This window comes from Amblyomma americanum, chromosome 4, assembly GCF_052857255.1.
Source record: "Amblyomma americanum isolate KBUSLIRL-KWMA chromosome 4, ASM5285725v1, whole genome shotgun sequence".
Classification (NCBI taxonomy): domain Eukaryota; kingdom Metazoa; phylum Arthropoda; class Arachnida; order Ixodida; family Ixodidae; genus Amblyomma; species Amblyomma americanum.
The window spans coordinates 41588367-41732545 of NC_135500.1; the positions used below are offsets into that span (position 1 = coordinate 41588367).

Genomic DNA, 144179 nt, shown 5'->3' on the forward strand with positions numbered 1-144179 from the left:
ATTGCCCGTACCGGCGGATGGGTCTGAGAGGATTCCCACCGGACGCGCCTCGACCGCGCTATGGTGAAAGACCGCGGGACATAGAGGAGTACCTGAACTCTCAAGTGCCGCCCCCGACCTCACAGCGGCGACAGTCGCGATCGCCATCCCCGAGGCGCTTTGCTACGCCCAGTCGGCCCTCAACCTCCGGTCAGTTCGGAGGCACGTCCCCTCGGCGGGAAAACTGAAGACGGCGTCCTCCGGGGGTAGGGCCGCCGCCGCTGCACGAAGTCAACAGCCTCCACCCGACGATTGGACGCGACGGCCCGAGCGTCAACGACCCGATCCGACGACCTCACCGACGTGCTGCGAACGATTAGTTTCCGCTGAAATTTTAGTAACCGTCGACAGTTATGAACGGACCGCACTCGTCGATACCGGCGCTGATTTTTCTGTGATGAGCAGGGAGCTAGCCATGACACTCCGTAAGGTTCTGACGCCTTGGTGTGGACCCGTGATCCGCACTGCCGGTGGCCATGTCGTGACACCAATCGGCGTCTGCACTTGCCGCATCCAAATCCGTGGTCTTACTTTCACCGGCTCCTTTGCCGTGTTAGCTGACTGTTCAAAGGACCTCATACTGGGCATGGATTTCCTTCACGAGTATGGTGCGATCATAAACCTTCAGGAACTCATGGTATCTTTTTCCGCCCAGCGAGCCGTTAACACAACCACCGAGCCCTGTAAAGTAATGTTGCGCATATGTGACGACCACATAACAATCCCTCCGCGAGCCAGCAAGTTCGTCACAGTCGAGTGTACTGACAGCACCGGCGCTCTTGGCATTGCTGAAGCGAACATGTCCCTGCTACTCGCTCGGCAAGTTTGTGTCGCCCGAGGCCTAGTAGACCTTGCCAATGGTCGTACCGAAATCTTAGTCACGAACTTTACTCGTGAACCGCAACATTTGACGAAGTCAGAAGTCGTCGCTTATTTTGACGAGCTTGGAGAGTGTACGAGGCAGTGCTCTTTATCCACCACGTCAGACCTCGCCGACGCGACGGCTACAGCCATTCCGACTGATGTGAACCCGCACCTCTCGGCCAGTCAGAAAAACTGCGTGCAAAGCCTAATCTATTCCTTCCGCGACTGTTTTGCGGAAACTTCCAAGGTCCGACAGACGCCGCTTACCAAGCATCGAATTGTCGTTGCTGACGACCAAAGACCAATTTGCCAGCGCCCTTATCGCGTGTCTTCCAAAGAACGCGATGCCATCCGCCGCCAAGTTACACAGATGCTCCAGGACGACGTCATCCAACCTTCCACGAGCCCTTGGGCATCGCCTGTTGTTCTCGTCACGAAGAAAGATGGCACCCTCAGGTTCTGCGTCGATTACAGGCGCCTGAATACCGTCACGAAAAAAGATGTGTACCCTCTGCCCCGCATTGATGATTCCCTAGACCGCCTGCGCCATGCCACCTTCTTTTCATCCCTTGACCTCCGCAGTGGGTATTGGCAAATAGAGGTCGACGAACGCGACCGAGAGAAGACCGCCTTTATTACGCCAGACGGTTTATACGAGTTTAAGGTACTCCCTTTTGGCTTGTGCTCGGCCCCTGCCACGTTCCAACGAATGATGGACACCGTGCTGTCCGGTCTGAAGTGGCAGACATGCCTCGTATATCTTGACGATGTCGTGATCTTCTCTGACACGTTTGATGAGCACCTGAAACGCTTGCGTGCTGTTTTCGAGGCCATACGTTCCGCTGGTCTCTCTCTCAAGCCAGAGAAATCTCACTTTGCATTTCAAGAGCTGAAGTTTCTTGGTCACATTGTCAGCGCACGAGGTGTTAGTCCAGATCCCGAAAAGACGGCCGCCGTAGCTGCCTTCCCTAAGCCAACAGACAAACGGAGCCTGCGTCGTTTCTTGGGCCTCTGCGCGTACTATCGCCGGTTTGTTCCCAATTTCTCCCGGCTAGCAGAGCCTTTGACCCGCCTGACGAAGGATTCTGAACCCTTCATCTGGGGCCAAGACCAGGACAGCGCCTTCACAGAACTCAAGTCCCGTCTGCAGTGTACGCCTGTGCTTGGCCACTTCGACGAAGAGGCCGACACTGAACTGCACACTGATGCTAGTAACGTTGGCCTCGGCGTGGTCCTTGTTCAGCGGCAGGATGGTCTAGAACGCGTGATTGCTTACGCCAGTCGCACTTTGTCCCGTTCAGAAGTCAATTATTCCACAACGGAAAAGGAATGTCTAGCTGTGCTGTGGGCCGTTACGAAATTTCGTCCCTACTTGTATGGCCGCCCGTTTCGGGTCGTGAGCGACCACCATTCACTCTGTTGGTTGGCGAACCTGAAGGATCCCTCGGGGCGGCTTGCTCGATGGAGTCTTCGGTTACAAGAATTTGATGTCACCATCGTGCACAAGTCTGGCCAGAAACACAGCGATGCTGACTGTCTATCCCGCGCCCCAATCCTGTGCCCCACTGACGAGTCCGACGACGATTCCGCTTTTCTTGGTGCTCTCACCACGTCCACCCTTGCCCAACAACAAAGGGCCGATTCAGACCTGCTGCCCCTCATAGAATACCTTGAAGGAATCGCCCCATCTCCACCTCGGCTCTTCAAGCGCGGACTGTCATCGTTTTGCTTGCGCGATGGGGTACTCTACAAAAAGAACTACGGCCCAACGGACACTGTCTATCTGCTTGCAGTGCCAGCTGCGCTTCGTGACGAAGTTCTGCGCGCGTGCCACGACGACCTTTCTTCGGGTCATCTCGGGTTTTCCCGCACGTTGGCGCGCATACGCACCAAGTACTACTGGCCCAAGCTTGCTGCGGTTGTCCGCCGTTACGTCCGAACCTGCCGAGAATGTCAGCGCCGGAAGACGCCACCGACTAAACCAGCCGGGCTCCTGCAGCCTATCGATCCCCCGCGCCTCCCATTTCAACAGGTCGGCATGGACTTACTCGGTCCGTTTCCGGCGTCTTCCATGGGTAACCGGTACATTGCTGTTGCCACTGACTATCTCAGCCGCTACTGTGAGACCAAGGCTCTTCCCCGTGGTACCGCCGCCGAAGTCGCAAGTTTTTTCATTCATAACATTGTGCTTCGTCACGGAGCTCCAACGGTCGTATTAACTGACAGGGGAACCCCGTTTACGTCGGCACTTACGAACGAGGTACTTCGACTCAGTGGCACCAGTCATCGAAAGACAACAGCTTACCATCCGCAAACCAACGGACTGACTGAGCGGCTTAACAAGACAATTGCCGATATGCTTTCTATGTATGTCGACGATGACCACGCGAACTGGGACCGGATACTTCCTTACATAACGTTCGCGTACAACACTGCGCTTCACGAAACGACGCGCTTCACTCCTTTCCATTTGGTGCACGGTCGCGAAGCCTTGACCATGCTGGACGCCATGCTTCTTCCGGATCCTACTCCCTCTTCTGTCGTGGATGCCGACCAATTTGTCCGTGACGCCGAAGTTGCTCGCCAAGTTGCTCGACAGCGAATCCGGTGCCAACAACAACGCGACGCCGAGCGTTACAACCTCCGCCGCAGGGAGGTGATTTACACACCCGGTGACCAAGTCTGGGTGTGGAGCCCAATCCGTTTGCGAGGGCGCTCCGAGAAGCTTCTTCGCCGTTACTTTGGTCCGTACCAGGTGTTACGCCGCCTCAGCGCGGTGACCTACGAGGTGCTCCCTCAAGGAACTGCCCGGTCCTCTCGACACCCGACGTCCGAGGTCGTCCACGTGGCGCGAATGAAGCCGTTTTATTCCCGTTAGCCCCGGACCCAACCCCGCCATTACCTTTCGCCTTATTTTTTTTTTCTTCCCCTCGCGTGCGGCATCGAGTCGATGCCTCTTAGATGGGAGGGGCAATGCCACGCTGCTGACTTTCTGCCGGCGCCACCTGGAGGTCGAACTGTGTTCCCGAGCGCGTGGCCGAACGTCTTCTTTGTCCACAATGAGCGCGGCGGTGTTGGCAAACCTCGCCCGAGTGAACAGCTTTGTTCTCTGTATTTTCGCCGGTGACAATATGAAGCTTGAAAGCCTACCAGCCTTCATAACTCAAGTGAAAGCTATGGAATAATATATCACGCACATGTGTGCCATTTTTGAAGATTTAAGAGAAAACCATCCGTGAGCAAGAAAATGAGATTAAAGTGCTCAGAAAGAGGGCGAAGAACTGGAGGAAAGGGACAAAAACAACCTATAACCTAAGGTACAACTTCAAAGAGAAGTAAATGACCTTGAGTTTACAAATTTGGCAGCTTAATTTGGAAGTTCATGGTGTTCCTTCCCTGAAAGATGAACACTTGCTCACTATATTTAATGAGGTAGCAGATAAGCTCAAGACGCCTCATCTCGTCGAACAGGACATTGTCTCGGCTCACAGGCTGCCCGCTCAGAAAGATAAGATACCCGGCATAATCGTGTGCTTCACAGGGCAGGCGATCAGGGAATCGTGGTTGAGCAAGTAGAACAACCTAAAAGACAGTAAGCCAAACATCTTCAACCAAGAAAACCTAACGTTACACAACCGAGAACTGCTTCTAGCAACAAAAAATTGGGCGAAAGAGGCCAAGTTTGAATATGTGTGGTATACCCATGGGAAGGTTCTTGTGCCGATGATAGATGGGGCAAACGCAATTCAGATTAAATGCCTCGAGTATCTTGATCGCCTTAAACCAAAATGAAGTCTTCACTGAGTGCTATACCTAAGTGAAGAGGAAAAGATGTATGGGCACACCTTTTACTCACCTCAAGACATGATCATTACGGTCTCTAATTTTAGGTCTTCCGTACTAAATTGTGTATACCTAAACGCAAGATCTGTCCGCCACAAAACATTTTGTTTAGAAGAATTATTCAGTAATTTTTTTAGCATTTCTGTTATCCTGTTCACCGAAATATGAAGCACGAACTAGAGTGCCGTCTTCAGAATTGGCTAAAATACGTACTACATCAACCGCCCTTGTGGTCGCGGAGGTGTCACTGCATTTCTCACATTGGAACAAATGGACTGTGAACTGCTTGGTTCATTTAGCGTAGTGACTCCGGACTATGAAATGTTAACTTTAATAGCAGATAAGGTAATATATTCGATTTGTTATCGGCCGCCAAATGGGCATATTTTAACATTTTTTTTTGTTGGGAAGAGTTTTATTTGTTGTAGAGAACAAGTACAAGCTGACCGCCGCAGGTGGTTATAATATTGATATGGGTGTTAACACTCCTGCTAGTACAAATTTTAACAACCTTCTCTTGTGATGTGAATTTCACAACTTTATTAATGAACCAACCAGAATAACAAGTGAATGTTAGTCAGTGCTAGACATAATCATAACAAACCTCTCATTGCAAGGTATAATAACTGGTGCCCTATCATGTTCCATTAGTGATCATCTTCCCGTGTTCCTTTGCTTACAAGTTGCCCACACTCTAAATTGTTCGTCTGCAGTCAGTCTTTACCAGCCAGTAACCGATACGGCTCTTAACGCGTTTAGGAATGAGCTGCTTCAAATAGACTGGTGCGAAGTCTTGAATATACATGATGCTAACAACGCCTGCATTGTTTTTAGACACCTTCAAAACATTGTACAATGCTCATTTTCCGGTTAAAAGACGCAAAAAAAAGGAAAAAAATTCGAAAGCCATGGGTCACACATGAACTGTACTAAATAATGAGAGCAAAAGATAAGCTCTACAGACAGTTCTTAAACACCCGCAATCCTGATGATTTGCCCGTCTTTAAATGGTATCGGAACCAACTAACAAAAAAACTGCGTGCTGCACCTAACGAGTACTTTTCACGTTTCTTGGATGACAAAAATGAGCCAAGTGAGTTGCCCTGGGACAAATTAAACACGCTATTTCGTCGCAATAATCAAGGTAGCTGCATTTCTAAATTGACGATTAATGGCAAAGTTTTGCACGAGGCGGAACTGGCTGATGCTTTCAATATATTTTTGCAAATGTGAGTGCGCCAGGCAGCTCCTCAAATGCATGTCGATATATGGGCACGCGGAATGAAAACCAATATTTCTACAGCCAGTGAATGTACAGGAAGTACTTTCAAGAATAAAAAATTTAAAGAGCAGCAGCAGTAGGGATATCGACGAAATTCAGATAAAACCAGTAAATATGTCACAGATGTCATAGCACCAGTCGTGACGCATATTTTTAATAATTGTTTGACGACATCGACATTTCCTCTGAAAATGTGACCCGCAAAAGTAGTCGTGCTGTTAAAAAAGGGAAGCCGAAACGAATTGGGCAATTACCGTTGTGTGTCTATCTTACCTATATTTTCTAAGCCACTTGAAAAAATAATACACTGTAGGCTTGTAAATTTTCCTGATCACTGAGAAATAATAAAGAAACACGAGTTCGGGTTTAGGAAGAATATGTCTACAGAATTAGCTCTGCTTCACCAGAAAGAGTATATTTTAACACAGTTTGAAAGCAAAGCAATAGTACTCAGCCTATTTGTTGATTTTTCCAGGGCACTCGACCTGGTGAATCATGATGTTCGCTGCAGAAGCTGGACATTTACGGCATACGAGGGTGCGGATTACAGTTATTGCAATCATATTTATTTCATCGATGCCATGTAGTCCAAATAAACAACTCGAGATCACGAGTCCTGCCACTGCCTTGAGGTGTTCCACAAGGCAGCGTATTGGGCCCCTGTTATTTAACCTGTATATTAATGACATTGTTAACATTAATCAGAACGCCAAACTTAATATATACGCAGGTGACACCAGCATATTTTTTTTCTGGTAATAACATCAATAAACTCATCACTTTTTGTAATGACACCCAAGTCCAACTACAGCAATGGTCCTTATCCAATTACATGAAGATTAACGATAGTAAAACAAAAGGAGTTGTCTTCCGGTCGAAAAATAAACCTGTTCCTCCTCATGCCGATATTGTTGTAAACTCTCATCCTGTTGATATTGTTGGCCATTTCAAATGTCTAGGTGCTATATTCAGTGCCTATCTGTCATGGGAATCCCACGTGAATTTTGTATTAGCCAAACTTGCTCGAATAACCGGTGTGGTCGGTCGTCTCCGATACATGCTTTTGACTAAAACAAAAATATTTGTCTATAATTCTCTTTTCTACCCAGAAATCAACTACTACGAGCTTCTCTGGGGCACAAATACTTTCTCTAACACAAAAAAAAATATTCCATATGCGAAAACGGTATCTACGCCACGTGTACAATGCTGGTTATAATGCAACCAATGCAGAATTCTTTCACAGGGAACATGTTATTACAGCTCAAAAGCTATACCGCCACCGTTTGAGTGCTCGGTTTAAATATGCAGTGAAAAAAAAATAATCATAGCCTGGATGCCTTGGCACCTTTAGAAATAAATGAGAAATGTTATAATACTAAACGTGGAGAAAACAGGAAGGTTGCTGTACCACGCTTGAATTCTGGTTTGGAGCATTTGTGTTATTCTCTGCCATCATTTTTAAACTATTATCAGTCACTGAATTTTGGTTTATTTAGTTGTTCCACTGTTAAACTTAGAGACCTGATTGGTGGTGCTTGACTAACGTGATTTCATCTATTATGGTGTTCGTTTTATCTAGCTCAGGACTTTTTCTTTTCTTCTGCATTGATCAAGTGTCTTCATATGCTTATCGCTTGTTCATTCTTCGGTGGTGATGCTGTTTGTTTTATCTGGCTCAGAACATTTTCTTTTTTTCTGCGTTGATGAAGTATCTTGATTTGGTATTGTTTGTTCATTATCTGGTGCTGTCCAGACGCTGTCTTATATATGGGGCTGCGGACTCGTCAAGCCACCAAGCGGCAGCTTTTTTCCCGTAGCCCCTCCATCTGTAGCACCTGATGGAAAATAAGGATTTGATTTGATTTGATTTGAATTCGGCTTGATAGACGGTGCGCTAGTGATATGACTGACGCTTCTAAAGGTGAATGACAAACGTTGTGGAATCAGCACAATCAAAATATTTTTCCTTGTGTTTCAAGATTAGGTAAGCTGGCTCTGGATTTAAATAGAAGACGCCAGTGTGATATTATTATTCACAATAAATTCAATTCAATTCAATTCATTTTCCAGAAAATTCTGGCGGCTGCCTGGACTAAAAGCTGTAGGTATACAGCTTGACGAGGCCCAGGCAGCCGTTACAAGGCATAGAAGCAGACTTTGTTGAGAACATTTACATACACACACAAAAAAACGAACACATAGTCAGGTTACAGTTTTCATAAAAAACAGGACAGCCAGAAAGCACAAAATCATCAATAAATTACAATAGGGAAATACAGAAAACATATTTACATAAGATACACGAGAGCAGCTGTACTTGGGCGCGAATTATACTTCAGGAATTATTTTTGAAGAAATAATTCACGCAATGCTTTCTTAGTAGGGTTATTTATGTCTTTATATCTATTTAAAATTACTAGAAGATTGTGCTGTAGTGCTTGGAACTTATAGTCAGTGCGAAAATGGGGAACTAGCCAAGTGTCTGTGTTGCGAGTATTAACTGTGTGATCGTTCTGTTTCAGTAGCGCAGTGCCTTCTATCATAGACCTAAAGGATGACGACAGATGAAATGAAAGCAATATTCGGAATTCATACGTACTTTTGAATTTTTAACACACTGAATGTTTCAAAAGCTTGCCGTGTGTGGCTTAGGTAATCAAGATTGGCAATGTGACGTATAGCTTTCTTTTGCAGAAGGTAAATTTTTTCTAGGTTGGTCTTAGTTGTTGTCAACCAGACTAATGAGCAATAGCTTATTTGCGAGACAAATAATGCATTATATATTTGTAGCTTTATTTTACCAGGAAGGAACGCGCGGTAACGAGCAATTGCACCTTTTACCAACGAGAGGTTTTTTATTATCTTCTCAACATGCGAATCCCATGTAAGGTGTGAAGAAAATGTTACACCTAGTATGGTGTGTTCGTGAACAATTTCAATTTCTTCACCATTACAAATGATCTTTTTTCCTAGACGAAAATTTTTGTTTCTTGCACAAAATAACATAACTTTCGTTTTTGCAGGATTAATTTTTAGTAGATTAATATCAGACCATTCACGAAGCCGATTAAGAAGTTGATTACACTTGGTGACTAGTTCATTCACATCAGGACCAGAGAACAAAATCGTGCAGTCATCAGCGTAAATAATGAATTTTAAACCTTGGTCAATGTTCACAATACTGTTTAAATAGACATTAAATAGCAGAGGGCCTAGTACACTTCCCTGAGGTACGCCTCTGATTATAGGTAGTAGAGATGATTGGTGGTTTCGAATATATACACACTGTTGCCAGTCAGCTAAGTAAGATTTTATTAAAGATAAAGGGTTGCCACGAATCCCATAGACTGAGAGCTTATGAGTTAGGATACCATGACCAAGGGAATCAAAAGCCTTACTAAAGTCTATAAAGAGGCCAAGGGTTATTAGTTTCATTTGTATATTTTGCAGCACGTGTTCCTTTAACCCCAATAAAGCTAGCTCAGTTGAACGTCCTTTTCTGAAGCCGAATTGTGCATCAGAAATAAGATGATTCTTCTCAAAGAATTGGTTAAAACGATAGTGCAATGTCTTTTCGAAACCTTTAGCAAACGTAGGTATTATTGATATTGGACGATAATTTTTTGGTAAGTTTTTATCGCCTCCTTTATATATAACTGACACTCTAGACTTCTTCATTGCAGCGGGAAATTCTCCCGATTCAATAGATAGGTTGAAAATATATGTAAGTGGAGCAGTTATGTACTCTAAAATATATTTAATGGGTTTAATTTGGATATTATAAATATCAAGCGCTTTACTATTGTTCAGGGACATAAACGTTCTGTATACTTCTGCCTGATCTGTTGGCTGAAGAAATATACTTTCAGCCCGTGAGTGTCCTATATCTTCGCTAGTTAAGTAACTGCTAGCGTGTGCAGAAGATCCGATGAAATGTTTATTGAAAAAGTCGGCAAGAGCACGACCGGTAACTGGGTGGTTTCTATAAATCATTTGATCAGGGAGTGCATCTTTTTTATCTCTTCCTAGTGCACTATTTATTACTCTCCACGCTGCAGCTGGTTGGTGTCTGCAGATGTTTACAAAAAGTTTTTCATAGTAAGCAACCTTTGTTCGTCGGAGTTCAGCATTTAATTTATTTCTGGTAGTTTTGAATTTTTTTAGCGCATCAGGACTTCGCATTTTCAGAAATGTATGAAAAAGAGCATTTTTTCTGCTTTATAGCTTTTAAATGATTATGGGTCACCCAAGGTTTTCTTATCTTTTTTGATACCTTAAAGGTTTTTATTGGGAAGTGTTTGGAATAGATTTTAGAAAAAATTTCAAGAAATCTTAAATACGCCTCACTGGCATTCGCTTTGCTATACACCGAGGACCAGTTTTGTTGGCTAATGTCATGCTGAAACGCCCTCAGAGAATCCTCAGTCATATGCTGGACAGTTATCTCCTCAGAGGTACTTTTCACTTTCATTACAGGGTCACAAAACATAAAAATTGGGCAATGATCACTGATGTCAGATGTTACTGTGCCAGCACTGTGAATCGAGGTTTCAGAGTTGACAATGAACAAATCCAGTGCAGATGAAGTGGATAAAGTGACACGGGTTGGTGTATTAATCACGCTTATGAAACCCAGAGAATGAATACGAGTTGTAAAGTCAACAACATTTGGAGTATTAAGCAAAGTATTTATATTGAAGTCTCCTCGACAAGTTAACTGAAAGTTATTGCTTCGAACATACTCCAGGAGCCGATCAAAGAATTCAAAAAAACGATACCAAGTTTCCTTCTGGTGGATGATAAATAACAGTTATAATTTCAAAGTTATTTTTTACAGTGAGAAACTCATATTCATTCGTAACCTTGCAAAATTCAGGAAGAAGTTCGCACTTTGTACACAACTGTACATAAATCGCAACACCACCACCACGTCGAATTTCACGATTCATGAAAAAATTATACCCGTCAAGATGAAGCATATCGCAGCCTTCATAGTACCAGGTTTCAGTCATCATGATTATGCTAAATTTAAAAGAAAACTGACTTAATAAACAAATAATGTCATCGTGCTTTCCATGAGCAGAACGAGCATTAATGTGTAACACTGTTTTTAGAGAACGTTGCTGTGGTCGAATGCGTTCTGGTAGGACGAAGCTGTGATACTCCATTTTGATTTGATTAAAGTGTGTCTAGGCAATAACAACAAAATCACGGATTTGACTCAATCTTTTCAAGGTCAGCCTCACAAGTTATTTTTATAGCATCCGAGGTGTCGGACTGCTTAGCAAAGATTTTCCCATTGAAAGTCCACACTGACTTCCAGTTGTGAGCATACTTCCTCTTTACAGCCATACCCAGGAGTCTTTTCAGGGCCGGACAAAGGTGCTCATTAATGTATATTGGTACCGTGATTTTGTATTTTGATAGGTTTGGGGAGAAGCTAGACTGATGAGGGTCCCATACAGCTGAAGTGAACTGTATTTTAGGCCATCGAAAGTTAGTTGCATTTGCGTTTGTCATGATATATGAAGGCCATGTTAGGGTACGTGATAAAGTGATGCACAAATACTTGCAGGCAGGAGCTCAAGACTCTTCAAAACAGAAAATAACGCATTTAGACGGAATGCGAGATTGGCTGAAAAAATATATATATGCTTTAGAAAACTCAAGAAATATTATTAAATCTTTCCATCAGTTTCGATCCGGGTTAGGTATTCTTAAATATTTTGCCGTGAGTGCTTTTAGAAATCGGGTGGTAAATTAAAAATTCGCAACCAAATAACTGGATGTTAGGGCTAAAGTTAGAGGGAAGGTTTTTAGTGTAAAGAACGCAGAAAGAAGGCTTCGAGCACTGTGCCGTAAGGAACACCTGAAGGAAGCCAAAACGAGGGAAACAAAAATAAGAAGAATTGTTCTCCGTTTTACGAAAACGCACTGCAGCTTCTTTATTACTCAAGGATAAATGTTCAGGCGGGAAAGTTTCAGTAATAATTTTTTATTTATGCGGTACCTTATCGAAGGATTTTTCAAAGCGAAGAAACAGCGTGTCAACAGGAATGTGTAAGTTCGGATGTGAACCGAGGACGTTAATAATAAACGCTTATTGGTAATCACAGGATAGTCCTTTTAAAAATACATGTTGGTTATGTTGAAAAAATAGACCAGGCCTATAAATATGATAATGTGAGAATAAATCACATGTTCCATTAGTTTCAAACATGCTTGTGCGAGAAACAGGGCGGTACTCTTTATATGAATATGATGAGAGATTTCGGGGGACTGGGGCAGTTTTATCCATTTTCATGTCTTATGGAAAGACGCCTGATGACCAGGATTGTAGAAAACGGTGGCAAAACTTATGCTAAATATGTTCTTAGTATTCTTTAGGACTTTCGAGTTTAAGCCATCAATGCCTGCTGAAGACGGCACTTTCATTGATTCAGGAGCTATAGCGTGTCTAAATATTGTTCCATTTTCATGAGGTTTGTAGCGTTTTCTTCTTTAGTGAAGAGAGGAAATGTTGCGGGCAGATTTTATTTTTTAGTTTTCCTTTTTTACAAATAAACAAATAAGAGGTGAGTATCCACAAAGAATGCGCTTTAAGATACATCGCTCTTTCATGTCTTCTGCTTAAAAACTAAGTTAAAATCAGAATTTCGTCCGCAACGTTTTCTTTCCTTTTCTTTCCGGATTTATAAGCCCTGATTTGCATCGATATTTAGCTTATTGTTTGAGTTATACAGGCTTTGAAAGTTCTGTATGTATTTTATGCGAGAATTCGAAATTCGTGCTAAATTTAAATTGTGCGACGTGGCCCCACTGGCATAAGATTATTTGGTTGCTGCTTAGCTCTACCACCAACGTCTTGCTTGTCTGTGTTCGCGCGCGCAGGTTTTTCTCAGAAGTTGGACGAAGTTGATTTCTTTCTTTCCCTTTCCCTTGTTTGGGCTCTATATTTAAATAATTTCTGCTTTACTTTTTTGCTTGACCTTGTGGTGCAATTTCATATGGTTGTGAAGCATCTCCAAAGCACACAAAGGGAAGCGGAATGTTAGGTACCGCTAAAAAGCACCCCCTCCCCCTTCGTACGGCCGCCACCAAAACGCAGGCGACTCACAGGTAGATGGCCCCATTTAGGACGATGCCGGAGAACAGCATTGTTTCCTCACCAGTGCATGAGTGCAATGAGTCAGGCGACGATACAGTTCAAGAAGAAAGCGGCAGATACACATCAAAGGATGCCCTCCAGCCTATGGCGCAGACCGATCGTCATGGCGTCGCAATTAAACAGATTTCACTGAGGCGCTTGCCAGTGATATGCGATTTCACTCTATACTCGCGGACAGCTATCAATGGCAGTGCCACTGCCGACAGCTAAGGGAGAAAGAACTCTCTCCTTACTTTCCCTGCTTTGATCTTCTGCACTGAAACCGCTACGTTATGAGAACCAGACGAAGCCAACTGGGGCATTCGCCGCTACTTTCTTGACTTGTATCATGCCGAACCACAAACATTGGCTCACAATTCAGATAAAAAGCGGGCGTCTGGTTCCGAACTAGTAAACCCTGAATTTCTCAGATACGCTTCGAAACGTCGGTTTTCTAACGAATCTTAGTGTCAATTTTATCTCTAATTCTGCTCCTGACCAGATAGATCTTTCCCGAAATGTTCACGTTGTTTTCAGTGTAGGTGCTGTCGACTGTATGCGAGTAAGGCGTAGGTGCGTCCTCTCTCCAGAAAGCAGATCGCTGGTTTCGGAGTCTTCATACTCCAGATCTCCGTGGTTTAAACAACGTGATGTCAAAAGGGCAATGCCTCGCTGGCAAAATCTTGCAGCTTCGCTTCTGAACTGGTTTCGCATGTGTCAAGTGTTCCCCAACCGCCTTTCTTTTCGCAAATAGAGCCGCCTCGGTATACGTCACACCTAGTCGCACCTCGTGCAGCACGCTGCCAAAAACCGCATATTTCAATCAGAAAAGCGCTCCATCCAATGCGTTTCCATAAATACAGAGCGATAAAGAAAATTTAAAAACAGCGAATCAGGGGGCATAACGAGACTTTTCTGTAAAACACATTAAGTATGGAATTTCCACTTCTAAATCCGTGGCGTCACGACAATTCGTCGAAGACATTGTTTGGAGGGTCTTCTTTGATGTTTCCTGCTGTTCTCATCATGAAGAAAAAGAGGACAGGTGGGCGGCGGGAATAGCGCCTATCTTTTCTTCTATGTAGATTGCACTTTTTGATAACTTTTTAAAAACAAATCAGTAATAGCAACTTTGTCCAAAAGAGTAGGAAGTAGCCCATGCAGTGGCGAAATTTGCGTTCAATATCGCCATGAGTAGCAAAAGGACGATCTCAGTGGTTTTGAAAACCACACCTCTTGCCCTTTATTACAACTTTGATTTGTTTCATTGCGAAATTATAAGCAGTGAAGGACACTTGAATGGAAATATTATATCTGCAATTTAGTTTAATATTGTCACAAGGTGGTGACAATGCCGTGAAGGAACTGATGAGCACAAGGATGTGGCACTAAAACAAACCCGATATTGGGCTGACTTCCGCCCATAAATAAACTGAACTCGGTCGCGGCGCTAGCAACAAACGTGCTTGGCGGTCATCGAAGAAGAAGAACGTTCGACATAAGGAGTTAAAAGCAACTGCAACAACCCAAAACAATGCCGAAATAGTTGCGTGTGGCTTCAAACTATCAACCAATTTCGACGTTCACAGTGTTTCCTAGAATGTTTAAAGGCACAAATTTCGACCGCCTGAAAAACAATTTTTTATCAGGCATTTAGTGATTACTACAGGTCAGTACGGATTTAAATAGAGGCGTACACTGAGGATGCGCTACTGGACGTCAAGAAAACCATAATTGAAGATAGTGAAGACAAAGCGTTTATGCTCGGTTTATTCCTCTATTTAAGGATAGCCTTTGACTCTATAGATCATCGTATTCTGCTCAAGAAATTAGAAATAGATTGAATACAAGGTTGCAATAAAGTTAATAAGGTTCTCTTTTTGCAGAAGGCAGGAGTTTGTTAATCCTGCAAACATACATCTGACCCTTTAGAAATAACGCTGGGCATCCCGCAAGGCTCTAAATTGGCTCTAAACTATTTTTGACTCATGTCAAAGACATGGCAACATTTACTGAACGCAAAAAGCGGGAATGTATGCGGATAACAGGAATGCATTATTTACTTCACACGACTTCATACCGCTTCTTTCTAGTCTAAACAGCTATATGAATCAATTGGCAGTATGGTTACACGCAAACTGAATACAGTCAAATGCAAAGTCGTAGCGAAGATTGACATCAGGTACAGAAGCCAAAAGATTAGGCGTGTATAGGGAGAACAATATCTGGGAATATGGTTTCATTAAGGTTTATCCTGAAATACACATGTCAAGTCATTGAAAAAATTTTGCGGGATGCAGTTTCGCGGAAAAATATTTATTGCTATGCAGTCGACCAAAACAGATGAATGAAAAGTAATGAATCACGAGGGGATATGCGTGTTGCACGCACAGCAAAAATATCGCCTGAATAGGTATGGCGGAAATCCAGACAGATTTTTTTCGCAAATCCTCGCCCCTCAAATTTTTCACCTTGACTGTAAATCAATTGTGTATAGGTCTCTCAAAGAAACAATGGCATACTTTATAGAATCGAAGGTTTAATTCTACTCTGGGTGAAAAAGCATTTGTACAACGCCCTTGTATATTCGAAATATGGTTGTGGCAGATTGAAATGTGAAACCACTAATAAAACGAATTACATAGATTAATATTTCCGCAGAAAAAATGGTTATTCGCATATTCTCCCACTACCATGTGCCTGTTGAAGACCTGAGAACTGCTGAATTCTTTAGGCAGTATGCTGTGCTGCGTACGGACAAGATGTCCCTTATGAAAATACTTCAATTTATGCACGAAAAAAACCGCTTCCCAGGTATAAGCAATATAAAGAACTCTAGGTGTTCTTATGTGGTGTTGCCCCCTTGTCTTGATTGTAACGCTCCCCAGTCTCAGTATCTAGGTATTGTTTCAGACCCTAAGGTAAGATCAAACTATGGGACACCAACCGTTTATTCCAATGTCGGAATAAGAAAAAAAAAAATAGGACACGTGGTAAAATTCAACTGTGGCTAACATTTAAAAATAAGCTGAAAAAAAATGTTTTAAAGGAAAAATCTGTAAATTAACCAAAGAATCGCTTAAGTGTGCGTGTTTTGCTTTGCATATATGTTTCAATTTGAATATGAACTTGCGCATTATTGTTTATAAAGCTTGAGTATATTACGTTTCTTTTCATAAGCGTTCCGGGCAGAATACATGCTCTATCTATTTGTATCAATTGGTTAGTTTCTTCTTGTCATGTAATATGTTTTATATGTATGGGTTTTCAATTTGACTTTGCTTGTTTCTACCACAGCAGGGTAATTATGTGCCATTAAACTGGTTATATTGGTCAGAATTTCTAGCAATGTGTACATACTTGCCATGTCTATAGTTTTTCAGGCACATTCATTATATGTGTGTTACTTGTCAGTTTTTTTTTCTCAACATATCTAAAACCAAGGGCAGACGGAGAACTTGTGCTCGACTGTACACAGGAGAACTGAGGCCTTTGTTAGGCCATCTGAGAGCCTTTACTCGCAGCCTTCTCTCGAATACACAGGAACCAAATAAAACCAGATCAAATTCTTTCAGATAACGTCGGTGGCATCTCGCTTAACAAAGTGATACACAGGCGCACCGATGGTTTTGAACAGGAACATAAAAACAGTACAAGAGTTTCACGCATTACTCACCTGTTAAATCATTCGCCGGATGCTTTAAGGAAAAGTAACGCAAAAAAAGCACAGACATTGCAAGATAAACATGGCAACGCAAAAGGCTTTTCACTGAGTCCTAGGCGTAAAATAGGCGTCCATACCCGTACACCGTCACCGGGCCTGTATTCCGGGTGGGAGCGGCGGAAGGCGTTGAATTCGGAATGGCCGGCGGAACAAGCACCCATCTCAAGGGTGTTGTGCTCGCGCTTCCTTCCTGCTGTGGAATTCGGCGAAGTGAGGCATGGCGAGGATTCCCAGACGACCACCGCGAGGGTGGGTGAGCCCTCTGGGGGAGACATGACTGCAGGACTGCCGGAGAGAACGACGACAATAGCGACCCCAAATGTTCGAACAGGAATGCCGGAAGCAGCGACGATAGCGTCCTCATAGCGACGATAGCGTTCAAAGGGAATGCCAGCGACGACCATAAGCGTATTCGTTCCGGTCCTCGCCAGGACGGAGTGCGGTATCAGTGTGGTCCCCTTCAGTCACGCAGGATTTGAACAATTGCCCGAGTGCCGCACCTGCGACAGAGCCTCCGCGTTCCGGTCACCAGTCAAGCTCTTTCGACACCTGCGGGGAGACAGCCTGCATTCCTGTGTCATTCAGCTGCCCTCAGGACGCACGTGCGCGGCCACCTGGAAGCCGCATGAGCGACAACGTGACCGGGTCCGGTTCCCTTTCCCTCGACCGAGCTGCGAAGAAGCATCAGGACCGCCCTGTCGTGGGTGGTACCATCAGTGCCATCGTGGGATTGGACATCATTCTTCGAACTCTATTCCCCAGCTAGGGATCTGGGGCATACGAAGAGTATTTAGGAGCTGCTGGTTTGATGCCAGAGAGAGCCTCCTTGTGAGGTATCAGAGACTCCCGACTCCTAAGAAGCTCTCTTTACAGAGAAGCACTCTCAGTGGCCCGTACTTGCACATAATGTAAATAGTCCTTCTATAAAGTTTTCCACGTTTTCTTCCTCCGATCGTACTCGTCTCTTCTCCGGCCCAGTCACGCTACCTGAATCCCAACAACTGGTGGCAGCGGTGGGATGCTGCTACCTGTATTCCAACAAGGGAGAAAATGCAGTCTGGTTCGTCACGAATTAAGCATATGAAGTGCAGAAGGGGAGGCGTGCCCAGGATGTGTCAAACGATGAATCACATTTATCAGCTCTGGCTATGCGAAATCAGCACTGCTCTTAATTAACGCCCGTATCCCCACCCTACCATTATAATTTAATTTCCATATAAAAGATACGAGGGAGCTTAGGTGAACCAAAGCAGAAAACGTACTTCGCCTGACGACAGCTAGAATCGTGGGCTACTGGCAAAATGTCCATTCTCTGGCAACCACATCTTCTTCGTTTATTTGCTTGAGAGGGGTTAATTCTTTTATGCGTCGGTCCTCAAGCTTAGGCTACATATCCACAGAGAGTTCTCGGCTCTACTTTGTCCACGCAACAACTAATACTTTCGTATGACGGTGGAACTTACACTCCTGGAGATGAAATAGAAGTTACCTCCTTTTTTGGTTCTTCAGTGTTGCCATTCATCAATACAAAAGGTTCAAATCTGAATTTCTTTGTATATGGTGAGCACTCTTAACATCGAACAAAATTCCTTGCGTAGCTGGGTGGTCAAAGACAGGGAAGTATAAAGGAATTCGCTGTCAGGTTATTTACTAAAAATTGAGCAGAGAAATCTATTATCAGTGAGGCAGACATCAAGTACCGAAATGACATTGTTGTCATCGTCGTGTAATGTTAGAGGGCTGTAGTGTGTAGGGTTACGATTTTTCTAAATCTTGCTAGGCTTAGTGCGTAACATAGACGGTTCTCTACTAGGAAACATTGCTTGCTCACATTGACGTACTTAACTCGAAACCAAGCTATAATTCAGCTCTTGGCTAATCACCACGAAAAGCTGTCGAAATCAAATAAGAACCCTGGCTGTTTACGCAATCGCAGAATTTTAGTATTTCCTATGTATTCTTTTGCATAGTAGAAAAAAAACAAGTGTTGCTTTTGCGTACGCCATGGGAAAGGGACAGAGCGCACACAAGACGTCAACTGAAATTTTACGTCCATACGCAACACTTTTAGCGTTGGGAGAATGAAGTGACTTCAGAAAAAGAAATTGTAGTTCTTGTCCATTTGGAAAATTTATCTTCGACATGGCAGTATAGTTGGAGCGCTCACGCAGTGGTCGCCTGCACGGCCAATTTGGGGGCCTTTATGGTGGGACTGCGTGCAGGCGCTTGCAAAAACATACAGGCCCCAATGTTTCAATCTAAGTCGTTTAGCCGCACACTTGCCGCATTGATCTTAAGGCGCTTGAAGAGCAGACAGGCGCAGAAGATAAGAACGACGAATTACGCACAGAAATGCTAACTAAATACTAGTTGTTCGCGGAAGGTCACATCTTATATAAGCCAATGTTTAGTTTTGTTTCGGGTTAACCTCCCAAAGTGACACAGGCTATCAGGGACGCCGTAGTGGAGGGCTCCGTATAATTTCGACCACATGGGGCTCTTTAACGGGCACTGAAAACGCACAGTACACGGGCCTCTAGCATTTCACCTCCATGGAAACCCGACTGCCACAGCCGGGATAGAACCCGTTCTCTCGCGTCAGCAGCCGAGCACCTTTCACCACTGAGCCAGCGCGGCGGTTCTATATAAGGAAGTGTTGCGTGAGCAATATAGGAAAGTGTTGGTGGGAAGTGATGGGAAGATGGGAAGTCTTGACGACTGAGCCAACATAGCAAAAACGCATGAGGAGATGAGCAGACGCGTACAACACCAAATCAATTCTCTTTGTTTTTCTTTTTATTTGTTAAGCAGTTACCCGCTTTTAAAACGTCTATTAGGCGCAAAGAGAGATCATGAGGGGATACTTAAGAAATCACTACCAAATGTTTTCATGTGGTACGCTGCTAAATTAATCAGCGCCGTGTTGTCTGTCCTCATACCAAGAATGTTTTTCTGTTTCAATCGGTCAACACATCCTTTGAACATGACGTAAGCAACTAAATGTCTGCTAGCCCAATTTGGTCGATGTCAGGCTTTAAACATGACATGAGAATAGAATGCACAACTCCAATGACACACTTCCCAAACAGCGCTTCGTGATTTTTCTAATAGCTACGTTTTTGGCATTGCAAATGCGTGGACACACCCTTCTTGTTGCTTTCTCGGTTCCCAATAAATTGTGAAAGTTGGGTGCATGTATTTTCAATGCCAAACAACGTTGGCACGAGAAACATTATGAGAAGAAATTCGTGAAGTGTTCGGCTTTACTGATGTACTCTATTCCCATGCTAGGCAAGTTCTAAATGGGTAAAACGACGTTGTGTCAATTGCAGTTTTGGAGAGCAAGCCCAAAAATGATAGAACATAGAGGACAAGTACACTATTTTCTTCCGCACGTCAGTGAGTTCGAAATATCTGCGGCACGATTCGAAGAGAAAAAGCTTTTTGTAAAAGTACACACAAGAGGCTGCTGACTAGTTCTGAAGCCTACCACATAAATACATTTGGCAGTGAGCGCTTTAGTGCAAAGTGCTTTAGTGCACAGCCGCTAGCTGCTGAGCAGATGACAAAAACAAAACTAAAGAAAATCGTTTGATGTACTATGCCACACCTTGCCTGTGGATGCGTTTTGCTATGTTTGTTCACTCTTCATTGTTTGTTATGCGTTTTGCAGTTTTTCTCACCCAACTTTTCAGTCTGTATTAGGCGTGACCTTCCACCAATAAAAGTGGTTTTCAGTTAGCGCTTATGCGTGTATGTCGTCTTTGCTATGATCTGTGCCTATTGGGCTAAAACATTCTGCAAGATCAATATGCTGAACTCACCCAACAACAGTTTTAATCGATCTTGTAGCTGCCACTAAAGTGCTAAGATGCACACGGGTGCACCGAGATTGCCGCTTAATTTGCGATGATTTGGAACGTGCAGTCATACGCACTGCAAGTCTCAGGCGCTAACGAATTAAGCTGTATATATGGAAAGGGTTGCACACCTCCTGCCGACCGCGTATGTTGGAAACACGCACTTATACGACTACTCTGTTTAGCACCAAATCTAGCCCCGCAACATACACACACGTTGAAAAGTGCTCACAGAGATTTTTTTATGTAGCGTCCTCATTATCCATCTGCACAATATGCTCGGGTAAGCAGAATGATGAAGATTACTCTCGCCATGCAGAGAGCATTCTTGATTTTTAGAGAAGGCTGGCTTGTTTTTCCCGTTTGGAGGCTCTGAGCGTGCCTACGAGCTAGTCGGAAGCAGTAAACACGTCGTTGAGCCGCTGTGATGCCCCTTACTTCTCCTACTGACTTATCTTGTGACTACAAATGTTAAGCAGTTGATTGACAATAGACCGGTTTCACAAAGCCCACTGCGCATACCGGCGTTTACCGGAAGTCGCGAAGCGCCATCTTGGTTGTAGTCCCTGGTGGCGTCGTCTGCACGCCCACTTTACCTGGCAACTTGATTGGCATTTTACGCGGCCGCCGTAGCTTTCCGCCGTTTCATTTACTGTGTTGAGCTAAAAGAAAAAGAGGCGCCACTACGGAGTTTCAGGGGATGCAGTGCTAATCGCAGCAGGCGCTGCGCTGAGAGGGTATTCAGTTGCAGCAGGGAGTGCAGTGACCGCGGCGGAGATACGGTGCTTGTTACTCTACAATTGTCGTTAAAAATGTTCTAGGTGTCGAAGAAAAAGCGCTTGACCATCCCGTTTTCTCGTTTTGCAAGCAGAAGATTTCTGCGCTTAGCGATGAACGCGTTTTACGATTTCACACAGCGTTTAATTTTCTTGCCACTTCATTTTCTCGTGCGAATTTTCGTTGCATCCACCTAGACAATATCCATAGCAGTGTCACAGCACGTTTTTCATCACGCTCCTTGTTTAAACTGCCATGCAGTAGCTCTTTTTTTTATTCCTATAAACATATAAATAACTTCACGATGGATCGGCGGGATACCAGCAGGAAAGCTGGGGAATAAAAGCGAGCTATGCTGTTTTTCTAGAGTTGTGACCAAAACTTGTGCTCAGTGCAAATGATAAATGGAGAAGCCCGTCGGGAAGAATTTGAGTGCGCCAAATTAGGGTTTAATGGTTTTTAATTTTCTGACCAATAAGTTAACTTTTTAGCAGATTGTGAAAACATAAATTTCTTTTTGATTAAAGGTGATGCAATCTTTGCCGCCAGTGGGCTCCCCATGAGACTTGAGTTTTTTTCACAGTAGAAACTGCTCCCGTTGACTGATCAGTAAACACTAGATAAGCATTTTTTTAGGGAAAGCTCTACTTCACGACTAAAGCTGCAAAAGCCGCGGCATCGCTGAAGCCTTGACCTCAAATAAATAAATAAATAAAACATTACCTCGACTGGACTCGAACCAGTGACAACGCGAACAGACCAGCTTCATAGGCCACTACACGATAGTACTATGTTATCGCCGCAGCTTATCACGCCTTTTGTTAAACTGCAACACACTTTCGCTGATGATGACGATGATTACCTCAGGCTTTGTGCACACTTTCGCTATGTGGATTGCACATCGTCGTCATCATGAACTTCCATCTGCTACGTGAACAGACGAGATCAGCTTAATCATGATTAGGATTTAGCAAGAGTCTTATATCATCGCCAAGCATACCAGCGACCCAGCAAAGCCAAACCAAAGAGCCAATCAGGCTAAACACATGCTATCGCACGTCTATTCAGTTTGTTAAAACCCTATCATTTCTTTATTTTTAAAAATAGTGAGTAAAGTTGAACGACATTCAGACTAAATGCATGTTGCTAAAATGGCTATATCACGTAAACTCAAAGACAGCTAAATGTGCAACAAAATGTCAGGAGTTGTTCCACATTTTCACTGTTTTATAGCAATGCTTTCTCGTTCCATGAAATGGAGAAAGCACTATCGCTACTATGGCAGCTTGAAGTATCAGGAGTGAATATGCGCATCAAGCATACGCATTGCGGATTCCTGGATTCCTGAATACGAAAATAAAATGTCACACAGGTGCTTAGCCACAATTTTACATCGGGCAGAAATCGCATCAAAAACGGCTTGAAGCAGCACAAAAGCGAATTCGACCGCCTCTTAGATGGCTATTTAAGCGATGCAACAATGCTGAGCGACGCATAAAAGGCATTTCTAAGAGATTCAGACCCTAAAAATTTGTCATTTTCCACTAAGAACCGACGAACAGGGACAAGACGGATCAATGTGCGGAACAGGACAACCTTCTACGCTCTATCCCGGGGACCATTTCGTACAAACTAAAAATCCACCGCCCTCTGTTTCGTGCAGTTGTCGGAGCACATGACACCCCTGAGGTGAGCCCTCTTCGCTCAAAAATCCAGCGATCGTGTGCCGAAACGTTTTGCGGCGACGCTAACTTTGCTGCTGCACGCGCTAGACGCCACGCACCGCGCTGACGCAGCCGCCGGCGGCGGTGGCGTAGCGCGGTGAAAGCTGTCTATTGCGCGCGAACGACAGTTCTCTTCAAAAATTCCTTCAACCCATGTTACCTAAACATTACGTGTTTTGTTTGTGGACAAAATTTGTGTTCACGTTTAGTACGCATCCTTTGTCCCCTTATGAGGTGCTAGCTTTTTTCTCCAAGGATTAACGACAACTAATCCTATTTTCTGTTTTTGCCCTGAACGGAGGATTTTCCTGCAGGTAGAAATTTTGTCTTCGTGTCCTTCATATGACCGTAGACAGACCTTTTTGCTTTCTTCAGCTCGCTCCAGACCTTATCGGACACGTGGCGACCTCTCGTCGAAATTTTATCTAAAAAAAACTGGCTGCGGGAAATAGGATACAGCAGGCGCATCTCAGCTTGTCTTGGCGGCACGGCTCTCTGAGAGCACTCACCAGCGTCTTCTTTCCCGCTAACTCGCGAACTATCTCTATAACCAGCTGTGGTTCAGGAAGTTTAATGTACTTCGAGCACCAGCCCGCTGGAGAAGCCTCCGCACTTTTCTAGGGCCACAGCAACCGAGAAGACCTGCACACGTGTGCTTTACAACAGCGATGAGCGTAGTGTGCTTGGCTTTGCTTCTGGTCCTTCTAGACACGACGGGTGAGTGCAAATGTTATTAAGCGTTTATGCATTCATTTTGATTTTTTTTATTCTGGGTTTTTGTTTCCATGCATTACTTCAAAACATTTCGAAACAATGTGTGGTTCCCGCACGATAGACCTCCAACATGTATATTTCATTGTTAGCTGCCTTCTTTACCACTTATTTTATTTGAATACCCGGCGCGAAAATCGGTACTAAGGTCATCAGAGTTTTAAAAATTTCCCTGTTTTCGCTGGTTGGCTGACTCTGGCAACCAGCTTTAGACGTCCAGATGGCTTTGGCTAAAACCACAAAACAAAGACTGCACCTCCACCAAGAGTTTTAAAAATCGGAAGAGTGGGCTCCAGGCGGAATCCTCCTAATGCCAAATAATACAGAAAATCTCTTCCTATAGATAAGCCATCTCCACTCGGTGTACCACGCTCTTCGGCTTCGCGTCAGCCGGTTTTTGAAGATTACGTTGTATGAAACAGCGGTGACGTTACCAAAATGGCATCAAGCGTGGTGATGTTTGCTGTTGTCCGCGCGGCGGAAAATTGCTCACGCTCAGTCACAAGATTGCGCACGGGGATTACAATGCATCGTGTAAGAATTTCTTCGCCATCTCAGTACACTTCGAAATTCATGATAAAGTCTCAATTTTTTTTCAGCATTCCGCACATATGTTGTTGATACGAGGAGAAAGATTTTCCCGAGTTCACCAGGATTACGAAGAGCCTGTTATCGATGTATCGTGTTGACTACAGCATGGTTTGCAGCATGCGCCCAGTCGAAAAGTGGGGCATGCGATTCAAGCATCTCTTACAAATGTTTCATGACTGAACTGAAAAATAATGATGCTAACAAAGAAATGCTGAAATATACATTTTCTAAAAGCGTTTCTCCTTCAGGCTTGTCTCGGTTAAATGGACTAGCCTTTTTTCAGCATAAATTTACATGTCGTGACATACTTGTAAAATCTGTTGAGAAGATTACAGCACAGGGCGGCAAGCACTGGCGATATGACTCTAGCCTTGCACATATGCCTTCCAGTGTCGCAAGAGCCACGCTTTATATCTGTGCTATCGTCGGAGCAGCGCAATGTGGTGGTCAACATCGTTGGTCCATCGTCCTGGAATGGAGACCCAGTCGGCTTCTACGTCATATGGAAGGCAACCAGCGAGCACTACGGGCCGCGTGGAGAGCTGGACATTCCGTTGACGCGCGATGTGAACGCAGTGAATGCCACGCTGCCACTACCGGGAGGCATGGTGTACCGCATATCCGTGAGCTGCGTGGTTACCGACGCCTCGGGTGCAAAAGTCAGGGGCCCCGTGTTGGAGGTGGAGGAAAACGTCCCTGTTGGTAAGACCCACACTGCACGAGATGTTTCTTCCTATTGGGGCAGCCCATTCTTCTTATGCCATAACAGTCCTAAGGAATATGGCCTAAATGATTTAGTAAATGGTTCGAAAAACTGTTTTGCGTATTTTATGGCTAGAGTATCGCTTCTTTGCGTCTGACATAGTAAAGTGTATTCCTCATCCACCATGGAGAAATGGCGCCTGTAACGTACGGCACGGCAGAATTTTCGCTCCGTAAACGTTATATTTTTCCGCACCTCGGTCTGCATTTCGATACACTTAAGTAGTCAGTTCGAGGAACGAGCGTAATGATAGTTTCGAAATGATAGGCGCCGCTTAACTATAACTGGGTTTCTGTCCACCTATTACAGTTGGTTACGACGTGTGGGCATATGCTGTTGACTCCACTCAGGCAGTCGTCTCTTGGCGTGCCTCAAAGCCAGTGGAGATATTCAAAGTAAGAGCCGAGCATCGAGCGCTTTCTTCTTATTTATTTTTCACGCAGCAGAAAATTTTTCTGCAGACAATTTAAATTTTCGTTCACAATTAGTTTTTCTTAATGTGCATGTCTGCCTCGCCGGAGCACTGGGCACTCCTCGCCACTATTCGTCAGAACTTTCGAATAAACAGTGCTCTTTTTCTGATGTGAAGGTCAGTAATAAGTTAAATTTGCACTGCAATATTCTGTTCAGCTCAACTTTCATAACGGAACAGCACTGGCTGCAGTGGAATGTTGCAGGTGCGCTTCGAGACGGTAGGCGAGGGCATAGCCTGCCAGTTTAGAATGAAGGTTACAGCCTGTACGAGTCCTGTAAATAACTCAGAAGCAAGCACAACGGCGCAGAATGCAATCGATGGAGTTAAAGAGCGCGGGCGAATATTTCCGACATTCGTATGATTCACGCTGTCATACACATGAAGAATAGCACTGATTTTTGCTCGTTTTGAAAACAGCACTATATTACAGTTTGTCATGGTAGCAAGTATGAATAAAAAGTTCATTCGCCGCTAACTGAGGCACTTGCTGTAACCAAGGCTTGAGCCCCTAATCATAATGATTTAAGGTTAGCCAGTGACATTTGAGAATACTCTGTACCTCTTTTTTTGTAGCTGAGTGTTAGTGATCACTTTAATGTAAGCGTTTACAAAAATTACGCCGAATCTGCGCTCGCCTTCGGTTGTTGTGTGCACTTTTAAAGGCATTTTTCCTCCTTGAAGTTGATCGAAATATTCCCAAGATATGCTTGAAATGAAAATGCGAATGCTTGGGTCAACAGATTCTATTGTCGGACTTGGAAGCACGTTTCAGCAGCTGGGAGTATCGACGAATCTGCACACATTACTTTGACTTCCGCAAGGCTCGGTTCTAATTTTTAAAAAGTGCAGTTCACAATTCATTATATTTTACTCCACCTTCTTATATTATCTACCGCATATTTCTTTGGTTATCAGAAGTATACGTATGCATATTTCCTTCTCAGGCAAAGTGAAGACTCTTACACTTTCGATCTCGAATTATCAACTAGTTGGGGCAAAATTGCTGGTAGCCATTTTTGTGGACAACATGCAAATATTGCACAGAAAAATTTGCCCCCCCCCCCCCCCCCCCGTCAGAGGATGAAGGATAGTATTTGTGCTGGTTCCGCGTGTGGTTGAAATATATCTTTTGTTCCTGAAATACTATAATAACACTGCAATAAATAGATGATCAGAAGCTCACGGTTGCAAAACAATTAAACGAAAACACCATTCCTGATCCACAGTATAACGAAACACATCAGGGTTGGATGAATCTTTTAACTCTCACTTCGCATGCCTGTGCTCAGCTGCTTCTGCACGCCTTGTCGAATAGAGTCCCCATCAAAAAAAAAAGTTTCAGCCACTCGCACCACGTTATGTTTCAGTAGCAATCATGACTCCAAACAAATATATATGCGGGCACGTATCGATTCCAAAATATTGAAAATAATCAAAGATGACTATTTCACTTCGGTGGACGCTTACAGTGCAGAAAACATGTAGTCATTCTCAACAAAAACCAGGGAAGCATGGACGCGGCTCGCAAAAAAAGCTTCAATTTATTCCATTTTTGCCTTTCAGTTGGTATTGAAAAAGGACTGCAACATCTGAGGAAATTGTTGTGTGCTTTATATTTTTTTACGGCAAGAGCCGTTGTTGGGAGCCTCTCAGATCTGTCGATTAAGCCCAATCCGAAACGCAGAAAGGTGGAAGACCTCTTGGTGTAGTTTTAATTAAGAACACTATGTTTGACTTTAAACATAAAAAATTAAAAAATATATATATACTTTTGCTTATAGAAGGATATGTTTTTAGGAGAGCCCTCTGCACACTCTCCTTTTCGAACAAGAATGTGACAGAGATGACTGTTTTCGTTTGCTGGAAAAATGTTTACGATTAGGCTGACTTAGAAAAATTTGCAAGCATTTAGCAGCAAGCAATGACGGCTTTTGCCTAATTCTTTACGTCGGCTAGGCCACTCAGCTAGGTTAGTTGTTTGCTGGATCTAGACGTAGCAACTAGCGTAAGAAAACGACACAGAGAGAATACATATGCGACAGGGCATATATATGTACACGATTTAAGTCAGTGGTAGCCGAGTTCAGTGACTTCTTTCCCGGCTACAAAGGTGTTTTCTGGAAGCTGTTGAATTTGTCATCAGAGCAAGTGAAGCACCGAAACTGCAGGGGCACACTTCGAACAGTACGTACATCTGAATACGCGACAGGGAATAATAACATATGCAACTCCTGCGCACTCATTGGTTCCGTGTTCTTGTTTTGCATTGCGGACGGCCACTTATTTTACGTCCAAGTAACCCAAGTTATTAGCATAGTGCCACAGTTTCCCGAGCTTCTCAACAGGTTATTTATAGTGATTTCTGACGCCGAAACAACAGAGAACAGAGTGGCACTATTAGAGGGTTCAAACCGCCAGCCTTGCTCCAGACGTCTTTTGTCCGGAATGTGTCGTAATTTATTGCTTTTTTTTTTCTTCTTCAGGTCACCGTCTACATCGATGAAGTAAGTACCTAATGGAGAGTATTGCAGTGGTAATACGTGGTTACAAGCAGTGAATATTTTTATCTTTTTCCCCAAAGACATGTAATTGCTTAGGCTGGTACAACGTACATGATTTATTAGAGTGATACTGATGGTTTCGCTGTAAAGTGATGATTAACATAGCACCTTTATCTGAACTGGTAGCGACACACCCTTAAATGAGGCGCTGATGCTAGCTGCAAGAATACACACCCATGAAAGCGAACTGGAGATAATGGTTCGCCAAGAGTGACGAGATTTACTTTCTCTGTCTGAGTCAAGCTTTACTATAGCTCCAAAGCTCTCCATGAAGTCGGTATTGAGTGCCACATTTGTTTCACCAATTTTCAGTTCACTGATACCACAATATAATCACATAAAAATAAAAACAGGATGAGGTGTTGTTTTGAGCGTGGCACCGTGTTCTCTCACGATATCAAAAATATTATAACATATAAGCCCTTATCTTTTGTCGGCTAACAGCGCCAACTTTAGACCTTTATGGAAGGCCATCTTTGGTCACTGGCTAGGCACAAAATGACCAAATAATTTATTCACGTTCAAGATTCAAGGCGTATTTACACGGATTCATCATTTTTGAGAAAGTATTGAACTTATTCATTGGTTGGGGGTTGTTATTGATCAGAAACATAGCCATCACGAATGTTTATTTTTTCAATATGTGATTAGCACTCAAGCGAGTCAATTTCTCGTAAGAGGAGGACTTGCCGAAATAGAGATTTTCTCTGGCATATTAGCTTTATGGTTAATTGTTTACGAGGGTTTAACGCCCCTAAGCGACTCAGGCTATGAGGGACGCTGTATTAAATGGCTCCGGAAATTTCCACCACGTAAAGTTCTTTAACGTGCACTGACATTGCATATTATGATCCTGCAACTTAGACTAAGAACCCGCAAACTTGTGGCTGGTTAAGATTTACGGCACCCAGATAACTAGTTCTTTAAGTGGTCTTTCATCTTGATTCCCATGAGAAAACCACGCTATTAAGGAACAAGCAAATCTGTATTGGATCTGTTTTTTTTTTGTTTGAAGTGTTACCTGGATATACTGTTGAAGTTGTGGAAGGGTTCTCTTATCAACTGACTGTCATTGTTTGGCTACCCATTGACTCTTTTACCTAACGAATTATTCTGTGAAGCGTTCTCTCAAAGTGTCCTCATGTGCAGATGGTGCATTCATTGTAGCACATTTGGAAACATACCTTACTGATTTTACAGGTAATAATGCCAACACACTTTGGCGCCGTTTCAGAGATAAATGTGTCTCCTGTATAGAGAAGTTCGTGCTGAGAAAACTTAAAACGTTTCATAGACTGACGCCGTCGACGACGCGTGAAATAATCCACCCGAAGTGAAATTGAAAAGCGTTAAAGAAACGGCGCCTCCACTGCGGTCATCTAAAGGAGTTAAAATGAAACCTTGCACGTGCATTGAACACTTCGAAGGAACACTACCTACATTGTAGAGAAACCAAAAGTGTTAAGGAATTAAATCAGCGAAAACAAGAAACCAGTGTCGGATATTTATGATAATGGCTCTGCTGTTACCGATCACAGGCACATTGCGCCCCATTTCAGTGATTACATTAAAATGATGTTTTCTAATTCTGGTTTTTGTCCATCCAATGACACAGTATTTAACCCCAGAGATGAAAATTTCATTTCAAATTTCTATGCGGCTAAATTTAAAATATAAATCTTCATTTAGTCCTAACAACCTGCCTAACGTGTTTCTGAAGCGATATGTTGAGTTTATTGCAAAGTTTCTTGTCTTTATATATCGCATCTCCTTACGGTAGAAATTATTAAGTATCTGGAAGGTATCCAGAGTTGTGCCGTACACAAGAAACGTGTACCGGGGTTTGTTACAAATTTGCTGCCCACTACCTCTTACATCGTCAAGTTGCAAATTAATCCAACACATTATTGTCAGTGAGAATAATGAATTTTGGATGAGCACTGTGTTCTCTCTCATTTTTAGCATGGGTAAAAGGTCTATTTAATAATTACACAATGAGTGAGACTAGTAGATTAATTCGCTTCATGCCTTGATAAGAACGATCAGGTTGATGCAATATTTCTAAATTTCACTATTTCTTTTCATAGAGTTCCACATCGCAAACTAATACTTAAGTACAGACGTATTGGCCTTACAGAAATTTTGATAATATGGATAACTAGAAATTTACCGAATCACTATCAATTTGCAGCAGTTAATGAGCGACAATCAGGCAGCCTTCCGGTCGGCTCCGGGCCCCTAAGGGAGTGTCCTGGGACCATTGTTGTTTTTATTGTATGTCAAAGATATCATCACAGTTTTGATTCTAACATGCGAATCATGTGGCTTGCAGATGACTGCCTGCTGTTAAAGGAAATCAGTTCCACTAACAATCAAATTCAACGTAACTCCACTCTTGCAAACATCTGAATAGTGCGAGACGTGGAATATCAATCCTAATGCAGACAAAAAGGTCCTTCATCACTGCTCTCGGCGAAAAGCCCCACCTTCCTTTAAGTACAGGTTTATACGTCCCAACTGGAGGTAGAGACTAAACGTTGGGAAGAAAGGCTAGGCCGAGGCGGCAAGACGGCCGTGTCTCGCGTTTATTCTAATGGCAAACCCAAGGCGCGTGCCACACGCGGAGTAGCAGGATAATGACGATGGTGTATACTAGTGAAAGAGGATTATCCAAGGAGGGCTCACACAATCTGCCCGGGGGGTCAGAAGCGACCATCCTGGCCGCTCCTAAGCACCCGATGCACCGTGGCGCACAAACGGTTTCGAACGGGAAACATGCACAATTTCAGTACCACGGCGTCGTCGATCGGCTGGGCAGAGAACAGGTGTGACTCTGTACTTCACTGGGGAAGTTTGGTTGATTACCCTGTAGAGACCAAGTGGGTGAAATTTGTCGCTAAGACCAAGGGTGTGCAGTGGTGTGTAAAGTAGTACTTCGTCACCAGGACGGAAAGAGACCACATGATGAGTGGAATCGTAGCGACTCTTACGCTCTCCCTGGCAGGTTTCAGCGTTGAGGCGAGCAAGGTGACGGCATCTGGCCACACGGGTTACACACTGGGCAGGTACTGATGGGGAGAAATACTCGGGTATAGAGAAGAAAGAACTGTCCAGAATTGTGGTGGGAGGGCGGCGGTAAGCGAAGAAGAACGGAGAGTAACCGGTAATGCGCTGTACTACTGTATTATAGGCGGAAGTGACGAGCGGCTAAATAGTGTCCCAATTTCGATCATCCGGTGTCACGTACATTGAGATCACATCCGATAGGGTGCAATGAAATCGCTCAGTCGGACCGTTGGTCTGGGGATGGTAGCTTCAGGTTCTCTTATGAAGGGTGGATGCGGGAAGAACTTCGACAACAACTGTAACTAAGGAGGTCGCCCCGCGGTCACTTGGGAGCAGAAGGGAAGCACTGTGCCGCAATATAATAGATCGCAAAACGAAATTTGCAACTTCTTGAGCTGAGCCAGTGGGCATGGGTGCTGTCTCGGCGTAGCGCGTGAGGTTGCCGACAGCTCTGATGATCCAAGACGGTCGCGCCTGGCGTTTATTCTAATGGCGAACAGGAGGCTTGTGGCACAGGTGGAGCCGCGGGATGATGACGGTGATGTACAAATAAAAGCAGATGATCCATAGAAGGTTCACAGTATAAGTACTTAGTCGTTGCACTTTCTAATACCTTATCTTGTAATTTACATATAGATAACATTGCTCATCCAATTTCCGCAAACAATATTTAGACACAAGCTTAAATTTCTTCCCCTTGCATAAAATAACTTATACATTTCACTAATTACACAGAAACCCGAATACGCATGCGTTGTTTGAAACTTGTTTACTAAACACAATTTTAACCGCCTCGAAAAGGTACAGATGGAAGCTGTCAGGTTTATTTAGTGAAAATTTTCACCTAGTCCGCCGCGGTGCTCAATGGTTATGGCGCTCAACTGCTAACAAGGAAGACGTGGGTTCGATCCCCGCCGCGGCAGTCGAGTTTCGATGGAGGCAGAATTCTAGAGGCCCGTGTACTGTGCGATTTCAGTGCATGTAAAAGAACGCCAGGTACTCAAAATTTCCGGAGCCCTCCACCACGGCGTCCCTCATAGCCTGAGTCTCTTTGGGACGTTAAACCCCCATAAAACCAAACCAATGACACTATCAATCAGGTGATAGAGAAATGCGCAGAATATAACCAACCACTATATATAGCCTTCATCGATTACGAGATAGCGTTAGACTCAGTGGAAACCTTAGCAGTCATAAAGGCATTGTGGAAACAGGTGTAGATGAGCCTTATGTCCAAATACTGGAAGATATACAGAAACTGCACCGCTACCATAGTACGTATGGCCGTATGACCGTATTATGACCGTATGACTAACCCTCTGAAATAACGCAGGCTAATGGCATTCAATGCCTCGAATAACGAAGGAAAACTTTACGTTTTCAGTTTCTTTTCTTGCCTTGGAATCGTTGTCAAGCAATTAACCCATCACCCCATCTCTCTCTTTAATCGTTGAAGTACTCTCGCCACCATCATCCTTATTCGCGACCACTTATTTTGCACGAACAGATTTATTCAAATTTTCATTTTTTTCGTCTCACTGTACACAATTAGAATGATTCTTGTCTCTCGCCGCTCTTTGATACTGGTATGCTTTATTAACATCTTTTGTACTGCTTTGTTTATCTTTTTGCTCACTTTGCTTGGACCTGCGCAAGGTTTTAAGTATTGAGAAAAGAAAGAAAGAAAGAAGAGGAGAAGTAAAGTAATAAATAAAGAAAGAAAAAAAGAAAGAAGCCCAAGAACACGAAATGCTGGGCTGAGTGACATAAGCGACACGAAAGGCGTATTCATAGCTGCCTCAAAAAACACGACAGAAAAAACGACAGAACAAAAAAAAAACAGGATTAATGAAAGCGACCAGCAGCATAAAACAAAAGCCGAACGGTTGTCGCTGTAAAATACTTTATCACACCAGCGTAAAAACACGAGAAGCAACACATGAAAATAGACGCAAGCAACAGTTTTATATCAAGAGCAAAATGCGCAAACATACAAGACACATATAGGTCACTGAATTGATGGTAGAGCGCTAATTTTCAACTGATTTTATTGCGTGCAAAAGAATAGGTTTTGTAGGCAGTGATAAAAAAAAGCCCTTTAAAGACAGATTGCACAGCGAACCTGTGCGCATGCCAAGCGAAACGTAGCCTAGAGTTTTGCCAAATTGAGAAAGAACCTCAAAATTTACAGACGGGAGAATAACAGGCTCTCTGTATTCTGGAGCTCTCTGTAGCTTTCTGAAGCTCACATTCATCTGTGCTCCTGCTTTTGGTTGGAATCTTGATACTCTTAAGGATGGCTTGCAAAATTCTCAATGCAATGCAGTGAGCGAGCAAGTTCGCACGTCCATTTTCTGTCGATGACACATGATTCCTTCCGCAGTCACAAACACAGAAGCCTATGTGGGCTGTGCACAAAAGTTCAGTGGTTCTCATAGGTTCTTTATTCTTTATTCAATTTTTACCCCGCTTAGCTCGAAGGCGCTACAGCAGGGGGGTTACAATGATGAGAGAAACACATCTTCATTCATACAGCACAATTGCTGACCTGAAAGGCGATTCCATTCACTGATAAAACGTACAAAAAATGAATTAGCATACATATTAGTTCTGGTGTGGTTGTGGGGTATTGATTCCAAATAAACTCAGTGGTGTTTCTCATCAGTAACATCAGTTAGTTTGTGACATTTTGAAAGAAACGTTATACAGCGTTCCGCTTCACATACTCACAGGCGTGGCTTGCACTTCTTCTTTTAAGGAAGTTTTTTACCACTGCCTGCATAACGTGTTACTTTGAAGGTAATATGATTGGTTGAAAGCCTGCGCTTGTCCTGTCAGCCTCGTCTCCTGTGTGTGGCTTTCTTCTTGGTGCATTTTGCTGTTAACAGAATCCATAAACCAAATTGGCCGAGCGAAAAACACAGGAGAAATCATAAGCGTTTTTATTTTATTAACAACGGTAATCGTGAAACGTGTCTTACAAACTAAAGATGTTAAATGTAACAACTTGTAACCCTAGTGGCATTGCCAATTCTCTTAACTAGCAATTTAACTTTGCCAAGTGTTCACAGGATGTAATCACTTCACCTTCCTTTCTACGTTGTTCCTGGTGTTTTTACTTACATTCCACATCTGTAGAAGAATTACAACAAATGACTAAATAGCTCAAAACAACCGGCGTAGAATTAGGTTCTTTCATCCTTCTGATGTTAAGCACATTTGCGCAGACATATTTCTGCATCTGGCCATAATAATTAAAAAAATCTTCAAGGCATATGCTTTCCCAGATTTTCTTAGGGCTGGTAAAATAATCTCCATTTTTAAGACAGGCGATCATAAGTGCATCAATAATTCCCGTCTTATCATCATAATTGTGAGTTAGAAGCTTTTTGGCATGGGAGTAAGGAATTACCTGAATGCATTTAAACTTTTAGCTCCCCGACAGTATGGCTTCCGGCTGGGTTATTCCACCGTACTAGCTCTGATATTTTTCATTGAAAACCTCAAATAAGCCATTAACAATTGTTTGATTGTTGGAGCCATCTTCGATCTAACGAAAGCGTTCGACACTATTAACCACCGCACACTTGTTTATAAACTTTAATCATTGAGAATTTCTGACGCATGCCTTGAGTCCACCCACAGTTATATAAGTAACAGATCGCGCGTTATTCCTATAGTTAGTACTTTCCCTACACTCAGGCTGCAAAGAAAGGTGTCCCGCAGGGATCAATGCTAGGCACGTTAATCTTCATATTATTCATTAATATTCTATCTCTAGCACTAAATCACAAAATGGCGTAAAATAGCGCACGATACAACCATTAACACTTGCCTGTAATTCACCACCACATATAAGCACGAACTTAACAAAGCCCTAAATAACAGAAGCGATTAGGGCAAAAACAAATTTCATGCTGGTTCACTCTTCTGTCATGATATTACATATTTTGCCATCACCGACACTAGATAACAGTACGCAGCCTGGCTCTGAAACTTGAAAGTTTATGGGAGTCAGTCTAGATATGCGCTTTCATCGCTATGTTCAATAACTCATGCATAAAGTTTCGTTCGGCATCTATATCTTAATCTAAACATGTGGATATTTTCAGCCACACATCATGCAGTCATCATATTCACCTTAATAATTGTCTTGCTTTGGAAAAACATATTTAACGCACAACGAAAGACATTAGCGCCTTCAGAATCAAGCCATCAAGAAAACACGCTCTTTTCCAATCTATCGCAGCTTGAGCATACTCTCACATCCTCAATTATTCAGTCTAAAATTTTACGTCACTATGCACAAAGTAGTCAACCATCACGCTCATACTGATGGCGTTACCGATAAGCAGATACGTACTATTCTTAGTTGGTTTCAGGAGCATAATAATGTTATTTTCCCAAAGCGACTACTAACTATACAAAATTCACGACCATGTTTGCCGACATATCCTATTGGAGTGCTTTACAATGTGAAATTAAAGCATGGTTTACCATTCACTCATTCCATACCCGCATTAGAGAGTATTTAATCCTCTGGCATCGTAGCTAACATGATTAAACAGTTCAAAATCATGTTTAAAGTAATGTTTTTCTGTATTATGCATGTAAGTTGGGCCTTCTTTCTGTTGCTCTTTTGTAGGTTGCATTTTTTATATGGATTACTAGATACAATGCTTCGAATTGTTTGCGATTTTACCCATCATTCTTCTAAAAGGCCCCCCGACGGTCTCTAATATAGGACTTCCTTCTGTGCAATTTTTTTTATATTCACAAGTAATGTATACAATAATAAACAAATTTGAACTTGAAAACAATGATACAGCACCGAGTATCTTATGCGTAATGTTATGAAGTGGCGGTTTGAGAAAATCTCCTGTTATGCCACCCGTCGGTTATAAGGAAATTCGGGCACTGCGTCATTGAGGCAGTAGGGTAAAACGAATTAACACTGGGACAGGAAATAGGATGGATATTTTGTGAAGAAATATGAGGCGAGCACTCCCTGCACAAGGGAGCCGTGCTTCATTGGCCTACAAATTGTCGGCAAAATTAGGGAAACAAAAGCCCCAGAACTTATTAAGGAGGACACCAGCTATCACGTGATTGATCTTGAGTTTCATGAGATGTTGGGTAAAAATTCTTATCACACTTTACTATAACGTTTCTGTGTTTATAAGATCCTCACTGCGCAAGTAGATTGTGAGGCTGTACTTTTTAACTTGTACAACAAGATTAGCTGTCAGTGGAACACCGTGCCGTAGAATTTGTGCTGTGCCCGATCAGGCACCTTTAAACCCCTTCTGGTTACATTTTTTTTTTTGCGCGAACACTAAGGCTCCTAGTCCCGAAAAAACTCGTTGTTTGTTTGTCTCAAGCTAGCTAGAGCTGCAAAAATGGAGTAAATATCGCTGCCTCTGTATTTCGAACCCACGGCGATGCGAACAGATCAGCCCAGCTAGCCACTGCACGAGAGCGCTGAGCTATCGCCGCTTTTCTTTTTGAACATCACAGTCGATCACATCTCGTGTTCAAGTGATTAGTTTGTTGGCCCTAAATAATGATGGGTGTTCAACTGCCACTCTCTCGAGCTTTGGATTTCACGTCGTCATCTTCATCTACTTCCATAGATGCGCAATAGATACACAACGCGCCGCAACGGACATGACCTCTTAAGGCGCGTTAAGTGGCCGCAAAATTTTATAGTGCGCTACCACTAATAATAATAATAATAATAATAATAATAATAATAATAATAATAATAATAATAATAATAATAATAATAATAATAATAATAATAATAATAATAATTGGTTTTTGGGGAAAGGAAATGGCGCAGTATCTGTCTCATATATCTTTGGGCACCTGAACCGCGCCGTAAGGGAAGGGATAAAGGAGGGAGTGAAAGACGAAAGGAAGAATAGGTGCCGTAGTGGAGGGCTCCGGAATAATTTAGACCACCTGGGGATCTTTAACGTGCACTGACATCGCACAGCACACGGGCGCCTTAGCGTTTTTCCTCCATAAAAACGCAGCCGCCGCGGTCGGATTCGAACCCGCGAACTCCCACTAAGCCCCCAATCACCGATTGGTCCCCAATCACCAATTTTGCCTATCTTTGTCAGAATCCTCACGCTGAAACTCTATCCTCGATCCGAAAGCGAATTTTAATGTGACGTGTTAGCGCACATACATCGCATTTGGGCAAGTAAGCTAGTTCGTGTGTAAATTTTCCTTCTGTCTTCATAATTGGTGTCAGCAAGTCAAAATTTTGAGCATGCTGGAACGTGGTTGTTTTCATCTATTGTCCATGTCCTTCACACCTCTTTGTACTGAGTGTTTATTGGTCCTTTGCACTGAACAGCCCCAGAATCAATACAATATAATGCAAGCTTCCGCTTTGTTATATCTTAGTCGATCAATCATACTTTTCTGCTCGTCGTCCTTATTATGCTCTGAAGTGGAGCGGTTTTCTAATAGAAATTATTACCAATAGCGGCACATTTTGGCTAAGTTAACGTTTCTGATTTTCTGCTTGACTAAGGTACCATCAGAACTCTTCTGGTTCTGACATGACCTATTCGCACCGATTTAAAATCTTGTCGACAAATAAGCTGGGCAGCAAATGTTGTCCGGCACGTGACATGAGGCACTTGCAGACAAGGTAGTTAAGTACGGCCTTCAGACTCGACATATCAAAGTTGTGCCGCTATGAGGAGGTTCTGTGTCACAGAGATTTTGCCTTCGCAATAAAAATTATTTTTCTTTTCCAGGGCAGGGATGACTTTCGTGTTTTTTCTAGCGAAAAATTTGACGGAAAGCACACGACTACGACGCAAAGCTTCGTGGTTACCAACCTCCAAGCCTGGGGATACTACGAAGTACGTCTGGAAGGTTGTTCTGTAGAAAACTGCAGCAAAGCTGTGAAAACAGCGCTACGCACTCCACCACAGGGTAAGCATGAGGTGCTAAAGCTTATGGAAAGGTCAAAGACCTTTCATTGCTGCATTTTGAAGGCATACACGGATATTTGAATCGTCACAAAGGTTAGCTGTGGTGCGTATACATGCTGAGAATGTCAGTGGCCGCCCCATTTATCTTTGCTGCAGTGAGCCAGTTTGCCCACGAGCGCCTTTGGATTTGTAGTCCTTACTTCTAATCAATGTTTCATACAGTTTAGAAAAAAAGCCGATTTTTTCGGAAACTGAGAAAGCTGTGCAGAGCTTTTAATTGGGGCTGTGATCTACTGTTAAGAATAAGTTTTTGCATTACGAAAGCGCCTTTTTTTGGGTAGAGCATCCTCAGCGTTGCAGCGCATTAAAATACATTTAAGACGTGCTAACTCTAACTAGCAGAATGGTTATCTAATACAGAAAAGCTGACATTTTAATCATTACTGAAAGGCTTCTTTTATTTAGAAGCTGGCGGTCCACCGTAAGTAATATCTATGTCAGTTAGATCTTCAATTATGCCACTCTCCTCGCGGCTGCAGTGCAGAACATTCTGCGGTCGCACACGGCCGCAAGCGAAACCGTGCGGCCACTGAGAACGCCAGCCACGCCAAAGAAGCCGCGTAAAATAACGGTTCGGATGTCACGTGCTGCTTACGCAGCGCCTAACCGCAAGCGGCGACGTACAGAAAGCACTTGGGAGGCGCGCCGATTTCTGACGCGCGCTCGTAGGCGCGCGTGCGCTTTAGGAGTGCGGTAGGAGTGCTCGTAGGAGTGCGGTGCGCTTTCGCTTTTCAAAATTCTGAAACTTGATATTGCTACTACGAACGGTCGGCCGCCAAAATCTCAATAAATAGGCAGCCGAAAAATAATTGCTGAAATCTCAGCTATTGTTATCAGATAATCAGTGCCCCAGTTAGCGCAAGGTAGCCGACATAAGGAAGTTTAATATGGAGAGGATGTAAAATTCTCTAAAGAACGGAGGTAGCCTGAAAGCGGTAAAGAGGAAACAAGGCGAAGGTAAAAAACAAGATGTAGGTGTTAGGATTCAAGGAGAGCAATGTGATTAGCAATATAGATAGGATAGTTAAAGTAGTCGAATGGTTCTGCAGAAATATATACGGGAGCCAATGCAATCAGAGCGTTAATGTGAGTGACAGTAGCACACATGAGTGCGTCATTCCGCCAGAAATCAAATAGTAAGTAAAGAAAGCCTTAGGAGCAATGCAAAGAGCAAAAGAAGCTGCTGAGCATCAGGTAACGGCATATGTGTTGAAAAACGGAGAGGAAATTGTGCTAGAAATGCTAGCCGCCCTGTATACGCAACGCCTTTTGACCTAGACTGTACCAGAAGCTTGAAAGAATGCGAGAGTTCTTAATTCATAAGAAAACAAACGCAAGGAGTCGGAAAAATAAACACTAATAATGAGGTCGTAGAGAAATGCGCAGAATATAACCAACCCCTATATATAGCCTTCATTGATTACGAGGAAGCATTTGACTCAGCGAAAACCTTAGCAACCATCTAGGAATTGCGTAATCAGGGGGTAGAAGAGCCTTATGTTAAAATACTGGAAGATATGTATAGCACCTGCACAGTTACTATAATCCTTAATAAAGTCAGCAATATAATTCCAATAAGGAAGGGCGTCAAGCAGGGAGACAGAATCTCGCCAATGCTATTCACCGCCTCTTCTCAGGAGGTATTCCGAGGCCTGAATTGGGAACATTTGGAGATAAGAGTTAATGGACAATACCTAAATAATTTTCCATTCGCTCATGACATTACGGCTTTGCTGAGTCAGTCAGGGCTGAACTCTGAATCTTGTTCAATGCGTTCGGCAGAGCAGAACGGTGGATATAAAAATTAACATGTTGGAAAACCATAAGAAGTCTTCAACAGTCTATCAAGGAAACAGCAGTTCACAATTGGTAACGAGGTGCTGGAAGTGATAAATGAATACGTCTAATTAGGGCAGGCAGTGGCAGCTGATCCGGATCATGACAGAGAAATAACTAGAAAGATAAGAATGGGGCGGAGCGCATATCGCAGGTTCCCTGAGATGATGAATGGCAGTTTACGAATACCCCTCAAGAGAAAAAGTGTACACCAGCTATATCTTACCGGTACTCACCTACGAGGCAGAAGCGTGGAGGCTGACGAAAAGTGTTCAGCTTAAGTTGAGAACAACACAGCGAGACATGGAAAGAAAATTGATAGGTGTAACGTTAAAAGACAGGAAGCGGGCAGAGTGGCTGAGGGAACAAATGCAGGTTAATGACATACTAGTCGAAATAGAGAGGAAGAAACGGGCTTGGGCGGGGCATGTACTGCGAAGGCAAGATAACCGCTGGTCCTTAAGGGTAACGGAGTGGATTCTAAGTGAAGGCGGCAGAAATTTAGGTAGGTGGATGAGATGAAGAAGTTTGCAGGGATACAGTGGGCGCAGCTTGCAAAGGACAGGTTTAAATGAAAGGACATGGGAGAGGCATTTGCCCTGAAGTAAGCGTACTCAGGCTGGTGATGATAAGATTTATTCTCGTGCACAACATCACCGAAATTGCTATACCGAAGAACTGCTCTTCTCGATCAAAACACCTATTTTTAAAAATTGGGGACATTATGTTAAACATCCTAGACACCCAGCGAAGTGCGGTTGAAACAGGAGCAAGTACGAAATGGGCTGTGAACTTTCTCCTTGTGATTTCATCGATTTTTTCCTTCCTCGTTGCATGTTTACGCCCCTCACTGCTGTTAAACTTTCAGCAGGAGCCGAGAAATGGTTCGTCAACCGTGTGTTTAGTTGCTTGCAATGTGAACAGCGGATTTGAAAAGGCTTGCTGTGCAGACTTGCTTTGCAAGCCTGCAAAGAACCCGAGAGACCTTTGCAGCTGAATTCCGGCAATAAAAGGCCTCATTTTATGACTATCTAGGGGTCACTTGCTGCAGTTCCAGTTTTGAGTCGTGCAGAAATTTGATTTAGCGATTTGTTATAGTGGGAGCAACTGTTAGTAAGTGGGTGTTCTTGATCTAATTCTACAAAAGGGTCCGAATTGCGCGAACGATTCCTTTCTTAGGCTTGACCGTGGAAATTTGAAGCAATAGTTCGTTACCACTGAAAACAAAACAAGAATTTTTGACCATGCCGTGCTTTATTTGTTTCGTTTTTACCCTTCAATTCAACATCTACGCACCCGCAGGCCACGAAGAGAACAAATAACAGCATAGCTGCAGCACAGCTCCGAAATGTTTTGGCCACCGCATACATTTCGGGCTTAAGATATGAGCAATAACTTGTAGAAGTGAATGGCGTTAATACAACAGAAAAGCAGCATGCCGTAAGAGTGCTTTCCTCCCGTCATTTTGCTGAGCATGGTTTCCGTGCCACATAAAAGGGGGAACGAAAGAGAGACGCACTATGGTCTGTGAAGAACATATACGCTTATTTGAAAGACGTGGCAAAGACGTCCTTCTAATAATCATTGCACGCGAGTAAATATGACACGTTACAAACGGCGAGGTAAAAGCCCGCGAGGAAAAGCGTTGGTGAGCCAGTTTACCGATGCTATTATATCTCCAATCTTCCGTATCCTGAAAAGATAAGATTGATAATGTTCTAGGATAACAGATAATAATGCTAGACCACTGAATGGTAAAAAGTAAATCTCTCTCGTCTACAATGGTCTCGGTCCTTCAGATGGTCACGTGCGACTCCAGATTATATGTAAGTAGCACAGCTTTTGAAATGCAGGAGTTCTTTTGCTGCCCGAGAGTACTGCTTGAGTGAAAACAGGAGCAATCAGGATTTCAGTTTTAATTGGCTGTTACACTCCGCACAGTCGCCATAGCTCTTTCTGGATGACTGCCAGAATCCTGGATTACCGAAAGATGCGATTGGAGGAATGGAGTTCACATCTGTTGATAAAGTTTACTGCCATGAGCAGTCAAATTATGCTTTGCTAAAGAAATTCGAACCCTTCAGAACAGGTAGAAGGGTTCTGTCTTGTGCAGCGAAAAACATCTCGATAAGTTACTGCATTGTGTAATGTTTGCAGCAAATAAATTTGTAAATCGAAACAATTTCTCTTTCGCATTAGTCACCGTCGCAAAATTAATGTGGCATTAAGTGACTGATATATTTGATATCAGTTGAAGCTTAACCTATCAGCAAATCTTACATTTTGTCCAGTACTTTTTTCTCTTACCCAAAAAACCTCTGGAAAAACAAAGATTTAATCTATATGCGTTATTGCGTAGAGCATTTGCATGTTGTCTGTTTCCGTCGAATACATATGAACTTTGAACATTTCACTGGCGGAGTTTGGCTAGTAAAACCTTCTTTTGACAAGTATTGTACAGATTACTTCCACCAATGCACACAGAATTGAAGGAAAATTCAATAATATATGCTGACAGAAAAATTTGAGAGGACATTTAGGCTCCACCTTCAGGGTATGACGCCATAAGGGTATGACTAAGACGATCAAATTCGGCTCGGGCGCGCTGATGGGCATTGCACACCAGTGCACACGAAACAAAACATTACGCTATTCTAAGGCCATGAGAGTATAGGGAATATAATGTGCAGTTCGCTTTCATAACGTTGGCGCCACTACCAGCGCCGATGACACGTACACTGCAGATGAAAGGCCTCTCGCAGGGCTTTTTATACTCGGCCGGGTTTAGCGCTAGTCTTGTTAAGCTATGCTAGCGAGTTCCTTGCTCTCGTTTCACAAAATAAGTCTACGCCTTTGGTTACGTTCTCTTCCCACTGACACGCATTCTGTGACATCCATCTACCAGAGGTTGTCTGCTTCCTGGATGTTCTCCTTTGTCTTCATTTGCCCTATGACGGCCACTAGGCTGTCAGGACGCAGTTGGAGTGCTGCTGCAATGACAGCAAGTCGCCATCCACTTCAAGCATCTGTTCGAAAATTTCAGCCTTGACGTCTAACCAAGAAGCAAATTGGAGATTCAGAAAGTTCTTCGAAAATGAAACGCTAACTTCTCAAGCAAGAAATTTCGGTAGTACGTTAACTCCTTTGCGATGATACATGGATCAGCCTTTGGTATTCGCTTGCGACTGCTAAATATTTTGTAGTCGAATATTTCTCCCATGTGGCTTCGGTTTAAAGAGCACTGCGACGTCAAAGATCAGTAAAGGTTGCATGAGGAATAAACAAACTGCAGTATCATTGCTGCTTTTGTAATAATTCTCATTGAAGCTTTTGAGGCACGCTGGTATTAGCATTGTAGTGAACTGGAGAGACGACGGAACTATTAACGCGCAGTTTTTGTTGCCTCGCGCGAGCTATACGAGCCTTAGATGTCATAGCCATCGTTCGGATTTTAAAACCGAAATAGGATAACGAAGGATTTCAATTTCAAATTATCTATTTACCGGCCGTAAGCAAACACATGATTGTGATCCATCTGTACTAATGTATTACGCTAACACGAACCGGAAATTTGGTGTCTATACTATTTCAACCCACAGCTGTGGTCCTGACCATTTGAAATATTTATTTACCGACTCATTTTATTGACTCACAGCGCCGACAACTTAGATACAGATGGTTCAATTAAAAGTTTCAAACGTAAGATCTTACGGCTCCACATAATTATTTGCTACGTATACAGGCTTCGTTACGTACTCAGCTATACAATAATGAAAAGTTGGAAGGAAATTTAATAATGAAATCAATACTGATAGTTCAAGAAAAGCATTGTGGACCATAGCAAGCTGTATAAGCCAGAGCTTAAAATAGTCTCTCGTTTAAGTCGACAACACTTCCTGCATTTTGTTTACGATCCGATCTGACGCAAAAGTCACAACGTAGAACTGAGCAGTAATGAAACTCTAAAGAGTATCCAGTGCGGGAAAATACAAGGTGATACTTGCAGAAAGCTAGGTCTGAAGAATATTTGACGAGTTTCAAGGACCTTTCAAGGAAAGGCACAAACGAAGCGGCAAGAAAGCAACACCCTGTACTCGCTTACGTCGTGTATGCGCTTCCGCAAAACTTTCTTGTAGTCACGCCGCAGCTAGGCCGCAGAAGAAGCTAATTTTCTCCCCACCTTTGATTAAAATAGACTATTGTGGATTAAACGCCCCGAAGAGGCACATCGGCTATGTGAGAGGCCGCAGCGGAAGGCTCTAGATTACATTTTAATTTAGCACATTGTCGTGTTTGCATTTCGCCTCTATCGAAATACGGCCGCAGCAGCCAAGATAGAGCCTACAACTTTATGAACAGATGGTGAATGTCAAAGCCAATGAGCCACCTCGGCTGACCCAGGCTGTTCGATGAGTTGATAAGCTACGATTTGTAAGCCACACTTCAGCAAGTTAAAACTTCCAGTTTTTTGACGATTTGCTCGAGAATGGGGGCTGCATTGCTTGTGTTCCTTACAATTATTGATAGTTGAAGAGCTCTAACGAACAGGACAGAGTAGGAGAAGGGAGAACAGAGCGGCAGGGTTGGCCTTTATCCTACTGCCTCTTGTTCGTTTGCGCTGTTCAACTGTCCTGAATTTTTACCAACTCACCCAGTCTACCGTTATTCTATTCCTAACTCAACTCATATCTTCTTTTCAGTAATCCCGAAACCGTCGATCAGCCGCGCCGAAGCCACGGGCACAAGTTCTTTCGAGTTGGCCTGGCTGTTTCCTCATAGTGATGTACGCCTCTTCAACGGCTTCCGGGTGCGGTACTGTCCGATAAACGTAACCGGATGTGTCTTGGTTTACACCAATGAAAGGATAGTGAACGTAGCAGGGCTTAAACCTGACAGCACAGTAAGGATTGAAGTACAGGCAGTGTTTATTGACTCGGCTGGAAAGGAAGTGTTAGGGCCAGAAGCAACATCGTCAGTCAAGACGTGGTCTAACCGTGAGTATACTGCGCGTTCACTTGCAACATGCCGCGGGTGAACGCAGCTTTTTTTTCTGTGAACATTTAAATAATTCGATGCCAGAAAGAACAAAGCAGATTAAAAAAAAACACTGCCGGAATTTGAAGTAATATATGATGCGTCTGCGGTGCAAAGCAAAGCTGAAAACGTTACTTAGCCCATTTCCACCTGCTGATTTGGAATGATTCAGAAAAGCTTAATCTTTCTCCTGAAAACATGGACGGGGCACAAGTTATGCTGATCAGTCTTCACTGCACTCTAGCCAACGCCACCGAGGTGCGAGCTTGAAAGCAGGAGTGTCGCACCCCTTAATTGCAATATGATCTTTTTGTTTTGATATATGTTGACTGATGGGTGCTGAAGTTATTCTTTCTAACTCACAACAATTATCGTTTATTCCTCCGAGATAATTTTGTTTGCATCAAAATTTTAGAACCGGTATGTCGCTGTTGGCAGCAGAAGATGGTATACAAGTGGCTATTTAAGTTTACGTTCAAGCACAGCAATTGGTACAGCTGATGGCCATACACACCCACACAAGCCATCGAGCCTATCAAACAGAACTCATTGCAGAATTCTGAACCACAAATGCCGTGTTTTTTTGTTTTGAGCAATTGTCAAATTTGCCTGATTCGGTAAACTGGCAAGTCTGGATTTTTTAACAACGTGACGATGTGAGCGAAGGCCAACAGACAAATGTTCTACAAAACGGTATTGCGACATTCTCACTGCAGTTCCGCTGGTTTATATCGAAAAGGGACTCAACATTCAAGACGATGTCAGCACATGCTTCATCTACTGGAGGTGCACGAACAGCAGCGTAGATTACCTTGAGGTAAGTAAACTATCAAAAGGAGGGGACCCAGTGGAGGAAAGTGTTGAAGAAGATAAGTGTTCCGAACTTCTATTGTGCGCTAAAGATGCCTGTTTACACTAGGCCACTTATCGATCAACAATAATTTCACTCTTTTTGTGCACCGCACTCTACTGATAAGTTTAGACAGAGTAATTTGTTGTACTGCTTATTTCGACACCACCACTGCTCTATTTGTTAATCGGACAGAATATAGCGGTATTTTTCTCAGAATACACTAATGTGTGCAAACCAGAAGGAAAATACCACTGGTGGTAATATCAATTGAATCAGTTTAAAGGTATACAACACGTCCTGCTTTAAATTTGATCTCGGTGCCAACGCTAAAAACTGTACTACCTCCACATTAGTGCGTTTGGATTGTATGGGGCTTAACGTCCCAAAGAGACTCAGGCTGTGAGAGACAATATTGTGTATTGAGCTTGTTGGTGAAATACATCTTGCGCTTTTAGCGCTATAAAAACGAAGGCCACTGAGAGCAGCCGTCACGAGGGCTGACAACTGACGGTTTAGTAGAAAACATTTCATATATCCAGAGAAAAGCGCTCAAAGAAGTTGAACAAAAAACAGATAACAAACGACGCGAATAGTATCTTTGCAAGCGATAGGCTCTTTTCTTTATACGTTATCTCTGTTGATTGCAGAGCTACGGAAGGTTTGCGCACACTTCTGTGCACTGTCTTGATGATGCAATACGCCTAAAGCGTTTTCCTGCAGATCTGGTTGCTGTTATTCGACACAATCTTTTTTTCGCTTAGTGAATTTTAGTCCGCTTTTAATCGTCCATTTATTCCCCTCCCCGTCTTGCCCTAAGAGATCTTTCCACAGGACAAAAAAGGCTGTTTGCATGTTACTACTTTCTAAGCAGTGAATTCGGTGGCAAGCTTTACTGTGCAACTTCGTTTATTTTCTTCTCGGAGGGCAACGCGAGCATATGGATATCCTTTGTGGAAACACCGAGCTGGTGAGGTAATCGTGTCAGCGTGGTAGGTTGGGCTGAGAGCCACGGTGCGAAAATGCCATGATTTCTGCGCAGCCCAAGAGGCCGTAAGTAAAAGACGCTGTGGGGCGCAGACGCAGAGACCAAAAAAAAAAACGCTGCGGTGAAGGCGTGATTCATGACATTCATTTATGACCTGTAAGACATTCATTTTTACACAGAAAAGAAATTAATGCCCCTTGTAGACGTAAGAGCGGAAAGAGGAAACTGGAGGAGAATGGAGAAGCGAGAGAGGTGTGGTGGGACGTAGGGGGTTGTTGTTGAATCGACGGCAACTCATTGTATACAGAGCCTAAGATATAGAACTGCTTACTGGAAAAGTACTTATATCTCTATCGAAAAATCTTTGATGATTTCATATGTGTTATGATCTATATGTGGCACAAATATGTGTCGTATGAGCTCATATGGGCAGCATAGGAGTTATATTTATCATGATATGTGGCGCATATCAACACATATGCTTCTACGAGGTCATATGTGTCACAAATGTGTATCGTAAGAAGTCATATAAGATGCATGTCCGGAGAAACGTGCTTCTTATGAACATATATTTCATACGAGTTTGTGTCAGAGATGTGTTTGGTATGAACTCAAATGGACTCTACGAGTTCATACGCGTTGCGAATGTTTCGGCTGAACATGTCGCGGGTGAAAACACGTACGTGGCACTCGTGTGCAGACAGGAATCCGATGTGCATCGTATCAGCCTACGTCTACCTCCTGGGAATATCGCCGTTCATGAACTCCTCTTGTACAGCCGCGCGCGTTTCGTGAACCGCGTTGAAATGTAGCGACCAAAAACCAAATAAGGAATGCGCACCGGAGCATGAAAAAGAAAAAAAAATGGTTGGCCTGTTTCACACAATTTTCTCCTTGTTTTTCTGTTTGCACCCTCTATCTTGCTTTGAACACCGGTTACCCAAGCTCTATATCGTTCGGCGTTTTCAATGTGCTTCGATACACGTTTAGTTGGCAGGTAAATACGGCATTCCCTGCTATGTTGCGCCGCTGTAAAGCTACGGAACGAATAACTGGCGTATTTCCTTGGCAGAGCTCCTGGTGTGGCGAAAAATTTTTGTGCAGTGCGCAAAATATGTTTTAATGCTTATCGCACCCCGCCGCGGTGGCTCAGTGGTTAGGGCGCTCGGCTACTGATCCGGAGTTCCCGGGTTCGAACACGACCGCGGCGGGTGCGTTTTTATGGAGGCAAAAAGCTAAGGCGCCCGTGTGCTGTGCGATGTCAGTGCACGTTAAAGCTCCCGAGGTGGTCGAAATTATTCCGGGGCCCTCCACTACGGCACCTCTTTCTTCACTTCTTCTTTCACTCCCTCCTTTATCCCTTCTCTTACTGTGCGGTTCAGGTGTCCAACGATATATGAGACAGATACTGCGCCATTTCCTTTCACCAAAAACCATTTGTTGTTGCTTATCGCAGTGCACATCAAGATTCACAGTATAAGTGAAAGACCAGTTCTCTAGTTCCGTTCTTTAAACCAGGCGAATAACCACGTCACCTCACATCTTACGCTCCAGTTTCTAAGTAATGGAAAGGACAGCATGAGTTTTGTCATACAAAAATTACACAAGACTGTTATGTGACAGTTATGGGGGATGCTTACACCACAGCCTCCACATCCTCTACATTTGCGACATACTTTTCTTTAGGCACTATTTCATTGTAATACAGAAAAAAAGTGGCAGTTGTGGAGGAGTGGTTAGTGTTTTGCGCTGCGAATGTAGAGAATGTCGGCTCGAATCCAGTTGTGCATGGTACGTGTGTGCTTTTTTAGTTTCCTAAATTGTATGGCAGCTACTTCATCGTTCCTATCTTTTCAATTACAGCCCACCGTTTCTCTGTCCCAAAAGATTAAGATGCGAGACACGTATGACAAATATGACATATGGGAACTTATCGCATATGTGGGCACGTATGACATATATTCTATAATCTGGTATGAACTAGACACATGTGACACATATATACGAGATATTTAGATAAGGGTACACTTCATTTTTCGCTGAAGTGATGCCTTAATGAGCTTAACTAAGATAGAAATCACGGCGGCCATTGTTCACTATGCAATTTGGCGCACGGTTCTCATTGGTCAATGACGAAATGCCTTGCGATCTATAGAAGAGGAGCGGCGAAAATAAATGGCCAACCGTACCAATGTGCACCGACACGACTTGAAAGGGCACCTACGGCCACATTAACTGCTCAAATCTGACATTGTGAATTACTCAGGTTGCAGCACAGTAATTTTGAGTCCATCGCTGCGTTGGAACCGCGGCTGTCGGCTGGTCAGTAATAATTAGGCTATGACGTCGAGACAGGAGCCGCGTGATGAAAAGCGGCTGCTCAGTGATCCGCGAGCTCATTAGAGTGAGCCTGGTCTCGGAGTCTGGAAGACGTGCGGTACTGTTCCCTCTTGCGTCCGCTCTCTACATGCTCGCTATGAGGAATAAGCGAGGCGGACGGTACAAGTGCTCCCTCTTTGGCGGGTGCGCCGAGAACGTCCATGCCTGTTGGCAAAACGAGGAACCTGCGCCTTGTGGCCGTTGCCGATACCTCGAGAGCTGGACTGAAAGGTCGCATGCGGAATGTCGGAATCGTCTAGTGAGTTTTGTGTATTTATATTTCTGACTACGATTGTTTCTAAAAACCTTAGAGATACGCAAAAATGTTTTTTTTCTTGTGTGAATGTACCCGTAAGATATATTTATAAAAACAAGTCATAACATTAGTAATTACGAAAAGTATTACTGGCTGAAGAGGAAAAAACTTCCATAAAGTACTTCGCTGAGAGCTAGAAAACGCTTGTACAGATACGAACAGAGCATATGACTAACTCTCTGTGGCATCAAGAGCTAGCTGGAGAAAATAAAAATGCGAAGGAAACTTGTACCATTGCAGCCAAACACGACCAGTACACTGAGAAGTGCGAATGGTTATTGACCAAGCGCTATGATGCACTCCATGTCTCTAGTACCCGCTGTCGTAGCTTTGGACAATATACACAAAATACGACCTTTGCAAAGCGCCCTACGGAACTGAGCATCTCCGTAGGATACGGAGTGATATGATCATGATTTGGCTTTTTCTTGACGTCGAACTCTGTAAACGTAAGTAAATGAGCGCACTCGGATTTTTGCTCTGTTTGATGTGCGGCATTATTGAATAACGTTTTCGCCAAATTTGAGCTCCGCAATCAAAACCGTGGACGGAGTAAATCAGCTTACGTGCATCCTTATTCGCTTCCAGCTCGAACATTTTTTTACAAGAACCCTGCGGGCAGTATTTAAAGCCTTCAGAGTAATTTTATTGCGACAATTCATGATTTCATTTGTTTAGAATAATAAATAACGAGAAGAGCGACACTGTGAGCGATGAGTGTTGCGGAACGCTTCCAAAAAGAAAAAAATAATATTTTTAGGCCGAGCGCCGCGATCTGTGTATATCGTCGACTTAGAGCCAACGAAAAAATGATGGCTTCGGAAAATTCATTTTGAAAGCTTTACCATAGAAAACAAGGAAAATATAAGCGTAAACGGCTGAGTTGTCCCAAGGTTTTTCGGCGCGCAGAAAAATATTTTGGGCTGAAGATTTCTATGACATCCTAAAAGCATTCAACGACGACAATATTTACTGGAGTTATGAAATCCCGATTCGGGAACAGATACTGCGCCATTTTCTTTCCCCAAAAACCAATTATCATTATTATTATTAGTAGTAGTAGTATTATTAACAAACTTCATTGAATGGAGGCATGTATCCACGGTATGTGAAGGCACTGAAAACCTCACTCACGCGGCTCTTTCCTTCCTATGTCTTCTTTTAACGCTACTATGTGCGTGTGCTTAAGGCGAGAGAATGCAAACTGAATATCAGGCTGGAGTTCTCCTTGACTGAGGGTTGTGGTTAGATGAAAATAACTTGGCATTGAGGTCACCTCTAGTCCTACCATAATCTACTTGCGCATTCAAAACACCTCCACATAAAATTTATTTTTAACGCCAAAGCACTATAGGCCCCTTTCACTGAAACATCCGGTGTGGGCGTTGGCGGTGTTGGCGCTTTGAGCGAAAAACCACGGGAATGGCTCTGGCAGGTGGCGCCCGAGAGCAACCTAGTAGGCAGTTGGGTCCGTTGGCTACCTAGAGGCGCCACCGGACAGTGATAAAACTGCTCACCTTGGCAGGTGGCAGTTACATTAAGAATTGGTCGCTCGGGAAGAGCAACCTGAGTCGCACAAAACCCACCACTGGGAGCACTTGACATCGAAGCGCAGTGGCGCATCGCTTAAAGGATGCACCACTGCGCCAGAAGGGGTATGAGTATTCCCAGGGATCTACTGCTGTAAAGTAGAGTGACCTTCTACAAACAGAGAATTAACCAATTGCCCTACCCCGTCATACCCTTAAGATAGAGCTTAAGGGTTCCCTCCAGTTTTTCGTCATTACCACCCATACGACGAGCCTGGTCTCCTAGTATGTTACAGTTAGTCATACCGTCGCATCTCTGAAGAGGCAATCGCATGTTAAATGCAGGAAGTTTTAGGCAACCAAATAAATAGATAACAATGTGATACATCAATCAATGTTAATCCAAACATAATGTTTAACAGTGAGCGTTGAAGTGTTGCGGTATTCTTAAGTCATCCTTGTGCACCTTAGGGTGGCGCGGTCCTAGGAATGTAGGGCGTACTTGCAAAATTGCTTGCCTTGGAAATATGCAGTCACTTTCAGCATGATAAGAGTAGAAAAATTCCTTAATAAAAACTAGGCACATATTAAGGACGACGGCTGAAATGAGTGACCGAGCAAAGAAATGCTTAGTGAAGCCAAAAGCTAGAAAAAAGAGCACTTGCAGTGGTTAACTACAGAAGACATAAATACCCGAAAGTAGGCCATACTTTCATTTCATACGGAAATTAAAAAGGAATTTTCGCGTTGGATGAAAAAAAAGGAGTCTGATAAGTCTGAATAAAACCACAGGCGCTACCCTTAGCGCCTCGAACGACCAAAAAGCAATTTCAGCGATGCGCTGCCTTATATGTAGCGTAGTTCATGATTATGGGGAGAAGAGATATGTTGATATTTAGGAAGATTTATGGCTGAACGGCCGGCGCACACTGTGTCGCGGATCCCCGAAGAACACTCGGGCCGAAATAATGGACTAGGCGGCATGGGTACCCACACACACGCACATTTATTACATCTAACGTCCCACATGCACTAGCACACAAAACTAACAAAACACAAAACAAAGACTACCAATACACACGAACCAAGAACACCCGGTCTACTAGCATTCGGCGTCTATGCTCACGGTTCGGTTCTGATGAAGCCTTGCATGGGTCCAGTCAGTGGCATCCAGGTAGCCGGCGTCGAGGTGGAGTTCGAAGTGCTCAGGCTGGAGTCGCTGGCGACGTCGTTGGCGCGTTGTACTTTGGTCCCAGTCCAACTACCCGTGGCGACGTGCTGGTGATGTTGGCGTTGGGGGCACCACCAGGATGGGTGGCAACAGCGCTGGAGGCACCCCTGGCCGTAGCAGGTGGTTGCGTCAGCCGTTGACTCCATGGAACGGGCTCAGGAATGGCAGGAAATCCACGGTGCTACGCCGTAGAACTCTATATCACCGGAGCAGTAGCCGGCATTGCTATCTTCCAGCCGACGTGTTCCTGACCAGTCGGAACCTCCGCTTCTCTTTTATTCCCCCCTGTGCCACGCTGTCCCTCGAGCTTTTAATACCTTGGCGTTGGTACACGTCATCCTTGTCGTAATCATCATCGTCACCTCTTCTCCACCAATCACCACTTCCCACCTCATCGAATTATTCTTCTTCATGTATATTATTGGATTAATACACGTCATGCTTATCGTCATCCTCGTTGTCTTCTCCAAACCTCTTTAGTTCATGCTTCTATTTCCAACTTCCTATCACGTGTGACACACTGGCAGCCTTAACAAGAGAGGAAGTGCATTTTGACTGCAACCGTTATTCGCAAGTGTGCTGGTCAAAAAATAAATTGGAAGTTCGCCTTCTATGTGGGCGTAATGCTGTAGTATTAAAAACGCATCCGATGTAAAAGAGGCAACCCTTTTGCACCAGTTACCTTTTCTATCTGAGTGACAGTAGCTCATAAGGCTCCAAAAATAATTTGCAGTTTTTCTCGTTTCAAGATACCACGTCAAAATGACTAAAGGTTATTTGATCTTGCGTGATATTACTTCTAATTCTGCTAGTTCAAAACCTGTGATCATGTAAGGCTAGGTAACAGACAACGAATTGTATGTACCAGGACCGCAGCTCGGTGCCGCTGGGATTTGTTTTAAACTCAGCGCTATAAACATTGGCGTGTTCCTTCATTACATTACCGAAGGGCATCTCTTGGCATCTGTACACGGAGGTAACTTTGTTGGAGATAAGCACAATGTAGATAAGGCTGACTACTATCCTGCTGTAAGGAATAAACTAACATGCCTGAGAGGTCATGAATTCAACAAAGTGCCGCAGTAGCGTAACTCAAGGTCAGCGTGTTCGATGTTTGCCGGACAGGTGGCGACAGCGGCTTCAAGCAGTGGTGCAAGCCTACAGTAGCACAGTGTTAAGCATCACAAGTGACACTGTGGAGCTGGATAAGGAGTATGTGTTCGCTGGCAGTCGTCCCTTGCAGACGCAACAATGGCGAGTTCCTTGCTGGAGCGATGCAGGCAAAGGACCCCATTTCCAGGTACTACTGGAAATTATTGCATATTACTAAAGGTGTGCTTCACAAAGGCCAACAGGGAACAAGAAATTATCAATGAAGTGAAAAAAGGCCAGGGCGTAGCACTAAGGAATGGCAAAGTGAAAAAGAAGCTACATTTCTGCTTAAGTCGGTACGAGAAGGAAGAAAGCATTACAAAGAGACGTTGCCTTATGTTGTTTTGTGCGTGCAGACCTCTCCCTTCACCTGTTCAGTTTTTCCTAGTTTGAGACATAAAAATGGAAGCGCTGTTTCCTTTTTGGGGATGGTAATGGAAGTGGACGCTATTGGAATTTTTGCGGAGCCCTGGGGATCAGCTGCCACCGCCCACAGGAAATATCTATCACCTGAGCGACGCAAGTATCCAGGGCAGCGTGCTCTACTCGACCGGTTGCGATGAGATCTTTACTGACGACGGCTTCATCAGAATGCTGAGCAAGAAGGCAAAACGAAGACTGCGCAAACGTGAGGACTCGTCGTCGTCGAGTACCTCCACAATCACCACAGAGCGAGCAGGACCAGCACATACTGTATACTGTTTGTGCGAGAGACACCTACCAATATTCTCAACCACAACAGGAAATCCCCGCATGTGTTCCTAGAGGAGCGTTTAAAGACGTGAGGGTGAATTGCTGGAATGTCGTCGCCATCAGTGTCACGCAGCGGAACGTGCTTGAAAGACTGAGCAATATCAAAATGCTTGACAGCATCAATGTTCATTCCCATGTTCTTGAGGGCAGCGGCACTGCGGCAGGTGTTATTTACGATGTCGATGTGGCCATCTGTGACTCCGAACTGTCCATTTTGATCCGACCAGCTACAGAAGGCGAAGCAATACTGCAATCTCGGCGCTTTGGGAGGACAAAGTGCATCAAGCTCCTTTTCCAAGCTAATTGCATTGCAACGTGCTTAATGGGAAGCCTCTCCAGAGCCGAAAATCATGAGGAGTGGGCTTGTGAGTAAGGATTGCAATTTCTCCATCTTGTGCCCACGGTTCTCTGAGCCGCACAGTGTGATGCCTGCTTGGCAACTGTCCTGAAGTGCGCGACCTTCCATGGACCTCATGACGCAGCCTCAAATGACTGTTCTCGCCTGAAAAGGAAATTTGCTATACTTAAACAAATGACAAGAGACAATTCCACGCACAGAGAGGGCGGCGCTAAGGTGCAACGACGTCCTCACCCTCGTCGAAGATCTTCTCAGAGTCGATTGGTCATTGGAATGAATGGTCGATATATTTCTGCCACTTACTTATCCCATTCACATGCCACTCTAAAGGACTAGATCCATATGACTGACGAAGCAGGGACGGTTGTTGCAGTGACCAAGCCGGTGCGGTGCAGCCAAGCTTGTCCCCAGCCTTTTCAAATGCCTCGGCCCACAAGGTACTTCGCCACCACTACCAAAGCACTGCAATCCTCCAATAACGGAGCAGACCCCACGCACCCATTACCCTGACCCTATTGATGGTCGGGCACTATACCGGGAACCAGTCCACGTCGAATACAGGCAAGTTATTGTCATCATGAAGACACTTGTGAACACATGAGTGTCATGGTTTCTAGATTGCACATGCCAGCTGCACAAAATGCACTGCAGGTTCTGGGCGCGATCATTCCGGCCCTTGCAGCAATCTAGTAGTGGCTACATTGGCATCCACAGTCTCATCGCTTCGAGAATTCAGGTTGTCTCACTTTACAATCGCCATTATTAGCTGCAATGGCAAACAGTCTTGCTTGGCATTGAACAGTCTGCTTGCCATGTCACTGCTCTTTGTTTGGCGGTGAAAGACGGACGCTGTGTCATAATGAGGTTGCAGAGCTGGAGAGCCCTCTAGGTGTGCAGGCCTTTACTCCTGAGTCCTGACTATCAGCGCTCGTATCTCAGCGTGGTGTTCTAGCTGCAGACCGCATTTGTCTTCTTTTTCTTTTTATGCCCCTCTGCTCTTTCCCTCGTGCTTGGTAGCCAACCACTAAGCACACTGGTTAACCTCCCTGCCTTTTCTTCAACTATATTATCTCTATCTCTCACATTATTTATATCCCTTTGCCAAGTTTTCTTGTGTGCATCGTGGTTCTGATCGCTAGAATACCAAATTTAAATTAAGCTTGTTTCCATTATTAAAAAGAAATTAGCGCGAAATTGAAAACAAAGGACAACGGAGGAGGCATATGCGACCATTACAGACACATATCGGACGGTAATTGTCTTATGTGTCTCCTCCGCTGTCCTCTGTCTTTGTTTTTCACGCCAATCCCTTTGCATGATGCATCAGCAGCTACCCAGACTGCACGCTCTTCTAAACAGGTTTTCATTCGCACTATGCTTGGAGCAAGACCTAGTGAGTTTTAAGTGTGTACAAAAATTACGATCAGGTCGAGCGCATTGTAATGCACTACCACTATACCTATAAAATTCAGATGTGATATGAAGAAGCGAACATATGGCCCGTATGTAGCGTAGACCAAGCTTAGCAATGGTGAAAGAAAAACTGGTAATGGCGCAATAAACGGGGACACAGAAGGCACACAAAAGACAGGACTGACGCCAACTTACAACTGCGGTTTATTGCACCTAGCCTGCCTTTTGTACCACAACCAAGCCATATCAACAAATGCGTAAACGTTGTACATATCAAACGGCAATTTATGCGAACACTGGCAACAAAGTAACGCTGATCACTACAGAATCTAATCTACACAGAGCTTGGGAAACCAACTTCTTTTCTGGCCAGCACAAATAATAACAACACCATCCAAGGGGCATGACAAGTCCACACTATCAATTTATGAAACGCGTGAAGAAGGCGAAAAAGAGCACGAATTGAACGACAATGAGATAAAACCACGTGAAAACCACGTGCTCTTTTTCGCCTTCTTCACGCGTTTCATAAATTGATAGTGTGGACTTGTCATGCCCCTTGGATGATGTTGTTATTATTTGTGCTGGCCAGAAAAGAAGTTGGTTTCCCAAGCTCTGTGTAGATTAGATTCTGTAGTGATCAGCGTTACTTTGTTGCCAGTGTTCGCATAAATTGCCGTTTGATATGTACAACGTTTACGCATTTGTTGATATGGCTTGGTTGTGGTACAAAAGGCAGGCTAGGTGCAATAAACCCCAGTTGTAAGTTGGCGTCAGTCCTGTCTTTTGTGTGCCTTCTGTGTCCCCGTTTCTTGCGCCATTACCAGTTTTTCTTTCAACATGAACCAACTCGCCCAAACTAGAGTTTTACTTAGCAATGGTGATCTCTTATAAAAATAAGCGCTCAGGAAGTTAAAGCAATGGCCACGTAAATGATCAAAATAGAAAATTGTGGATCTAGGTCCCTAACACCTGCCCATACATAAAGTTGAATGGCGCAAGGGAACGAACACAGGAAGACGCAGAGACAGAAAGAGCTCCTACTACAAACTAAATTTATTGCAGAAAACACCACCTTTATACGCGAGTACATTATCAACAATAGTGCGTTATTATAGCCAGGACAAACTAACAAGAAAAAAATATATGTACAGAAAAAGATTACATTTATGCATAAAAGAAAGAGAATTGCTACTCACATAGCAAGGCATGAAAAATTTACGAACATGACAGCAAGATTAAATGACTAGATCTACACATGACCATCTAAAAAATCCTGTTCCTGCCCGCTGAGTTTGACCGACGAAGTGCTTATGCACGTGGGCCCACCTTTCTGTATGTGAAATGCTTCTATAACTTCGCTTTCAACTCACTCACTGCCTCTGCCGATAAACTTTGCCTCTTCCAGCACCGGTCCGCAATCTATAAATCTCTGCAGTGATCAGGAAGGTTTCCCCTTTCATTGTTCTTTATTGTACGTTTATGCTCAATCGCTCTGTCATTGAAACAACTGCCGGTCTGCCCGATGTAGACCCGCCCACACTTAAGTGGTATCTCATAGATGGCTTTTAACCTGCAGTCCGTATAACGCTGCCTATGCTTGAAGCACGCCTCGCGGGTCGTTTTTCCATCCTGGAGCATATTTTTCCAATCTTACATGGTGCTGAAAACACCATATTCACACCATAACGACCCCCTATATTCTTGATGTTGTGCGCTATTTTGTGCAAATACGGAATCACCGCCACATGTCTCTTATTTCGCTGCTTGCTTGATAAAGCACCGCTCAAAGAGAGCTTAGTCTTCCGCAGCAAGGCTTCACAAATAGCGGTTATGACAAGGCAGGGATAACCAGCGTTGTTTAATCTCTGAAGTTGCTTGTCAAACCCAGCCTGCACACAGTGATCACATGATTTAGAGAGAGCGGCGTGCAAGCACGTCGTGGCAATACTTCGTTTCACCAGTTTAGAATGGGCACTGCTGAACGGCATGAGACTTTTCTTGGAGAGGGGGTTATACACCCAACCCACATGATTTACGCCAGTAAAATCAAACTGAACGTCCAGAAACTGGATCTTGCCCCCTTGCGGCAGTTCCCAAGTGAAAGTGAGGCCTTGGGAATTGTCTCTCAAAATGTTAAGAACATCAGCAACCGCTTCGTCAAAGTTAAAGAGGTAGGCGGGTCAAAAATATTAATGTAATCGTCAACAAAGCGGAACACCCGTCTGACAGGTGTCCGGTTTAACTGCGCACAAATACGCTGGTCAATAAAGGCTAAAAAGATGTCAGTTAAAATGGAGGCTATAGATGAGCCAATGCAAATTCCAGTTCTTTGCAGATAAAACTTCTGGTTAAAATCAATGACAGTTGATTGCAGATAAAACTCAAGCAAAGATATAAAATGTTCACTGGTAATTCCAATAGCATTCTGTAACATTAGGTAATCAAAATCATTCATGCTCGCACGAATGGCCGTAAAGAGGCCATCGTGGGGAACAGAGTAGTACAGGTTTTCTACATTTTTGGAGAACGCACATGGTGTTTTGTCTAATCCAGACCTCATTTCAGTTAAAACTGAATCAGAGTTCTTAATAAGAAAAGGCTCGTCCACAGAAATGTGTTTCAAGGAATGTTGCAGAAATTTAGACACATGGGTTTGCCATGTCCCTTTTTTCGATACAATAACACGTAAGGGAAACTCAGGTTTCTGGGTTCTGCAAGTGAAAAAAACGTTTAAAACTCCTTTTTTCGCTGAGTTTACCAGCTTCCGCACAAATTCTAAATTCAGATCCTCTAGTAATTTTAAAGCAACCTGCTTCTGCTTGTTGGGACGAAATTTGATTGGTTTAAAATTCTTTTCAATACCTTGCTCTGATTTTGTTCGCATAAGGCCGTTGGGTATAAAAACAAAGCCTACTTCTTTTCCAGCCTCAATGACAGAAAGATCGGCGTCTCTTTAAGTTTTTACAACGCGCTTCAACGGCGGATTACTACAAGGTCTTTCACTCACACAGCGGATAACGGCGTCCACTCCGTCCCCTAATGCTCTCTCCCGGTGCTGTACACTGGCTCGCGCGGCGACATTTCGTACCATCCCAAGGAATTGAGGTCTGCAGGCTGCTGGCTGAAAGCTGTACTTTGGGCCTAGCTGCAAAGTGTCCAATAGATTGGAGGGAAGTTTATCGTTGCCCACCTTGGTGACCTGACACGGAGAAGTGCTTTTCTTTGGTCTCCTGGGAAGGTGAAGCCTTGCCTGCTGCCAGATGAACTCCGTTAAGATGGCGGCTTGTTTTTTGAAAGCCTGTATCTTTTCCTCGGTCTCTTGCACGAATCTGATCGCAGTTTCAACTTGCCATGCCAGGATCTTTACCTACTGCATTAAGAATCGGGTCATTTTACCTGAGCTTCAAGGCATTTTGGGTGGTGTGCAACCTTCATGGGGCCACGCCCGAAAGATCTACAAGATCTTCAAGTCAGAAAAGTGGAGACAAGTCCGTCTGTTACAAGACTTGTTTTTTTAAAGCCTGTATCTTTTCCTCGGTGCTTTGAGGATACCGGGCGTCATGCACTAGGACAAGCAACAGTGCATTAAGATAGCCGGCGATCGCCGGCAGTGAAGAGGAACAGTAATGGATGATAAAGTTGTCATTTGCTAGCGCTGTTCTATGCCTTGCACTGAAGATGAAGTTACCTGCCCGTCAAAGCCACCTTCTGTTATGTTACATGTGTTAAGCCTGAGAGTGAAATGCGGGTTCATGTTATTCACTTCGTTTTTGTTTGATTCCTTCCTTAAATTACAAAGCTCGCAATTTGATTTTTATGAGCTTCCTTTCAAAAAGCTAGCTTTAGCTGGTGGTGGTCCCCAGATCCATTCACGTGGCGCCCCTGCTCCGAATCAGTCGTCCGGTGCGGGAAACAAAACACAAGCACGCGCAACAAGTAGTACTTAACAAAACTCTGGACATGATTGCGCATTAATCTTGGTGACCTGCAACAACATTAAAAAAGTCATTAGAAAAACTCAGTAAAAAATCAGGTAATTTCTAATATGGTACACAAAAAAATGCTCAAAAAAAGAATTTTTTTCTTCTGCTTAAGAGAATTCTCGGTTCTCTCAAGAAACATCTCTAGCTCCGCGTCCGCAGAAGTGGCACTGTTATATATATTTTTGTCTTATTCTATTTTTGCGGGTAAAAGACTGCGTCATGTAGCCGCATTCATTTCTGGTAAAATCATTATGATGAAAATACTGCCAATCATCTTTGTCAAAAGAATAATTTTATTCTTTCTATACACATGCGTTATTTTGAACGCATTTTCTGAAGAGACGGAAACCAATTCTAGTGTCATTCTTGGCAAGAATAAATTCCTAAAGCTAAATCTTTCTGGTTTAAACAATTCTCTATGCCGTTCATTTTTGATTTGCAGTACAGGTTCAATCGAAATGAACCGTGGAGGACCTGCAACGCATCCTCTAACTGCGATGTGACCGTGAAATACGGGAGCACTGTGGCACAAACTAGTGGCTACGTAAGAGTGACTCACAGAGACAAGTCACTGGACTATGCATCCCTTCGGTGCTGCAATAGCTACGGGTGCGGAGAAGGGCGCACTATCCTGGTCAGTTCACCGGTAACAGGTAATTATCACAGAATATGCAGAATGCATGTTTTCATTTTTTGGCTCCCTCTGGTTCTGAAGTTTGAACAATGGTCCACTACAGGTGAGGAGCACACAGGTATTGCCCTAAATATCGGCTTCGGTCTTATGTATATTCTCTGACGTGTCACTGTCGTCAAGAAAGTTTAAGCTAACAAATGTCGAACAGATCATTTTGTTTTGTTTGAAAGGCAAATACGCCGTAATTACTCGCCTAATGAATGCCTTTTCTTTTTCCAAAGCAAGGTTGAAAATTTGGGGCTATGTTCACTGCGTGGGGTGGTAAACTATTATTTAAAAAATTACATACGATCACAACTCAGTCGGTATTGCGAAATTTGAGCGCAGCTAATCACACGCCGCCTGCCACCCCTGTCACGGCACTCGCCTTGGCAGGTGGCCTCTTGCGCCGGCGACACTCACTACGACGGGGAACGCGGGGACGGGCGCCTAAGAACTCCACTCTAAAATTTCAAGCGGTAAAAACGCGATAGAACATAGGTTGGCAGATTAGGCAGCTTCCCTCTATGAAGCATTTAAAAATGAAACAAAGCGCATCGTTAAGCACAGTTTCCGGGCTAGAGAGCGTAGTCAACAGCGTTTATATTAAATTTATACCTGTAACTCGCGTGGTCGTATAACGCTATAAGCCACAAGAATTAATTCTAGCAAAACTGCCACCATTCAGAGGGTAGCCCAAACACAAGTTTCTACGATCCTTAATCGAGCAAACCGAGCCGAGAAGCCTTTTGGCGCGATAGCGTAATAGGCCCCGTTCCCAGTAAATCCGGTGTCAGCATAGTCGGCGTCAGCATTGTGAGCGAAACATAACGCGTATCGTCATGGAAGATGGTCTCAAGAAAACAATCTGGGAAGCAGGTGGGCCACCTCGGTCACGTCACTTGGCGGCGTCATCGCAACCTGCCTACCTTGGCAGGTGGCTGTTAAATGAAAGATTGGTCGCTAGGAATCAACAACTTGGGTCACACATGGCCCACCGCTGGGAGGAACTGCTATCAAGGTGAGTAGCGCATCCCCTAACGGCTGGACTGCCGCGCCAGGAGGGGTAAGAGGACTCCCACGGATCTATAAATGTAAAGTAGAGACTTAATTTCCGCATGTATTGGAATTAACCCATTACGCTGACGGGGCCAATCCTTAAGGCGGAGCTTAAGGAGCCCCTCCAAATTTTGTTATCACGCGTGGTTATTTTCGTGCTCCAATTCATCCGGAAACACTTTTTGTTGGCTTTTTATACACTAAGTGGTATAGCAGTCTGGATATTCAAAAAATGGCGCTTTATATTCCTTCTTATATGCATCCACGTTGAAGAGAATCTGCAGATTTTTCACAATTCAATGAGTTTTAATGAGCCGAATGTCTCAAACTTGCAACTAAAGCACGCGGACTATTTTTGCGCTAGTATTTGGAATGGTGGCGTAATTGCCGACTAAAGAAACTTCGGAAAAAGGATTCTCTGCAGTGCACAGCAGCAGGCAGAGGCAGCAATGGTGACGTCACGCACGGAGGCGCTAAGTTTTCAGCGAAGAAATGGTTGTTTCAAGGAAGGAAACAAATCCTGTCGAAGGTGACGCTCGTGAAGCATTTTTTGGCTGTTTAGGAAGACGCACGGCAGCATGTAGACGAAGGCAGCGGGCTTCTGAAATTTCGGCAACAATGACGTCACCATGAGTTCTCCCCCACTAATCTGTCGCGCAGAGGAGAAGCTTGAACATTGTCACGGTTTTAATCTGGGAATACTTTGCCATTTTAAATACTAGCGCAAAACTACTTTGCATGCTTTACCTAGAAGAAGGTTCGTAGAATCGAATTCTTGAATAACTTCGAATTCTCAAAAACCATTCGAACTTCTGTTAAAGAAAAGTGTGGCTGATAGCATTCACAATTATCAGCAGCGATTGCGCGCAAAACATGCAGTGCATTAGTTATGCGAGAGAGAGAACGAGAATAAAACTTGCTGTTGGCCTAGCTCTGTGAGGCCACGATATACGCTGCGAAAGCGCGGCGACTTCTGGATAGGAGAGTTAATATATGAAACCTATGCAATCCCTAGTTGCGCCTTTATTCATGATGAAACCGTGGGCCGTCATGGCGGAGTGGTAGCGTCTCCGCCAAAGGCCGTGGTTCGATTCCCAGCCTCGACACAGGTTCTTTTTTTATTCAGTGAGTGTGCGCAGGTATCAGTGGGTCCCATAGGAAGCGCCACCGAAATACGATAGTTAGCGGTTAACCGGGTAAGAGAAAGGGCTGGTAAGAGCCACTCCGCGGCGAGGCGCGCGGTGTGACCTCATGCCAGATGGCGCGGCGAGCACGCGGCGTCCGCCAGCTGCAGCTGTTGCTAGGCAACGGCTCTTTGTCTCCTCCTCAGGAGTCTGACAGCAAAATCGCAAGTTCGTGGCCAATGTAGCTTTCGCCACAAAACTTTTACTGCAAAATAGGAGACCGGAGTCGACTGTGGGTGAGGTCCTAGGTCCAGTACTCCAGTAGCTTCCGACGACACTTAGGCGATGACGACCATCACTACCTGCTACCCTAGGGTGCCGCTGGCCAGCGGCACCTCCGACTGCCCCAGCGCCGCGTCGTGCGGCTTTAAGTGGTTCAGTTTATCTGAGCATGTCCGTGTATTGTGCGTGAATGTGGGGATATGGGCGCACCTATCAAATGTTCCTGCGTACAATTTTGGGTGAGTGTGGTGTAGGTGGGGGAAATGGACAAGATGAGTACACTTTACGATAGGTAAAGTAAGATGTGCATGAGATCATTACTCCAACACAATAATTTCACGCAAAATATGCTATTTTTACAGCAGCAGTCTGTAGAAAACAAGGAATCGAAAACAATAACAAACCTATCTACCCTGCACTATTTCAAAACGTTTTCACAGCTCAACAAAAGGTCGATATTATGAGTACAATTCTCAATAAAAGCTATTGTCACGTACGAAGTGCTTGTCTTTTTCTAAGTAGGTTTGGAGAGGGTCTTGGCGCCTTCGTATCTTTATTACCCGATGTAAATTTTCTGTACATTTGACACTTGCTCTCTATCTACTGAACGCAGTCCGTGTTTAAGTCGCAGGGATTGTTTATATTCATTTACTATGCTATAGGTGGACCATAGGTGGTTCCGCATGTGAGTGTTACTTTAAATCAAAACCGGAACGCAGAAGATACAGCGATTGACTTGTATATTTTGCAGCCAAGTGACCTGAATTGTTTCCCCGATACGCAAGTTCGCACGTGTGGGAGCTTGCGCATTCCCGAAATGCAAAAAGTACCAATATATTTGACAAACATCTTTTCTTCCCAGCTATAAGCTCTGGAGATCTTATTCCAGCGACAAGCCATGGTTAGTTTTATGTAACTGTCGTATCTTTAGGTGCATATTTATACTGCAGACGAGTGTTGGCGCGTAGTAGTGTTAGACGCCTAGCTCTACGTTCTAAGGAAATATACTCCGGCTGCACTGTGTGGCCATATCGCAAATAACATTTTGAGAAATTCATGTTTTCAGGCCCATCCTCCATAACAGGAGTCACAGTCACCGCGAAAGGTCGTACTGCGCTGCTTCAATGGGACCACTCTGGTCCGCGCAGTTACTCCGGTGTGGAAGTAAGGTGGACTTGCAAAGGCGACAAGGCAGTTCAATACAACAGGGAGAGATTGGCCGGCCCCTACAAGGCTGTCGGGATGAAGAAGATACAGATTGATGGTGAGACGCCAGAATTTTTAACTGTACCGTGTGCATGTGACGTCGGTGTCTTCTGAATATTCTACGTGAAGATATCCAGCTGATTGCCGAATGAAGGTAACTGCTTGGTGAAGAAAAGCATTAGATGCGCTGAATGCTATGCCTCGTTTCCTAAAAGTGTTCTTATTTATTTATTTTACCTCAAAAGTCCCAGACCAGTACATTACATGAGGCGAAGTTAATGCGGAATTACATCATGACAATCAAAGTTAATATGTCGTTTAGGTACATTGCACACTTTCATTATCTCAGGTTCGGGAGAACCGCAACATTTTGTGCATCTTTAGAGTGAAGAGATTATTCATTTTATCTGGTTCATGCTATAGTGACATACCAAGTCGGATTGTTAATTCATGCTACACAAACTGTAACAGGAAGAGACGTGACTGTGATCGACTTTTTGCAAATTTTTATATACGTAGAGCTTTCAAGACTAAACCAGAATTAAATGTACAAGGCACATTAAGAAAAGAAAGCTAGTAAAACGTACAGCCGCAGAAATGAAATACCACGATTGCTTGCAGCGTCTTCAGATTATTATGGATTGCGACAGTATTGCGTTCATTTTCTTCGTTTTCTTCTTAGTGCGTGGATTTATTGCTGAAATGCATTCTTGCCACCAACCTAGGATTTTTCACGATCGGGTAAGGAGTTTGAGCCCGACCATGGCTTCAGTACTGAAGGATCCAAGGAAATATGCCTAGCGGCACCAGCACCCATCATATACTCATCTGACTGCAACTTTATAAAGGCCAGAAGTCACATGTATTTTGATACGTGTCGTAGTGAATTTCATGCTTACCAGCAATAGTTGGGACGACGTCGGTTGACATCGTTTGACGTCGGTTGACGTCGGTTGGCAAGAACCGCCGTGCATCTATTCTAACACGAGAAACTTGCAGCAAAGAAGAAAACAGGAAGAAATCAATACCGTTCTGTGCCCAGTACTAATCATAAATGATCAGTGTGGCTGTAGCCTGAGATTAAGGACTCGAGACAGAGAACATGCCGTTACTGCACTTTCACAGTCACCAAAGTAGCTCTCAAGTTGATGGTATAAGTTTCCTACTTAAGTTATTATAACACGATAACCTTAGTCATCATTGTTATCGCACTAAATACTTGAACTGCAGGACAAAGGCTTTTCCCATTGACTTCTAATGAACGTTAATTGTCCACGCAAACTTTCTAATCTCCTCTACAGTCATGACGCTCTGCCGCCCTCTTCTCCGGTTCTCTTGTGATCCCATCATTAGTTCAGGGGAACATCGGTAATTTTTAATTCCCACTGAATGTCATCTCCCTGTCTGTTTTTGTCTGCTGCTTTCAGCTAGGATGTTACTGTTCCCCTTAGTTCCCAGTTCCACTCTGTTCTCCTCCTGCCCCTAGACGTTACAGTTGGCATTTGCTTTTCTTTAGCTTGGTGCCGTATCTTCAACATAATTTCAGCCTGTTTCTTCGGCCGCCATGTTTCACTCCACATTTGAGCATTGGCAAAGTACAGCTCTTACTACTTACAACGTTAGTTATAGTGCTGTGTTGCTCCTAGTAACCTGAGAGTGCCTGTCAAATCAACTCCAGTCCACTCCAGATACCGCTTTTCACGCTTCTTTTGCGTCCCTTCTGTCGCCACCTGCCCCATACAGATGTATTTGTTTTCTGCCTTCAAAGCGTCACTTTATTATACTGTAAACAGCCGTGGTCTTTTTGGACTGTTTTAAGATTGCCTGCGTTTTTTTTCATGATGACATTTAGATCCACCGTTGCGCTTACCCACGCATCATCTCTATTATCCAGAACTACTGCAACCGCCCGTATCACACACACACACACACGCAAACACACACACACACACACACACACACACACACACACACACACACGCACGCACGCACACACACGCACGCACGCACGCACGCACACACGCACGCACGCACACACACACACACGCGCACACACGCGCGCACACACACACACACACACACGCACACGCACACACGAACACACGAACACACGCACACGCGCACACGCACACGCACACGCACACACAAGTCAGACTGTAGAACATATCAGCTCAGGTCTAACCACCCGTCGCCTTCGCGTCAGAAATCCGACCAATAACGGCTCTCATCGAATATTTTAACTATGGCGTAGGCAAGCTTCTTCGGTAATTCTTTACATCAGGTGCCGTAAGTTATGTTCGGAAAGCGCAGAGTCTCTTTATTTTTGCACTGAAGAGCTGCTATAGATACCTCTTTCGCGATGACCACGATGTCACTAATTAGTCGGCCGGAGTGGTGGACAGGATCAGTCATGTGCCGAATACAACGAAGTTCTCTGCAAACCGCTGAAACCTCCTTAAATGTCGATCCTATTGAGCCGACCTACTGCTCGACGGCGCCGATCTAGGATTGAGACAATACTAAACCAACGATGTCAGTGCAATTTGGTGTACATTTATTATTCATACTGAGAGGTCTTTCTATCTATGAAGCCCGTAGTGCCAAAAAGAAAAATGAATAGGATCGGCTTTTTGAAAAGCCCAAATTGGACTGCTTTTGAATTAGCCGGAGGTGCTTTTACACTGTCGAAGCCTCGAAAACCATCAGCAGGAAAGCGCATAAGAAGGTGGTAGGATAGAGGTAGAAGGGTCACGCTCTAGTAGGAGAGTGTCGTACCACACACACCGGACCGTGCAAGTGGCGTTCGCAGGTGCTCACTTGACCAAAACGTTGCTTGCTTCGCAGCAGGAAAGACGCAGCAGTGCGCGTTACAGGATGAGCCGCTGGTCACCGTTCGAAGCAGACCGAGAATCGCCGAATGATTGAAGCCGCTTATGCACGTGAACGTTGGAAGCGACAAAGGGCAGAAGCTGTGGTCGTGCCTGGCCTTTTGACTAGCAAGGTAGCCGATTATGTAGCGTCGAATGGTCATTTCTTCGCACTAAGGGCTACCTGAACAATATATGACGAGATATGCACCTGAGACCTACTGCAGGTGGTCAGTAGAATAAGCCGTGTTATGCCGTTAGAGAACTTATTTGTACGGCTTTTGATTCCGCAAAGAACCGAAACCAAAACCCGATATCACCGTTCTGAAAGCGTAAGATGCAGTCGTTCGTAGAAAGACGCAAGTTATGCCTGGTTTTGGAGCTCTGTCACAAGTCTCCTTTATGAGCCTGTTTTCTTGAGTAATTAATGTGATGTTGAAGTAAGCCTATTTTTTCGGGAACAACGAATCTGCTGAAGTACGCACACCGTTCTAGATCACCTCTTTCACACCTTATGTTCAGTAATGTGGCGGAAGTCTTATCAACGGTTTTCATAGAAATCAATCGGGCACGCAGTTCATTGCGCACGGCCGCATCAGCTTTAGGGGGCATTTCTCGACGCTTAGGGGGGATTTCTCCGAACACGTGTGCTGGAGCAATAGTGCTGACATCGGGCTTGCACCACTGCCGCACTCTTGTGGAGAGTGTTCATTTAGGTTTTATGAGCCGGGCATTGTTCATCTACTCTGGGCGTTCGTATGTAGCAGGCCAGAGTGGCGATTATTAATGCCAAACGCATTTTGTTTCCTAACACAAAATTACCAGATGATTCATAACGAATATTAATGCCACATTTGAGCCAACAAGTGGCTTCAAAGTTTTGAGGAGACATCGCAAGAATATTTTCTGAAGATTTCCGGGACCAGCCTTCCCTGTCAAGTAATGTCTAGTGCTTTCACAACGGGCTGTAAACGGGCGACGTGCGGTTTTCTTAATAGAGAAAACTGGCGCACTGCTTCGAAATTTCCATTAAGGTATTTTTTTCGCGCAGCCTTGATAACGCTTTCCACCAATTTGACTGTCTGATACTCTTCCACTGACCTTGCAGATCTGCCAACTGATGCCCGAGATTGCCAGTTCTACGTGTCCCCATTCGAGTTTAGTGATAAATCAAGACATTGCGGCTTCCCTGTCCACGCTACTGTGCGGTAGCTTTTTACAAGCAATAAATGTATGATGGCCTGAGTCCGTTCTCACTCACTCATTCCGCTTGACTCCTATTTTGTATCTGCAAGTAATACCATCCACTTATCACGCATACTTTCCTGAAATATGCAAATGTCTTCATTTTTCAATTTTAAGTTCATAATATATTGAAAGCGTGCCTTTTTTTCTCCACATGAAAGATAATCTTCTGAAGCGAAATCAAGAGAGGTCATATGAAAGTCTAGTGAAAGCCAAGATGTCAAAATGACAGCAGAGAGCTCATACCCATTCTTAGTGTGCACTCTTGCCATCCTGTTTCAAAATTTCACGGAAAATATAGAATATTGTATTGCTTCATCTGATGAACCGCACGACCAGTTTGTTAAGAAATTCAACTTTAAACACAGGGAGCGAAGCTTTATCATTATATCCTTTCCTGAACTTGTCCGTATTAGTAACTGCTTTGCGGTTCAACTGGTTAGTGCACATAGCTAGAGGTTAAAACGCCGAGGTATGCAGTCTGCTTCAAAAAGTATCCCTCTGGCACTCTACGAACACTGATGGTACCGACCGGAAACTTCGTCAAGTAAGAGTTTCCGAACGAACAAAGAACAAAACAGAAATCACGGCGTTTTTTTTTTTTGTGCTAGGGTAGGGGGACACAATAAAGGTTATCGGCCGTGATGACCGCTCGCCTCCAGCGTCTTCACTTCACCGGTTCTAATTTGAGCAATGTTATATTTGTGTACCTAGTGAAATTTAGAGAGTGAAGGAAAGTATTGTACATAGTCACAACTCCTGATTGTCCCGACGTAGCCTAAACTCAAACTACTCAGCTGAATTTGTGTCGTGTTCAAACCAGAACCTCTTGTATGCGAAGAAAAGTATGATACCGTGCGGTACTAGAATAATTGCACATCTATACCGTACAATCCAAAAGAAGCGAGCTGTAGGTTGCAGACCGCAGCTCATTTAGTAAGAAAAAGCGATAATTGCAATCATGACAGTGCAAGCATTCTCTTTATTAGGATGGACATTCGTTGAGACGTTTTGTTGTTAAACAATAATATGTTGTTTCTAAATATTAGTAGAAGAAAAACGCACAATGGCATACACATAACAGGAGTTCCAAATCCATAACTTCGTATATTTTTCTGATGTCCGTGGGAAATTTTTATATAAGTTTCAACCAGACCATCCCTGCCTTGTTCTCCTCAGCGTTACTAATGCTAAATAAATATGCACCGTTAGTAGTCGAGCGTAGAACGCAGGTTATTAAATATGGTGTCTCTATTGGTTGGTTAGAAACAGCGGGAGTGCCCACTCTAGACAACCTATTACGATTATGTAATCCGAGCACAAGTAAACCGATTTTTTATAGTCGTTTATCCATTAATTCGCAACATGAAACTGTAAAACAACTAAGTGTTTTACAGTTGCATCAGTCGATTTAACGTGCAACATAACAGATGTTTCAGCGAATACTTTCAAAAATTTTCAAAAGTAGGCTTGTTCGGTAAAAATATTGCTTTTGCGGCATAGTATCACCAGTGTTGGCGGGTACCGGAAAATCGGTGAATCGTCTTAAGGAGTAAGCTGGTTAGCTAATTTTTAATAATAATAATAGTAATTGGTTTTTGGTGGAAAGGAAATGGCGCAGTATCTGTCTCATATATCGTTGGACACCTGAACCGCGCCGTAAGGGGAGGGATAAAGGAGGAAGTGAAAGAAGAGAGGAACAAATAGGTCCGTAGTGGAGGGCTCCGGAATAATTTCGACCACCTGGGGATCTTTAACGTGCACTGACATCGCACAGCACACGGGCGCCTTAGCGTTTTTCCTCCATAAAAACGCAGCCGCCGCGGTCGGTTTCGAACCCGGGAACTCCGGATCAGTAGTCGAGCGCCCTAACCACTGATCCACCGCGGCGGGGGAGCTAATTTTTAATAATTAGCTTTTTAACAGTTAGAGTTAGGCGCCTAGTAGCAATTAGAAATTTGTAGCTGGTCATCAGTAAGAGCCATATCAGTTTTTAGAATTTCGAAAACTCGATTACTCTTAACGCTCTGGCTCGACAAAATTTGGGTTTTTCGACTAGTTACGTGCACTGGTGGGGTTGCTTTGCCTGCATGCTTTCGAAAGCGCATGTAATTTCGCACGATGAAGCCAAACTTTGTCGAGCCACAGCGGCGAAGGTAATCGCGTTTTCGAAATTCTAAAGACAGAAATGGCTATTACTAACGATCGGCTACAAATTTTTTAATGCAACTAGGCGCCTAATTCTATTAGTTATGAAGTTGATTAGTAAAAATTAGTTAACCAGCTTAGTACTTAAGACGATTCGCCAGTTTTCTGGTGTCCGCCAACACTGGTAATATTGTGCCCCAGAAGTCACAATTTTACCACAAAATGTATATTTTAAAAGAATTTTAATGTGTTCACTGAAAACACCCGGTAAATATTTGCACCTCATCACGCCTCTGCGTGGCCCAAGGAGGCACTCCCTTTTGTCGCCTAGAGTTCACCACGGAACTTTCCCGTTTACCGGGGATAATAAGGGGAGCAGCCGTAAGCTATAGTCATTAGCGGTTGCAGAACCAGCGTCCGAGCTAGCGCGACACAGCGGCTGGGGAAGATAAGGTTTCAAATGAGCGTTCTCAAGACATTAGCGAGCGGGAACGGTGGATAGTGAGGTCGGTAGCTCGCGCCAGAAGAGGGTTTGCAGGGCGATGGGGAGTTTGGAAGACACTCTCGTTCTCGAGGCAAGCTGGGACAGCGATGCATGGTTTGCCGGCCTCTATTCACTGCGGCCGCCATGAATCAGCGCAGATGAATGGCGTGCCGCTGCCGAGGGCTGGCGTTGCGCGCGGAGCAAATGAAGCGTCCACGCCGCAGAAAACTGAATCTCTTTTCCTGCCTGGGCGGCGAGGCTGCTCCGGCACTTAACATAGATAACTGTTGTTTGTTGTTAGGGGTGTTTTGATGTTACATCCGGTTGGTAGAAATCTAGAAATACGCTATTGTGAACAGCGAAACACCCTTCACCATGACGCCCCGCCCCGTCCGATTTCGGGCGCTGAAATTGGGTGCAAGGCTAGAAAATTATGGGGTGCGAATTGTGTCACATCTTTTTCCTACACTCTTACGGCGTGTTTTGCTGTCGTTGTAAAGGGATTAGAATCATCTCTGGCAGGCCACTGTTGGCAAAGTGCAACGCTCCTGCAGAGCGTAGCGGTCACGACGGAAGATGAAAAGAAGCTGTGCCAAGCTGCTGCTAGCCAAGTGCATGCAGCGCATAAGGCTTGGTATACAAGTCACCAGCGCTGCACCCAACTTCTACTCGCAGAGCGAGCCGCGCCTGAAATCTCACTTCAGATTTTTGCAACCCATCTACTGCTGAACACCACGTTTTGTATTTTAATGTTTCGCTTAATTTTACGATCCTTTGGGTTAGTAAAGTTTTTTGGCCGCTTGCAGGTTATTTATCTTCTTCGCATCAGGGGTACCCCGTCAGAGACGGTCTTGCGACGAATCAAGATGCCGGTATTAAGGAAAAACGACTTGAAGTTTCATATACAAAAAAATTACGTTACATACAATGATGCACAAGAGACAATTTAAAGGGCAAAAAGGTTTAATAAAAAAAGGTGGAACTGGATAACACTAGGGGAGGATCCTACTTGGCATAGATGAAGATACATTACATATATATCTGACCGTAGCCCAGAAATCTTTTCCAGGCTCCGGGCTCGGTTTTAAAGACCCCAGAGCCTAGCTCACATTTTACACCACCCATTCAAAACATACTAACACAAGTTGCTTTACAAACTTCATGGCACGCCTTCCAGTTTCTGCAAAGTTCAATAGTCTCTCCCTAAAATACACAATACGAAAAGAACATCAAAGTTGCTTTAAGAAAATGGCATTGCGAGAATGGGCCCTCAAAATGATAGGCCCACTAGGTTTCCGTGCCACGCCCCATACTTCCACAGTATTACTCAATCTCTGTCTCCTACAAAGTGAAAAGATAAACACGAAGGTACTTCAAAAGTACTCTCACGAGTCGCAGGCTTCCTGAAAGCTCGTGATCCTGCACTCTAAAAAAATAGGTGTAAGAAAGGGGTAAGGAAGGGGTAACTTCGCATTTTGTCCCTTCTTGGCGGGCATGGAATAACTTTGCACCCTTGAAATACCTGCTGCGAGACGTTTAGTCTGTTTCGTGAAAGTTGCACCTTTTTTTATTGTTTTTGTCAGTGTTGAGAACTGTGTTTTGTTTTTTATGCCAAATATGGCGGAAAAAATGCTCTGCGGGATTTCTCCTAGAGGAAACTTTGTGTTCCGTGACCGAAATGTTGGAGGCCAAAGGAATACTGCGGCATTGTTTGAACTTGCGCCATATTTCTATGCTAGCGGGAATTTTTTTACTGAAAAACGCAGTTTTCTTTTTCTTAAGAAGTAAACTCTGAACCGTGACAGTTCTAGTTGACCAAAAGGACATCTTTCTTCTGTGTGGAAGTTAGAGCAAGATGTCTTATAAAAAGAAAAAGCTGTTTATGGAAGCTTTGCTGTTTATATCCTCCCACAGTTGCTGATCATAACTTGCACGGATAAAGCTTTTTGTACTTCTTCATTTCTCAAATACGAGGTGGCTCATTACTTTACTTACAGCTTTAAGATGGTGCCGTGACCAACGTTGTTTATAAAGCACGTCGGATGAGGGCAGTTCCATGAACGCGTCCTTGAAGCAAGTTGTTCATAAGCGGTGAGCGCCCTCAGCGATGTAAAGCTGGATCCTCGCGGTAGTACGCGGGACGCGTTTATACGTCGACGTAAAGGCGCGCTCACATTAGCGGAAAACGCGCAACGCAGAACGTTTTCCGCGCGCCGCTTCCCGCGCAAGCCGGTTTTTCTCCCGCGGACAGCCTGCTGTGCCGTCCCGCAGAGTGATGGGTCTGGTACGTATTTTTCCCGTGTTGCTGACGAGAACAGCCAATGGGCGCCGACCGTGAACCGTGACGTCAGTCCCAGCTCAGTGACCCCGTAGGCGGAGGCGGAGGCTGCGCGCGTCCGGCCGGCCGGCCGGCCGGGCACTCGGCGGCTGCTTTGCCAGCATGGACATGCTACTTGAGACGGTGCAGAAGCGACGGTGCAGAAGCAGCGAACAAACAAGTAATAAGTACGTTTACCGTAGCCAACAGCTCATCGCTCGAACCAGCCATCCTCGAGACAGAAAGGGCGACGGGAGGGGAGCTAGCAGACGATCAAGACGACGACGCGAGAAAAGGGTGCGCTTTCCAGTCTTCTCTAGTGTCACGTGACTATCCCCTTCTCTTTCTGCTCGTTCGGGTCCTCCCTCAGCGCCTCCTCTCTCTACATTCCAAGACAACCGCAGCGAGAAAACGCGCGCAGTGTGAGCTTCATTCTGAGGAGCTGCGAGGCAGCGTCGACGTTGACGCTGTGCCGCTGCGGGAAGCTTCCCGCTAGTGTGAGCGCGCCTTAAAGGGGCGCTCACATTAGCGGGAAAACGCGCAACGCCGGGCGTTTTCCGCGTGCCGCTTCCCGCCAAAGCCGGTTTTTCTCCCGCGGACAGCCTGCTCTCCCGTCCCGCGGAGCGATGGGTTCGGTACCTATTTTTCCCGTGCCGGTGATTAAGGACAGCCAATGGGCGCCGACCGTGAACCGTACGTCGGTCCCAGTTCAGTGACCCCGTCGGCGGAGGCTGCGCGCGTCCGGCCGGCCGGGGCACTCGGCGGCTGCTTTGCCAGGGCGACGGGAGGGGAGCTAGCAGGGTGCGCTTTCCAGTCTTCTCTAGTGTCACGTGACTATCCCCTTCTCTTTCTGCTCGTTCGGGTCCTCCCTCAGCGCCTCCTCTCTCCACATTCCAAGACAACCGCAGCGAGAAAACGCGCGTAGTGTGAGCGTCATTCCGAGGAGCTGCGAGGCAGCGTCGACGTTGACGCTGTGCCGGCGCGGGAAGCTTCCCGCCAGTGTGAGCGCGCCTTAACGCGCGCGCGCGGCACGGCGACGTCACATTGGCCTCAGCGAGACCCTCTAGACTCCAACGGCGCTTGACCGCCGACGCGTCCGGCGGCTTCGGCGCACCCCGACCACACCAGCGGCAACTAGGAGCATGTGTCGATTCCGCTCCGAGCGCGTCAGCCTCCGCCGGCCCGGCCAGGCCGGTTCCGCCTCTCGTCGGGCCGGCGTTTTCCCGTCTTCCAAAAACTGATGGGAACAGTCTTGAGTTCAGGTTTGCACAGAGTAAGGTGAACACCCCTCTACATTTCTGAAAAGATTACAATGGTGGGCGACTGACTCATCTCTCTTCACGCTAACCCCGGCCGTGGGTAGAGCAGGAAGTGAAAACCAGTCTGTGAACGAGGGCGTTTGTCGGAAAGCAACTTCTTGTCAGTCAGTTTTTCTGGAATTTTGAAAGTTGAAACGATAATTCTCCTTCACAGACAGCCTTTAATTCCCTGCTCTGCCAACAGAGGGAAGGTGAGGCAATCGCCTTCCATTTTATTCTTTTTATAAAAGAAGAGAGAGTTACGCCCCTTAATCTCAGTGAATCTGAAGCCCCACAGGTTACCACCGACTTTCGAGATCGAATGTAAAGGGCAGCTGCCGAAGGGTACTATGGTGCACCACTGCACCTGACTCGACCTGTTCCTCGCGTTCGCAGCCATGCTCTGCGCACAAAAGGAGAGAGAGCGAGTATTTATTGTGGGTAAGCTAGAGACCAGTGCTGGTACAGGAAGCGAACAGGAAGACAAGGAGAGTCAGTAGAAATTTTAGATTCACTGGAACTTTTGGCTGTTCATTTTGTCCTTTCAACAACTTCCATCTCATACAGATAAGAAATCATCTTCGCTCTTCCTTTTCGAACAAGAATGCGGAAATGTGAGCAAGGGTTTTCGTTTGAAAAATGTGTGCTATATTGCATAGAGTGCTACTATTCTGCAAAAGTTGTCAACTGACCACTTGAGGATACCAGTAAGTCATCTTTTCCGGAAAGCTTGTTTTCCAACTAAATGGTCTCGAACCCAAACGACACCTCAAATTCTTCTTGAGAAGGAAAACTCCGGATGGTCGCGCGCTGTCTGCAGCAGAGGCTAGGCATGAAGAGGAAGAGGCCTTCTTTACCGTTCCATGGTGTGTGGTGTTCATTGTTCGGGCTACAAATGCAGAGGGGTGAATGGAGGAAGTTAGAGCGCCGGAAGATAAAGCGCATGTGCGATGAATTTTAGCGCCAGCTACAAAAACCAGTCCAGCCAGCAATATGGCGGTACGTGGAGACGTGTAAAGCAAGAAAGAAAAGTGAAAGAAGGGCTTTAGCAGGAGAGAAAAATCATGAATTAGAAGTGCACCCTTCCTTGTTTCTGAAAACACCTCTGCTACTACTGACACGCTGACTTGGAATGCCCTTGGAATGCAGCCCTTTCGGAATGTGCTGCTTTTATTGACGCTCCTCTCCCGATCTTTTCACACTGCGCGCTTCTCTGGGTGGTAAGGGACGAGTTGGTGCCTGCTTACGGCCGATTCACACGACGGTCCGTTCGCCCGCGGCCCGCGCATCACGTGTTCATGCGCCTCTAAAAACTGGCCTGCGATCCGAAGACGTCAAGCGGATGCGAAGGACCAAAAGAGCAGACGACGCGCTGGGTGTACCACTGTTGCCAGATTATTTTAAAGCGTTTTGGCAACGCGGGTCAAACCGAAGCTGTAAACACGCCCTCCGCTGCTCTAAATTTTCCGTCAGATCCCAACACTGAGACCTTTTCCATCAAGAGAAAGCATACCTTATACTTTTTGTGAACAGGCACTGACCTGTGACTTAAGCAAGACTCGTTAGTGCCGTTATTGCCGGGTGCAGATAACAACTGGGAGTGCGGCCCATAGGAATGCATCTAAAGGAAAGTTTTGTATGTAATTATATTAATGCACAGTGCACGTATGAAGCTGTGTGCGTCCGCAGGCCCTCGCTTTGTCGTTTGAAAGCACCTCTGGCAAGCACATATTGGGATGTTTTAAAAAAAAACATTGACTTTTAAATGATGCTGTATACATCCACGTTCATTTCTACTATGTAGTTGGCTTTCTTTAATGAAACACAACCTTATAGGTGCACTGTGCAGTCAGAAAATTACATTGAGAACTATTGTTTACCTGCACTCAGCAATAGCGGTGCTAGTGAATTCTCTTTACGTTACAGATTGTTGTGAGTCCGCAAAAAGTATTAGGTACACTCTCGCTTGATGGAAAAGGCCTCAGTCTTGGGATATGGGGAAAATTTAGAGCAGCGGAGAACGTTTGCTGCTTCCACGCCCTCATTTAGGCCCCCTGGGTGATGCTCAAAAAACTACAACTTTGAGCTTGGATAAACATCGTTGGAAACAACATAATGCAACACGTTCTTTCGTACACTTCTTTTTCTCCTTCTAGAGGCTTGTTTCATGAGTTTTAGGAAAAATTAGAGATGGAGTGTCTTTTCCTTTCTATTCGAAAAACACTACTGCATTCAAAAATGCAAGATTTAGGGCAATACCTCTTGCACTTCCGAATATTATGCAACAATGAAGGCTGGTATACTTTTTTAGCACCTCGATGGTTATTAATTGTGCAAATCTGGAGGATATGTGTTATATATCTGTGGATAATAAAATGAAAATAACCTTGTTTCAGACTTGAGTCACGTTCGAAATTTTTTCCAGTAAGCGACAACTTCCTCAAAATGGCGGGAATAAGCTTGATATATTCCTTCTCACCTGTACATATAGCGCGAATAAGAAATACATCATGGCTTTTATATCTAGATACTTACGTCATGGCAAATTAGCGAAATTGAGCTGTGCTTGAAAATGCTGCCTCTGCCATGATATCGTTTATAATTTTTTCTCCTCAAATGTTAGCATTTCCGCAAAGCGAAATTCACTGTTGGCCTACTGAATAATGTGTGCATAATAAGTAAAATAATTTGAGAACATTAAAAATGAAATATTTAGGCAGTTTGGTCTCTCATGGAATCACACAGCTGTCAGAAAAGATGATATATGCCTCTAAAGTTATAAATATATGACCCCTTCAGTGCAGTGATTAAGCATCGGCCATACTCGATGCCGCAACATGGAACCGAGAAAGCGTGATTACTGCGTCTTATGATTATTTGGTGTCACGTACGCTTACAATCAACCAAGATTTTTTGTGAAGTACTGTGAAGATAAATGGTCTTTGTTTTGTGTGGTTAGTTTTACTAGAGGAAACATTTTTTTCTTTTATTTGAACCATATGGTTTATGCTTCATGGGGCTTGACGTTCCAAAGCGACTCGGGCTATGAGGGACACCGTAGTGGAAGGCTCTGGAAATTTCGACCACCTCGGGTTCTTTAACGTGCACGGACATCACACAGTACACGCACGCACCACTCAGCACTGAGTGCAGATATATTTTTAGAAGTCTGTAAAACTAAATTCTGAACACTCTGCATATTAAAATTTATGCCTGATGATGCAGACAGTCTTTTCAAATGATGGGCATTAGGTAAATTTAGCACCTTTTGCTGCTAAAGCAGTGCTAGCATCACTCCTCCCTCCGCGGCAAATATTTGTTGTGTGTGATGCCTCAGCACGTAGTAAAAACATTAATTAGAGTAAAAGCATCTAAGTAATCATCGAGGGTAAATCCAACTGATTTCACTTAATTGTCAAATAAGATGTCTGATTGTGCCATAATTTTTCACACGCAATTCAATTTAAATGCAGTGCTCTACAGATGGTACACCCAAGAAATCAAGGAAATAAAGATAGGACTGAATTCTGGTTCATTAAAAGTGCACTAAGCAGTGTTTTACACTGGCAAAATTTAAGCTGTGCCTCTTCACGACTTTGGGTGCTAGCGTGGCTAATGCTTTTCGTAAAAAAATACAAGCGTGATGTGGCATGAAATGCTGCAACCCCAGCTGCAACTTCCTCGCAGTGTTCTTGGCATCCAGGCTCTATCTTCTACTCTCTTTTAATGTGGCCCAGGATATGAAGTGCACTGTTAGAACGCATTTCCAACAGGCGAAAGCATTCATTAAAGACCATTGCCTATCCGCGCTCTGTGATGCCTAATGGGCTCAGCTGCGGCGCTGTAGTGTTAAAGAGAGCAGCAGCGCGTCTGGTGGCTTTTCAGAGCGTAACAGGCTCCCGGAAAGGTAGACGCGCCCTCCCGGTCGAGTCACTGTAATATAATCTAGTTCACTTCAATGATGTCATTCTAACTGTTACAATCCTGCCCATGAAATAAAATGCGGCGGCTTCCTAGACAGCACTTCTGTGCAGTAAATTTATGTGAACAGGCCTGTTTACGTTAAATTGTGTTAGATATTTGTGGTGATAAAAAGATGGTATGCATTTTTCAGAGGATGACCTACATCATCGTGTTCATATTTAATGCAGGATGCCAGCAGATGGTTTTGCTGCTCGCCCTACAAGCAGTGCCGCTGTAACCACTGGTCCAGAAACTGCCCTTTCTTGCGCTTTTAAAAGGTGCGAAAGCTAAGATTTCTTCAGTGCATCATTTAGAACTTTCTTATATATTTCTTAGCATATAAGATGTCATTAAACAATTCAACACTTTGCTTTTGAAATGAGCAATGTTTGGATGTGAAGACTTCTGCTTGCCAATTTATTGTAGAAGATGCCTTTGTGAAATGCTCATTGTACTACAAAACCCAGCATTCCTGCTTCCCTTTGGTCAGAGTTACTGAAAAACTATTTTTACTGTTGTCGCTATGTCAGCAGAATAAGCATTAGAGCATAGTCTTGCATTACCAGCTTGTCACAGAAGAACTTGCTTTGGGGCTAGTTGGTTCATGATTGAAGTTCTGAAAGGCGCAAAAGACACACACACAGGAAAAAAGAGGGATGACACAAAGAGCGCCTATTTAGGCGCTCTTTGTGTCATTCCTCTTTTTTCCTGTGTGTGTGTCTTTTGCGCCTTTCAGAACTTCAAGCTTGTCACAGCCGATGGAAAGTTCTCAGTAGCAGTACTAGTCACTTATTCCCCATAATTTTTGCGGTTCTGTAATGTACTCCCATAATAACGTGGTCGATGGAGGATATGAACTCATAGCAGTGTGAGCTAATATTCTGCACATAGAGACTAAAAACTGTGTTCTGTAATTCACAGTTTATGAATATTGGACTCTGCTGCTTTTTATGCCTTTGTGATGTGAAAATGTTCACTTAGCATTATAGGGACACTTACAATAGATTGAAGTTTACCTGTATCAGGCCTATGTAATTCTAAACCACTCTCACCAAAAGTGAAGCTTTTCTAAACTAGCGATGACCAAACAACAAAATACAAGTGTTACCATGGCCAGCCGGGTTAGCAACTCCGCGTGTCTACAGTTAATTTTTGGCACTGATAGCAGAGGCTTTGCTACACTGTTATTCACTTGAGAACGGTGGCAACCAGTGTTTGGGTGTGTACGTCAGGAGCTTGAATCCAGTATTTTGATCACGAGCTTGATTCAAGCATTAGGAAATATTAAAATTCAATTACCTCAATCCTAAATTGGTTCTGGCTGCCATACAAACATTAATGTGCCAAGAAAGAGCCAGACAGTGTACCAAGAATACAAATTAGATTCTAATTAGCACGACTGGGCAGAAGTGAGATTTATGAATCCGTCACTCCACTTCAAATGCCCCACATATTGCACTCGACCATCTCCAGTTTGTTGATGAAAATTCATTCAAGCTGGTCCCAGCGTGCGTTATCTAAGCTAAAATAATTTTGCCAAAAAGAAGTTTGTGAGGTGATGTCAGTTTGAAAATTTCTGAAAGGTGGGAAACCAGGCACTCCTCAATAATGATCAAAAATCTAAATTTTTAGAAAACACTGCTCAAATCTTTTAATGACATTTGCACATATTCTGGTTTTTGATATGATTCAGATAGTGTATTTTTGGACGATATAAGTAGTCTTAAGTATAAATAAAATTAAAAAATTTACTATTTTGACATTTAAAAAAATATCAACTTCCTCTCAGAGTGGCCTTCTTGCCTACCTTGATTCCTATTAGCAATAAAAGATGGTACAGCTGATGAAACTGAATGCACCGAAGTGAATTAAAATACTGAAATTGGAGAAAATTGTGTTTCGGAACATAAGTAAGCACTTTTTTATTTACCCCTGAGGTGGCCTAAGTCAAAATACAGACGATGGCGGGTTTAGTAGAACAATTTAATGGCTTTCATTTCTGAAATGTTAATTGAGGTGGTTTTTGTTCAAAGCGAGAAAAAGATTTTTAAAGTCGAGCTCTCGTGCTGCAAGTTGCGTCATCTCTTAACGCTTCATCGAGTAACACAGCACCTGTCATGACACATTTATGGCCACCTTACCACTTCAATTTACCCTCACTCACTGTAGTGCGTGTTTAGGGCTGGAGCGAAGGCAGGTATCGCTAGACATTCGGTGCGTGGTATGCGATATGCAAGTTTGTTTTCGCTTTGGAAGTTCAAACGAACCCGCTATGGCACAAGGCAGCCAAGAGAAGCAAAACTATGGCTTTCAGTGTGCTGTCTCGCTTGAGCCGGAAGGAAGGAACAACCGCCTGGCACTATCGTAACACCAGTCCTTTTAATGTCCGAATAAGATCACAGAAAGCATATGCCCCGGAGCGCACGTGACGGTACGAAGTTCTCACCACAGCTTCTGGTGACGCGAGACACGCTGGCGCAGGCACGGTCCGATCAAGTGGAGCTGCTTTGCTCTCGAGTGGTCAAACATACTGCGACCGCGGCACCGGCATGCAGTCGCCTCCTCCTTGAATTTTGTATACTCTTGTTCTAGTATAGCAGGCAACGCTGCCAAAGCTAGCACGCCTTTTTGCAAATGTCAAGTCCGTGCCCAAAATGTAGTTCACCATACAAGCACAGAGATCGCATGCATACTTCGTGCTGCAAATCTCAATTACCCCGAGTGACTGCCTCTTGCCCTTCGTTCTACCTCTTGCCACATTTTTGTCCTGCGGATCATCGAGACTTCTAGATGTAAAAATGACATGTAGTGATGCGATATGCATCTCACAGGGTGAATCGCAAACACACCATCCGTGCCTAAAAAGTAGTCCTCACTCAGTGAAAATTATATCCAGAGATACTGAACACTAAGCGCCTCACTGATTTTACCGTGGTTTTCAGTGATACCAGTTAATTTTATACCGCTTTGTTTTCGTTCAAACACTCAGCGAGACATTGAGAAGAACAGATGATATGGGGTGGAGTAAAATGTACTTCCGGACACACTGCATCGGCAGCGTTGCCTGTTATGTCTGTCATGTCTCTGACAACAGTGACTTAGTGTGGCATGAGCACACTTAATTACAATCTCACTGGTGCAAGTCCCTCCCCGGCAGCACAAATAAAATCTTTTCCCACGATTATCTGTTCGTCTACACAATTTTCTGAGGGCTGTGCTGTGCTCTGTGATGAAGAGGTGCAAAGAGACGACGCGGCTCACAGCGGACGAGCTCTACTTCAAAAATTTTAATCTCGCTTTAAACAAAAATCACCTCGATTAAAACTTCACAAATGAAACGCAATAAACTGTTCTAGTAAACTTGCCATCGCTGGTAGTATTTTTATTTGGACCACCTCAGAGTGAAATGAACGAGTTTTTATGGTCCCAAACGCACTTTTCTGCAAATTCAGCATTTTATTTCACTTCTACTCATTCAGTTGCATTAGCTGTAACATTTTTTGTGGGTAACAGACATCAAGGGAAGCAAGATGGCTATTTCTTAATTTCCAAAAAGGAGTTGATATTTTTATGAGTGTCATAGTAGAATTTTTACATTTTCTTTAAATTACAAAAATAATTATACCGTTTAAAAATACAAGATCTGAATCATATCAAAAGCCAGAATCTTTGCAAATCTCATTAAAACATTTGTCGTGTATCTTCTAAAAATCTGAATTTTTGGTCGATCATAGAGCGATGCCAGTTTCACACGTTCTCTAATTATTCAAACTGCGCTCACCTCATGATTAAATTTTTGGCATATGGCTTATAGATTTCACACATTGCAAAAATTTTGAATGAATTTTTTTAAACAAATCGGATATGGTTGAGATTAACTTTGGGATGTTTGGCTTGGGATGACATGTCATTGACAGAGTTGAGGGATGTTTGGGTGATCTGTGACTTCTTTCACACTTCGCTTTCCTGATTGTGACCAATGTTCCCACAGTGTTCCTTTCCCTTGACGTTGTTATTTGCGTTTGAATTTTATTTCTGCTCAGTCATAATACCAGTCATAACTTTTTTCCCCAAAAACCCTGCGTTTCTGGTTAACCAAAGCTTTGGCACTGTTACTCTAAAGTCATCACTGTAAAGAGACACATAGTACCTTGGTTGTGACAGTGACCAGTGCAACTGACTGCAAGTGCCAGAGAGAATAATAAATATTGCAGTCAAACTTACAAAAATAAAAAGTGAGAGCAGTAGCTTTGTATAACCTGCCCTCATTGAGTGCACCCACCCTATCACATTTGCTAAAGCTCACCCCCGGCTGCATATAGATTAGGCCCACGTGCTTTGTACTAACATTGGACAGTAGATCAGTGCAGGCATTATCAGCTGAAGGCCTTAACCCTCGTTGAGGTGGAGTTCCAAGTGTGGGCTCACTGAGCAAGAAAGTGCGCTACAAAAAATTCATCACAATGCTGATTTTTTGTGTGGTGTACAAAACTGAAGTAACACAGCACTGCAACATCAAAGTAAACTAGCTACGCGTTGGCACTCGGAAGGGGTAAAACCCCTTGTGCAGTCATTTCACTGCTGATGGCGGCCCAGCCATATGCAGATGTTCTTTAGTGTGGCAAGCGTTCCGAAAGAAGGCCGCTGATTGCCATCTGATGCTGATTTATCATGTGATCTGGCTCGTCACTGCCTCCTTTTTTGCAGCCTCTAGTTGGATATAACCTGAGAACGAGGCGGCAAATGCCAGTTAAAGAATGCCCTCCAACCAATAGCTTCGATCGATTCTCACAATGTTCTGGTTAATATCCTTAGACCTGCTAGTGTGACATCGCCATGGGGCAGCAGATGAAGCAGGATAAACCAGGGCCCTAATCAGACTAACCGTGACACCAGAAGAAGCGGTCAGTGCCATTGGTTGAAGGGCTTTTTTTAGAGGCATTTGCTGTTTTGTTCTTGAGCTGTTTCTGACTGTAGCATGCTCTGGTGGAACTCATGTCACTTTTGCGTCTTCATGGCACAGATGCTCACACACCATATTATATTCGCATTGCAGGAAGCCCCCATTTAGCTGTCATCTAAAATGATTAAATAAAATTCTATGTAGCTATTGCAAGGAGGTTAGGGTATATAGAGGCATCGGAAAATGCTCTTCTCGAGGCAGTGCCATTGCTACATTATACAGCCCTAGTTAAGTTATTGGTGGACACATCTAGTAGCCTCGGAGCATGAAATGGTTTTCACCTACTTATAGCGGTTGATGCCATTTTGTGATGGAACCTTCATTTGGCACAGTGTTGTGGCACATGGACCTATCTGCCTTACTTTTTCAGGAAACAAGGAATTGTAAGAACTAAATTTTTTTGCGCCAGTTTTTTTCTTTCTTAATGTCATGTAAACACTTGAGCACAGATTGTTTCATGAATTTTGTAACTGAAAAACTTCAGTTCATTTAATTTACTGTATTACAAAATCTCTCGTCCTTCTATGCCTCTTTATGCCTCTTTCTATGCCGCATTTCGCAAATTGTTCTGCTTAAGACATAAACTGAAGAACGCGCCTCCTAACATCAAGCTACTTTGTTATTCTTCTATAACCAGACCAAAACTCGAATACGCATGCATAGTTTGGTACCCGTATACTAAATCTAGCATAGCCAATTTGGAACGAATACAGAGAAAGGCTGTTAGATTCATCTTTAATAAATATGCAAAGACTGACTCCCCCACCTCTTTGATGAAAATTAACCAAATTGAACGACTTGAACTCCGAAGAAAAAAGTTCAGGTTAGAGTTTCTTGCGCTTTTATTAGCGAACAAATTTGGTCTGGACCCCACATTATACTTAAAGCCGTTATATGCAAGACAAACTCGACATTACCACCCTAGTTTTCTAGCCCCTATATTCGCCAAAACAGACACCTACAAGTTTTCATTTTTCCCACGAACTATAATAGATTGGAATCAAATAAACCAACCATTGCCCCATGAGGTCTAACCAATTAGCGCTATTTCTTTCTATTTTCCAGTGTTATTTCTTTCTTATTTCGCTCACTTGTACGCCCACCCTGCTTGGACTTAGTGTCCGCAGTATTTCATAAAAAAATTAATAAATAAAATAAAATAAAAATGTGTTGTCTAAGTGTATTAACTGCGTCTGTTTTTTTATCTGCTGCCCAGGTCTCTCCTGCTGCCTGGTCCTCCAGGATAAGAAATAGGTGGATTGTAAGCAGAGTGGCTGTAACTTTATATAAAATAAAAACCATTTGGGGTATGTTTTCTTTTCAGTTGTGAAAAACCTTGTTCTGTTATTCCACTGTGCTTGAACCAAGACACGCAACTACTACACATTATACATGCCTGCTTCTTGTGTACACATTGCGCCACTACTCTGCATGATTAGACGTCAAGCCATTGCATTCTGGAGAGAAATAATAACCCATAGCAGCATAGCTTTATGCTGCTGTGGAAGTAAGTTATGCTGTCTGGAATAAAACATACTCGTTCTCAAAAATTTATCAATACTCCTAGAAAGCCTAACGTTGCACTGGTATTGATGGCATAAATTTATGCTTCTGTGGGAGTAGGAGTTAAACCCTTTGGACCAAAGTATGGTCTTCCTGAAAAGGTGTAACTATAATCTTGGGCAGCATAAACTTACACTGCCTTTCAAGACGTAACTTTACACGCACAGAGTGTAACGTTTATACTGTTTGTCGTGGACTAAAACAGTCTTTCTGAAATCATGTAACTATAGCCTTGGGCAGCACAAACTTACACTGCCTTTCAAGGTGTAACTTTACGCTAGAGAGAGTGTAACGTTTACACTGTCTTAGACTAAAACATATTCTTCCTGAAAAGGTGAAACTATTGTCTTCGGCAGCGTAAACTTGCACTGCCTTTGAAGGTGTAACTTTACAATAGAGAGAGTGTACTGTTTATACTCTTTGTCGTGGACTAAAACTTTAGTCTGGAGCAAATAGTGTAATATTACCCTCCTAAAGGTGTTAGCTGAGCGACAAGTGGTTTACCCTCAAAAAGACTAAAATCACATTCTTTTTTTTGAGTGCGGCGGCTCCCAGCATTAGGGAAATAATCGGTCTCAACCCAGCCGCCACCGTCGCGAGTAGCAAACGGGAGCGTTGAACCCTGCTCCTACCTACTCCTCTTAGTGACGACTGTTCACAGGCGTCCCCCAAAACATGGACAGTGGGGCCAACCACGTCGTTGATGCCTTCAAACGTGCGGCCGCACCCCCCCCCCCCCCCCTCCCCGTCGGTCCAGCCGCGCTTCGTCAAGCCAGCGCCTTCCCCAAGAGCTGTTGGCTATATACCGTCTTCGGGCGTTGGCCCCTGCCAGCCGCGTCCGCGCTTACCGTACGTTACACTTAACTGCTCCCAGTCAAGCACGAGCGTCCGCATCCGTCTCGCCCGGCCGTGTTAGCCCTTCAGAAAAAAGCTCTGCCGACCTACCGACGGGGATTAGCGAGGAGAAACCGCCGCATAACAGTGCCGAGCCAGCCACAAAAGGACGGATGGTTCCCACAAAGCTGTAGGCATCCACTGATCACTTACAGGGTTCATATCTTTTCTAAGGCAGACGCCATATTTTCTCATTAAAGGAAAACCCGTCTGCCTGTGTTTGTGTAATAACACTCGACAGTAGGCATAGTAGGAGGCGCCCGCATGTAACCTGGCAGGTGGCGGTGAACTTAATGTTTGGTCGCGCATGGTTGCTCAGAACAACCTGGATCGCACAAGTCACACCGCTGGCAGCACATGCCGTCCCGGGCAATAACGCACAGCTTACCCACTGCACTGCTGTGCCAGGAGTGATATGTGCCCTGCCAGGAATTTTTATTATTAAGCCGAAAAGTCCCATTGTGCGTATATGAGCATTAACTCATTAGTTATTGCGTCATACCCTTAGGGCGCAACGCGGGCCGTGGTACGGCCACGATTGCCTTCACGAAGTTAGATCGCAGATCAGAAATTGTAGGTGGTGACTCGGTGGCGGCTACGTACAGCCATGCAGACGTAGAATTGCCAGCTGCGTGGCACCAGGCTACATCCCGCCGCAACGTACGGTGCCTGCCTTCTCGAAGTGAGCAGCCGCACTTACAACGTCTCACACGTAAGCATCCTTAGGTGTTGCTCCCGACTTTTTTTCTCCTAATCCATGCTTACATTAAAAGCGATACTGATATATTGCTTCCGAAGAAGATACTAATCTTAGCGTTGTATTTTTAAGCCGTTTGTTATTCGCAATGAATCTCACGCTGTTTACGGTTCAAAAATCAGGTGACATTTCCCCGCGTCGAAAAAAGAGCTAAATTTTCACTACTTTGTGCTGCTCTGAAGTTAGTTTTAGTTTTGGTCTTCGCTGTTGTCCCGCCAAAAAAAATTGTGGCAGCTTGACCTCAACCTCCATTTCAGAAGAAAGCCATCTCAGCGCTCTTCAAATACCTAAACCACACAACCTTCAACTCCAGACTATCCACTCTGAGGGTGCTTCATGTCTTCAGAGTAAGTAATGGCCCGCACGGTCATGTTCCTTACTGTGGTCTGTTGCTTTCACTCTCTTCAACGCCCTCTTCACGTGAAGGGTAGCAAACCGGGCATAACCTTCTTCAACTGCTTGCCGTTCCATTATTCTTTCTATCTTTCCCTTCATTGTCTGCACTGTAACTGTTATTGTAGTTTGGTTTTAAGGTATATAACTTCAAAAGGACTCGGGCTATCGGGGATGCCGTAGTGAAGAGGTTAGATAATTTCTACCCCCTAGGGTTCTTTTACGTGCACTGACATCGCACAACACACGGGCCTCCAACATTTTGCCTCCATTGAAATGCGACCGCCACGGCCTGGATATAACCCGCATCTTTCAGGTCTGGTGCAGCTGCGCACCAAATCTGATGAGCCACCGCGGCGGCTACTCTAAGTATGTATGTTCGCGAATCGATGAATTACATTCCCACCAGTTAGCAGCGAGTATCATGTACAGTTAACTGTGGATGTAGAGCGTGCTTAATAATACTGATAATATATTCAATATCAATAACAATAACAGTATTATATTATTGATTCCTGAAAAAGTTTCTATTTTCTGTAATAAGGCAGACGGAGCCGGAAATAAATAGCTGGAATTGCATCCAGGCATGCTCTCGCGTCCTTGAAAAAAATGCCTTATTTATAGAGAAAGCCAAACAATATGAATACACCTGGAGAAACAAAGAAACACGCAACTGCCAGAAAAGGAATGCAATTAGTGGACTTACGAAACATGTCTGGATTAAAACGCAGCCCTTTGTGCCAACACCGACGTACATAAAATCGCGACTACACGTATTTTTTGCACCACATGGTAAATTTCCACAAGTAAAATTACATAAAGCGGCGTAAATCTTTTGGTTGTGAGCTCTGAAGAATTCAATTATGGCTATGGGAAAGGTAGAGGCATTGTGGAAGGCTGAATCTTAGAAAACGTAGCCTATAAGGGATCGGCATCAATATATGTGCCGGATATTGGTGGAGTTGTGCGTGGGCTGCTTGTTATCCCATAAGGAAGCGAGTTGTGCAATGAAGGATATTGTGTTTGAGCTCGCTTTTTTTATACATTCATAGGAATGATGATGCGATTCATTTTACAGGCAAGGTGTTCGGCTGAGCTTAAATCAATCCGATAACACGTCAGCGCGCTGGGACATCTGCTATATGTAGACTACGGTGAGACAGGCTCCCCAGCATCCGCAGAGACATCCCAGCAAAAGAATGATGATGAGCAGTGCGCCCCCTCAATATAATGACTCACACAGACGAAATTTCATACTCGCAACCGTTTAATACAAATGGTCGTATATACACTGTGATGAAAAAAGTGCTCAGACGCGTGGCGGTGGGGTTGCTTTGTATATACACAAAAATATTTCTTTCAAGCATTGTCCCAAACTTAGATGCCATGTTCCCGAAGCATATGATTTCTTATTCCTCGACCTAAGTTCCAAGTTAACTGCAGATGTTTTATACCGTTTCCCAAATTCGCACATTAGTCTTTTTCTAGATGCCTTTGAACCTGCCCTAGAACATTTAGCTTCTGTGAATAACCCTGCTATAATATGTGGACACATTAATACACTCTAAATGAGAACGCAACACCATACGTGAACCTGATTAAGTCTTACGAGTTCGTTAATCCAATAATACAACCAACTCTTCTCATCCCCTTCTGCAGCGACGCTCATAGACCATTTAGTATGTAATTTCGATACCTCACCGTCTATCTCTGGAGTTATCGATGCTGATATTTCTTTGTCAATTTCAAGTGTTATTTCTAGCACTGAAGTTCTCCTATCAAAAAAGAAACTAAGAAACGCGTAAAAACAACTGTTGACCCCAACCTGTTAAGTTTCCGTGTACGCACCCTAGAGATCAATGTCGAGACCAGTACAAATATTAATAAAGAATTCGACCACCTCATAAATTTTATCTATTCTTGCTTTAAAAAAACAATTAATAATGCAAAATCTTAATATTCTGACCCAATATGTCTTTGGGTAACGACTGAGGTCTTAGCCGCTACACAAACTAAAGATAAATGGTATAGAAAGCACAAGCAGATGAAAGCTTATGAAAACTATCATATACAATATAAAATAAATAGAAATAGAGCTCTGACCTTACTTAGAAAACCTAAAAAGAAGTATCATACAACTCTTATAGAAAGCAAACAACAAGCTCCGCGTAAAAGGTGGAAATAGTTGACTCAGTCAATACACTTCGAGAGAAGGATCATATATTGCCAGAAATCATCCCACTTACTAGAAGCACAGAAAGCCTTGCGGAAGACTTTAATCAATACTTTTGTAATATAGGTTCAACTCTTGCGAAACAACTAAGTATGCCCGAAACCCCCCGAGCTCCCACCTCCTGTGTTTAATTCTTTTTTTTATGACATTACTCAAGATGAATCATTTCTACTGTTAAAACAATGACTGGAGGAAGAACGCCAAGCAAATATAAGATCCACTTACTCCTCATTAAACAGCACATTGAGGAACTGAGCTTGCAATTAGCAAAATTATTTAATGCATCCTACTACATGACCACATATTCAGACGCCTTTAAAATAGCGCGTTATCCCATATACAAGACCGGTAGTAAGTATGACATTCAAAACTACCGACCAATATCAATACTTAGTGCCCTTAACACTGTATTTGAGAAGGTATTGATGAAACGTTTTACCCATTTTCTAGATAAATTTAACGCACTTGTAGAACACTAGCACGGTTTTAGGAAAAACAGATCTACTTCCACGGCTGTGCAGTGTTTAAGTGAATTCATCAACAAAAAATTAAATAACAATAAGCATGTAGTTGGCATTTTTGTTGATATTAAAAAATCGTTTGACACTGTGAACCATCATATAGTACTATCAAATTTACATCGGTATGGATTCAGAGGTCAAGAAGAGTACTTTTTCGAAAGCTATCTTTCTGGCCGCAAACAATGTGTTAAAATCGACAAATCCGTATCAAGTGTCCATTCAATCCTGTGTGGCGTGCCTCAGGGCTCGGTATGGGGACTATTACTATTTTCTTTGTACATAAATAATCTGCCAGATGCTTTGAATTATGCCCAAACTATTATGTATACTTATGATACAGCCCTTCTCTTCTCTAGTCATGAGCCTAATATGGTCGAAAGGCACACTAATAGGGATCTTTCTCTGATGTGCCAGTGATTTTTACAAAATAAATTAACAATACACACCTCAATGACTAAACGCATAGTCTTCTCAAGTTCATATAAAAATTCAAATAGCTTAAATGAGTTACGAATAGGCGCAATCACCCTCGAACGGGTCGATCAACAGGTATATCTTGGTGTAGCACTATATTCGGCTTCTAATTTTAATCCTCACATAATTTGTGTTAGCAGCAAATTCAGATGGGCTTGCTTTGTCTTAATAAAAGCTAGAGAGTTCTTCTCGCTTCGCACATTAAAAATTTTGTATTATTGTAGAGAGTTCTTCTCGCTTCGCACATTAAAAATTTTGTATTATTGCCTTTTTCAAAACAATATCACTTACTGTGTACCGTTCTCGGGACTTACGTACAACACGTACTTAAATCAAATAGTAATTTTACAAAAAGAACCCTTCGAATAATAACACATATTAAACACACAGATAGATCCGTTCCGCTCTTTCGTGACCTAGACATTACACCTTTCTTTGCTATGCGGGATTGCGAACTAGTTTGTGTGGTTATACATATACTAATCATAACATCCCACTATCATTATCTGTTTTCGAATATCCATTTCGTCTAAAAAGAAATTTTTTCGCTTGTCGTTTTAACCTTTCAGCTGTTAATAATGTGTACGGTAAAAGAACTATTGCCTATGCCACTGCTAAAATTTAAAAACAATTGCCTGCTAACTTAACAATAGGTAAATTGCCAATCGCCGATTTAAAAAAAAATTTCCGGAGCGAGCAATATTCGACTCCACTATAAATCAGTGTTTTTCTTGGATGCATTCGTTTTTTTTTGTCCTACAATGATAGTATAATTTCTTGAGTATTTCGCTTTTCCTTGTATATAACGGTCGCATAACAGCTGTACATGAATTCTGCGTATAATACTCAGATGTCTCGCTATATTTATTTTTCGCACTTCCTGCATGGACCGAAGTCTAGCCTTGAAGGCTAAGGGCCTAGGTGATTCGAACGTACTTTTTACTAGCCGTTTGAATAAAACTGGTTTGATTGATTAATTGAAATACGAAAACGTCCACTACAAAACAGAGCCCTTCTTATTCTATTGCATATATAATCGAACATACAATTTAAACGATTAAAACAATACACAGCATTGCACACACAACAGTAAATATTCACCCACACAGAAGGGACACCTTTGCGATGTATGCAGTGCTACAAATAAGCATTAGCATCAGAACTACTATATCTTTAAGTGAGTGGCATAATATAAATGACAAAAAAGCACTATTTTTTGTCTTCAGCCAATTCAACTTTCAGTTTTGATTGTAATATTATTTTTGTCATGCTCTAATCCTAAGTCACCTTCGTTTCGCCATTAATGCCTAAATAATTTCGTCAACGGTAGCTGGAGCCCAATGAATTGGCATCAGAAATAAACCTTCAGATCGCTCTTCACCTGTTCGGTTCCGAAGATATGTTTTAGTCCTCTTCATTGTAGAGAAACTGCGTTCTGCAGCGGCGGGAGTCACTGGTTGCTAATATCTTGCTAATCTCTTTAAGAGTGTATGAACAATCGGAAATAGGACCTTGCCGCAGTTCATTAACGCGTCAGTGGAGTAGCGCGGCGTCTGCTCTACTCCTGTTGCTTCCCATTTTGCTTTGCACATCTTCCACTCTCTCCTTAGCGTAGGGACTTGCGTTGTCTGCATTTCCTGTATGTGAAGTTCAAAAGCTGGCTGCACGGACTCAGAAGCTCCCCTTAGAGACGTGTGTTGGCAGAACAAACTGCAAACTACTTAAAGTTGCCCTATGGTTTCCAAAACGGCGCTCAAGAGAAGCTCTGAGATCGCCCGCGTAAAAAATAAATTTTAGCTCGACGCTTCTGAGTGCCCACCACTCGCGGCATTTTCGAGCTTATGCCAACATAAGCCGCTGTCTTTTGAAATACAGAGAATACTTTGTGAAACTTCTCCTCAGAATTAGCAGCCATTCTCTCCAGCCTACACAAAACGAGATCTACGTTGTCTAACGCTTCGTTCATGTCAACCGACGTGCTCTGCAAAATAAACTTGCTTCGTTTTGGGGATCAAGGCGGACCTAGAATTCACCTTACGGCGCGATATGATAACGCTTCAATTAGTAGTTTCATGTTTACAACGTTTACCTATTATTTAATTGTGGTTTTATTTCTATATCACAACCCACAGGGTTTCATTTGCCTACCAAATTCTGTACACAATTGTCAACGGACGATTGCGCCTTGTTGTCGGAGTATATATAGCGGAACGAATGCATACACATACAGCGCTCCCGCAACTGGACAGTTTTCATCCCGTTGTAGGATATTTTTTACCGGTGAGTGGGAAAGAGATGGGAGGGCACAACCAATTTTATTGGCCGCCATCTTAGATTCGAGGAACCGAAACTACGCCGTCATTTCGTTGCCTGACGTCATTCTCGCATAGTTGTACCCCTTCCACCATATTTCACCGAGACGTAATCATTGGCATGCGGCAGATAGTTGTTACCACAATGTTATTGTAGATGGAGCTAAAAGTATTCATGCGAGATATGCTGTTTTCTAGTTGCCGCCACAGATGAGCTTGATCTCAGGGTGGTTTGGGTGCCTCGATGCCAGCGCCACCGGGGTGGTGACAACTTCAGCGGCGCCGCCATATTGAATCACACGGGATCAGTGGCGCTAGCGTTTGTGACGGCGCCGTTCATGCTCCCGGCTCGCTTCAAAGTGCTTTAACTTGAACGGCCTTTTGCAGCGAGAGCTACACTGGGCTACCAGGCGAGCATTTCGCGGTACATGGAAGAGGACAGTTGTGATTCAATATGGCGGGTTGTCTCCACCCTGAACGGCGGCGCTGGCACTGAGGCACCCCTAAGTGTGGTCGCAGACCCCACGAAATCACGAAACGTGATCCTTTGGCCCTGAGGGTACAATAAATAAATAAATATACCTTAGCCAAACCGCACTACCAATTAAAAAAGAACACATATATTTAGGCGTCACTTTTGACTAGAAACTGACATTTCTGCCACACATAATCTTAGAAAGAAAGGTTTTTAAGCCCTTAGGGCCCCAAATGTGCTTCCCGCAAAAAGATGGGCGTCTAATAGAGCATATCTTTTGCAAATCTATCGCTCCATGATGCGCTCTAAGCTTGACTACAAGTGCATAGTGTATACTTCAGCAAGAGCATCCTACTTTATACGATTGGACATTGTTCATAATTTTGGTCTGCATCTGTCAACTGGAGCATATAGAACATCCCCGGTAGCCAGCCTACACGTTGAAATTGATGAGCCTGGTATAGAGGAAAGAAAAGTCGCCCTGCCATGCTCGTACGACCTAAAGATCCCCTCTCTCCAGAAGCATCTCTGCCATTCCATTGACACCAAGTGCCCATCCAAAATAACATTCCTCAAAAAACACATTTTATATGGCCTTTAGTACTGCGCTTTGAAGACGAATGCGAAGAGCCAGCTGTACTAAGTTCCCTACCGAACATTGCACAAAGATATGAATATTTACCGCTATGGTGCAGCCTACTTGGGGTGTGCGCCTTCACACTGACATATTTACGCAAAAAGCACACGCCACAAGAACACATACTACAAGAGCTCTCCGCGCAACAAGATAAATGTGACACCTACACTGAGTTTTACGCTAACGACTCAAAAATAAACTTATGTTGGAAGTGCAGTGGTTCAGCAAAAAGTGAAGAAAAAATGAAACGACGGCCAGAGTGCGCATCAGTTTTACTGCCGAGTGTTGTGCCACATCTGTGGCTGTAGCGAAAACAGTAGGAGGAAACTTCAAAAACAGCTTCATTTACACTTACTGCCGCAGTACGATCACAGCACACCATTTTATAAATGCTGCTGAACACAGTTAAAATCACAACACTAAAGCGTAACATTAAACTGTACTAGGTACCTAGCCATGTCGGAATTGTAGTTAATGAAAAAGCAGCTGCATGCTATGCACAAGCCGATTTGTCCAAATAAAACAAGAGAACATACAGCAAAGGGATCCTTTGAAGTTTATGTACAGTAAACTGAGGAATAAGTGTTAAGCTTCATGGGAAGAACAAGTGAACAACAAACTACATTCTGTAAAGACTATTTTAGGAGAATGAAAACCATTTAGGCATCAAGAACGCTCGACAGAAGTTATTTTCTGTCGTTCGCGCTTTGGGTCAACACACCTCACGCACAACTTACTGACAAAACAAAACAAACCTCTAAACGCACTGCGTGCCCGAAATTATCGGTAAATCACACTTTAATTTCATGTGCAAAACTGCAACAAATAAGAAAAAAAGTATTCTACAACATTCTGCAATTAATACATATCATGATACACCATATTGATTTTAGGTGATCAAGATCATGTTGATTTTCAAGCATTTTCAAGTTTTCAAGCTACCCAGTTTTTTAACCAAAGCGTAGATACTTCTTTTAAAACAAGACATTCTAACCCTGTGTTTGGCGCGTCATAACCTTAGTTGCTTTTGCAGCTTGAAACTCCGTATAGTTAACTAACCAATAACACGTGACATGATAGATGTTATGCGATTTATGTGATGACCCCATCTCATTTTATCTTTTAAAAGAACACCAAATGATTTAAAGAACTTTATATTACTTTGTGAAGTTATAGCCCACTATATTCCACTGTGTTCAGACGAGGCCCTGCCTCGACAGACCTACCGATTGAACTTGAGGTGGGCTGTAGCTCTGTTGTGTGAGCACTGCGATACGATTGCATTGCTTCTCATTTGTCATTCTCCCACTTGTTAGCCCTGGTGCGATCCCCAGTTGCCGCCTTCGTAATATGTGCTATCTTATCATCATAAATAAGAGTGCCCTTGTTTTGTTTTTTTTGACGGTGATGTATGTCTTGTGGTTTTAAGTGTTAATTTTGGCAGCGTTATACTGGTTCTCCTTTCCAATACGCATAAGTGACATATATAATTGATAATCATCTCTTGGGCGGTCGATCCGTAGATACAATTACCATAATGAGGTTACTAGCTAAAATTCTTCAAAGTATTAAAGACGCGTATCCCCTAACGTGACACGCGACAGTCAGGCAGACCTCTGCTGTTTCATTCTCTCTCCTCTTCCGGCTCTCAATTGAAACACAGATGGTATGTGTACGGTGCGTTGCCATTTACTTGTCCCTCGTTTAAAGTCGTCTCGCGAATAGACCTCAAGTTCATATGATGACTTCTTTGCACTGAATAATATTTGAAGTTGTCTGCTTGTTTACAGAATCCCATTGTACTTACGTAGGTATACTGTTTTGTGTACACATTTAGTATCAATTTTGCCCATGTAGTGCTCGTGCAGTCATATCTCCATGTCAAAATTTCAAGAAATAAATGGCACGATTTGTGTATTTTCTTCATGACGAGAACCTAAGTGCATTTCATATGGCGACCTGAGCAGATTCAGCACGCATGCGTCAGGTTACAGTCGTTACTATTCAGTGCAGTTCCGAAACATTGTAGAAACATATAAAACGACCCACTGAAGCAACGTCAATTGCCCGTTACTTTACATAAAGTGCTGGATGCGCTCCTAAAACGTACTTAGATTACAATTTCGTGCCTTCTTGCTCACTGAAAAACGCCTTCATTAGAAAGCGTAACGCCTTTTCTCCCACCTGCTAGCTGCGCTTCCTTTTTTCACAACACGGATGTTGTTAAGAACATTTAACTGTTATGTTGCGGTTTGCTGCTTAATACAGGCTCTTGCATTATACGCCATCGGCTCCATGAATCATTCCATATTTCTAGAGCTTTGAAATGCCGTATGCTGGAAACCTGCGGAGTTGTGGGGGCCTAGCTGTTCATGCGAGAAAAGAAAATTAAATTTCCAAACGAGAAAAAACAATGAAAGTTTCTGGCATTCTGTTAACTGCAGCCAGAGAGTAATTTTCGCCATTGGTTAGGCAAAATTTTGATCGCAATTGAAAAAGAAGACAACGTCCGACCGGTAATATCGAAGTGGCTACGAGCGTCTCTCGTGTGCAGGGTTCTGTTTATTCCGTGCTACATTGCAGGCTTCGTAATTTTATTTTGCGCAGTCATGTTCTCAGGTGTTAATCTTCCCTAGCAAACGTGAACGTCATTACTCTCTCGATAGTGTTTTCTCACCTACTGTGGAGCAGAAAAACATTCCCGTCTTACGGAAAAAAAATCTGCGCATGTCATTATTTGGAAATGAAGGCTGAGTTGATGGAAGCTCGAAACTGGTACACGCTTATATATTGACCTGTTGTGCTCGCAAAATATCCTCCGACTCAGTCGCTTTTTATCCATGGCGCTAAAGGGCTTGTCATTGAACGGCGCCAAATAAGCGACGACTAACCCATGCTTCAAACTAAACAATTGTTCGAAAACATCGCTCATGAACATTATTTACACGAACGCACATAAGCGGGCTCCTCCTGAGTTAAGGTTTTGTCTCTATGATATATATTTCGCTTGGGCAATAGTTTATTTTCAGCACATTTCACTAACAAGTCTAAGTTCAATTTTTCAGCTTTGCAGTGACAGAATGTACAGAGGTGCCATCTGTTGAAGAGAAACAATTATGTGGGCGTTTCACGAGACGGAGCAATATATGTGAGGGAAACAATTTCCCGGCGTGCAGGCAACGATTCGTAGTCGTCGTTGTTTAGTCTTTAAGTCGCGCCTGACTCTTCCTGACCCTATGTAGCACAGCCCGCCAGCCCTTCCGGTTCTCCACAAGCTCCCGGAGATTCCGTCGTTTCATCTTCATAGCATCAGTGATGTCATTTAATAATCTCATTATTTGCCATCCCTTGTGCTTGTGCCCTCAATCTTTCCCAACATAAGGCATATTCCTAGCAACAACTCTCCGCGCATTAGGTGGACAAATGACTTCAACTTCAGGACATGCCTTCCGATGAACTGTCAGGTCAGACTACCGCTAGTACTGGCTGATTTTACCTTCTTACAGTCCTAACAAATCACAAGAGTCTTCCCCAGCACTGCAGTTCAAATGCATCAATTCTTTGATGCTTAGCTTTCCTTGTGGCTCACCAAAAATAAGCTCGAAAGTTATTCTATATTTCATTTTTTCAATTAGACCTGATCTCGTTTTATGGATTGAATGCAGGTTTTAAAATAAAAGAATTGGATGCTTAGCGGAAATTCAATGCTTTCTGAGTTGTTGCTCATAGTGAGCATTAAATAAGGCAGGCTTGTCATTACTAATCTCCATGCGAATGGTCTAGACTGGCTGCGGCAATAGCCTTGCAGCCAGACACATTGCAAAGAACATCAACGGCGAGGCAGAAAATGGGCGCTATATACCGAACACACTGAGTAAGACTTTTCTCAGCGAGCTCCATATATGACGCATGCTACTTAAAGGGGCGCACGCTCCTTTCAGAACGTAGTGTTAATTCGTGCCACAGTTTCTGATTTCTTTAAATTCTTGCTAAATTTTGCGAGGGCATCGGGAGCGCCCATAAAGGAGTCCTTGTATACTAGCTTTATATGGGCGCAGGAATGAGACATTAGTGAAGAATAAGGATAGGGTATTTCAGGCACTGGTGATTATCCTGCTTACGATGGCAATGAAAGTGATAACTGTCGATATTGAGCAGTTTCTAGGCCATTCAGGTAACAGGTGTGCTTTGTTACTCTCCAGCTCGTGTATAGAACGAGGGATGAAACTGCCACCGTTTTTGTAAAAAATGCACCCACATAAAAGGATTTTTCGACACACATGAAACTGGAAAATAGCTTAAAAGGAGAGCTGCAAGGTAAGCTCAACCTTTAGAGAAAAACTCTATGATGCAATCTAATTATACATGCCGATTTCTGCTACAGGTATCAAGAGCATCTCACTATCAGCATCATCCGCGATAAGGCTGCGAAGTGCGACGATGGCATTGTGCAAATATTATTTTAGGCTTCGACTGGTCTCTCATGCTCTGTAAATATTACCTCTCGTAGTATTGCTGTTTTCTTGACGGACACCGAAAACGTTTGCGCTGTAAAAAGTTGCGAGACAAAGGCACATCCAAATCTACAAGAGAAACTACGATGCACTTTGGAAAGCTAGAAAACGCGGATAAATATATATAAACTCGCAAAATATACCAATGAAAACATTAAAGAGAGGAAAGTATATGAAAATATAAGAATAGTTAGACATTTACCCTTTAATCACAAAGCAGATATTTTGATTCCAAAATGAATACTTAAGTGACGGCAGGTATCATTGTGGTAAATACCATTTTGAAATGTGCGCCCATGCTAATTGCAGGCACATCCGCAGTTCATAAGTTCGAAACTATGATCAAAGACCGCAACGTTATCCTTGATATGCGGTAATCAGGAAACTTACAATCCTTTCAACCCCATCTCTGCCTGATGAATTTGAACTTGGTGCCAAGAAAGAAATATTTCAGGCGCTGGTAAAAGTTTAAAAGAAAAACAAAAAATATTTTTTCCGAGCAAGCGGTGATAGCCAATCCGTGAGCAAGATCTGAAAACAACATGAACACTCCTTAGGAATTCATCAATGCTTTGGTGAGTAAAAAATCCCAAATAATTTTAGGAAGCAACTTGGCGCAGAAATAGGCTGCGGTCATGATTACAGCGTTAAATAAAAGCAAGAAAGTGGTTCGCTGATAACGTTATTTGATGCTCCAGTGTTTCTCCAACATAGGGCGCAAATTTTTTTCACCAGTCGTGGAACCAAATAAAGCAGCAGCCAAAAACTTATAATAGTAAAACAATCGCAGAGCTGTCAGTGCCTCAAAAAGGAGTGATGCTTAATGGATACCTTTGCATGCCACGTATTTGAAAAATAAATGCTGAAGGGCGGCGAGTGCTAAGCATAAAAATTCCTCCAAACGCTACCCTAGCCTTGGCGCCGTGCGCAGGAACCATTATTGCTCCAGTTTGAAAAACAAACAGGAAATCTTCGCTCCTTGTCGCGCTTAGCATTGGGCCAGGAAAAGAGGCTACTTAGAGGAGAGTGGTCACGGCGCACATCCGAGACCTTGCTTCTTTATACGTGCCTCCCAATAGCCGTTGCACACCTGCGCACTCACACAAACAGACAAAGACAGGCACTTCAACTAACCGGACGCCTGATCTTCTGCTAACAATTTGTAGTCCTTTTAGGCCAATTATCTGCAGATGGGAACGACAACTACTTCATGTCCCCCGCTGCCATGTCCGCTCCGACAGGCGATAAGAGTGTCAACCAAACTTGGGATTCTAACAAGCGCGGAAGGAAGCGGCGCAGTATTTTCTACCAGAACTTCCGTCGGATCGCTAAGGTGGACAGAGTGGTAGGACTTCTCTCTTCAGAACTTCCGTGGTGCGGAACCGCCTTAGCCAAAGGCAGCCGCAAGAGGTAATTTGTCGTTAACGGCAGGCTGGGTGCCGAGGTTGCGTTCATTTATTTGCTTCACTCACTGTACTTCCTCTTTTGTCTTAGTTTATACTTCTTGCGAAAGGATTCGAGGTCAAGGGGCGGGTGCTTGCCTGTAATGTAAAGGAAGGCAACGTACGCACACACTGGAAGCAGCAAGAGATAAAATTCCTTAGGTTTTTGTTAGACGAATCAAAATCTTTTGTCACAATAAGACTTCACTTCACGGCTTGGAAAATCTAACCCACTGGTTCAAATCAAGTCGCCCTTTTAGAAAGCAGAATTAACTGTTTGAATTGCACTCCAGGGTGCTTCCGAATTTGCATCGTGGTTTTCTGAAACCACAGGCAATTCCACATTGTTTTGTAGTGCTGATAGTTTTACACTCCAGAGGGGGGAAAACAGGAGGTTATCTGTCGCCCTGAGATTTAGAGTGCTGAATATGGAAGATGAGCTACACAGGAAGGCGTACAAATAAACCTGGAGAGCTGTATATTTATGACCACGGCTCACTTTTATGTAAATAATTCTGTTCCTCCTCATTCATGGCGGAATTTTTAGATCATTGCCTTTAACGCTGTCCCCAGGTGGGACAAAAATCATGTCATTAAAAATAAGCTTTACTGCATCGCTACCAAGAACCCAGAAAATACCATGAAAATGGAACCGCAGTGTTCCGTATTCATTCCCTAAACTGAAGTAAACAGGGCCCACCGGATACCGGCTAGGTGTGCTCGGTGATAATTAAAAAACAAAATTGCAAAAAATTTCTAAAAGCGTGTCCTAACCGAGTAAGAGAATTAGTAGCTGAATTTCATTTCAATATAAAGTACAAAGAATTGATTTTAATTACACAGTATGAAAATCATTGGACGGACAAATAAAAATGCTATATATAAGTCAGACGTGACATTAGCTATTATTAAGTTTAAAGGAGCAGGAGTGCGAACAAATGCTGCGCGTAACGGCACCAATAAACCATCACGCGGTAACACGTAAACATGTAAATGGGGACTCATTAGCCGCGCTTACATCAATGCGACAGAATTCTGCAGTAGCGTATTGCATATCTTAGCATATCACGAGTAATACTAAGCGCCAGCGTTTGCAGGTAGCGCATTATCTCGGGTACAATAGTGGCGGCACACGATGTCGCCTATCGAAGGGAAAGGAACGCTGCCTACGCAACCGCATCCTGTTCTCCGTTGTGACTCCTGCCTGTCTGGACCACTGTTGCGGTGTTGTACTCCTGATTATATGGTAAATATTTTTTGAATCCAGCCTAGCCGTTGAACGTCTCGTTTACGTTGAATCTGCCGCAGAATCGTAACTGTTCCTATTGTATTCGTTGCTATTTGATCCGTTCGCGTTTACATGCATTTCAAAAAATGACTTGCTGCTTTAAGTAATAAAGTTATTTCATTCTGGTTAGTGAATGTTGTAGTGGAAGGTGTACGCAACATATTTTCTTAATTGTGTCCGCGGGGTGGCGTAAACTTCCCTAAAGCACCTTTTCTGCATTGCTCAGCGTCAGAAAGTGGATAGAAATTTATTTAAAAATAAAGCGATAGAAAGCACAACAATACACGACGTTAAGCTATCAATTCCGATGAGCGTGTGGTAGGAAGTCCACATTTATTTGACGTCCCGGTAACCGCGGCGGTCAGTCGACGGAGCGGGCTGTTGACGATTGCTGGCCTGGTCGGTTGCTAACAATGTTCTGGACTGCGCGAGCCAGGTCGCGCTCAGAGCTTCGTCTTCATCAGCGCCGCAGGCGATACCAGCGCCACTACAGATGTTCCTCCCCTAGCGCGATGCGCGATAAAGGAGAAAAAAAAACGAAGAGAGTTTGTAGAAGGCCCATGGAGGGCCTGGAGATATGGGTTAGTACATAATGTCCAGGGAGAAGCGAAGGTCGAAGTTCCGAGTGGGGGCGCCGGCGTTGGGTTCTGGCCTCAGGAGGGCGGACAAGGCTGAAGGGCGGTGGCCGAGGAAGGGCCACGGGGCAGTAGGATGAAATCATAATATGGGTGTCCCAGTAGGCACAGGCGAACGGCACACCGCTCACGTGAGGAATGGCGCGCTGGGAGGTGACCCATAAAGAATCACTGTTGAAAGCCGAAGTGTCTCGGTGGCAGGAGGTTTTGGGAGACGGGAAGGAGACACTGTTGTGCGCTAAAGTTGCAGGTGAAAGGGGCAGCGCTGAGCTGGACTGAGGCACAGAGCATGGGTCATGGGAGACAAAGTTCGGATGAAAAGGAAGCGTGCCACTGCGGCCGCTCAGGTGTCCAAGCGCAGGGAAAGCGGGTGTGGTACCGAGGGCAGAAGGGCGCTGTGTGTCGAGCTCACAAGGGGACTGTGCAGTGGCATGTGCACCGCAATGCACAACACAGGTTGGTGGGACAACTGAGGTCGACACAGTGCTCTTGACATCGGCCGTGCGCCGGTGCCTGCCAGTGGCATGATCGGCGCCGAGGGGTTCGGAGGCGTGGGATGAAACGGAAGATTCCGAGTCGACGCTGGGGCGCACGGGGCGTGGGGCATCCCTGGAGGCAGAGGTAGCGGCGCTTGAAGGTCTGCTGCGTGGGACTCGGGCTGCCTTGCAGGAAAGTGGTCGAAATTGTCGACGAGGTGCAGCGGCTTTATGCAAAAACGAGCTCACTGTGGCAGTGGGACGGGTGGCTGGGGGTACAAGAGGTAAGTCCGGGCGTAGTTGTCCAAATGGGAAGAATGCGATAGGGCTGTCTTGTCTGTCGCGGAGGCACAGGCACTGGTGAAGGCGCCAGGCGGGCAGGGATGTGTGGCGGGCGTTTCGGGTGGCGCGTTAGCTGCGACAAAGCCCTGGGGTGGCGTGCATGCGGGCCTCGCGACAGGAATGACAGTTGTGCTTACTGTGGTCGGGCTTGAGGGAGCAGGCGAACGTGGGAGTAGAAGAGAGTCCGGGCCCGGGTAGAGAAGGGGGGGGGGGTGTTGCTGGTGATGGCCGAAGGGTAGACGCCACAGCTGTGAAGCAGGGCTGGGCAGGAGGCGCCGTGGAACGGGAGTTCACAGGTGGATGGCCGTCCATAGGGGCCGGTGAAGCAAACTTGAGAGAGATCGGGGTGTAGTTTGAGACAGCTGGGTGCGAAGGTGGGCAAGAGACCAACGCGTCGTCACGTGGCACTTGCCGAACCGTGGATGGGGGCTCATTCGGTGCAGGCGACAGTGGAGAGACGGGTGTCTGGAGAGGCGCCGACGGAGGAGCGGTCGGGGGAAAAGCCGAAACAGCTCGGGTAAGGAATGCGGCCAGAGGTGGTGGTTCGAATGGCGCCGCAGTTTCTGAGTCTGGAACAGGAGCGCAGAGTGTCGGCGTGAGCTCCAAGCCGAAATACGCCGTCAGGCCCTTTTTGAATTCGGCGTATATGTCGGCGCCAGGAGGCGGCAACCGTAGCTGTACCAGGAGACCGGGTGGGAGATTGCGGCTGGCGTGCTGATAGCGCAGCAGCTGGCTGGACACGTTATGGACATGAAAATGCGAGCCCAGCAGCGCCAGCCACAAAACGGGGTCCTTGACATAAAATGCGGGCAGGCGGCCGGGCAGCCGAGGAAGGAAGGGGCGGTGATACGGCTGAAGGAGCTCACCGGATGTGATAGGAGGTGCGTACATGGCGGCGAAAAGCTGCCAAAAGCATGGTGCGAACAGAGGGCGTGCAGCGGCAAGGCCAAGTGGAGGGACAGACAGGACGGGCAGGAGCGGTGAGCCGGTGGGAGCGGCATTGCGTGCGTAGGGGCTGTCGTCCGGTGTCACCAGATGTGGTAGGAAGTCCACATTTATTTGACGTCCCGGTAACCGCGGCGGTGAGTCGGCGGAGCGGGCTGTTGTCGATTGCTGGCCTGGTCGGTTGCTGACAATGTTCCGGACTGCGCGAGCCAGGTCGCGCTCCAAGCTTCGTCTTGATCAGCGCCGCAGGCGATACCAGCGCCGCTACAAGCGCATTGAGGAAAAGCACTTTGTTCTCCACTCCTTCTTCTTGTTTTTCCGATAGAGCAAATGACCAGTTCATTGATTTTCTATCTGTTTATTTATTTCACCCTCAAAGCCTCAGCAGCATTACTGAGGGTAGTGGATGATTAGAACTAATAGAATACAAAAAGAAAACGCGAAGCAAACAAGTCAATGATCTCCTTATAAAATGTTCACTAATGCGATACGAAAATGAGGAATGTCTTCAGTGCTGTCAGTCTATCCAGCAAGGCGCTTTCAGTCCTTTAATGTTCGGGAAATTAAGTAGTCGTTCCATGCTTTTGTCCTGAATGGTAGGAATTAAACCTTGTGTGTGCGGTGCAGTCAATATGAGATGTATGCAGGCGAAGGAATGAGTGCGCTGGGAATCTTGGGACTAATATGAAAAAAATTATCGAATAAGGGAATGCGAGGAAATTTCCGGAGAAGCAAATAAAGTTAAGTTTAACATGAGTTTCATTCATGATATGCTAACAGTACGATCATAGTTATGCAGATTGAAATTAACGGAGTTATTCTGAACACGTTCGAGGGCATAAGCTAGGTTAACACTACTAGGTTCCCAAATGGATGCAGCGTATTCTAGTTTGGTACGGATGAATGTGTTGTAAAAGAGCATTTTAATTGAGTATGCGATAAGCATTCTTGTCTATTGCGTTAAGTTGAAGGGATAAGTATGATCACAAGAGATTCTGATGCCGAGGTAAAGATAGTAAATGCAGATTCGTGAGCACTGTTATTTAGGTAGTACACGTTAGGACTGCAAAAAAAAAATCGAGAGACGCAAGGCATTACATTTAGAGCTATTAAGATTCATTTTGCACACATCATTACTATTAGCATTCATATCATATTGCAAGACATTAGTATCACAAGAGCTTTTAATTTCACGAAATACAACATAGTGATCAGCGAATAAATTTCTATTCGAAGATGCACAGTCATGTAGGTCATTCGTGTATGTTGTGACTAATCCATAAAGTCGCTTTTTAACTATTTGTGTCTATTTTGGATTATGTAACTCTATGCTTTCTTCAAGCAAGGAATGAAAACGGCAACCTGATGTTGATGCCAGGATGTTCCGACAAGCTTCTTGATACCTTGTCCTTGTCCTATTTTACCGCTGCTACCATATACGAAGAGGGAAACTTGCCTGACATACCCGAAGCTTCAACGAAAGGGAATCGACTAAAATACGCCAAGGCTGCATGCCACAAAATGGTTTTGGTGCTTATAATGGGAATAATTATATTTTAACATCGCTGTTCACAGCTACACTATTTTTTCAACCCTCATCCGGAGAAACAGAAAAAATATATTCAACACATGCTTATTTTTCTGATTTCTCTGATTTGTGCTCCGGATAATGCATATACAGCCGGACCGTTACATTCTTTCCATTCGCGGCATTTAAACAAGCTAACATTTGCATTTGTGCGCCGTACATTCGAAAGGAGACGTCCGCACGTGAATAAGGCAACGAGGTTAACTGAAGCACACTATTTAATTTTGGCAGCTACATTTAACCAAATGGCCATCATTATTGTTGCGTCGTTTTTGGTATTATGGGGCATAGGCAGCTAAAGCCATCATGCGCCAAGCTCAAGGTATAGAGCAAGTTTCCTGTGGATTGTTTAGAACTGTGAAATAGTATCGATGGTGCAGATGGCCTAAAAGATTTTACTGTCTAATAATCACAGGGTGGAATAAATTTGGAAATGGCTAATTGTAAAAGCCTTGAAGAAAGTCAGGTAGCCTGAGCGGCTTTCTTTGGCTGGGCAAGGATCCTGAGGCTCGCAACCAATCAAATAAAACCTCAGCCTTCTCAGGAATGAGAAAGTGGTTGAGGTCTACTGAAGAAGTAGCATAACAGCTGATCAGAACTGACAGTTTTTTTTTAAATCCTGCCTCACTTAAAGAGTTAAAAACGCAAGACTTGTCAACGATTGCATTGCCTCCTAAAAGCATTATTGGATGAAATGAATCATATTCGTCATTAAAATTGCATAAAATGTTTTTTTTTCTTAGTCTTTCCAGTTTCACACAAAACAATAAGATGTGGTCAACCGTAAGTTCACCTCTGCATCCTTCGAAAACAGGTTTGTCTTGTTTTTTTAGCAGGAAGATGTGCGTAAGGTGTGTGTGGCCGCTTCGGAGACGGCAGAGAACCACTTCCTTGAAACGTTCCTGGTGCACAAACGAATTCTATTCGCCTAAAGCTCACTTTAAGAAGCGTAGTTTGTTAATTAACCTGTTCCAAAAAAATGCCATTTTTCTCTTAAGTTACCATTTACTAAGTTCATGCAATCCTTAAACAGTATATTTACTTTTTTATTTACTTGCCACGAGCTTTAGCAGCGCAGAAATCTGCCCTATCGTTGCATTTTATTCCGACATGACTCGGAACCCAGCAGAGTTTTATGTTTTGTCCTCAAGCTGTGGCTGGTAATATCTTGTTTATTATGTCACCAACAATCGGAGTGATCGCATTTCTAGAGTGCAGAGCTGTAAGTATACTGAGGGAGTCTGTGAAAATATTATCGTTGGTGAGGTCCTCGTTTACTATTTTATCTATGGCCAGACAGACTGCGTAACTTTCTGCAGTGAAGATGGATGCGCATTGTGGAAGTCGTACTGTTTTCTCCGACTTCCCTCGCGCCACTGAGCTTCCTACATAATGATCTGTTTTCGCACCTTCTCTATAACAGTGCGAAAAACTGCTTTATTTTTCTTTGAGTGCAAGAAATTCTTGTACTCTATGTTGTTGTAGAGTTTCTTTGTTATGGATCTGTGTAAGAGTGAGATCACAGATTGCAGGGATCTCGTACCATGGAGGGAGTAGATCTCGTCTCCGAGCTATATCAGGTAGTGTACCTAGTAAGCCGAGGTTTAGGCAAATCGCAGGAAGAGTGGCCTGATAGCTAGCCGTTTATTGTTAAACAGTGTTCTAGATGGGAACTTTGTGACTATGGGGTAACATAGGTGTTAGGGCAGCGACGAGATTTTTAAAATGTATGAGCATGTGAGTATGGTACTGCTATCTTTAAGCGACTGTTCGTTCATTTGTACATAAAGACTATTTATGGGCCGCGTCCTGTAGGCGCCAGAGAAAAAGCGCTAACATAATTTATGTACTGGATCTAGTCGTTTCAGGTACGAAGGACTCGCTGACCCGTAAACTATACATTCGTAATCTAAGGTAGAGCGTGCTACGGAGCGATACATTTGTAAAAGATATGTCCTGTCAGCACCGCAAAGTTTGCGTGACAGCACTTTGGGTATATTAAGGGATGCAGAGGCTTTCCTTTTCAGTGCGTTTATATGAGGCAGGATATTGGCTTTTATATTAAAGACCACGCCAAGAAATTTGAGCTCATTTTTGACAGGTATCTGTGTTCCTCTCAGGTGTATGAATGGATCGGCTTGTGTCCTCGTTTCAACGAGAAAATAATGGCTACTGTTTTCTGTGTTCAAAACTGGGAACCGTTCTGATCTGCCCATGTCACAAGTTTATTCATTGTCAACTGTATTTGTCTCTCGCATGTTGCTACGTTTGAGGATGTGCAGGCAATTTGGAGATCATCATCGTACTCTGAATACAGGATGGACTTTGGGGTTATTTCACTTATCGAATTCATTTTTTATAATAAACAATGTCGTGCTTAATATACACCCCTGAAGTGCTCCATTTCCGTGAATGAAGTTCCTCGAGAGGGTTGCGCCTAGGCGTACATACTGGAGCGGTCGAAAAGGAAGTCATTCAGGCAGTTCAACATCCTGCCGCGGATACCTAGGTCCCCTAGGTCGCGGAGGATCCTAAACCTCCTGGTTGTATACGTTCTCTCCATATCGATGAAAACAACAAGACAGTGTATTTTGTGTATAAAAGCTTGTCTTATAGTGTTTTCGAGGCGCATTAGATGGTGAGTTGTTGAGCATGACTTTTTAAAACCACATTGATGGATATAAAGAAGATTACAGGATTCAAATAAAAATGTTAGTCTTATATTAAGGACACTAGATTTGGCAAGACATCTTGTGAGGCTTATCGGCCTATAGCTACTAGGGAAGTTGGGGGTTTTCCAGGTTTCAGGACTGGAACTATGACGGCTTTCTTCCATTCCTTAGGTATTTTTTCCTTCTATGAGTATTTTGTTAAAGAAATTCAAGAGTGCCTCTACGGCAGGCCTGGAAAGATGGGCAAGGATTTGATAATATGTCTGGTCGGGTCCTGAAACAGTTTTTTTGGTGGCAGACAGTACTGTATTGATTTCTTGGAGAGTGATAAAATTGTTTTATTGTTGGTTTGCACCTTTACTTCTTTGAAGTCTGTTTTTCGGCAATATTTTTGTACTTAAGGAATGACAGCCTATAGTGAAACGAAGTGGAAAGTGCAGCGAAGTGTTCCCCCAAACTGTCTGTATTTTCCCCTAGGCTTGTTTGTGTGTCATGTGTTGTTAAAAGAGGAATTCTGAATGGTGAGAATGTGACATTTAACTTCCGAAATTGTTTCCACATTTTTTAAATGTTATTTGACAGCTTATAGATAAAATATAACGTTTCCATGAGGCTTTCTCGGCACTGCGGCGGACGTAACGAGCTTTTGCTCTCGCTTTTTTAATATGTACGAGGTTCTCATGTGTTGGGTACCTGCGAAATTTACCCCAAGATTTATTTTGTTGTTTTTTTGCTTTCTTGCAATCTTGTGCCCACCACACCTTGTGGTTCTGTTTCACCACCCACGACGACTGAGGAATAGCTAAGTGTGCGGCAGTTGATACAGATCGTGACTTTTTATTTATGTGATCAATGCTCAAATTTTCTAAAACTGTTTTTTCTAATGTGGCTTCTGCTCTAAAAACTTGCCGGTCTGCTAAATGAAGTTTCCAACGTCGCGGTTTTGTTGGGATTATTTTCGTTGGAGATGCTAAACTGATTAGTACAGGGTGGTTATCGCTGCCATATGGGTTGTCGATGACATCCCATGTAGAATCACTGAAAACAGACAGCGAATTAAGTGACAAATCTAAATAGCTGATTTTCCCCGAGGCTGGGGAGCAATATATGGCCATTTTTATATTTAAAAGACATTATTATTTGTTACGATAAAATCTTCAATTGTTTGGCCTCTAGAGTCGCAGCGCTCGCTTCCCTAAAAAAGGGGAGTGGGCGTTAAAATCCCCAGCTGCCAGATATGGCTCTGGATGTTCATCTATCAGCTCTTGTAGATCGCCGAATGTTATTGGTAAATGTAGAGGAAGATATACGAAAAACATTGTTAATGTTTTGTAACTAACGATGCTGACTGCAACCACCTCAAGTTTTGTTTTGAGCCTATAGTTTCTTGAGCGGGGACGCCGCTTTAGGCAACAATCGCTACGCCTCCCGAGAGACTATTTGCCTGCTCTCGATCGTGTCGGAAAGTTTTATAATGTCTCAGGATATTTACATGTTGTGGACCGAGATTAGTTTCCTGAAGACATAAAGCTACAGGCAACATTGACGCTAGGATATTTGTTATGTCACTGCAATTACTCATTAGCCCTCCACAGTTGCATTGTATTAAAAAAGTCATGTTGCTGTATTTTGGGTAGAAATCGAAGAGATTTAATTCAGTTTTGGGCGCCTAATCGGAGCTTTGTTCTTATTCCGCTCAAGAGAGCCGTTCCGCCGCTGCAACGCGGGCGCACTGGGAGTTACGTCCATCACCTCGCCAGAGGTGCTGGAGGACCGCGGAGAAGCCGCGGGTGTGGTAGTTTCAGGCCTTCCCCGGTAGGGGAAGTCCTTGCCGACCCTTGGGCTGGCGCTCCCTGTTTTTAAGCTGGCAGGGCAGCCTTCGCTGCGCCTGCCCGTGACGCTGATGGACCTGCCTCAGGCTCAGTGCGTGTGGTTTGGGGAGGTGGCGAAGGCCGGTGTGGTGGAGCGCCCCGTCTGATCATTTCGGCGAAATTTGTGCTTGCTGTGAAGAGGAATGTGCCTTGTGTCTGTTCGAATCGCTGACGTGCTTCCTTTAAAGTTTTATTTTCTTTTGTTTTATGGTTGCTATCTCCTTTTCTTTCTTACAAGTCGGACAAGACCTCGAGTACGCGTGGTGATCCCCTTCACAGTTCGCGCACTGTTGTGCAAAGTTGCAGTTCTCTAATTCGTGATCATGTGATGCGCATTTGGCACAAGTTTTGCGACCGCGACAACTGTGAGAGCCATGGTCGAATTTTTTACAGTTGAAGAAGCGTCGAGGCTTTGGGACAAAGGGTCGTACATTTACTTTCAGGAAACCTACTTCAATGGATTCTGGGGGCTGGCTGGAGGCAACAGTCAGGACTATGTGCTTCGTGGGTATTTCCTTATTATCTTTACGGGTGTTTATTCGGCGGACTTGAGTGACGTTTTGTTCTTTGATACCCTCCAACATTTCTTCTTCTGTGTGATTTAAGAAATCGTATTATGAGTTGACTCCCTTGAATGTGCTTAGCTATCGATGCGCACTGACAGAGACAGCAATGTCTCAAAAGTTCGTTACATTTACGAGTTTTGAATAGTCTGCTTGGTCCCAGGTCTTGAAACACATCTCACTGATGGCTAGTATTGTTACCCTGTAGCCAAGGCACAAGGCTTCAATAAGAGGTTTGGAAACTATGAAAGGGGATAGTTTCCTGGCTGGTCTTTCTGCTTCTTGATTTTGTATTACTTCGGCAATGTTTCTGGTTTTTTTCGTCATGAACTGAGCTGTTATATGGGTCCGCACTGTCTTGTGAGGGCGATCATCTTGTGGGGAAGGGGAAGCCATAGAATGTATTTGTCTTTTGGCCATGGTGCCAGCCACCCACCAAAGAGCCCAACGAGAGGACGGAGCAGGAACTTGCCCGCAAGCCTTGACCAAACCAGCTGTACACCTCAACTATAACCAAATATGACGCAACTTAGGGTAGTTGGCAACACAGGGTTCACCCTAGCCGCCTATAGAAGGCGAGAAAAAGAAAGAAAGGAATAGGAGACAGAAAAGTTATGAGAAAGAAGATAGGAAAGCAAAAGATGGAGGGGAAGATAGAAAAAGGCGACTGCTGATTTCTCCCGGTCGGGTCAGGCCAGGGGTGCCGTCTACAGGAAGCTGTGGCAAAAGTGGTGTGGTGCCTCCGCCGAGGAGCCTTAAAGGTCCAAACGCTCGGCATCGGCTCAACCACCAGGAACTCCTTTTCCCCGGACACGGCGATACCACGCACGGCTAGGCGCGGGCGCTCGGGTCCGTGGTGATGCACTGTTCACCATCATCCCCCTGCGGGGATGTCCCTGCGGATGCTCGGGAACCCGTGGTGTCGCCAGTCACCAACGTCTGCACGCTGCAGACACCCCCCTGCGGGGCAAACGTTCATCAGAGCTTGTCAGCAGTGCAATGTGGAAGATCTGCTTTACGGATGACTTTCCATCAGCATAGAATGAAAATACCGAGGCGTTGGCACTGGCCTGTTGACTTGCGGTTCGAAATGTGAGCAGTCTCAGCAGCTTCACAGGTGCAATCACATATGTAATGACCTTAATGTTCTCTGAAAAACTCAGTTCACACAATACATGACGGATAATACGGGCTGGTTGGTACAAGTGTCTCAATAGTAAATAGAAGGCAATCTTAGGCAAAAAATTATTTAATGGGCCCAAAATATATGCATGAACGAATAAATATATTCCGCGCTTTTTGAATACGGGACACAAAACGAGACACACCTGCGCTGATTAGCAACCAAAATGGTTTATTGTTAAAACTGAAGGAGCGTATAAAGCACACCGGATGAGGAAGATAACAAGAGCAATAAGGAAAAAAGATAAAAAGGGAAAGCGTTAAAATATGAACAGGAGAGCAGGAAAAAAGAAAAAGAGAAAAGGAAAAAGGGGATAAAGAGATATATTAGTGATCTTGAAAATTTCTTCTTGAGTGCGTGGCGTGCGGTCCTCCTTTTTTACTTTCTTCTTGTTATTGCTGTTTCTATCTTGCTCGCAGATGTGTTTTATACGCTGCTTCAGCTTGCACACTAAACCATTTTGGCAGCTAGTCAGCAGAGTGCGTCTGTTTCCTTTACTCTCACGTGTTCAAAAAGTGCAGTTAGGTCTTTTCTATCAGCTCACAGATCACCGAAAATGGTTGTAGAAAGTCCGCAAGACATGATAAACTATGCGATATTCAAGCCTTACAGTGGCCGTCAACAAAGGAGAATAGCATGAAATATTATTTTTGTATTAACCAACTTTCCTGAGATGTGACTTGTTCGTGTGTTTGAATAGCCTCCAGTTCTGAAAATAAGTAAAATGTCACTTTACAGTGCCTTTAAGCAGAATTCGATGGATACCTACATCCTGTGAGGCAAGATTTCAAGTGGCAAAGCGCATGAAGGATATTAGACCGGCGACGGTTTAGGATGACAACGCCGTATTTGTCACTGCAGCTTCTGACGCGAGTGAGAATGTTTTGCGCGCGAGCGAGAAATAAGATCTTTTAGTTCCGCATAGTACAATTTTAAGTGTGTAAATGGCCGTTCCTTAAAACTTTTTCTGTTGTAAGAAATTACACTAGAACGGCTTATTAAGCTTTAGCAGGTAAGCAAGTTGGTATATTTTTAGAGTTGGCAGGATGAGCATTTTAGAGCGATTTTTGGCTCGGTACAAGCGAATCGTCAAAACAGGCATGCAACCTTAAGGGGTTAGGGGAGCATATATTTGCCTGTGCGTTTAATGAAAGGTACAAACAATCTCATATCATAAAAAAAACGGCCAAATAGCAAAGCAACACCACCGCGGCGTGACGTGATTTCCGAGCCACACTCCCAAATTCCATGTAATATGTAAGTATCGTCAACGATTTCCTATTCCGGATGGAGTAAGGTGGGATATATAATGTTGCTTCGCGGTAGAGATAGGAGTTCCATACTTATACAATACTATTGCAAAATGGTAACACATCACCGTGTGGTACTCCACCCTCCCACCTCCCCTTCTTATTCTGAAAAATAGAAACTGCGCACTGAGCCGCGGACTGTGCCTACCTGCGGCACCGCCGTGCCTAATGTGCCGATTATTTTGCTCCGGCCGCTGGTGATACGCACTGTAGGCAAAATAGATGCACTTTTGTGCCATGCTAGTTTGAACACTGACAACTAAGTGGATCCACTCCTTCAATTATTGCAGCACTGCAATCGCATTTCGCACGAATGTATGATGAACTTAAGTTAATATTGCTTGTATCAAGATTATCGGTCTTTTCTCAAGCTTCTATTTCCGGAGTGGTAATCTTTCCGTGAAGTAGTGAAGCTTTATAATTTTAGCTCTGGCCGTTGAAGTTTTAGTTTCCCCTTCCTGAAGGTGAATACTTTTCTAAAGCTAGAGCGATGCTCCAGAGTTCAAAATTCCAAAACTAGAAAAACAAATGCCCGAATACCATACCATCAGAGCAACTTTTGCGTATATGGCCCAAATTTCACCCGACAGCCGGATGAAGCCCTCTTGTAAGCAGAATCCACAGCGCCAGCGCTGCTTCCAACTAGAGTCCCCTCTCCCTTTATTTTCCAGCTCAGCACGCTACCTCCCTGTGTGCCAAAGCTGGTGAGTGCCGGCAAAATAGAACTACAGAGAAATAAGAAAACGGGAATAGCTGGTTCACGCTGCTCGCCCCGAGGGCATGGGGTCGGCGCGATGCTTTGTGGGTGCCCAGGGAAACGTGACCGGGGGTCCAAGCACGAAATGGGGAAGATGGGTTTACTAGGATCCCCAATTGGACATTCCAGCTCTTCCCTACAGGCCGCGTGGAATTGGAAGCTCTTGCCACTTTCTTGGTGTGGCCTACTGGGAAGAGCCGCCTTATTTGGGCAGACCGAAAGAGTTTTGAACAGGGAAGATGAAAGGAGAAAGGCGAAGGTGAGAGTGAGGCTGTGTTTGGTGAGCGTAGGCGCTGAACAAACTTCATTTGGGTCAGACAGGATTTAGCATCAAACATGCGCCTGGTTATGTTTTTGGTTTTCTCTGAGTATGCGTGTTGCGTTCTTTCGAACTGCGCAACTGGCATTCTGTAGAGGAGAACATAAAAAGACGGCGGTTTGTTCAGTCTATATTTCCGGCGTCCTTTCACATTTACAAGACTAATTATTTCCGAGGCCGCACAAGATAGCAGGGAGAAGGAGTCATTTTTCTCAACACTGAGCAGTCGCAATTAGGAGACGCTAAATGGGCTTAAATGGTCAGTTGTTCTGCGGCGCGTATAGTGTGAATTCTTCCGCACGTGGGTTTAATGAGGTCAGATAGGTTCCATCCGTTCTAGCACGGAACCTCTATATGAGGAGTTTCCAGAGTTGTGTGTGTTTTTTTCTGGCGTTCGCCTAAGCTTGAAAAGAATACCGATACGATCTTTCGCCGCACGTCTGAACACAGCAAAATACTTGTATAACGCACTCCCATTGAAACTAGGACGTAAGTGTGACAACTAGCTCAACGAGGCCCATTGAAGGAGAAGGGGCTGGAAACAAATATTCGTTCTGCCCAAGCAGTTCGTGTGTTACACATATTCTAATGCGATGACAATTCCCCGTTTGTTGGCTTCGCTTTCCTTTTTATCCCCGTTTTGTACGTCAAACGATATAATGAGTTCGTGTTCACTCTCTCTTCATTTCTTCTAGCTTTCGCTCTTACAGACACCCGTCTTTCCCTGCTTCTTTTTATTAATGTTAATACGCTGCTTCTAAAGATACCACGAAGAAACGGAAAGAAAGTGAAATGTTATGTCAAGAAGTCGCCCAGGGAAAGCAGTCACTAAGCCGCTGATTTTAATAACTTAGCTTTTGCGCATTCGACATTTTGATGGCCTTGACGGATACACTGCGTTTATGAAAGGAAACGCATTCTGCTTACACGAAACGGAATGCATTTTTAGGGCCCGAGTTATTTAACAAAAAACGCCAATCCCGCTTTGTGTTTGTATCACAGCTGGGAGAGAAAGGAAGAAATTATCGCCGCTGTGGACTGATGCGAACATGTTTTAAATAAATCACTCTAAGGAATAAGATTAGCATCCGCTACAAGAAGAAATCACTATTGAGGTTTTAGACTCTAAGCTATAAGTATTTAGCTCCAGCTCAAATTACCCATCAGCTATGCCAGAAAAGAGAGGTGCATGCTCTGCTTTAGATTCCTAACTGTCAATAGAAAACATAAACAACCCCACTAAACATCATTTCACATCTACCCCAAGGATGTCTTTGCTTAATTGTACTCGAAACGATGCAAGAAACACGTGCCAGCTAGTATATACTCTTTCTTTCCAAATGAAGAGGTTGTAATCAGAATTTTGAGGTCTGGTCAAAGTAAGATATCCTTGTTTAACTTATACAAAAGGAATAGGTGCATATCTCATTTTTAATATTTTAATATTATCATCCTATTATAAAAATTCGAGTGGCGCTTCAGAAAGCCCCTAAGTGTTTCTTCGGCGATATTACTAATAATCATCACTCAGTAATTAATCTTATTGCGGCGACGGGGGACTCGAATGCTGAACCGAACTATCAGCCAGCACTGATCTTGTCAACAAGAGGAGGAGGAATATGCCTACCACACTCTCAAGGCTCTGAAAATGAGTAATTCCTCTATTTCAAGCCAGGCACATGCTTACATCCTTGGCTTTATCTGGCCTGAAGATGACAAAAGCAGGCCGTGTACTTCAACAATCCTGAGGCAAATACATAATGCACGGAAATCTTAAGAACATTATCCGAACCAACCATGGTCCCATGCAGCGATGGTTTATGGGTGTTTAACGTCCCAAAGTGACTCAAGTTAAAAAGGATGCCGTAGCAAAGGGCTCCGAAAATTTCGACCACCTGTGGTTCTTAACATATAATAACATCGCACAGTACACGGGCGTCTAGAATTTCGCCTCCATCGAAATTCGACCTCCACGACCGGGATTGAACCCGCGTCTTTTGGGTAAGCAGCCGAGCCATAACCACTCAGCCTTCGCAGTGGCCCTCATGGTCTCAGTGAACACGAGCCGCACAATATTTCAAGCAAGGGTATTCCTACGAGCCAAATCTATGTTCACCCGCATGTCCAGCTTAACAAGCATTACCAACTGCTCACATGCGAAACAATGTGAGCCGGTACGCCGCTAACCATGTATAATTTTACTGTGCGATTTCAGTGCACGTTACAGAGCCCTTCAATACGGTGCCCCTCACAGCCTGAGTGGCTTTGGGACGTTAAACACTTATAAACCGAACTATCTATATTTAATTCAACACAAGCCACCAGGCACAATGTACAACAGGGGAAGATAACGGTATATCATGAAGCTCACCGCCTCCACTTAACTGCATCTCGCCAAGGTCGTGCAAAACTGGAAACACTTGGATAGAGCACGTTGCATGTCATAGCAAAGCGTGATTCTCGGCTGCCATGGCACCATTTACCACGAGTAACGACTTGGTCCGTACCCCCGCTACATGGACCTGCAAAGGGTTCCACAGACCGTGATAGAGGAGCTTCTCATTCATCAAGAGTTGTTGTCGGCCTAGGTGTTGTCGTAATGATGGCGTCATCTTTCTTTTTTTGTGTGGTATGATCCTCGGTATTGACCATCCTCCGGTCCTCGTTTTCTGCTTTATCCCACAAGCACGAATCAACAACACCCCCCCACGTGATCAAAATGGAGGTACGAGACGATATCTGCAACATTCTAGTAAATATGAAAAAAAGCTTTTTCAAAAGATAGGATTTCCAGTGGCGCCTTTCGGTCAGTGGCCGGTTTGCAGCGTAAGAAAACAAGCAGAAAGAACATGAAATTCGGTAAACAATAAAAAACGGAAACAAAAGACTGGAATAACATTTCGGTCATTCAGAAATAACGAAGTTGGAAAACAAGAAAAGACAGTCAGGCTTTCGGTGCGAGGCCTACAACTCAACAGGCGCGCTCGCAACCTGGGGAGTGAAATGTAGTTTGTTCACCCGCACAAGCGCAGTAGCCCAAGATGATAATCTGCGCCTAGGTATCAAACTTAAATAGAAGGAAACAAAACGAACGGAAATTTATTTTTATGACATGAAACTACCTCAAATGTGGCCTAGTGGTTTAAGCATTCACCTAGTGTCCGTGTTTCGCTTCTGAGAAAAGCTTTGAATAAGGTATTGAACCAACATACTGCATTGATAAGTCGGCGATCAGATCCTTCGTGAAACAACATAACCCTCATATTCCCCAAAATCTTTCAAAATAAAAGCCGAGCAGAGTGGTGACAATGATGGCGCCCGTTAGAAAACCGCTTGGCACTCGGCAGCACTGGGGTAAAACCTAACACATCCTACATTCCAGGCGAATACCCAGACCATTATGCTCCAAACGCATAACTCCACCCTCTGACATATTCTTCACAGGCGCAATTCCAACGCCACGCCCGCATCGATTTGCCTCCGCCATGAAAAAGTCAGTTACCACATCGGCGTAATTCACATCTCGCCAGCTGAAGCACAAGTGGACATTGAAGTGACACTGCGCTGCCCCCCCAAAACACTACGACAGTGCGCACGGAAAGCCAGCATGCCTTTCCTAACATCGCCACCAACATGCTGTGGGACTACTCAAGTCCAACTAAGCCCCCACCTTTACGAGCACGTGCACCTGCACGTCCTTGTGAAATCGATTTCTTCACCAGGGAGTGGAAGGAAACGAAAGGGGACATTCCCTCGCTTGCGACACGCGTCCGGTAACACTTCCTCTTGGCCGGATGATTGCCAACTCAGAGATGAGTGTGCTGCGCAGCGCGGATTCCAAAAAGACAAAGTGAAAGAACTACTGCACAGCTATTGCCACCGTCCAGCCACTTGACTAGACTTCACCTACCACAAATCGTCTTATATATTATACAAGCGCGAACTAATTGTTTCCCACGTGATGTATACATGACGACGTGAACTTGCGCCCTGGCCATCTCCACTGAAAGAAGGTGGATCCCCTCCCCCCCCCCCCCATACACACACTCTCAACCCGCCCGCACACTGCTCAAATCCCCGCACTGCCTGGAACGCAAATTACCACCTCCCTGGCGCCCTGTTACGTACCCTGTTCACCCTAGAGCTGGGCCGCTTTTCCCTGCTGCAGTATACGCCCAACACTAGGGCCAGTGCCTGTAGCCTATATCCCTTGCATGTTGGGTGACAAACATACGACGCCGAGCAACAATGTCATCTCCTCGATCGTGCACTAAGAGAAGGGGACACTTCATCTATGCCGTAAGGGCATGACGTGTAGCTTTAATGCATTTATTCCCATATATGTGTAATCGGTCACCCCCAATCTACAATGGCAGATCTTTGGGATTCCTCTTGCACTCCTGGCAAAAACTGCAGCAGTTAGGCGATTTTCCACTGCCCAGGGATGGCAGCTGCTGCCACCGGTAGGGTGCGTGCGAGCCAGATTTCTCTTGCCGAGCAACCTAAGGCTATTAATCATTAATTGAACTGCAGCCATTAGTGACGGCTTGCCCTATACCTCCTGTGTACTCGACAACCAAACCGTCTTCTCGTATATACCGGCTCAACATAAGCAGTGAGGGCTCTACGGTGGGTAGACGGTCCCCTGGGCATTGTCGATGAGTGCACCATTGTGAAATCAAATTCATGCCCTATCCAAGTAGTGTGATTCGAAGCAATAAACACCCTCTTAGAGAGGCGAGCAATGCGTCCCATTTACTGCAAGAGACATAGCAGCTTCGTCTATTGCAGTCATTCGCAGGAGACGCCGTAATGCTTGAATAATAATTTCTCCGCCACTCTACGCGTGCATGAATTCCACCGCATGGATCCAAGCTCCCCGACGATTTAACTCACTGTGGGAGGTGACGGTGAGCAGAATCCGTGCAGATGCCGCGCTGACGCCTGTGATCACAGCCTCCTGGATTTCCCGGACTCCGCATCTGAACTGCTCCGGTTCTGCTACAGAGGCGACGTTAGCTGACGCCATGCTAATTTGCCTCGGACTACGGGCGGCACGCTAGCGATACCTAGGCATTCAGGATTATCAACGACACTAGACTCATGGGCCCCAATACCGAGCCTTGTTGGCATTTATAGCCGGCACCAGCCTACACATGTATATATAACTCTCTTACGCCGAAGGCATATTTGCGGAAATAAAAAAATTTTCCACCTGCAACAGTAAACAGTGGGCTCACAATCCGGTGGGCAAATTGTGGTGACGCCACGACGTCACGTGACGTAGGCGACCCACTTAGGTTGCTTCTCAGGGGGACATCGACACCGTATTTTCAACAGAAGGCGAAGCTTAGCGGTATTGCGATAATAGCTTTCATTCCTTCGATGTCTGACCCCTCCCCTAAACATTAAAAGTTCACAATGTCTTCAGAACATTTTCGTTTGCCATGCAAGGCTGCAAATGCCCGTGCAGCGCAAAGAAGAATAATTATCGCCTCGCATGCGACTGAAGGGCGAATATATCACAGAAAAAGGAACGGTGGAAAGTAAGCAAAAGTTAGCCTTTAAAGGAGAGCCAGTACTAGTAAGTTTGTTCTTTTCTCGAACCGGGCCACACAGACTCCTCTTGACACCGTTATGTAATGGCTGAGCGAGGCACGACAGACTCTACTGAAACAGGATAACCGGTCCGCCATCGAATCTGCTAATGAAAAGCACTAAACACTAGGCAGAATGACGACGGCACAAATCACTCAATAAGAATTTTTTTTATAAAGCAAACGGTGACATGCAGCTGAGAAGTAATCAGGTTGAGCACTGGCTTAGAAATCAATGTTAACAAAGTTGGCAGGAAATTTTAAGAAGCGTGAATTACAAAAATGTTAAACACTTGAAGTTATCAAATTACTAAAAGCCGTTCTCATAGAGCTCCTTCGCCTCCTTTTATACTCCATTAAACCTAAAGTTTATCGAATTGTTATGCGCACTGTTTTTTTTTCAAGGTCTACGGCCGAGTTAGTAATGGTAGCATGCTTCGTGCTGGCGTGTGAACACTCGCTTGATAGAAGTCTCAAAGGCGTAAGCCGGTATATTTATTTACTGCTACCGTCCTATACAAGGCTGGTATGGCAGATCGTAAAGTGCCTCTGTGATCAGCTCACGGAACACACCGGCTCTATAAAGTCCGAAGAAGGCTAGTCCTAGTAGCAACAACTTTCGGCACCACTCGCGTCTCTAATTGTTTCATGCATATCATGTGGTTCAAAATACGTCTTAATACTGCCCAATATTTTTTCCCTGCGCAAATTTTTATATTATAAAATGTCAGAGATACAACCATGTGGTAAGCTGAGCTCATTGTGCAGTAAGCCGGACATTATCTACCTCCTGTGAATCAATATTTAGAAGATTAACTGTTGCAGCAACTAGCCCAGCGGCTAGTTTGCTTCAGTACAATTAAATGTCTTGAATTACCTAATAATCTACTATTCTTGATTTTAGGGGCAAGGCTATATTGCAAAATAAATGGCAGAAACACCAAAGATGGGCTGTGCTTTTAAATCTTCCCAATCGGCAATGTGGACCGAAATGTCGATCCTCAAAAATTCGAATTTGAAAGCTTGTTGAACTGAGTTTCCGCATTCCTCAAAAATAAAATAGCGTCACTGGGCGTTTATTTTTTTTTAATTCGTTTCAGTTTTCATCCATATGGTGTACTTAATGTCAACCTTGCTGTGCAATTGAGCTCATCAGATCGCACCAACTTATCTCTAGAAGTTGTTAAAATAAGAATCTTTAAAGTAAAAGTAAAAAATGCCCCGTATATGACGCACAAGAACAGCAACGCAAGAAGACATTGATTAGATTTAAGTCTGATTACAGAGCATAACGGCTAACTCAAGACTACGTTCACATTTCTGCATTTTTTAACATTGAGCGTATTATAGGCTCCATCCATTTCACGCTATTCGTAGCCCCAAAAACATCAAAAGGCGGTCGCTGATCATTGAAGATCTGCAGCTCGCGTAATTATGAGCCCTTGTTTTTCCAAGGAGTTGAGCGCATTACATGTCTTCATTTCCGCAAGTCAGAAGATCTAGCGAGCATCAAAGACGTGCGTAGCTCCTGTTGCTGGAACGCAGCAGATATTCACAATAATAATAAAAATAACTCCACGTGCTTATTCTCCACTCCAGTGTCATGCGTTTACAGAATGACTGACTTTCGAAAAGGAGCACGCCCGCGTGAAAGAGGGTGGCGCAGACATCCTGCGAACATATTAGTGCGGTGGCCGTTTATGGGCGGCAATTTGTGGCTAAATGTGAGACTTTCTCTGACGGCCGGCACTTTCGCTAAGCAGCCAGCAAGTAAGCGAAACTCTGGATTAGCTATGTGCTCTGGCTGTTCTGTTGCGCAGAAAAAAAAATTTCTTTAGCGGTCGTCATGACCTTGAAGATGCCATTAACTATTGACTTTTGTGGCGGTGATTTTCACTTTTGGTTGATTCCCGAAACCTTCACCGCTGGCGTTCGCATAGGAAGCTTTTCGAACGAGGTAAAGCTTCAAGCTCGTCTGGGAGGTTATTAGCAATTTTCTGCCTATTGAACCTGGCCAATTCGTTTCTACTCTTTGTATATTAAATTGAGGCCTGCTGATTCAGGTTAACTTCTTAATGTCTTACTGGACAAATTATTAGAGAGCCTCGCGCTGAACCGGCCTTAATTAATATCCAATAAAGGTAACGCTGTTTGTGTGCTTCCCACGTGTAGGGTAGCATGCCGGACGCTGCCTATTTAACCTCCCTGCCTTTCCGTTTGTCTTTCTTTCTCTTCCTTGAGATAGCTATTTTCTCATTATTAATCTGTCATATTTAGCGGGTAATTTCGAGCAGGCTTCATATTGTTCAGAAGCAATGCAATATTATGCCCGAGAAACGTTGCTTAAAGAAGTGAAAAGAAGCGAAAGTTCTAGGAATTTTCTGGCTTCTCATTTCTCATCTAAAAAAAAAAGTCTGAGAGCTTTCGCCAACCCGTCGGGTGCTCATGTACCCGCCAGAAAAAACGGCGTACAAAGCAAAGGTTTCATGCCGTGAGAGCCACGACACCCACATCAGCGAGAGCGTCCCAGAAAAGAGTTCGCCAACACAGGTGTGCAAGAAACTGCGAAATTGAAAGCAGAGCGAAGTGAAAACCACGCGTCACGTGTGTGCCTTTTTTTCTTGTCCTTCATCGGACTTACTGTTCTCTCTTAAGAATGGTTGCTGGCCTCTGAGCTAAATGTAAACATGCGAACTACGTGCGATATGACTGACCACACCACTCGACCACCGCGCATCAGTGTTGCTCCCGGCAGTTCATTTGTTCTCTGCAGAACAAACCCAACCAGGCTCCAACTGTCAGCACTCTCTTTGCGAAGTTGGCTGGTATTGCTTCACATATGCGTACAGTGATCGGTCACATTCGACAAGATCCGGATAAAAGATCCGGGCGAAGATCCGGGAAAAAAAGGCTGGATGCAATGTGGTAATTGAAGTGCGAAGCGTCGGCAGCAAGCAATTTTCAAAGCCCGCAACTGCAATTTTCCTTTGTCTGCAGCCGCATATAAAATACAGTTCCCGCGGTCTGCTGCTTTAGCCTCTTTTGTCCCTATGCAGTGATCTGTATCGCAAGTTTCTCAGCCTCGCACGAGTGTGCTTGCACCCAAGCCAATTCCACCACATGGTCACACTGGCCGCAGGCCTACCTGGAATTGACTCTCGTTCGGTACTGGACAGGGCTCCTAGGTCTCAATTATACGTACGCTGCGCTGGCAGGGATGCATAAGGCAGCAGTTCTGTCCCCCAGCACTGGAATTACAGCATAACCTCGTTACAAGTAAACAGTTTATAACGAAATAATGGCTATAAGAAAGGAATGATGATCTCCATAGAAGCTCGGCCAACACGGGCTATAACGAAATAATGGCCGGGCTGCATCAACTTCGTTAAAACGAGGTTCAACAGTAGTAGTTTGAGTTTTTAAAGAAGATCCTTTGAATATTGCCACGTGCCATATTGCCACGTGCCACGTGCCGACACCTTCGTCGGTGTCGGGGGGCTGCAGTATTTGCAGCACCTCGGAGGAACTAAGTTCCTGGCAGCTGTCAGTTCGTTGGCGCAAGCCACGAAAATGTTGGCCGCGGGCTCTCTGCTCGTGGCCGGTCGTCAAGTGCCGCTGGTTCAGCTTGCTGCGCCAGTGGTGTTCGTAACGGTCCGGCGACTTCCACCAAGCGTGAGCGACGACGCGCTCGCAGCCGCCCTGAGCCCCTTTGGCAAGGTCAGGGCAGTCACGGAACCCGTTTTCAAGTCAAGGAGCCACGTTCGCAGCGGCGCTCGTCTGGTGAAGCTCGACATGCAGCGGGCGCCACCGAATTTCATCACCGTCGCGGGTCACCGCGCTATGTTGGAATACCGTGGAATGAGAAAGGTGTGCGCCCGTTGTGGCGTGGAAGGTCACCTCGGTGCCGCCTGCACCGCCCCGCGCTGCGGCCGCTGTGCTGCGTACGGTCACGAGGCGGACTCGTGCCAAGCAGCCTGCAAGCGGTGTGGCGGGAATCACGTCACGTCAGACTGCATCGCGCCGCGTTCCTACGCGGCCGCCCTCGCAGCTCCGAGGAATACGCCGCAAGTCCCGCTCGGGGCAACCCCGGCTCCACGCCGGGACGAAGTGGACGACACTAGGTCCACAACCACCCTCGCTGAGGACTCGGGAGAGCCCAGGTCGCCTGGCACTCCATTGACTGACGAGACAGACCAAACTTCTACCGAAGAGGGTTCGAAGGGCTCTACGTCGTCAGATGGCCTGTCTGACCTGGAAAAACAGGAAGCTGCCTTGTTGCACGCGCAGCCAACTCCATCTGGGAGACAGCAGAGCAATACGGAGTCCGAGTTGGAGGCTCCTGAGGTAGCGGACATACCGAGGGTAACCAATGAGCCCCAGAGCGCTAGCCCCGTAGCCCTGGCTCAGGTAAGCACCAGTGTCCCAAAGACGCAACGCCCGAGCCCCCGAAAGACTAGCGCCTGCCTGTCTCATAAGGGGCAAGAGCCCGATGAACCGAAGCGTCAGCGCTCCTCGTCGGACAGCGGTCCCTCTGCGACAGTTACCGCTGCCCCAAAGAAAAAAGTAAAAAAGACGGCAGAGGATAGAGCGGAGATGGATTTCTCCGATTTCGACGATTAGCGGCCATGGCTTCAGCGAAGAATTTCCCCGGCCGCCTCGGCCGCCCTACCTTCATCGGCCCCGCCCTTATCAAGGCGGCCGAATTAGCGCCGCGCACCCGGCCAGCGCCGATAGCGACCTGCTCCCGTCGACACCAGCAGAAATTCCACGCGCCTTCGACGATGGACGTGATAAGGCGCCGGTGCTGTGTCACGCGGCGGGCCATAGACGACTGTGTCGATGTGTCCCTGCTGCATGTGTTTTCGCCACATGTTCATCGGTTGGTGCAAGCACTGTTGGTGGCGGCAAGCCCAGGTGTGAGTGGTATGTGTTGTGTGTTCACCATGAACCATAGCGCCCTGCGCTCCACACGAACCATGCGTGCCACGGACGCCTTTTACGGCAGAGTCAGGGAAAGACACTTCGCGGACCACAACCACGTAGCCTGTGCTATATATAGCGTCTACAGGGACTTATCTACTATGGCAGCATCCTCGAGCCACCCAGGTCCATCGCCCGTTCTGCGACCACCGCCGCACCACACGACTTGTGAGTCGGTCAACGCTGCTCTTTTGTTGGTTGTACTATTTCCCAAGTGTTAATGGTTTTGTTCCTTTGGCCAAATATGGCTGAGATTCATTTCATTACCTTCAATGTCAGAGGTTTTCGAGCTCTAGCCAAGCAGCTAGAAGTTATGCACCTCGCTCGCTCAGTAGGCGCAGATTTACTTTTCTTGCAAGAATGCAATTTTCGTACCCCAGCAGATGTGTCAGCATTTCGTAGGCGATTCCATGTCGACGCTTTTTTTTCGTTGACCACCTCTCAACCATGTGGGGTTGGCGTGGTTTTTATTACAAACACCTACAGGACGAGCGCACATTGTACTTTCGGTCTTGATGGTCGCGCCATAATTACTGATATATTCATGGACAATCGGAAAACTCGTTTCATTAACGTATACGCGCCGGCCAGACGCAGTCTGACGAATGATTTTTTTAAAACAATTGGTACCTATAACGACCAGAACGTGCAGTGTGTGCTCATCGGCGACTTTAATTGTGTACTAGACTCTTGGCGAGATCTATGCGGCCCAGGCCAAGGTTCCTCAAACTACAATGCCAGGCAACTCGAGGGTTTAGTGAGACGCTTTAAGCTAACAGATGCGTGGGTTGCCCTTAATGACGATGACTTTGTGGCCACGTGGAAGCGAGGCCGCTCTGCTAGCCGTCTTGGTCGAGTTTATCTCCCTCCTGCCCTCGTACCACTTCTCCGCACATGCGAGACCGTAAGCCCGCCGCCAGGCGTCCAGGGCATCAGCGACCACGCATTTGTGTCAGTACGCGTGAACGCATCGCCCGGAAGGTCGGCCGACCAGAGTAGGTGGAGAATGGACCCCGCGCTTCTGCACGATGAAGTTAGTTTGGCCTCCATTCGCCAAGCACTAGCAGAGACCCTCCCAAAGGTCGAAGACCTGACTCCGGACGAGTGGGACGAACTAAAAACCAGATGGCGTGAGATTCTAGTAAGGGAAGGCAAAGCCAGGCGCGTTAGAATAACTGCCGAACTTAACGACTTGATGCGGCGCATTCGCATCGTTGAGGCCGGAGGCACTCTGACGCTCTTCATGAGCGAGTACCTTGAATCGCAGCGCGTGCGATATTACAGGCTCCTAGCTCGGAGCTCGAGTAATTCGCCCGACCCAACAACGTCCCCTCGAGTAGCGGCAGAACTCCGTCGCGCCCGAGAGGGGGAAAACGACAACAAAGGACTTTCACGAATTGAAGGCGTGATTTTGCCAGACGGCCGGCACTCCAGTGCCCATTCAGATATTGATCAAGGGTTCATGGCCCACTACGCCTCGTTGTTCTCCTCTGAGCACGCCAGCAGAAATGCGGATTTAAGTTGCAGGGTTCGGGACTTGTGTGGGCGATACACGTGCCCGGAAATAAATGAAGCAGCCCTCTGCGGCCCAGCCAGTATGGAAGAAGTGCGAGCGGCGCTAGCTCGTATGAGGGCGTCCGCAGCTCCCGGCCCAGACGGAATTCTTGCCGGGTTCTACTCGACATTCTTCGAGATTCTCGGCGAGCACTTGACAGCCATAGTGAATTCAGTGCTTCTGGAGATTGTGAAGCCGTCGTCTTTTTCATTGGGGCACGTGGTTCTCATCCCCAAGCCAGATAAGCGCCTCTCAGACCCAAGTTCGTGGAGACCAATAACGCTCATCAACACAGACTACAAAGTTGTCGCTAAGGTTTTAACAGACCGCTTGAAGCCGTGCTTAGGCGATGTGGTCAGCCCTCTCCAAAGCTCGTCAGTCTTGGGTAGATCAATCTTCACTTCACTGGCTCTCACACGTGACCTTTTTGCGTACGCTCTGGCAAAAAAACTGAACGGTTGTTTCATCTCCCTCGATCAAAGCAAAGCCTTCGATAGAGTCGAGCATGACTACTTGTTGACAGTCTTGTCATGTCTGGGCCTTCCGGACAAATTTACTAACTTAGTAGGTGCTCTATATTCGGGGCTGTCTAGTCAGCTGGTTTTAAATGGGGCGTTGAGCGGGGAAATTTGTGTGACGCGAGGAGTTCGACAAGGTTGTCCCCTCTCTCCCGCTCTCTTCGTGCTCTCGCTGGACCCTCTGCTCCGTGCAGTTGAAGACCACCCAGCTATCCGAGGTTTTCCCCTTCTGGGGCAGGAAAGAGTTTCTGTGTCTGCTTATGCGGGCGACATCTCGCTTTTCTTGCGAGATGCGGACAGTTTCCTTGCTTTCTGGCAAGTTTTCAACGAGTATGCAGCCCTCTCAGGGGCGCAATTGAACACCACAAAGAGCCAAGCCCTGAGCTTTGGCACGTTTCAGGACCCCTTGCCCGGTGGAATCCAGTTCGTCGATGGTGTGCGAGTTTTAGGAATCGTGTTCACGCCAGCAGGTGTGTCACCGAGAACGTGGGACGACGCTATCACTCGAGCGTGATGGGCCATAGATTCGATTGCACACCTAGAACTAACTTTGAACGCCAAGGCACTATTCTTCCGTACGTGCGCAGCTGCGTACGCTTGCTTCGTTGCGCGTGTTGCTCCACTGCCGCGTCGCGTGGCAGGGAAGCTGAACTCGCTCGCAGGACAAGTCCTGTGGAACGGAAAGCCGGCCCCAGTGTCCCGTCAAATGTTGGCCGCAGAACGCGATAGAGGAGGCTTGAACTTGCCCTCCTGGCAGGCAACAGCGCGAGCTTTCGCCACCAAAGCAGTTCTCGACCTACTAGCGGCCCAAATGTACAGAGGTCGGTCACTAGTCCTGTATTGGTTGGGTACGGGGAGTCAACTGTTCCTAACGCAGCGACACACGGTGCCTCAAGCAGAGCAACCTATGCCCATTTACAAAGTGGCAACTGACCATTTCCGGTTCTGGCTAAGCCAGTTCCCGGACACGGATATACGCGAAACACCAGTGGCCTAACAAGTGTTATCGCACAGCGCGGGACGCGCCTGCATCTATCCTAAGTTTCTGGCAAGTCATCGATGCTTCTGTTCACTGTCTGTTGTAGACGAACCTTATGTTATCTGATTTCATCGCCTGACGCGAATGGTGTAGAACTTTGTGGAAGGCACGCGGGTCCCAACGATTAGTCTGGAACATTCGACAACTGCTATATAACAGCCGACGCGATTGACCCGCGGATCAGATTCTCGACGATCGCCGACCGTGCTTGCCGCTACCGTTCCCGGACACGGATATACGCGAAACACCGGTGGCACGCGTTAGTGCGGCGGTTAATAATAATAATAATTGGTTTTTTGGGGGAAAGGAAATGGCGCAGTATCTGTCTCATATATCGTAGGACACCTGAACCGCGCCGTAAGGGAAGGGATAAAGGAGGGACTGAAAGAAGAAAGGAGAGAAGAGGTGCCGTAGTGGAGGGCTCCGGAGTAATTTCGACCACCTGGGGATCTTTAACGTGCACTGACATCGCACAGCACACGGGCGCCCTAGCGTTTTTCCTACATAAAAACGCAGCCGCCGCGGTCGGGTTCGAACCCGGGAACTCCAGATCAGTAGTCGAGCGCCCTAACCACTGAGCCACCGCGGCGGGGCTATGCGGCGGTTGCTGTTTTGGATTTCAGTATTGATCAGGCAGAAAAAACTTCTAGAAAATGGCAGGCTTTTGCATCGAGCCTGTTGCCAAAAGAAGTACAAGACTTCGAATGGCGTCGCCGTTGGCAAGCACTGCCGACGAGAGAGCGTCTCGAAAGATGGGGCATCGTGCCAAACGCGCGTTGCACCAACTGCGGCGCTGTTGAGACACAGCGGCACGCCCTGGAAGACTGCGTCGTAGCGCGTACTTTGTGGCTCCTGATCTACAGGATGTTTAGCAACTCGCGAAGGCGCTCATCCTTTGAGCGCCTTGTGATAGCAGTGGTTTTTTACACGCTTTGGAAGCAGCGAGGCTTGGCCGAAATGCGCGGAAGACGGCAACGCGCCATGTTTCCGCTCTTGAGGAGGGTGCGCCTCATTGTGTGGCAATTTCTAGAGGAAGTACTAACAGTGGGCGGCGAAGAGCTGTTCTTGCGGCGCTGGTCGACCCACTTTATTTCTGTACATTCTAACAAAGTGGTGCTCCCAATCATGCAATACTAGCCAATACTCGCTGAGTTTGCCCTGGGTTGGTCGTGGTAACAGGTATCATCCCCTTACCCAGTTATGTACACATCTGGGAACAAGTGTTGTACGCGCATGGTAACTTCCCCCTCCCTTTACCCCCACCCCACCCCAACCTTCCCCTCTTTTAAACCATCGCGTACTGAGATGTATGTTTAATTTGGAAACATGCCGCGCCATGGTATTCATTGTATATAGATTGTTGGCCTGTTCCGTTTCTGTTTGTATCTGTGCATATTGGTGACTCGTTTGCGCATATTTTGCTTCTTTTTCAAATTACATTATGTACTGTTCGTGACTGCCAGTGTTCTTATGTAAATGTGGTCTGGTGTACCAATAAACTCTCTTTATACCGTTGTGCTGTAAGTGTAGCCTCTTCTGTGGGCACAGGTTCGCCCAATAAAGGTTAGTTTTGTCTTTCACAGTATTGCTACTAAGTTCTTCAACGTCACCACCACGTGAGAATATGTACGTCATGAGCGTGTTCCGTCAACGATCTTTATTGTATGTGCTCCAATGTAATTGACACATTCCACACGCATAACTGAGTGGCACGGGCAATAAGTGCTTTTGAACGCTGCAAAACGACGATTTCGTTCCCCTTGTACCACCTTGCGAGGGTTACAGATTCATAACATCTTTGCATCTGTAATGCGGAAGAACATTGTTTTTCTGCAATTGTCAAGATCTAAAAGGCTTACTTTTGGTAAAACAAGGTGGATGTAATCAGCTTACTGATAAGTCTGTGAAGAAGTGGCCGAGTGTTTTCGGCGGGAAATTTCTCTACATGTTTCGATTCAATAAAAATGCAAATGAAACGACTGATTTTCACATATTATCTATAGTGTGAACAATCAGCAACAATATACTGTTTATATGACAAGTGTAACTCTGTATTTCAGGGCATGGAACCGTTAAATGTCATCATGTGAAACAATTTTATCGTACAGAAAATCTGTGCTTCCGCAGAAATCTGTAATTAAATTATCACTTATGATCGGATGATTATTGCGTGGCGTAAGTGTCTTCTTAATGTGTGCGGAATTCAACGCCGATAGCAGCGCACAGAGCTGACGTATTTGTTGTCATTCTCATAAAACTTAGACACTTTGAAATGATTTAATGTTTATTTCGGCTCTTTTCGAACAAAAATCATGGGTGATGGAAAAAATTAAGAGGACACTTAAGCTTCGCCTTAAGGGTAGACGCAATAGCACCTTTTCTTTCTTTTTTTAGTTACTATAACATCAGTACACATCCACAACACACTTTACTCTCATATACACCGCAGCGCGTTTACTTGGTGCCCCTCTACACGATTGGACTAACAACTCTGTACATGTAATCTTTCTCTCGTCACTAGAATTTATTATATACTCAAAATTATTCATTGCGGAAGACTCTATCCATCGTATTTAGAGTTTTCGCCTCTTTTATGTTGAATTCGTCTGATGAGCCTGTGACGCGTTATAACCTTTCCCTGTCTGTAAGCGCTGGCGGTCTTGGTTTGTCCGCCTCTACGCCCGGCAGATAGTTCCACGTTTCATGTTTTTCCGTGACAATATATGACCAATAGTGAGTCCATTTTAACGAATTTAGTCTATGTTTTGCCGTACCTGACTGTGCCTTCGCATGTTTCTGATTACCCATGTTTCTTGGGACTTAAAGCATGGGGGGTGTTTGGCTGTTCGTTTACTGCTTTATCGGTTCTCCCCCAAGTTTCTGAGAAAAAGCTTTCACAATAATTTGATTTGGATGTTCTTCCCTCCGCCCATGTACCGCTTTGTGTATATTGGTTTACCGGGACATTACATACTGAAAAAGGTACGTAAAATACCCCTCTCGCTCATTTTTCTTTTAGCTACACAGCTTGACATTGGCGCCATAGCTTCTGGGATACCTTGCAATGCACATTGCAACATATACTTAATTTTACACCGCACACTGTACAATTTCTCACTGCACTGCCATTTTGTGTGCACTCTCGAAAATTTCTGTGTAATTTGAATACACACCCTCTGGAAAACACTCATGATGGACCGGCATTGCGAATCTGTTTTTTTTTTTTGCGCAATAAACCACTCCAGCAGAATAATTTTTCATCTAATGTAACTGTATGCCCTGACTGATTTTGAAGTGGAGTGGCAAACACTACTACTGCTGTGCTCTTTATTGTCCTTTTTCGAATAAACCATTGCTTAGCTGTGTCGTATTCTGATGTAGTAGTGATGTGCTCTTTTCTTCGTATTTTATAGTGCTTGGGTGTTTAGGTGTGACCTATTATGTATTTTGTTTAATGCCTATTGTTCTCGTAACGATTTTTACATAGTTAATATATATCGAACTCTGCGTCAATTTAATAAATATGCTCAAAAAGAGCTTGTGGCCTGCGCGTTCCGTGCCCGCCTGGCACGCAGAAAGTCTTGGCTCGAACCTAAATGCCGGCGAAGTTTTATTTTTGCGGGAATAATTCCACCGCGTTTCTGGGGCATTCCTGTAAATCCTAGGAAACGGCGACGGCTCTTCGACCGAACGAGCTGTATGCGGTACCGCCTAATATAGTCAGGTTCATTGCGACCTCGAAAAAATGGTGCGTCGCCAGCACAAGTAGTCAACAACAGAACTACCACACAGAGCAGGTAATGAAGCAATGGAGCACGGAATGCATGGGGAAGGCATGATGCAGTGAAAGTGTTGTTTATGGTATCCCTCTGAACTGTGGTCAAGTCTACATCGGTCAGACGAGCCGCTGTCTAAACGACCAGTTATGGGAGCATAACAATTCACTACGTAACGGTTACGGCTCGAATCTACCGCCCCATTTTAAGGACTGCAAATGCCACCCTCTCCTGACAAACACTTCGATATTCGGCCGTCACGAAGATAGGCTCAAACGTGAGCTGTTTGAAGCGGCAAAATCGCTCAAAGTGACAGATGTATTACCACACACTCAGTACTTGTGGCCTAGAAAGAGCAGCGTTTTCTGATATGTTAAGAATCAGCTATCTATACATTGTCTCCACCCTTCCCACTACTCTTGCCCTTTAAGTTTATTTTCATCGTTCTTATGAATGATGCTTTGCGCATGCGTGACGGCTCCCGTGAGGTACTGCGTACTTCAGTAAATCTGTTGAAAGTTTGCGCTGGTCCCGTCCACTTCTCGGCTGTGTCCTTGTGTCTCCGCGCTACCAACACTTCATCGTGTACCGAATTATTTCACAGGTTGTTGAGATTGTCTTCCACTGTCATCTATTTCTTCCGGAAGGCTTTTGAATTAGATTACGTTTTTAATATTGCCCTGACAAGTTTGGCGCATGCCGCTGGCAAGTGCTTCGAAAAAGGCACTCCTTCAAAAAGATCAAAGGGAAGTCAGCCATCGAGTGGAGCTTTTGTGGACCAAAAAAAGATTGCACAGGAACGTCTGTGCACATTTAAGACAAAGCTTTCTTCGGTTTTAACAAGGAATTTAAATAATCAAGCACAAAAAGGTACGCTGAAATAATCATAAAGCTCTTTGTGTCGCCATCTGTCACATCCGAATAGGTTTTTGAACTGCTAGCTGAAGTGGCGTTACCGCAAATAATCGACCGAGAACGTTCTGTTTTTTTCATGGTTACCTCCCCAAATTATCTGGCTTCGGTTAGGTTGCTAAAGCATGCTTTCTTCAGTGTGAAGAAAAACAGACTACCTAAAACTGCGACCTGCCCATTGGCTGTCCAATAATGGCAGGTATTCCGAGAGTACCATAAGGCCGAGCACAAGCATAAGCAGTGCTATGCGTTGATTGCCGAGTGTGCAGGTTAAAATGGCACGAATGGGGACATTTACACAATATAATTCAGGAGTGAAGTTTCCTTGGCGTAAGCTTCTTTGTGGGTTCCGGAATGAGAAGTATTTTCTGATTCTGAACGAGAAGAAAAAGAAAAGCGCCGCATCCCAGGGGGAGTAGAGGGATACCCCTGAGTTTTGTCTGGTTTTCTCCATTGCTTTCTTAATTTTTTTCTGCGTATGCTGCTGTTAGGATCCATGCGCCACTGCACGTCACTGTCCGTGGTAACGCTACATGAATATGATGGCCTGAATTCTCACGCTCCACTCTTTTACTCCCTTTATGCCCCAACCCAACACCGCAGTCCACGCAGGTGTAAGGTGGGGAATGGGTTGTATGCCTGAAAACCACGCCGAAAGTGGGTTACCTGCCTGCCGACTAATCTGTTGCTGCTGTAACTTGTGTTGTTTTGAGGACAGCAGGTTTCATGTAAAGCTAGAGAGCTTTATGTCGTGTTTTTGCTGGCTTTGAAGGCATTAAAGCATTAAGGTCACATCATACCTTCTACTAACAGTTAGGACATAAACAAAACTGAGTCGTAATGATATTCTTCTGTTAATTTTGCTTTTGCTGACTATTATCTGGTTTATTTAAGCACTACCTTTTCGTACAAAACAGTTCGCTTCCCTTACAGCTGAACGCATTGCTTACACAAAACTCAAATATTTGACGTGCGATACATCACGAACATTCGAATTATTTTAACTCACGCGAGTGTTCGTTTCTTTACTATAATCGATAAAACAACTTTTGAGGCCTTCTAATGGTTCCTTTATTTTTATTCAATTACCTCTTTCCGCTCCATGCCTGTTCCATTGATTCGACCGTTGTTAGTTTTGGCATTTACGTTAAGCCCATTGTTGTTCTCTCAAATAAAAAAAATATGCAACCATACCTTTTTCATTTCTTCATATAATCAAACCACTTATTCGGCGGATATGTATAGCATGCTGTACAATTTTTCCTGTCAAGGTCTCAATGCATTACCCTATAGACCGTTCGAACACCATCCTGTACACGAAATAGCAGTGCCGACTGCAAGTGTCTTGGGGCAGCCAATTTGAATATGGTTGCACTGTTATTGTTATTTTTGCTCTGCTGTATTGTTTTCTCATTCTGAACAAGAACTTAAGAAAAATGACGGGAAGACGTCCTGTCCCTTCGTATTTATCCCCTCCAGTCTTTTTTAAGCGATAGCTACACTGCGCCACCTCTTCCACCCTTCAGCGCGGCACCACTTCATCTCCATGGCACCCCTTGAGCTCCGTGGCGGCGCCGTTGGTCGCGTGGTTGGTCACGTGGGTTAATCACGTGATGCGGCCGGTGGTCACGTAGGTTGGTGACGTGGTGCATAGCAACTGCTGCTGCGGGCGACGCGCAACAGCTGCAACAGCTGTGTGCATGAGCTGTGTCAAGTGGGACGAAGATGAAGAAGGAACGCCCACCGAAACGGAGTGGCGAAAAACTGAGTTCAATTCGGCTGAGCGAGTTCCACTCGGCCAGATGTAGCTATCGCGTCACTCCATGTTTAACCAGAGTTAAACCACAGCCGCTTTTTTTTCTGTAGTCTTTTTTTTGTTTTTTTATGAGCAAATGACAATCCCCAGGAGTGCGCAGTAGAAGTAGGCGGTAGGACAGTTCGAAAAGATACCGGGAAGCTATCTCAGGTGACGAAAGATCTGATTAAGAAGCGCCAAAACATGAAGGCATCTAACACTACCGATAGAATAGAACTAAAGGAGCTATCAAAGTTAATAAATAAGCGCAAGGTAGCCGACATAAGGAAGTTTAATATGGAGAGAATCGAGCATGCTATAAAGAACGGAGGTAGCCTAAAAACAGTGAAGAGGAAACTAGGCATAGGTAAAAACCAGATGTATGCATTAAGAGACAAGCAGGGCAATGTCATTAGCAATATGGATAAGATAGTTAACGTAGCCGAAGAGTTCTACACAGACCTGTACAGTAGCCAATGTATTCAGAGCGCTAATGAGAAAGACAGCAGTGCACAGCAATGCGTCATCCCGCCAGTAACAAAAGATGAAGTAAAGAAAGCCTTAGAAGCAATGAAAAGGGGAAAAGCAGCTGGGGAGGATCAGGTAACAGCAGATCTGTTGAGGGATGGAGGGGATATCGTGCTAGAAAAACTAGCCACCCTGTATACGCAATGCCTTATGACCTCGACTGTACCAGAAGCTTGGAAGAATGCAAACATTATCTTAATTCATAAGAAGGGAGACGCCAAGGACTTGAAAAATTACAGGCCGATCAGCTTACTATCCGTTGCCTACAAAGTATTTACTAAGGTAATCGCTAATAGAGTCAGGGCAACGTTAGACTTTAATCAACCAAATGATCAGGCAGGCTTTCGTAAAGGATATTCCACAATAGATCATATTCATACTATCAATCAGGTGATAGAGAAATGCGCAGAATATAACCAACCCCTATATATAGCTTTCATTGATTACGAGAAAGCATTCGACTCAGTGGAAACCTCAGCAGTCATACAGGCATTGCGTAATCAGCGGGTAGAAGAGCCTTATGTCAAAATACTGGAAGATATATATAGCAACTGCACAGCTACTATAGTCCTCCATAAAGTCAGCAATAAAATTCCAATAAGGAAGGGCGTCAGGCAAGGAGACACGATATCGCCAATGCTGTTCACCGCATGTTTGCAGGAGGTATTTCGAGGCCTGAATTGGGAACAGTTGGGAATAAGAATAAATGGAGAATACCTAAATAATCTGAGATTTGCTGATGACATTGCCTTGCTGAGTCACTCAGGAGGTGAACTGCAAATTATGATCAACGAGTTAGACAGGCAGAGCAGATCGATGGGTCTAAAAATTAACATGCAGAAAACCAAGGTAATGTTCAACAGTCTAGCAAGGGAACAACAGTTCACAATTGGCAGCGAGAGCCTAGAAATTGTGCCGGAATACGTCTACTTAAGGCAGGTAGTGACAGCTGATCCGGATCATGAGAGGGAGATAACTAGAAGGATAAGAATAGGGTGGAGCGTATATGGCAAATTCTCGCAGATCATGAGTGGCAGTTTACCAATTTCCCTCAAGAGGAAAGTGTACAACAGCATAATCTTACCGGTACTCACCTACGGGGCAGAAACGTGGAGGCTAACGAAAAGAGTTCAGCTTAAGTTAAGGACAACGCAGCGAGCCATGGAAAGAAAAATGATAGGTGTAACGTTAAGAGATCGGAAGCGGGCAGAGTGGGTGAGGGAACAAACACGGGTTAATGACATCCTAGTCGAAATCAAGAGAAAGAGATGGGCTTGGGCAGGGCATGTAATGCGAAGGCAAGATAACCGCTGGTCTTTAAGGGTAACGGAGTGGGTTCCAAGAGAAAGTAAGCGTAGCAGGGGGCGGCAGAAGGTTACATGGGCGGATGAGATTAAGAAGTTTGCAGGCAAAGGGTGGATGCAGCTGGCAAAGGATAGGGTTAATTGGAGAGACATGGGAGAGGCCTTTGCCCTGCAGTGGGTGTAGTAAGGCTGATGATGATGATGATGATGATGATGATGATGATGATGATGATGATGATGATGATGATGATGATGACAATCACCAAAGTTTTGTTAAAGCCACTGGTCTTTTTAATTCCGACTGTACTTTTTCTTGGTGGACAAAGCACTTCATTCTGTTTTCCTCAGGGAGAACAGTCGGCGTGATGCTGTAGAACACAATGAAGACAGCGCTTGTCTGCAGCGTGATGTGGGCGAATGTCGAGTTTGTATGCGGCTTGGGTGCTTTCCCCAATTCCTCACTTGCATTTTTGGCTTGGCGCTTACGACTTTGAATATGAAGAAAAGGCCACGACTGAATACGGTAACAAACAACATGGATATGCGGTTACGAATATCCTGCACAAGAGCAGGAGCCAGGCATACTGCTGCTCTGGCGTTGTCCGCTGTGCTTTATTTATTTTAGGGCGAAAAGAGCGCTGGGTCCCATTACTGCGCCATTCTGTCTGTTTTTTATTTATTTTCCTTTTCGTTTTCACTTTTGTCGCCGACCGCCTGCCGAACATTTGGGTCGCTTGAATAGCTCTTAACAACCAGGGCTGTTTCTGTGCGCGTGGTTTTCCACGAATGCGCGAGTTTTTTGCTTACTGCCGTAGGCACATGCAATGCAGAAAGCACGGGAGCCACCGCCGGAAACGCATGACGTGTGAAGGGTGAAATGTCGTGTCTTGCCATCGACTGTGTTTTCATGGCTGTGGTGGGAGTCGAACTTGCTTACTGTACAGAGTCGTTGGAAGGTATTGCTGTAGTGCCCTAGACGCTTTACAGAGCGAGAGAACCGGTGGCGCCTTTCCGCCATCGCCGGCCTTCGTGTGTTCTGCCGGCGCTCAGGCGACGAACTGGGGAGGGGGGCTATGCTTCGGCTCTCGCTTCGGGTTGCGAGCTTGCGATGCGAGTTTGCCGATACGCATGCCAATGCGCATAGTATGTCTTGGGGCTGAAAAATGTTTGATTGAAACGCTCGAAGTATATAAAGAAATGTGGGGCTATAGTGCTAAAGTTCTGGTTGTAGTGAGCTGGAAACTGTGACAGTGAGAAAAAGAGCCAACGTGAACTGCACAGCATAGAAACCCTTAGCTGTCGGCGTATTAGAAGCTTGCCAGTGCATATATGCTTCCATCTTTGGAAGCACTGTCAACCCCATTAGTACCAGCGCCCCACAGATTGCCTCCACCCCAGCGTAGTATTACATATCGCACTGAGTTCGTGTTCGGCGGAACGCTCCCTGATGGCTGAAAAATGTTTGATTGAAACGCTCGAAGTATGTAAAGAAATGTGGGGCTATAGTGCTAAAGTTCTGGTTGTAGTTAGCTGGAAACTGTGACAGTGAGAAAAAGAGCCAACGTGAACTGCACAGCATAGAAACCCTTAGCTGTCGGCGTATTAGAAGCTTGCCAGTGCATATATGCTTCCATCTTTGGAAGCACTGTCAACCCCATTAGTACCAGCGCCCCACAGATTGCCTCCACCCAGGCGTAGTATTACAGATCGCACTGAGTTCGTGTTCGGCGGAACGCTCCCTGATTGGCTGGAAACAGACGGAATGGTAGTCAACACACACTTCCGCTTGGCGTGCATGAGCAGAGCCTTGTTTTTGCCTACGGTATTTTGATATCAACTTTTTTTCAATCACCGCAGGGCTAAATGAATCTGCAGAAACGCCGGCTATGCTGTCACTTTGAAGTGAATAGACACCGTTGTCGTTCATATACGTGTTGTAGCCCATCCTTAGTGTTGCGTTATATGCATACGATTTGGCGTTATACTCAAAGGACGCCGTAAAAGGTTGGTCGAGGCCTGACTTACCCTTAAAGGGACAATATCGTTGCATGAGAAAACCTCGAGCACAATTCCCCCTCTTCCATAGATTCAAAAGTACCGGGGGGTTTTCGTACCACTACAGGCGCAGTGGAGCAGCAATTATGCGATACTTCACTGCTGAAGCATGCGTCTTTTTTAAGCACTTCCACTGACGGGGCTTGTAAGACCCAGGGTGCTCTTGGTGAATTCCCATAGGCTCATTTTCTCACAAATAATTCATTTGTATGCTCTCACCAATAAGCTGATGCCCTGTGCCACGGTGGGCAGGTGGCCATTGCATTGAATTTATATGAATTATTTTTTATGAATGAATTTCATCGCCACCCACCGTAATGAGCGGGCTGCTCATAATACGGTGGAGAACTTCCTTTTACATGGCGCGGCCGGGCAGGTGGAGGCCAGATTTTCTGGAGTACGGGACCTAAAATTGGATAGCCCCAAAAGCTGCCGACGCCACTCGGCAGCAAGTGACCGCCGTGAGCGAGCGGATGCGATCCCGCAAGCAGCTTCATAGCACGTGTCAATTTCTTTCTCCACGGGTTGTAGTAGTCTGCTCCGCAAGTTAGCAAAGCGCGCGCCAAGTACGTCCATTTCTTTCTTCACTTATTTATTAATACATAGAGCAGCCCTTACTAGTGTTATAAAAAACAACTAAAGTATCAATGTCACTTGTTTTACTAAGTACTGAAAATTTATTAAACGATCAGCAAGGTCGTCGGCACTAATGAAATCTGGAAAAGACGTGAAGACATATCGCGTCTTATGAAGAGGACAAGTAATCTAAAGTAGGATTGTTTTATGATCCGAAATACCGTCTATTATTTCACATTTGTGACCCTTCGCTGCCAGATCGGAAATTCGGAAAACTATAGCGTCATTTCGACCGGCACCATCGAAAATTTTTGGAAGACCGAAGGTTGTATTCAGTAAGTTGTATTCAGAACTATTCAGTACATCAGTGCAAATAGAAGTGTAGAAGTGTTGTTACTAGTAGCACTTAGAGATGCCCAATGTATACTAGGGGCATTAAAATCACCCTTTCTCCCAAGGCTAGAGGCAGGGAAGTTGTATTCAAACAATAATTGGTACGGATTGAGCAGGTAGTCGGTAGTAGAGGCAGGTGGGCAATAGAAGGCACAAATAACAGTGGAGCACTTTGAAAAAATGATTCTGCACCGAACTGATACTGTATCCGGGGAACTAGTCAAAATACTAACTCCAACATATGATCGGACAACCAGAACAACACTCCCTCCACTGCCTGTCTGCCTATTTACTCAAAATGTAGTATAACCAGGGGGTTGAATTCACAGGAGTAGATTCCTTCATGCAGCCGAGTTTCAACGATGCAAACAACATAAAGCGAATGAACAGAAATGAGCGACAGAGTAAACCGACAAACTTACGACGCTTCGTGCATTAACATTGAAGAGGGTCAGACTTTCCGCAGAATTACAAATGAGTAAATCAAAAGGTCTTGTGGCCGGGTATGACTGCGATGAAGTTGACTGATCCGCTGTTGGCGAATATGTTGGAGACACGTTTTGCACACAAGGATTATTTAGAATATTTGGGGTAAAGAAAGCTTAACCAAACAATTTTAAGCGTGTTTCCTATCGTACCGAGCGATATGAATAAAATGTTCAAAATGCCGCCGTACACGCGAACCATTACTGCGGAAAGAAGCCAAAGCGTCCTGTTTTTGTCGAACAGAGCGCACCCAAAGCGAACACTCCTTCATAATATAAACTTTAGACCATTTTGGTTTTGGCACATTCTTCATTACATTGATTGCTTTTTCGCGAACTTCAAGGAGTTTCAGGACAACTGGACGAACCCGACCGTTGCGCCTTTTGCCTATCCTGTGGAAACGTTCAGTCTGAAGGCATTCAATACTCAGCTTTTACGTAACTGAGAAACATTGGCAAGCAAAGTGTAATTGGATTACTGTTCTTCCTTAGCCTGGCCGGGCACTATAATGTTATTACATCGCGAACAATTTTCCAAATCTTCTATCTTATTATTTTTGTAATTGTACTATTTGTTAGAGAAAATACAGAGCGCGCCTCTTCATGTCCGCGGTCACAGGACGAGGAATCTAGCGCTAATATTCTAGGTTCCAAAGCTTCAAAGTGCGCCAAAATTTGTTCCTTGATATTAGATACATCACGAGCAATTTTCTTCTGATTTTCAAGCAGCTGCGAAAACTTAAAAACAACTGAGGTATTTTCGGTAGTATCAACACCAACAACGCCTAGAACATTGTTTGATGGTGGCGCAGAGCCAGAAGACCCACATTTAGAGCGTGTTGAAAGCCTGTGACCTGAACTGGCCAAAGTTACTTTTCGCTGGGGGCTCAGGGTTAAACTCGACATCGCCATTTAAGAAAAGGTGACTCAGACAGAAAAAAGCATGTGAAAGTGAGGCAAGATTGCGGCCCTATTTCCCCGAAATGCAGTATTGCATTAGCCCGAATAGTGTCAGCCACCAAGCTTGAGGCCTTTTCGAGAAAAGCGCGAACATCCACTGGATACTAAAAGGCTGTACCCAAACGGGAAGCCTCATCTCGCTCTATGCCTCATTTTTAGCATCGCCTGATAATACGACCACGAAAATCTACAACTGCGTTGATCAGCTGACAATTACAGTTACAGTCGGCGCCAAATGAACTGCGATCTTAAATTGAAGCGCGTGGCCAAAGGTCAAGCGTGGCAGAGGTCTTCCTGTCAACATCAGAAATAGATGCGCTCGACCGGTTTTTGAAAGTTTTGCGTCTGTTTTCTTTGGCGTTCGCTTTCTCATTTTGGCACTGGAGCACCCCGTTTATACTTTCCACCAATGGCAAGATTAGGCAGTGCGCTTCTCAGACGGCGGCGGCTGTATAGGCTCCTTTGAGGAAGCAAGTGCTTTGAGTACCGTGGCGTGCAGCGCTTTGATTTTGCTTCTATCGTCACCCTGTTATCAGTGTCTAGCTGCGATGCAAACAGTGAAGACGACCGATCAGATTGCGGTCGGTGTCCGGCGTGACCGTCGCATAATCGCTTGTTTTTGGCAGCGAGCAGAAGTTTATCGCCGTACTGGCGCCAGAAATATAGCGCTCTAGCTCCAAGGCGAGACAACTACTGTCAAAGAATCAAATCAAATCAAATCTTTATTTTCTCTCTCAAGGAGAAGGGGGGAGGGGGGGGGGGGGTAAAAGCCGCATGATTGCGGCTTGACGAAGCCCGGCCCCCTCATGTACAATTCGGCACCAGTTTCGAACAAACACATCTAGCTTCAAAAAGTTAGAAACAGATTTCGTTAAATACACTTCAGCTTGAACACAATTCCTCTAAAGAACCTTTCAACACCATTCAGAAAAAGAATCTGCAGCAGTACAGAACACTTCATGGCAGTCAAAAACAAAAGATGCAATAAAATAAGCAACAAGTAACGAACATCAAGAACACCAAAAAGTACAAACACGAGCATACAAAATTTATCAGGCGCTAGGTGCAAGAAAATGTGCATAAACTGCTCGTTTGGACATCTTTTCCGGGCAGACATCGATGGCCGCAAGGTTATTTAAAAGAACAGCTGCGTGATAAGATATGGACTGGCGACCATAATCTGTACGACAGAAAGGCAAAACTCATGAGTCACTTCGACGAGTACTGTAGAAGGAAATACGGGGTCGAAAATTTATTAAGTCCAGGAAGCTGCGATTACACGCCAAAACGGACAAGCGATATGTAGGCGTGAGACGACAAAGATAGATAGATTCTATGGGAAGAAGTTTAAAGTGATGAAAGTAATCAGATGTATATGCATGACATGGAATATTAACAATCGCACGCAAGGCACGTTTCTGACAGATTTTAAGTTTCCCTGTGTTTTTATTAGATGTATCTGGCCAGATTAGATGGCAGTAGTTTAGTGTAGACAGAAATAGTGCGTTATAAATTACGCGTTTAACTGCGGTCGGTAGGAAGTGGCGGTGTCTGTTTAGTATCCCGCAAACCTTGTTAAGTTTATTGCAGAGTACTTCTACATACTTATTCCACCTAAGGGTCTCAGGAAATGTTACACCAAGGGTCTTAATTTCGTTAACAATACTTACTTTCATACCGTCTAAAAGTATCTTACCTTCGGTGTTAACATTTGTGTTCTCAGTGGGGAAAAGAATAGCCTGTGTCTTTTTAGTGTTCAACCGTAAATGATTTCTTTGCGACCAGTCGCTGTGCATGGTTTGCAGAGTAAATTAAATCATCAATATTTGCCTCTCTCAAAAACATAGCAGTATCACCCGACCCATGATATGGCGTCATGCTGGGAAAAAATATCATTAATATAAACAACAAATAACAAAAGCCCAAGGATACTTCCTTGCGGTACGCCGGAGGGGATTCTTTATATGTTAGAATTATGATTATTGTGATTTACATATTGGCACCTGTTATGAAGATATTGTTGCGGGAAAGAATATATTTACAGTTATTTACAAAAACGAATGAACAGCTACGGGCGGCACTCAGAACACAGCCAGAGATGAGTTCTCGTCTTCTTCCTCGTCCACTCGTTCACTCGCTCAATGTCGTCGTCGTCGTCGTCTACCCGCTGCAATATAAAGAAAGAAGATTTGCACTGCCGCGCACTCCGTAGTCCTCCAGCTTAGACAATAAGGTTTCATGATGGACACAGTAAAACACGTTTGAAAAATCAATGTACAGACCTAGTACAAGTTCTTTATGTTCAAAGGCGTCAATGATGAGTTCCTTTTCAGCTAATAGTGCTTATTCCGTGGATTTTCCTCTCACGAAGCCATACTGATACGGCGAGATCAGAGAGAATTTGTTTAGGAAACTGTAAATACGCGTGTGCATTATCTTTTCCAAACCTTTTGAATATATAGGCAGTACGGAGATGGGACGAAAGTTAGTTCTGTTATTTTTATCACCTCCTTTGTATAGGGCCACCACTTTTGCAATCTGCAGGTTCCTGGGAAAACAGCTGCATTCTAGAACTAGGTTATAGAGTTGGCATAAGACAGGCGCAATCAGATCAAGGACATACTTAACAGGAAAAATCTGCATGTCATTGGCATCCAGTGAATTAGAATTATTCATTGCCTGAAATGCAGATGTAATTTCTGTCGCAGTTGTGGGCAAAAATACCATGCTATTACTGACTGAAATTCGTCCGGCAAGTAGGACCGAACTTATTGCCGGCAGTCTGCTTGAGGCACTAACACCAATAAAGTCGTCATTCAGCATATCAGAGAGCGCCTTGCCAGTCACATCTGTACTACCCAAACTCATGCTTGTACGTACAGTTTGTCTTTTGCATCGTAGAAGGCTGTTTAAACGCTTCCACAGCAAATCAGTATATTTAATTTCATCATTGAAATGCACCATCAAATACTGATGCTTGGCATGCTTAAGTTTGGCATTTAAACGATTCCTGAATGATTTAAACATTTGAAGCTCTGACACATCCTTTGATTTTACGAAGTTTCAGTATAGCTTATTTTTTATTTTAATTTGAGCTAGAAGATAGCTTGTAATCCATGGCTTCCGTCAGTTTTTATTATCTACGCGTGTCATGTACGCGAAATGTTTTTTGTACAGGATTGTAATATCTAACATGAGAGCGTCATACATGGAATCAACATCAGTTTTTTTCAAGAACTTGAGTCCAGTCGTGGGCTTGAATATCAGTGCGAAAACTGTTCACAGAACTATCGGTGATGATTTGAAAAAGCAAGGGAGGTGAGCTCTCTGTCCTGGGGGCATATTTATCCTGAATAAATACGAAAATAGGAAAGTGATCGCTAACGTCACATAAAAGAGTTCCTGAGATTGCAGGTCTATCAACATTTGTAACAAATACATCAATTAGAGTTTGCGAGGATGATGTTATACGTGAGGGCTCATTTATCAGGTTAACAAAGCGATATGCATCAAAAACAGACAACAGACCAGTTCGACAGGTTGCAATGACAAGCATGTCAATGTTTACATCGCCACCAAGAA

The 144179-nt window shown here is 44.5% G+C and overlaps 1 protein-coding gene across 3 annotated transcripts; it reads left to right on the forward strand.

Annotated features, from left to right (window-relative positions):
* The first annotated feature begins 23754 nt into the window (after positions 1-23754).
* LOC144127896 (uncharacterized) lies at positions 23755-85268 on the forward strand. 3 transcript variants are annotated; one of them, XM_077660871.1, is made up of 11 exons: positions 23755-23980; positions 25016-25327; positions 25698-25783; positions 28347-28367; positions 38267-38447; positions 45043-45336; positions 46093-46193; positions 60774-60984; positions 64536-64733; positions 79186-79275; positions 85177-85268. In XM_077660871.1, exons 1-10 carry the CDS (start codon positions 23932-23934, stop codon positions 79233-79235), a joined length of 1503 nt encoding a protein of 500 aa, XP_077516997.1. In that variant the 5' UTR covers positions 23755-23931; the 3' UTR covers positions 79236-79275; positions 85177-85268. The 3 variants fall into 3 exon arrangements, 2 of the variants coding, with proteins under 2 accessions (XP_077516997.1, XP_077516996.1); XM_077660870.1 differs by lacking the exons at positions 79186-79275; positions 85177-85268 and adding an exon at positions 68651-68788; XR_013313612.1 differs by lacking the exons at positions 60774-60984; positions 79186-79275; positions 85177-85268 and adding an exon at positions 68651-68788.
* The last annotated feature ends 58911 nt before the right edge of the window (positions 85269-144179 follow it).

Excerpts from the sequence above, each read along its gene's own strand:
- LOC144127896 (XM_077660870.1), top strand. The coding sequence starts at position 23,932 with ATGAGCGTAGTGTGCTTGGCTTTGCTTCTGGTCCTTCTAGACACGACG. Across the intron at positions 23,981-25,015 it reads GGTCCTTCTAGACACGACGG|TGTCGCAAGAGCCACGCTTT; the intron begins GTGAGTGCAAAT and ends TATGCCTTCCAG. Across the intron at positions 45,337-46,092 it reads AGTCAAGACGTGGTCTAACC|TTCCGCTGGTTTATATCGAA; the intron begins GTGAGTATACTG and ends TTCTCACTGCAG.